Source organism: Temnothorax nylanderi, unplaced genomic scaffold (assembly GCF_030848795.1).
Source record: "Temnothorax nylanderi isolate EJ_2023f unplaced genomic scaffold, tnyl_v1.0 TNYL_tig0051_pilon, whole genome shotgun sequence".
NCBI classification, from domain to species: domain Eukaryota; kingdom Metazoa; phylum Arthropoda; class Insecta; order Hymenoptera; family Formicidae; genus Temnothorax; species Temnothorax nylanderi.
Genome location: NW_027249113.1, coordinates 1153434 through 1277914, shown reverse-complemented (window position 1 = coordinate 1277914; position 124481 = coordinate 1153434). Strand labels below are relative to the sequence as shown.

The window sequence follows — 124481 nt, the reverse complement described above, 5'->3', positions numbered from 1 at the left end:
CGAGAGCTCAAGTGTTTCTTTCCTTTTCGCGTCGAGATGGTACTTAAAATTTTGCACGTTGAATTGTGCATGTCTCGCAATATCCATGGTTCCCTCCGATAAAACGGGCCGATATTCTTCAAGTCCGCATTGTACTTACCTGGCGTATCGCAACGGGTGCATTGTGCATTCCGGGAAATTACCGATGCATTAAGAAAGAAACGGTACGACTTTTATCCAGGGAGCTACGGCCGTGAAATAACGGTCGATCGTTTTTAATTACGTCCCTCGACACTTCTGGTAAAAACAGATATGTACAGGGAGTGAGAGTCGATAAAGCAACGCCATTAACCGCCTGGCATAATACTGTTAAATGTTATCACGTATCACTTTTAATCAATACTTCATTAATCGAATTATGCAGGTTTAATGATACGTGTCATGTGAAATATTGTGCTACACACGGGAAATTATTTCAGTCGTATGTTTCCGAACAAATCATTATATCTCATGATATTCCGAAATTTCACTGAGAGATTTATTGATTGCATTTCATCAGGGCCGCAATACCGAACCGGCCATGCATAACAGAGAAGAGCATTTAATTTCAATGACTAGCCACTGGCATTAATACATAAATCTGCTCGAGGTAGATTATCCTTGAAATGTCGTGCAATCTCCGTTAAAAATCTGGCTTTGCGAGGGGGGAGAAAAAAAAAGACGACCCGAGGTAAGAGAGCTTCGGCGCGAGTGAAGTGAGAACTTCTCTCTCTCATCGAAGTTCCCACTATCAACTTTCGAAAACTGTTGAGATCGCCTCCGTCGTTCTTTACCGTCGCGTAGGGCTTTTCGCGAGTTTCACGGCGTACACTCTTACCCGTATTTCACACACGGTACGGTGCAGATCAAAGTAATGGAAATTTCTTCATCATTCCGCCGTCTTGTGAGAAGCTTTCATTACGCAGATTTCGCGTGCGCTCGCCTTGACTTGAATGCTTTGCAGAATATTACTTTAGAATTTCCATAAGAACGCTTAACTCAAACGATCACTTCACCTTGTCCCAGCTTCCACTACCTCTCTCTCTTTCTTTCACTCGCTCTTTTTATCCCCCCCCTCTCTCTCTCTCTCTCTCTCTCTCTCTCTCTCTCTCTCTCTCTCTCTTCCTCTCCTTGTCTCCATTGAACTGTGGTCCCAACATATTTTCCAGCGTCTTTTATCACTCAACATTCTGAGTAAGTGCCTCTCCTTTATAACCCGCCTGTACCAATGCGAATTCATTTGAACCAATACCTAATTCAATGCCAACTGCCTTTTCTCCTTTCCGTTCTTTCTTCACGGGCCGATACTCATGAGTTTCACATTTACGGAAATCCCGGTAGTGAGTTGTGCCACGTATTCATGAATCACATTTTCTGTAAAATAGATCCGCCAAACCGCCGTCCGCCACGGCACGCTGCCTTTTCGACAGAATCTATTGTGGCGGTGACAGCGCCCGTCACTTCGCTGCACATCTCCTGAACTCCTGAGTCGGAGACACTTTAACGTGACGAGAGCAACAGTTCAAACGATACGATAAAAAAAATGTTGGTTACGTAATCGATGAAAGAAAAGTAGTTGTCAGATCGAAATAACTTTAACGTAACGAGAGCAGCAGTTCAAACGATACGATAAAAAAATGTTGGTTACGTAATCGATGAAAGGAAACGTAGTTGTCAGATCGAAATAACTTTAACGTGGCGAGAGCAGCAGTTCAAACGATACGATAAAAAAATGTTAGTTACGTAATCAATGAAAGGAAACGTAGTTGTCAGATAAAAATAACGTATATACTAATGTTATTATACATTCATACGCTGAATAACAATTATATTATATTCTATTTGTTTGAAATATCAAGATTTTTAAATACTGAAATACGATCAACGAAACACGACGAAATCTTGAATATTGTAATCAATTTTCTCTTGTACAAGAATTAATCAGTCAGAGAAAAACTTTTTGTAGTTCCTTTGATACATAAGAAAAAAACGCTAAAAAAGTTTTCTTCATTTATTGTGTATATATAATATATCTCTCTAAATCTGAATCAGTGAATAGTCACTGATTCAGCAGTACTATTCACTGATTCAGATTTAGAGAGTACACAATAAATGTATATACCTAACCTGTATATACAGATATATAAGATAAATCTGCTTTCGTAATCTACTTCATAATACGAACGAAAATAATACTCTCGCTAATAAGCTGCTTTAAAAAAAAAACTGCTTTCCTTAATTATTGAATAACGACGAAATCATTGAGAACCTATTTTTACAATGAGGTGCAAGAGTTTAGAAATGAGATTGTGGAAGAACCCCACATTCCACGGCAGCGGCAATTTTACTTTGCCAAGTTAATTAAAACCTCATCCTGATAACATCGAAAACTGAGCGCTGTAAGTAAGCAACTGTGGAGGAAGAAACTGTACTTACGATCTTGTCGACTTACCCGAAAGAAATTCTGATTATCGTGGTGACATTTTTTAAATCTGATATGTATCGCATCTAGGTACACAATACGTATTAAAATTTTCATATTCTGATTTTACATATATATAATTTATATATATAAATTTATACGCAATTTGTACGCAAACACATACAAACGTTAAGATATATTCTAAATATAATTTAGCTATTACTCAATAGGTGCACAAAAACTTTTACATTGCGATTAAACCAGATTATCAGAAATATTGTTACCTTTTTTTCCAGTCAATTTGCACAATTACAGACGATAAATCATGTTTTCGAATAAATCGTTGTGTTTTTATATAGTCAACAATAAGACAAATTAAACGCGCTGATGCTTCCTAGTGTACTCTCGAGTTTCCTCGCAATTTAGCGCAGTTTCGCTGTCGAGCAGCATCGCCAAGTCGCCGAATATCATGTTTGTACCGTAGTTTAAATTAAGGCAAGATTGTAATTATGTACATTTTGCGACATACACGCATGGCAAGACGCAATCAGCGTCTCAAATTACATAAAGGAAATCCTGCAAAAATCCTCTCGTTGAAATCTCGAGAGATAAATCAGGTACGTCTAAGCGGATCTTTTAAAATGCATCGTATCGCGAGTGAGCTGCGATAGATTAAACTGAAGACGAAAGTTCTGTTTCGCATAATAGAACGAGAAGCTTGGAGAATTTCTAACGCGCGCGCCTTCATTCCGCCTATAAGGTGCGCGGCCAGTGCGAATCCTGATTATGATATTCACTAAGAATTTAAGGAATATCAAATTACGAATACCGCGAGGCTACTCGAGCGCGTCCTTCTCGCAAATCCATCGAAATTTCATTAGACCGGAGTGCATCTTTTCATACCGCCGCAAGTGAAAAGTTGACTTAAGAAACTTTAAAGCCCGGGGAGCACTTTATAGATCAATTATTAGTTGAACGAAGTAAGTTGCGCCGACTTTGGTAATGTACCATCCCGTCCCGCTTAAGGTATGGGCAACGCCATAGCTTAAGGATTATGCACATACCGACGTACGAAGTCGAACATGGATTAAATTAATGATGCAGCATCTATGTTAACTGTATGAAGTAGTTAGCTAATGGTATACGTTAGCAACAAAGGGCGGTCTTGCATAATTTTGCGTACGTGCTGCTTGAAATTCGCATTCACTCCAAAGTTTACGTTGACGCTATGCAATAATGTATTCGCCTAATAATTACGTGATACACATTTTCCTCCTTCTCATTTACACGTTTATAATTTCTACCCCCCCCCCTACAAATTTTCACGAAATAATACTAATTATTATTAATTAATAAATTAATATAATATTAATTAATTAATATTGATTCGGTATATAATTGTAAATTTATATGCAAAGGTTCAAGTTTAATGCAGGCCAACATTAATTACTCTCACCCGTATATAAAATCCAAATTATCTTTTATATACATTAAACATTGAAGAGGATGATTTATAAATATTAATACTTACTTTTAAATGGCAAATACGTAGTGATAATTAAGATAGCTTATGCGAAACTATTATTGTTTACGTCGCAAACATCGCTACTGTTATTACGAAGCAGTCAAATTGATCATTGATTTATTAATGGTTATGAAAGCTATTTCGCCTTAATTAGGAGCAAAATATATAGCACTGCTCAAATTACCACGCACAAATTTAACATCTACGTTATAACAGTAATAAAACAAATAACTAGTAAATTAGTGTTCGATTACCGTCCAAGATCAAGTTATGAGCGGTATAATGATATTTTTTGCTTTAAAATCGCCTCTCGTACGCGGTATGGGGCGGATTCTGATCAATATATCACAGTTATCATAAATAGGCACTTACAAGTAATAAATAGTGAAGGAAACGCAATATAAGTTATCTCACAATCCTATCGTGTGCGGCCATAACCGTGGCTAAAAGCTTTTAGTATGTAAAGTACGGGATGACCGCCGTCCATCGCAACGATATTATCGATGAAATACGAAACGGAAGGTAGATAGAGAGGAGAGAGAAGGAAGAGAGAGAGAGAGAGAGGGAAGCAGAAAGAGTTGGAGGAAGAAAAAGAAGGAAAGAGATAGTTGAAAAATAGAGGAACGGGAAGATCGGCGGAGTATGTGATTTCACACAGGATCGAAAAGACGGAGAGGGGTCCTCTTTCGACCATTAGAGACCGCACACATATACTACACATATTTATACTCTCAGCCAGTCCTCGAATGGCCAACGGAAGCGTGAAATTCCCAATTTCTTTTCCCACCCGGCGAGAATATCCCAGATAGCGGTTCCTGGTCTTCCCTTTTCCTGCCACCCACGTAGATATGCGCGTGTATGTGTGTGTTTGTGTGTATATGCACATAATACAGTACATGTAACCGTGCGCGCGCGCGCGCCCGCGCGTCCTTCCGTAGCTCTTGTCTCCTTTCGTAGGCGACACGAATCACGAATCTCGAATTGGACGGATAGCGGTAAAAGGAGCAATGAACGGGTAAGGCGCGGCGAGGGGCTTATACCGGAGGAAATACCCGATGTAATTTCTGCTATCCGTCTCTAACTCTCGAGATGGTCCTTGTACACGCCCTATGGGAGACACCTGTTTCCTCGTATCGGTCCGAATTCCTCTAACCCGAGGTGGCTGCACTCCGCGGATCGATAACGGTGGTGGCTGCCTGCAGGATCGTTCACTGTCCACAGAGACTCGTCGGAGAGAGAGGCCGGAGATATTACGCCCTCACAGATAAACATATCCTTCACCCAATTATACAAGACAAACAATTCTTGGTAATGACACAAGCGATAGAGGAAGACGCCGCTGACTGGCAATTTCTTCGGTGAAACGATAATAAAATGCGAGTCTAACGATGCGCGATAATTACGGTTTCGTTTCTCTGATGAATGTTAACATTTGCTTTTACAATTGAATGCGACAGCTAAAATGACGATAACATTCGAGAAACATACGAAACGTGGATCGAACTGACAATGAGTGCAAGTGTTTTTTTAAATTCATTTATTCATGATCAACAATTGATTCGCATTTTTCTTCGTCCTATCAAAATCGATCAATTATAATATACTTGTTTACTTTTTTTTTCGAGATAACTGTTAAATTAATTCATGCTACATTTTATAATGGCGATCTCGATAAATATTTTCATCGCAAGCAAGGAAAATTAAGTATATTAAATACAAATTAAGTACAACAACTTAATATAAAATCAATAAATTGAATATTTTTCTCGTAGACAAGAAAAGGGAGATAAAAGCAATACGATATGGTTAAATAAATATGAAAAACGCAAGAAGCGGACACTTTCTTATAATTAATTCGCATGAAATTGAGCGACTTTATTGAATAAATAGGTGGACTCAACGTTTTAAACATCAAGACATTAGAAACAGCGTCTCCCCTATTCATAATGATCTATAGGCGGCGATTAGAGAACAAATGAAGAAGGAATGTTTTTCAAGTATTAAGAAACTCTAGGGGGGTGCTAAGAAAAATGGACTTAGCCGATTATTTAAAGCAGGCAAATTACTTTTTTCATCCCGGAGAATAAAAAGATAGAAATACTGCGCGATAGCGAAAAATAAAGAGAATTACAGAAAAATGACTAATTCCTTGTGAATTATATAATATATAATAACGCGTAATTAAACAAACGTTTTTAATCAAAAGTTTGTTCATTGTTTATTACGTTCTATTCTGAGATATTTTCTATAAAATCTCGTGGAGATTCTTAGAAATATAGTCACGCGCTTCCTCGAGAGAAAAAAAGAAGACAGCCAGGAGCAATCTCCGCGCCAATCGATATCCTGGATATCGTTTCGCGTCCTGTGAAACATTTCCTTCCGGCTGAGATCTTAGCGACCTCCAAGGACTTGAATATCGGTATTCGGATCAGGATCGGTGGACCTCGAAGACTCTCGCGGCTCCGATTGAAATGTTCTCTGCGGCAAGCGTACCAGCTGCCGAAGCCGCTTTGGCTTGCGGTAACCATGAACTTCCGCCTCTGTTCTATTCGGTTCCGCGCGCTTTCCTGCGCGCGAGCGCACACACACACACAAACACACACACACACACACACACACGTATACGTTTCAACGATCATGTCTGTCGGGGGGAGGATCCCGTATAGTCCTCCAACTTATACACCTTCACCTAAGTGTGCACCTACGTGGGCACTTCGGTGGGTACACCGACGCCGGGATACGTACGGCCGTTCGTCGAGCTCGAGCTCCGCGAGCGTGACCGCTGCGTGCGCACAAAAGTATGCGTGCACCTCGGTAAGCCGCAAGTGTATAAAAAAGACGGCCCGATATCGGTGCGCGCGGCGCGGCGAGGCAGCGGAGCATGGAGCTGAAAATACTTACAAGGAACCGAACGCGGTAGCGAAAGGCGGAGGCAGGAAGGAATGAGAGAGACCGTTCGAAGTGACCGCGGATGAGGGAGGAAAGGAGAAGCGGCGTGGCCGAGAGCACATGGGGTCACTGGGGCCATGGGACATCACGGTACCGCAACGCGGGGATGCGGAAATGTGCTTAACCCCCCAAGAAGAGCCTCATTCCGTCTCCATACGCGAGTTACGCGAGTTCAAGAATATATATTTCTCCAATGAAGTACACGGCGTCGTATCCGCTTTCCGAAGCGGACGATAGATCGACACGCTGTACACGCTTTCGTTCCGGTATGTCTTTTAACGTTCTAAGTGGAGGGGTTGATGCGCTAGGTGCGCTGGAGGCAGATATATGTCTGAGAATAGGAAACGTCAAATAAATAAATCTCGCGAAAAGACTCGCCGTTACTTATTAACGCTGACAGATCTTCATTGCTGCGCGCGTGTGTATGTGCGTATGTGCGTGCGCACATAGATACGTGTATTCTAATGTACCCGCGAGAAGAGCGGCAATATACGCTAAATCGTAGGGAGAGCAGGAAAATGGGCGAGCGGTTGAATAATGCCCGGTTAATATCGATTACACCGGTCGAGGAACTTAGCCGCTCGCGGCCGTAGGAAATGATTTCGCAGACCGAGCTTATAGCCTCCATCGGGGCCACTAAGAGGGACGAGACCAGGGGACGTGGAGCACCTCCGTTAAGGCAACGTATTAATATCCTCTCTACTTAGCGAAGCGTTTACTACTTACGCGCCGTTCAACGATAGTCAAGACGTGCCACGCTGGCGGACATAATTAACTATAACACTCGAGCCAAAGGAAGCCGATCCTGCCCGGTCTCATCTCTTTCCCTTCCAGTGTCTCGATATTATGCTCCCCGGTCCCGTTTGATCTCGGACAAGACAAAACGTAGAACACGCATCATGCATCAAATTAAAGGTCAAACTTCATCGCGCGTATTATTCGTCTTCGATTTCCGACGTACCGACAGCGATCAGAAAGGATTGTGCGGTGTGTGTACACGAAGAATAGTTAATGCCGGTATGCCGGCTAACGGTTGTATACGGATACACGAAATGCTGCTGCTTTGTTTTCTCATGTCATCAATCCTCACTTCTAAAATCTTGACCAGCTTCAGGATTTGCGTAGCGAAGAACTTATAACGTTTTTGATAGTTTCGCTATAAATCGTTTACTATTAATACGTCGATAGTAGAAATCACAAACTTTTACACTAAAACGGAATAGAATTTTATGTATAATAAGATGCATAAATAAAACAAGCATATTTCATAAAAAAAAACATCCCACGATTCGATAATTAGATATACATACATATAATAAAAAATGTATATACGGTTATATACATTTTTTATTATATGTATGTATGTCTAATTATGAAAATATATAAAGATCGCTAAGTAAAAAATATATAGTGAGTTTTTTTTTAATTACCGCGCTCAAGATAGTCGCTATATTCCTACGTCTACAACAGAACATTAACCGCGGGTGACACCTACAGGTTTCACCCACGCAGCTGTAGAATGTTGCGCAGACCAGGATAATTAACTGTCATGCAAAGCCTCTCTTGCATCTTGTTACCTTTCTCGTCGAATGGGCATGAGCTCTTTGCTCTCCGGCAACCTTCTGCCCACCGATGTAGAATGCGAACAAGCGGATAAACGACCCCCCGCGCATTTTTCTTTTTTCCTTTTTCAATGTATATTTCAATGTATATTCGTCGAACGGATGTGTACGTCAGAAGTGGGGAGAAGACGTAGGACAGGAGACAACGTGTGTTCAGGTGAGATGATAACGTAGGGATAAATCGATAGAGGTGCTGCTTCGCCAGTGGTGGAGAGAATTAGTGGCATCGCGAACTACGTGGTAGCGCACAGACCATGTCAGCTTCATGACTCGGAACTGGGATAACTCGATACACACTGGCGAGCATATGTGCGCGGCTGTGCTCGCCTTCGCATGTATATTCGAATATGCAATTTGCCAACCGACAATCTTACTCTCTCTCGGTAGGTAAATATAAACCACGTCAAAAGTTCCACGCCAGCATGGCGCATAAAGCTTAAGAACGTAATGTTCTCAAGGTTTCTCTCGCAAGAAGAAACGCAAGTTGGTCCGTCTCGCATCGCGTGCGTGTGTGCATCCTCAACATCCGGAATGTTTCGTTCAAATTTCATTTTCTTCCAATAAATATTTTGCATCTTTGGCAAACTCTTCGAATGAATAGTATTGAATAGTAACTTAAATAAACGACAACAGTATTAACAAAGAAAAATTTGTTTCGTATTCGTTTACGTATCAATATGCCACAAGAACGAGAAAAGTTCTGACACAATACGATATGAATTTTCAAAGTTACAAATTAAAACTATTAAATCAAACTATTTTTTCAGCATCATAATCATAATTGTACCATAATTCGAAGCGTTTATTTTCTTTTCGATGTTATATGTGAGACGAGTAAAAACGGATATTAATTTCAGCAACGTAGTTTGCACGAGAAAACCGCAACGAACAAGCGGATTTATTTCTACCGACCATCGCTCGTTGTTGCATTAAATCCGTATTACGAAAGCGATACCGCATTACGCGAGAATCCGGGCGTAGGGTTTGCGGAGCACCAGTTGTTAGACTAAAGACCAGGGTCAGAGATTAACATCCGCGTATGACCGCGGCGCTAATTTTCACCCGGCGACCAATGAGATCCGAATAACCGAATAACCGCATAAATCCGCGCCAGGTCAGATTTTCCGCGAGGCGGCTAAGTCGCGGATGGGTGCATTAATTCTCCTTAAGCCCGACGCGTTTATATTAATATGGGTACAATTAATAACGGCTAAAAGGCGTTCGTCCGCGGGAATTGTCGTCGGCGGTGGGTCGCGCCGCAGCCAAGTTGCGACAGCTCCAGCGTCAGCGCGCGCGCGAGAGAGAGAAAAGGCGGGACAGAGACGGGAAAGCCAGGAAGGCGTTAAATTACACTTAGCCCGTCTCACTTTTGGGATTCGCCGGAAGAGCGGCGACGGACGGATGAAATTATTGCGGAAAAGACGACCGTGCCGAGCGCCCGTGCCCGCGTGGATGCCGAGCTAGTCACCGAGAATTTTGAATGCGCGAGCAGATACGCAGCCCGCTATATAAATGGGCCTGCGGGTACTGATGTAAGATTAAATGCGCGATACCGACCTCGTAATCCAGTCTGCATCTGATATCGAGGTTACCGTATAAACAGACACTCGAGATCGTCTTTGATATCACGGCCACTTTACTTCTGTCTCTCTCTGTACGCTGCTTTGCAAATAGAAGAAGCCCCTGACTGCTTACTCGCCCCGGTTGGTCTTGCATCAAAAGACGACGATAACGTAAGCGTGATAAATGCGCTTGATGTGTTACAGAAAATTTTTCATATCACCTTATTTATTGAGTAACACGTTTTCGAGAGAATTAAAAAGTTTAGAAATCATTCAGAAACTATAAAAAGTTTAAATTGCTAATGGATTGATGTATAAAAGCGATATAAAAGGTGATTATAAAATATTAAATGCAGGAAAAAATCTATGATTCCAAATAGATGTGTAAGTATGCGATTAAACAAAATAAATATATAGTATTCAACAACTTTTTGCTTCTGTCACATTTCTATAATATAACTAGCAAAAAGAAGATTGTGATGAAAAAAAATGTAAAACTGTCTGAAAGCAATTCACGCAAAATCTCGTAGAGCATACATTACGAGAGGGTGTGATGTTACGTCTTCTCAATTTGTTCCCGTAATGCGAACTGTCAGCGACAGATGTTGTCGATTGGTAGGATATACATATATGTAGGTATATATATGTAAATATATATATACATACATACATACATACATATACATACATACATGCGGTCTTCTTTTCATTACGATAATTTACGTACATTCGTGCGGAGAATTTCAATATTTCTAACATGCATGTGGAATTATATCGAACATCGATTGCAATTTCATATGCGCATATTTCGCGTTCAGTTCTTTTAATATCCTTCGGCCATTCAAATGTGCGAATATGAATTTTTACTCGGCAAATAAAAAGATTTACAAAAGGATACGCGGAACGACATGTATATATTATATAATATCTATATGAGAACGTTATTCGTTAGCAGACAAATGAATTATTCTCTGACGGGTAATTTATGAAATATGAATAGCAAATAATTTCACGTGTGAATACATATGTATGCCTGGATGCAGTTTCCTGGACTTTTTCTGTTTTCTAGATGTACAGTCCTGGAATCTGCCCTCACATTCGTATGGCAGATTCCAAAACTGTCCTGAAAACTGCCGTAGGACTTACATTTTTTCCAGGACAGTCCTGGAAAATGCCAAATGTTCTGGAATCTGCCGATACACCACAGAAAAGTCCAGGAAGCTGTCTCTAGACACATTATATACCTATATATATATCGTGCAATAAGTATGCATGGTAAATTGTATTTGACAATTAATCAAAAACTACATATTTGCAGTTTTTAACTGTAATAAATAACATACACTGTTAAAAGTTAGAGGATGAAATTTAAACCAATACCATGAGTTAGATTTATTTTGTTATTTTTAACTACCATGTGCGTCAAAATTTATTAGTTTAAAATAAAATAGGATTATTTTAACTCCATTAATTTAGTCAAATTAACATTGTTTTAGTTAAATTAACTACATATTGAGTAGGAGCAGTGGCGACCTATGGAATAATTAAAAATTACTCAAAATTGAGTTTAATTTAACCCTATGAATTTAACAGTGTAAAAACCTTTATTAGAAAACTATATAAATTAGCAAAAGAATGTTAATCTATTAATAATGCTACTGTTATGTACCAGAAAGAATTTTTAAATGCAAAAATGCTTGTTAAATTTTGTTAATAATATTTATATATTAATACCTATATATTTATTAAATATATATATTATATATTAATTTTGCAATTATTATCCTTGTTTTTACACTCATCTTAATAAATTTAAAAATATCATTAATTTTAATTACTAGAATTAAAAAGTTTATTTTAAATAAAATTGCGAGTAATACGAAAATGATGGATTAATAAAAGTCTTATTGCCTTTCTTTCATAGTTCTATATAATTAACGAAGTTTAACGAAATAAAATCTTTCTAGTTTCTCTAGATTGTAAGTTTGACACAACCAATCAAGTAAAGCTTTCCGGAATAACAATTACCGCATCTCACAAAGTGAGTTTAAGAAAAATTAAAGGAATGTTCAAGTCATTAATATATTTCTGATTGGTCTGACTGAATATCGAGCATAAGTCTTGAAAACGATCAAGAAATAACATTACATCGAAGATGATAATTGAAAACGCTCGTTTAATTTTTCGTACCGAGAGTTCGAAAAATTTGGTAGCTTTCTCGTACCTTCAGTGTTCTAGGAAGATAATACTCCAGTTGTGAGAATTTCAAATACGTTCGAACGAAAACGCCAAGACTCATCGTTGACAGTTATCCCTCTTTCGAGATTTAGAAATTCCACGAGATTGGCAAAAGTGTTCCGCGGATTATATCAATAGATGTCTCGGAAAACCTTACCATTTCACACAGCCTGTTCACGACAAATATCTTCCGCTTACACAAAATCCCATCGTAAAAATCCCACCGAGAATGTTTCTCTCATTCACTTTATCATGAGGCGAGTAAATACAGATTTTTCTCGCGCAACGGTTGCACGTGCGGCAATCGAATATTTTTTTTTCCGGTAACTCCTTGGAATTCGCGATTACCGCGGTTTGTCGTTGTGCACGAATACTGAGAGATATACCGCGAATACGCTTATATCAGTCGTCCAGAGATACACACGCGCAGGCCTTGTGGCAGGTTTTACTGATTGCTCGGTGACCACACGGTGTCGACCTCGCGACCGACGTCGGTAATCACTGATGACTTACGTTAGCGAGAGATTTTAAAGGGCTGACGAGGCTAAACGACCCCTCATTACGCGTCACCAGCGATTTATAGGCGACGGCCGTAGCGCTATAAAATAATCATCGTCGCTGTCATTCGACAATGCGTCCACGCGTCGTCATATTTACATGGTCCTGTCCAGCCATAATGACATACTTTTCTTGCATGCGCGTCTGCGTGTATATTGTATATGCAGGATGTTGCAGGAAGAGACATAGCTTCGCGAACATTTCTTATTGTTAGAGCTGATAGAAATCAAAAGAAGTGAATAAGGCGCAATAAAAGATAGCAATAAGGATTGATATGTCTTGACAAAACAGACTCAGAATGATTGTCGCAATAAATACTGGCTGTCGTGATAGTGATTTACAACGTTAAGTCGATTAATTCGTAGAGTCGCAGTGGAATATCCATCGTAGGTACAATCAAGTACAAGACAAAAATTGATAAAATAGATCAACGCTTATCTCAGAAAACAGCGCGAAACACGAAACGCATAGCCAATTACGCGAAACTTCGCTACACGTATACTTGGGAGTTCACAATAACGACCACAAATTTTCAGCTTTACCCAAAACCGCAGCTGTTAATTATTACGATAAAGTAAACAAAGTTAAGTTCCAACTCTGCGGAAACCTGTCACGCGAGTTATCGGGCTAAAAGTACGATGCGCGACAACGAGCTTTTGCGAATAATGCGTGGCGTGAAGACAGGGTGGGTGATTGTGCCATCCACGTAAATTATATTTAAAAAATTATATTTAAAACATGCTAAATGCCGATAAAAACTTCAATAATTCTATGCTTTTTTTTAGGAAATAAAAAATTGCAATTTGATAATCAGTGAATTAAGTCTTCCATAAAATAATAATAAATACAATTTCTAATAAAATAATTGCAACAACGACAAATATGTGATTAAATTAATAATATCATGTCACATAGAATAATAATGGTATTGGAATACGTATCTGTTATGACATATATTCTATAGCACAATATTGATCAAATTTATGTACCTCCAAGTACGAACAATTTTGCTGCTCAAAATGTAGAGCGATAAACAGTGTTAACTTACGCTTTTCAAGGAATTAATTGATATACATTTAAAAAAGAAATTATTTTGCAATTCACGAATTTATATCATTCTTAAACAGTTGATTTTAATATTTATAACGGATGTATTGTTTTTTAACAGCGAGCATTCGCTTGCCATTTCCGAAGTGTTGCAAGACCTACCGTGAGGTAATCCCTAGATCGTGCATTAGATTGCACGCCCCTCTGATTAATCGAGCCGTGTAGACGCCAATGCAAACGCGCGAAGCATGTGTGAAAGATATGCGAATCGACGGAGTGTGGCGTGAACTCGACGCTTCAATCGCTATTTATATGCACGTCTAAAAAAGCATACGCAGATAGAACGCAGTGATTTTTCCAACTGTATTAATCCAATTGTATGCTTCGCTTTTGCAGATCCAGATAAAACGTCACGCGTCAGATTAAACTTTTATTTGCGGTAATCCTTATTATCCCTGTTATCATTATAGAGATCCTATGTGACTATGTTATTAAATACTATTTGCATAAAGACATTTTCCTCTTTTGTTTAAATTATAAACCTTTTAATAATTACAAGAAGTCGCACAAGATATGTTAATAGACAAAAAAATTAATAAATATCAACATCGGCCAAATAAGAATATTAATTTACAAATAAAAGAATGTGCTTTCCCAAAATCATATTTTAAATTTAAAATCATGAATATTTGCAAGAGAAAATAGCTCCAAGTATTAATAAAACATGAGGTTTGCTGTAAAATTCTGTAATAAATAACCTAATTACACCTAACAAAACACGTTTCGTAATATAATAACATAATATATTTCACATTAATAATTATGTCTGAAGATTAAAATTTCAATATTACTTTGTTAATATTTTAACGATTTTTAATGAGATCATCCCAGTTTTCAGCTCTTCTATCATTATATTCTAAAATCAGAAATTTAATTATCGTACTTTTAATTATTTGCAACTCTATTAAAGTTAATGCATATTAGATTACGTAAAATTTATTACGAAATATCTAAATATTCGGCCACAGTTGTGGAGCGAAAGAGTTTTATTTCGCGCTTCTCTATTTCTGCTAAAACTCCGTCGCATCATCAAACAATTATGACTGAATCGCTTCCAATTAAAATCAGAATAGCCGGAATCTTATAACGAAAATTAATTTCGTATCAAAGAGGAAGCATCTTAACTTGTTGGACAAAGAATATTTTCAAGGACGCATTCACCAAGCGGTCTAGTTACTTATACAGAGGGGGTATTAATTATACAATATCGCGGCTGAAACTTCCTAATTCCAAAATGGCCATTAATTAACGGAGCTTCAAACTCTAATTCCAAGCTCAAGTGCAAATACATTACGCGGAGCACGGGTGGCTACGTATACATATAGAATCGTCGGAATTGCGCAGGAAATTGCAACCACAAAATGCATGGATCCGCTGTGTTCACGGAGGAACACGACTTTCAGATTGACCCGAGGGACACTCGGTGCACAGAGGAAAAACGAGAGAAGAGTGGGATACCATGGATGGAGAAAAATAGAGAAAGGGTGAAAGAGGGAATGAGAATGAGGATGGCTGACTGCAGAGAAAGAAAGAGAAAGAAAGAGAAAGAAAAAGAGAAAGAGGAAGAGAAGAACGAGAGAAGCAGAGGGAGGAGGATAAAAGTGGATGTATGGATGCGAAAAAGAGAAGAATATATAGGCAGAGAGGAGAGAGAGAAAGAGAGAGAGGGGGGGAGGGGGAAACGTGGTCCAGTAAGCGTCAGTCTTCAATCCGCGCCGTCGTGCGCCGGTGTACCCAGCCATTTGCATATGAATCAGGATCAGAGAAGCGCACCGAGGGTCCTGAAGCGTGTATGTGGCGGCCATGATACGAGGACAAACAATCGCTCGCAATTATGCAAATCCCGTTGCGCTGGCGTGATGTCTTGGAAAAAAAGAAGAGAGAACGAAAAAGAGGAAGAAGTACGCGCGCGCGCGCGCGCGCGGATAATTCATTTAACGCGTTCAAAAAGCGCGTTGCAGTGGCGTAAAATTTCAAGAATCTCGGGTTATCCTTACGATTACGGTTAAATCTGAACGCATCGTTCATTGCGTCACGCGTGGACCGCAAAGCCGCATTATATGCTGAGTAAAAACCCAATTGCGTTGTTCCAAGTGTCCGCGACCGCATACCCACACACACTCACTAATCGCGAGGTCCTTCCACCGCGCTCCGTGCTCCCTTTCGCAATTTGCATATGAATTTAAATCAGGCGGTAGGGATGCACGGTGCACGATGCAAGACAGACAAGGATATAGAGGAAGAGAAAGAGTTAAAAAGAACGGGCTATAAAGAGCGAGAGAAGAAGAAGAAAGGATGGGAAAAAAGAGGAAGTGAAACGGTGGTAATGGGGAAGCGAGGAAGACCGGGAAAATAAATGCACGCAGAGAGAGAGAGAGAGAGAGAGAGAGAGAGAGAGAGAGAGAGGGCCGGGGGAAAAGAATGGGCGGCAATAAAGTGAAAAAATTCGAGATTAGTAGCCTCCACTCAGTGGTAACGGCGAGCGGGCGTCTGGCGAGGTATAGCGGAGCTCGCCGTAGAATCAGTAGTAAGAATCAACCATAGACACCGACACATTGCCTTTCGCGTAGCCTGTTAGATAGGGACCCGGCACGGCAAGGAAACGACAATAAAACAACGCAAATACATCCAAATCACGGCGTCTCGATTTATCCTAATTAGATGCCTAATTTGTTTTAATATTAGGCCGTAAAATGACCTAATATTAAAACTGCATTTCTCATCGATTCTTAATAGATCCTTTGGTTCGCGTGATATGCGAGTCTTCTGACGAGCCAGCATGAATTCAAAAAGAGAGAAGACACGTGAGCTCTTCTCGAGCGGATAATAAATTATTGCCACGTGTGTATCGGCAGTAGTCCGTTCGTATATTGGCGCAATTTGCGAAACGCTCCCTAGAGCCCGTCGATACGTTGCAATTTGTGCGTGTTTAAGAGCACGCATTACGGGATTGTTATGCGAGTAGATTACGTAATCATAGGTATGGGCATCGCGCCGACTCGATCGCGAATGTCAATGGCATCATTCGTTTCCGCAGGGAAAATTGTTCATTTGGAATTCCCTCCGTCCTTTCGTCGTTTTACCGCCGATGACAGATTGCCACCTTTATTTCCATTATCGCGTTTTACTCGCGTAGGCAGTGAAATCGTGAGTGAAATATCATTATGTTTCAAGAAACGTTTTTTAAAATGCAAATGAGAGGTTCAGGTGCAACATATGTAAAAAAAAGTGTACTAACGAGTTGTTTCAAGTTTATCTACATGATAACCGTACGCAAGTGCGAGCACATTAGAGGAGGCAACGTTACTCTTTTTATTCATTTTTTATAGCTATTTTTGTCTGCTTACTAAGAGATGTATCGCGCCAAAATTATTGTTAAAATAATTTTAGTTTACTGCAAACTATTTCTCACGTAAGCAAACATAAGATCGATTTTACAACGAGATTTTCTTCCGGAAGATAAATCGGCGCAAGAATGCGACTCTTGGAGGTGGAGAATTCTCTCGAGGCGTTTGGATGATACTACCTGTATATCCGTAAAAACGATATCTGAGCAGCACCAGCCTGTCGGACGGTGGACAGTTGTACGAACAGCTGTCCACTCGATTTCACACGACGGACATACGCAAGCCTTCTCCTTCCTCCCGCGCACGGGAATTACTTACGGCGAGGAATGTAGCCAATCTTTTGTTCGGGAGGCGAAATCCTTTTCGCAAAATGTCTCACACCCGTGTGTGTTTACTGTGTCCATCCGTACGTACTATATCCCAACTACGGACTGCCGTACTGCAACGAAATAACGAAATAGAAAGCCGGAAAGGATACAGATAGTATATGATATTGCGCGTCACGAGGCTAAAGGTATTATCCGGCGAAAATTTATTTTGCAAAGGCAAAATTTTTTTTAAGCGTAAAAGCAAATGGAAAGCGAGTGGAAATTAAGAATTGTATTACGTCTTATATGATCCATTACGTTGCTTGATGTATATGGAGCCCGTTGGAACTTATCGTGTCACGGACTTTTTGATAAATTTGAACTTGTACATCTAAATATTTAATGTCTTATTAATCCAATAAAAATTCTGTGAAAATTGGAATATGTACAGTAAGGTACATTAATTCGATGGGTCATAGAATTCTGACTTTTTAATAATTTACTTTAATAATTATTAAAAACCCAGCGGCCAATATGTCAGAATTCTATGACCCATCGAATTAACATGCACCTTACTGTACGTTTGACATCAATTTACAAAGAATTTTGTTACTTTTTTAATTCGAAATTTATTCTTAAGAGCGAATAATTTAAATCTAGATATATGAGAAAGATTGCTGCTTCAGCAATTGTAGCGATGGCTTTCTTGATATTTGTTACTTTGCGCGGTTATCACGGAGCTTTTATATCGAATCGAATAAATGCCCCTGCCGGTAAAACTGACTGGAGCCACACTATATGATTTCCCAAGAGTACATCACACCCTGCTACATTTTGTGAAACGTCCGCACAGGCAAATATAGATGTTTGCACGTCACGATGGACAGGACAAACAAAAGACCTTAAAAGAGAATAAAACTGGAGGTAGAGCGAAGCTGTTCTTGCAATAGTGATCTTGGGACCAATTAATTTCAGCTCTCGTACATCTGTATGCACCGGAGGAGTAAATATAATCATCTACAGAAAAGTAATTAACTATCCAGGATTTAGCTCCTACAAGTATGACATACAACTGATAAAATTTAATCAATTCGCGTTAGCATTTAATATAATAATAATGTTTCATGTCGATTATACATATTGGATATAATACACAAATTATGGCTCATATATGTCCGTGGTCAATCATTATAAAATAATCAATACGTCGATATCAATATGTAGCGCATAACTATACGTATGGTCGATCGCTACATGTATAATAATAATGTAATCTTGCTCATAACCGCGTATTTTTGCAAACAATGCTAGACCTGTTTAATTTATGTCGAAGAATTAATGCACGAAAGCACACAGATAAAACAGCGAAACTAGTTTGAGTAAATCGTTAATTTCGAATGGTCGCAGGTGGTCGAAGGAAAACAATCGAGACGATTAAAAAAAAAGAGACACGAATAGCAGCTTAAAAAAAAGTTATAAAATTGGTGAAAGTGCATCACGGTAACGGGAGCAGTGCTGCATATTATTACGCATTCCTTCTAAACTAATGAAGGCGCACGACACGAGCCACAGATGCAGATTGCTCTGCCGCTGCATTCGGCCGTATTGAACGCGCGCAGACGGATAAGAGACCCAGATGCAGAAGTGGACGACGAGCGTAAAGTGGAAGGCGCAGTGAAGAACAAATAAGCCGTAAAGAGGAAGGGGAAATAAGGCGCGCGAGAAGATAACATCGCGAGGAAAGCGTTTGCCAGATTGTGCTACATTAAGCATAATTACAGTGACAGCGAGGAGCGAACACAGATTGAAACTTATAATAATATGGTACGCGGTGGTCTGTGCATGTTGCTAAATGGTTTGTAGAATGTAGTATATGTAGCGCAAAGTACTCGTGCACGGTCCTTTTGCGTTCTCCTCGTGTTGCAAGAGACCGTCACGAATATCTTCTGGACGCTCCAACATATATTTCGCGTTTCTTCACGCTCTCTGTCTCTTCACTGTGTCCTTTATATAGCAAAGTTCTCTTCAATATCCGTTGGGAAGATCAATGATGTGCATCTTTTCAATCCGATCCATTTTCCATCTTTCCGTCGATTTTCTTGTAGTTGTCTTTACTCTATCGTGCACTTTTTTTATTGCTCTTTTCAGTCTCTCCGTATTTGCTTGTGTTTGTTCTTGTTTATTGCGTTTGTAAAAAATATTTATATGCACTTAGCGATCAAAAATTATTGTATGACGTCGGTATTCAGTTACGTTAATCTGATAAAGACAGCTGGGCAAATAACTATAAAACGACTTTTAGTGCTCTTAGCGTTAAAGGCAGTAAAAAAGCCGTCTTTTTGAAGAGAAACAGCTGGGAAAAATTGATTGTGCACGACTGCCGCTGAAAGCGATCAATGCTCGCTCGTTATCTTAAGATTTGTCGTATACCGCTGTGCGTCACTCGTTCCTTTTTTCAGGCAACGCATGATAGCGGAGCTTATGAAGAACATTTAAGAATATATCTCAAGCTCTCTTTAGAAAACTTTTTTGAAGCATAAAGCCGCTTGACTTATGAATCCACGAAATATCTTAATAACATGCTATTTATATTATAATTTATGAAAAATAAAATCAAAAGGTTGAATAAATATCATTATTTATAATGAGAAGTAACAACTGTTTGTGTTAAAATATTAAAGAAATTATAAATTTAATATTTTGTACGTTCATTATTCGTTATAATATTAATTATGTTCTACATCGGTAACAAGATATTTTATAAAATTTTAGTTCATAAGTAATTTAATTTTTTTCGTTAAAAAATAGATGATATATAAACAAAACTTTTCCTGCAGCGCTCATGTAAAAAAGTAACAAATTTTGATATGAATATTTAGCGAAAATATTATACATAACCACATTCTCATTACTTAAAACATGAAAAACTGAGGAAAATTCCAGTTCAGGAAAAAAACAGTAAACATAAAAAACATTAGAAATACATAAAAAATAATTATTTCAAAACGCATAACTTTTAACATTGCGGTTAAAAACATTTTTATGCGGTCGAAACTACCATATAAAACAAAATAATTGTATAAGTCCTCTTTGACTTTCCATATTTCTGAAATTATTAGAGATACAAGAAATGTTAAATTCGTGAGATGATTTTTTTTTCTGAAGAAAAGAAAAGTTAATATTTTAACTTTCGCTATCTCTTCACCATCTTTTATCCTATGCTTATCTCATGAAAGAGCTACAGAAAAAGCTTCTTATCTAATATTTTACAACCTTTTCACTTTAATTTTTAATTTTTCCTATTTTTCCTCAAAATTACTCTGATAAGTTCTAAATCTGTTCGAATTTATTATCGATTGCCTAATCCTTTTATGAGAATTAAAGGACTATGTCATATCTTTTGTATATTTAAAAAATACAATAATATTATTATTTTATAAAAACCAGCATGGGTAAAATAAATATCGCTGACAACGGAATGAGATGTATAATAAGCGAGATAATCAGATTGATAATCAATTCATAATGCAAGAAAATTTATTCCGAGTTCAAAGTTGGCAGCATTATCTCTGCAGGTTCTTGAAAAACTTTCTAAGGGATGGAAAAGGGTTTGCCTCCGAAATTGATGGGCGATCCTCGCGCCGACGAACCGGGAGTCAAGTTGATGGACCGAGCGACGATAAGGCTACAGAAGGGTGATCCGAGGACGTTCGGACGGAATACAAATTTTCCCCCAGATGACGGATGTCGAGGAGTTTCCACTTCGTTATTCACTCTAGCGGATCCTTCTTCCTATCACCCCATGATAGGAAGAAGGATCCGCTGGAGTCCCACGTCGTTAGGACGTTCGGCTTTCCGTCACCCTTACCTATACGAGCGGAAATTCATACGCAAAATTCGTTTCTTCTTACGAGAAACGATCGATGACGCATGACGCGAAAATGACGAAATCATAAATCAACATATGGAGAATAATCACAGAGCGTGTCTTTCAACGCGTAATAATGATTTCTCTTAAAATTGTAAAATATATTATAAATTTTATATTTTCTAAATATTGGACATTGATTGGTTATTAAAATATATTTTTGCACGATGGATCTAGATCTAGAACAATAATACGGTGAGCTATGTAAAGCAAATATTATACACGGGTAAAGCATAAATCATTATTGAAATTTAATATTCCTTCTTTTTATTAATTAATTTTTAGAATTACTTCTTAATGTATTAACAAAATATGAGAATTTTTATCAAATTATCAAAATTATGAATTATAAGCTAATATGATTGACGCAAGTTCTTCAAATAATAATAAACTTTAAAAACTATTAACACTATTTACTAAAGATAATGATAGACAAAAGCAGCTCATACGCATTATATGATATCATAAAATGCAACAGTAAAACTACTACACTCTTTTCTACAATCCATGAAATTTCATGGAGATTGTGTTACTTTTTACCGATGCAGTAAAGTCTATATAACGTGCTGTGAATTTGTTTTTACTGTTCGCAGCGGCGAACAATACATTCTCGGCACGTCGTTTGATATTGAATTAATTAATAATATCAAACTTTGCCGAACGATGAATCCCAATTGCGGTAGACATCAAGCCACAATGCAACTTAATGAAGATGTACGGATAGTACGAGGAAACCGCAATGCACATGGTAGATACGCATATATTCAGCAATATTGGCATTTCGTTGAACACAATATCGCACGTCCGCAAATTACTGTTAGTTAGAATAGAATGTTCTAATCGAAGACGATTCAATTGCCGCGTCTACGTTATAACATATATTTCGGATAATTCATAAAATTTAATAAGATTTAAATCGTATATGTAAATAAATCTGATATCTATAAATCTTTATTATTTACGTTTTTACATTTATATTAATAACAAGTTAATTTATCTATAAAATTTTTCTTGAAGTGATTATATTTAAATATCTCTTATAAATTTATCTTATATATCACAATAATAGAATAATCCCAGCTTTTGAAGTTAGATTTTAATTATCCTGGTTGCTACATAAATTAATATCAACTGTATGATATTAATGTATCATTATATATAGTATACCTTCGTATAACACAAGAGATACTCACGATTCCATATTATATGAATCCGTGTTATACGAGTCACATAGAATACACGAATTATGTATGCATATAAAAACACATATTTACAAAAGTTTTAGGGTTTATTATAAAAAATGTAAAATATAAAGCATAAAGATGTAACAGTAAAATATTTTTTATCTCACTTTAAAACAAACAAAAAATTTTCCATCGTGTTATACGAAATCGTGTTATATGAACCTGTGTTATATAGGGTCTACTGTAATCTCTCATGTGTTGTAATTATATATTTTACATCAATGTAATTATATACTTTAACAAATGTCGCCGAGACATATATATTTACAATCTTCATGAAAATGTTTTCAAGAAGATTTAAGAAAATTTGAAAAATGTCCATCTATATCTTTATATTCATATCAACCTTCACATTCACGAAAAAATATGCTCGATCTCGAAACGAGTTGTTTTAATATAACGATTGTTTGATCGATATTCACACAATTCTTCATAATTTTGGAATCAAATATTAGTTAATTTAATTTAATTCAAATTAGTTAATTACCGAGAAATTAATTTGGTACCATCTCGTACATTATTCCACCCCTTTGCCGAATGATTAAGCAAACTTCCAATTATCTACCCAATTATCTAATTAACTAAACAAGAAATATTTATAAGGCAATTTATAAGGCAATTAAGATATAATATATATAATATATTTTATACGCAAATAGGTCGCTAACATAATTTACCGCCACGTTTCTTTTAATTGCAAAAAATAATTAAATTGCATTAGCAAGATGATAAGAACGAGACACTCAATAATCCACGACTGGTTTTATACGATGCTAGGGGTTCTGGCACAATTTATGAGCGAGATATTGAAACGAGAGGAAAAGAATCTGTATTCTATCAGCAATAAAAAAACACGCCCTTCTTTCATTCGCATTTATTGGTCGAAATTGCCTATTGCCGAATAGCCTTTCAAATCTTTTAAATGTATCGAAAACGACAATTTTTATCCTTGAAAACCATCACCATATATCATATAAAATTACGAAATATCTTTTAGACAGAGACTTATTAATGAAAAATATAATTCTATTAATATTTGTATTAATAAAAATAATTACGTAATTATATATTCTTTAACATTTACTATAAATACGTTCATAAAAATGTAATATTGGAGAAATAAGAATAAATAACTTTAAATATTATAAAACGTTATATACAAATATTAACGTCTATACATTGTATCTATATCTTCTGTAATAAAGAAGTAAAGAAGAAAAGTATAACAGCTTTCAAAAAGCTGTTTAATTATTCGCAGGACGTAAGTTCGCCACGAAAAGTATTCACGTTTAAAAGTTATACAGTTACGGACAACACATAATTGTATCAAATTACTATCGATCGAAAAATGGCACACATGTCGTCTTACTTTTTCTTTATAGTGCATTAAAGATATCACATACGTGTATGTGTGGTTAGTGATAAACAAGAGCCTCGTAACGATAATATTTGCGCGCTGTCGAGGTAATAAGGACTATCTTATCAAACATGGAGGGAGTTTTACAATATCCATAAGTTTGGTTCTGTTCAAGAATATTTTACGAATTCCTCGAACTTTCCGCGATCTAATGGAACGTAAGCTATATTATTGAATGCGTCCATTATCCTAATCGCGTGACGCTATATAATTTACCTTAACTGCGCAAGTATATATGGATTAACTTATTATACGAAACCTATCGCACGCGTGCTTTTACGATGTAACAAAATTGCGTAAAAGATTAAAAAGTGTTTACGATAATATTATCTGTCATCTATTACAATGAATTATTTTATTTTTTTGTTAGTGCTAAGTATTCAGCATTATATATCATTAAATTTTGTATTAGTACTAGAGAGAGGAGAGAGGAGAGAGAGGAGAGAGAAGGCTAATATCAAAAAGCGGAATATTTTAGCTCTTTACGACCAAGATGTTGCAAAAATGTAAAATTTGACAGTTAATTCAATAATTATCATTACGCTTCAAAACTGCCATTTCAAAAACCAGTATAATTTTCAGAAAAATGTTGTTAGACACTATGTGGCACATTTGTAAATCTCATCAGCAACACGAAAGGTTAATAATGAAACCCCACCAACCAACCTTAATCGAATAACAAATTTTAATGTCCCATCGTTTCTGCATGTTTGCGAAAAACCCGCGCTCTCGAAATTTATAGCGGCGTTGATGTAAATGCTGCGTATTTCAGGTCGACGGAAAACTGCATAGAATGTCGAACAAAATTGCGGAAACAATATATTCGACGAGCGACTGGATGAATAAATGGCCGTGACTATCGATTTTCACGGATCGATAGCTGGCCACGGTTTCGTTTGCCTTCAACCCTCGGGGGCCAGAATCCTCCCGTCCGTCACCGCCTATTGGACCCAAATATCGTTTATTGCTTTCGGCCTAAAAACAATGCCTTTACGCAGTCGTCGCTCTGAACGCAATGGACGTACATATACTCGCCGAAATTGCGATAGAAGCCACTGCGCGGCGAATCGCCGCGGTCGTTAATCGATCGTCGGTAGTTTCATTACAATGTTGACACGATGTGGAACAACGACGGCTGCAGTCCAGTCCCGACGAAAAAAAGAAAAAAAAACCAAGCTAACGTAAAAGATACTCAAACAGCTTATACAGAATAATTGCGTGTTCATGAATAAAATTGCAATAATCATTGAACCTCAATGTTAATTTCATGTTGCACAAAAACCGCGATAGAGAAATATCATACATCGATATATATAATTCAATTGTCATAAAAAGCATAATAAATAGTTTACTTTACTTTATACAAAGCGTCATCTTGAATATTTCGTATAATAACTCATAACTTTGTTCCACAAGAAATTTACAGTATGTAAATTTTAAAGTTCCATTATAATATTGAACAGGTTCAGATATTCCAAATTTAAGACATTGTAAATTTTAGCAGATATTGAATCATAAATGTATTTAAAAGCTGGAATTGTAAATCCGTAGAAATCAATGGAAAAACTAGAGTTACATATTTCCGCGATTTGCATATTTTTCCCTTCATGAAAAAAACTAGATATTTAAAAAAAATCAAGATAAATGCAAAAAAAAATACTATATAAGCTAATACATTTTGCCCACATTTAATGATAAAGAAAGACAAACGGAGCGATCCAATCAGTAAGAAGACCCAAGCATATTCTTATTCATTCGTCGGCGCGTAAAACTGGATCCAAACTAAACAAGCGAGCGCGAGCAAACACAAATGAACAATTTGCACGAGTGTGAATGGACTGATAGCACCCGTTGAAACAAGTTATTCATTTGTGTTTGTTCGAGCTCGCTTACTTAGTATAAATCTGGCTTATACGCGTGTAAAATTAAGAGTATACTTTTCTCGTATATAAACTTGCAAATTTTATTATATTATTTCTGCAGATAACAAAACAGAATATCATAAATTAGAATAAATGCGTAATCGTTATCAACTGATTCCTTATTGATATGAAAATTCTCTGTCCTTTTTTCGTTCTGGCTATGTTTTCCTTGGTTAAGTGTAGCTTAACTAATTTAGCTAATCCACGTCAACGAGAATTGTAGCCCTCTAAAGCTATACCCGTAACCAAATGAGATCAAAAATTAATTCTCAATTATTCTGGACCACCTGCCAGCTGAAAATAGCCTGCGTCGTGAAAGAGAAGCTACATAACGGATCGCGAATAGCCATTGAACAGGAATAAACTGCGAAACGCCATACCGACACGGAGTACGTGGATAAAACATTTCGTCATTTCGGAATAGGTAATTCGGCTTCACGTATATGCTTCGATCGTAACGGCCTGTATATACGCGAGTGCAGACGATACGTTTTAGTTTAATGATTTCTGATAATGAACGCGTGAAGAATTCAACGTGGCGGTCGTGCCACGCCTGGTCGAGTGCTCGTAACAAGGATCACTTTGAGTCGTCATGGAAATTACACCGGGGAGATGCGTCAGATGCGGCGGGGTAATGGGGGTACCTCTTCAGGAAGGATAACGGGGGAATAGGTAGTCAGTGGACGTCGCTCGTGGTCGGAATGAAATGGAACAACGTAAACCAGGAAGCGGTGAGAGATGGAGGATAGGATTCATGAACGGAGTAGGATGCAAGTACCGATCGTTCTCAAAGCTCCCTCGGGATGGTGAGAGACCCGCTATTGGTTACTCCATTGCTCATCACAACGTACTAGAGCAAGCTCGAACAAAGCTCTCGAGCGATGCTTTTCTTATGGTTGCCTAATCTGGCTTAGAGAGAGAGAAAGAAAGAGAGAGAGAGGGAACGTAGTGAAAGACCACTCCCATGCTCATTTCCGTCGGTCCAATTTACGTTAGCAAGAGTCCTGTTACACCGAAATAAAACGATATCTCGGATAACGCGCACAATTGCAACCGACGCGATGTATCTAACAAGTATGATCAGCATTTTATGCCAATGTCAAAAATAAAACGAAAGCTAGAACATGAAGAAGTCAAGCGAGAAAAGAAGAACATGTAAAAATACGTCATATTTTGGAAAATTTTGGGAGAGAGGATGACTTCCAGCTTCATCACGTTTGAACGATGGTGACTGTTTGAAGTCATTCGACCGGAAAGAATGCAAGCGGACATACATCACGCGAGACTGATGAAAAATTTGAGCAGAGAAAACATTTAGATCTCCGAAAATAAAATAAGCAACGTTGTAGAAGTTAGAGTGCTGTATAAAGATATTGTAATAAAATACACACTTATTTCTTACAATTATTATATCCGCAATTGAAAAACGCAAAATGACTGGTTACGCACAGATAGTGATCGTGAGCAAAAATGCAAGATTTCAACAAATAATAAATTTTATAAATTCTATCAGAATATACGTTCAAAAATATTAATTATTACAGATTCCAGTATAAAATCGGGAAATTAAAGAAACCGATTTGAATAAAGATAATATCACTACATAAACTTTAACGATACATTAAAATTCTTATAATAATTGTTAGCATCATTGATTGATACATAGTAAAACCATAGTGAGAATACAATCAAAATGTAACAAGTAAATTTTACGAAAGTGTCAGCCAAACGATTTTGCTCGTATGTGGTATTCGCGCTAATTCGGAAACGCCAAACAAATGCGGTGACAAGTCACCAATTTCCTGGTGAAGACTACATGTTTTATCGGCAAACACGTGTCGGCATGTTTAACACGCACGACGAAAGCTCCTACGCCACAATAAATCTACGGCCTGCATCATAACCCGCGGGATAATTTTAATTAGCTCGGTATAAATCCGCATGTATCGAGGAAATGAAATCGATCCGGTCAAAGAAAAGGACTGCAGAACTGCGGATGATACACACAGGCACTCAAATTGCTCTCTCCTATCCCTCGCAGTGCCCCTTTAACGCGCTCTCTCTTGTCGGCGCGTGTGTGCGGTCGTGATTGCCGCCACGTGATTGCAAGAACACAATGCAACAACTGTTGTTGATGACACGTTAAACCATCATCCGGTCCAACTCATCAGCCTTTGTCACGTATACGTGAGTTCAATTATATGCGCCGTACGCGTGTATTAAACACGAAAGCCAGTAACAGAATAGGCGCGAATACGACTATTACGAAAAGTACGATAGAGCAAGTTGGTCCAGCATTCCCGTCCATTCGTCCGAAGAAATGAGGAGGGAAGAAAAAAACAATAAGTGTGCGGGGGGGGATGAGAAAAAGAGAAAGGAAAGAAAGAAGAGAAAGGAGAGAGAGAGAGAGAGAGAGAACGGGAAAATAGTTTACCTTTTTCCACCCCGACCACCGCCTATTTTTTTCCAGGTTTTGCTCCCTTTCATCACTCGCTCGGCGGAATAGACGGGCGCACTATGAAGAGAAGAGAGAGGGAGGGGCCCGAGGTATCCGTCTGTTTCACTTGAAAAAGGCACTTTCCGCGGCAGCACAATAACCAGGACTGGTTAGGTACGTGCCTGAAATAAAACGGGACGTTCGTTCTTAAATCTTCTCTCGCGCCGGGGAGCGCGCGCGCGCGCGCGCGATCGCCGTGTTTGGATAACGAATACGATGAGCCATAACGCGTGGATCCCTCACGCGAATTGGATACGTCGTTGTTCTTTCAGTACATCTCTTGGTAAAAAGAAAAAAACGTCCGCGCGTACTTATTTTCATCAATTCGAAAAGCTAGCTCCAGATAATACTCGCTTGTGCAGTGAAATGTAATTAACATGGACGTGTTATTACGTTTCGTTTGCCCACGTGTATATAAGAGCTATACGTAATCACGACAGTGTAATCTCCGCTTCTCTTTATATTTTTAATGATAAACCATCATACCCATGTACACCTAAATTTAAAGATTAATGAAACTATGCTCGATAGCATTATTTTACTGACTTTGCGTTGACAACTTAATGATGATAGCATTATTTATCATCATAGATATGATCATACATTAGATAGGTGGTGTAACGTAATGCAACGCATTTGCCAGGCAAAATATAATTTCAATTGGGAACATTGTTAATGCATTACTGCAAGAGCATGTAAGACCTCATTACAGCCGGACACGTGTGAAGGGAGGAAGAAGATTGATAATTAAAAAACAGAAAGTATAGAAACATCGTGGCTACTATAAATTTCAATAACGATTCAAAGTAACGTTGCTGAACAATAATGCGCACGGGGAACAATGACAGATTTTAACACAATAATGTAGCACCCTCTGGGAATCGAGTCGCTAACAAATTGGCTGGTACCTCAGAATTATGATTAATAGGTCGTATCCCCGGGGAATTAAAATGAAACTTTACTCGGCGCTCGTGTACACGGCATTATCATCCTTTATTGTTCGCGCATGAGCGCAGAGAGAGAAAGAGAGAGGGAGAGAGAGAGAGAGAGAGAGAGAGAGAGAGAGAGAGAGAGAGAGAGAGAGAGAGAGAGAGAGAGAGAGAGAGAGAGAGAGAGAGAGGAGAGGGAGAGAGGGAGAGAGAGAGAGAGCGTCGAAGGAATCACGCGTGTCAGAATCTTTGACAGGTGCATCGTATTCTATTAGACTTCTCTCTCGTAGATTGAATTAAATTGAATTCTGCCCACAAGCGAATTAATTTTCCCGAGCGGCGTTAGAGGAACGGAGAAAAGAATCGACCGCGCTAGACGCGCTCAATAAGGCTTACTCGTTAAATCCGTTACACGTGGTAGCGAGGCCTGGGCGAGGGATACAAGAAGCCTCTAACAAGAAGTGCATCCAATTTCAAGGCGTATTTAACGTGCCGTATATCATACGGCGATACGTCCGTAGTGGTGCGTGGATGTCCCTTGGCCCCGTATATTTCTTATGTATTTCGTGTCCGGTTCCCGTCGCCGCGCCAGCGAGATATAATATATGCTTTATAGAACGGTAAGAACGGCGGAAGGCGACGTAGCGTTTGTCACTTTCTTCTTGTACACGCACGATACACGCGCGGCGGAATCATTTATCCGCTTTTGAAGGCAGGAGGGAGAGAAACGAGAGAGAACATAGCGTCCGCCCTTTACACGCGAGTCACGCCTGGCCCGGCAAAAGCATGGGATAGAGCGATTTTTTTCGATGATCCCCGTAGATAATTTAGTGCGTCGCACAGGAGAAACGCGTGGCCTTTCGCTAGCTGTCCCGCGAGAACAACATTTCACCCCGGCTCGATTCCTTCCTGCTCGCGCAGTTTCATTCGCCGTCTCCTCTCCGACATTGCTCCTCGCTATCGATCACTAAAAAGTGAAGTTACACCTTGACGATAACGATATAATGCATGCTATACCGGTACCGTTTTCGTGTCTTGACAGGTAAGAAGAATAAACTAAGCACTCTTATCGAGGAAAATGACAGGTTAATAAACTTCTTGTTGTGCGAGTTTAATTACTTTTGCCGCGTTAATTGGGATAACGCATGCCAACGTTGTCAACGTTATTTCATTGTTTAATGAACGTCCTCATTTGTCATGCGTCGATGTACATCGAACTGACACAATAGCACAGAAATTCTATTAGAGTTGAACAATAATTGCCGATTTTTCATTCCGCTCGTAATATTATAATTATGAAGGAGTACATTTTACGCAAATTTATATTAAACCAATTGCTGTCGTATCGAGTCGAATAATGTCAAATAAATCTAATGGTATGATATATTAATTTGCTAATTAATATAATATAATAGGACATAGATTTATAAAATAATGTTTATTACCACGGTATAAATTATCGTATTATTTTACGGCATATTTAATGTACATCGAATTATATATATTTTATGCCGAATTGTTACTGATAATAAATAACGAATGTTATTAAAATAATGGGAAATCCGATTTACAATGGTAACAGAAAGTACAAATACATCTAAAAATCTATTGTAATTGTATAAACGTATAACAAGTCAGTGGTTTAATTAAGAATATTTTTTTCTTCGTGATTACGATTCTTTCTTTAGACGAAATTACATCGTAAAAATAATACCCGCTGTTAAATCGAGCAAGCTCAGCGACGTAGAGTCGTATGTAAGGACACTCAGTCGCAGGGAACTCGAATTACAGTGGAAGAAGAACTAAAATGAAGATTATTTTCGCACGATGAACCTCGTACGATCGCGACGGAAAAGAAGCGGCAATGTGAGCGCGCGAGCGCGGATTACTAACATAGTAAGATGACTCGACTCAAAGGTCGTGCTAGTTCCGGAAGTAGCGTGTAGCGTATAATTCGTCCGTCATGTCCACGTATGCCGGAGCCAGGCGTCGTCGCCCGGTGCATGTGTACGATACATATCGTCGTGTGCACACATTCCGTGTGGATCGCATTACTGCAGCGCGCCGCCCGGTGTCCGAAAGGGGAAACGCTCTCTCGAATGACCATGTCTATGTCGAAAGACTTCCCTCGAGTTCAAGGATCGTGAAAAAGCGACGGGGGACAGTGTCGGAGGATGTCCGGACGGATAATTTTCCCTTAAATACAGTCAGCAAGAATAGCCGGGTCCTTCAAGTAACGACTCCGACCTCTTCTCGTTTCCTGCAGGGTTCATCCTAAAAGATTTCTCGCAGAAACTACGGCATCCGACGTTAAAAAGGAAGGGTGGTAGGGTCGTTTCCTATCTGTCGGGGTTTACCCCGTTGCTACAGGCCCCCCAAGGAGCGTATGGCATGCTCTTTCTATCTAGCCCGTGTGCCCACCCTCTCTCTTTCTGCGCTTTGGTCTCTCTCCCGGAGTCTCCTCTCGAATCTCGTCGCCGCCGAAGAATCTTCGCGAGTACGCCACCCGGGGCGAACCTTTGTCCTAAATGATAAACTTTACCCGCAGGACTCCGCCGCAGAAAAGTTTCCTTGTCCGCCAATAGGGAAAGCATTTCGGAACTTCGATACTTGTTTCACGTTAGCCTCTATCGTCCGCTACCGTACGTACTTAAAGTGCGCTTAAAACATTACTTTCTTCATATTATGATATGCGAGTACATTGTTTTTATTCTCTCAATTAATTTATCAATAATTTTCCAACAGCGAATGTTCCGCAACAGTGAAAACTGATCATTACTCAGAGTATAGCTATAAATCTTTCAACTAGTAAAAACGCTATTTTAAGTAGTTATGGATAATTATACTAGAGATTTTTAATCAATTTTATAATTAAAATAAATAAAGAAAACCTTAATCAATCTTTAAACAAAGTTATTTTTATATACCCTTTTATATATTTAAGTATGTCTTTTCTCGTTTCAACGGAAAACGATCAGTCAGATTGAGACAAACAATAATTCATGCAGAAATATCCGAACTTGACAGCTAATTTAATTTTTTACAACGATTGAAGCTACGTGTTCATTATTTTAATAACGTGATGTGTACAGCATATAAGATAAAGAGAATTAACAATTGCTAGAGAACGCGGATATTAATAAATCCGCTTCAATTTCTGTATTGTCTAACATTTTGTTCGAGTATCCTCAATCTTACAAAAGACTCGACATTCGATGATCCACGCGGAAAACTCAGTGATGGACAACTGGTGCGATTATACGTTAGCATGAAATGGCAGCATGAGATGTTCGTGAAAATGCAAATACAAAAGCCGTTGATAGATTGATGAGCATGCTCGTTAAATGCATAGCTTCCCGGAAGTATGGATCATAGCCGAAGGAGAAAGAAATTACGCGAGAGATCCTCTTAGCATTTCAGTTACAAGTCCATTTATAAAGCACAAAAGAATCAAATACCCGGATTTATCTATGACGAGAGTGTGAAGCAAAATTAGTATCTGTTTTGCGATAATTGCAAAGAAAACGATTCCGTGAAATTGCTATATACTTATGTAGTTATATGTAAAATATTTTTAAAATCATCTAAAAGTAAATGTAATTATACTTCTAAAAAATGTCTTTTTTATCTATTACGTGAACCTCTCTCTCTCTCTCTCTCTCTCTCTCTCTGTCTCTCTCTCTCTTTCCTCTATTCAGGCGTCTAATCAAAATGTATAATTTTCGTAAATAATTGACATCGACAATATATATTTTTTTAAAAAACGCTCTTCTCGATACCGAAGAGATAATTTAAAAAAATACATTTCTATTATATCTTTTATAAGGTTTTTTATTACGAGTTATGAGTACAATACGTACCGTAATCCAATATAAACATGTAATTATCGTATGCATATATTATAGTTTATATTACGATATCGCATATGCTAGCATCAGAGACATTTAATCTTTAAAAGACCTATTCTCATTCGTCGCAAGATACAGACAACACAATTGCATAGCCTGAGGATTAGATTTAATTCGTAGGCGAAATGGAAAGAAAATAGATTTCCTGGAACTTTCCATGTACGGCGAGCTGTGCCTAGGAAGCGTGTATAGACGTAAAAGTATTCACACGAGAATATATTTCCCGTTAAACACACAGCAACATATAACGAAACAGTTCTAATTTGCTCGAGTTTGTCCTTTAGCGGATATTGCACGAAATTAAAAAGAGGCGACGTGGATGCAACGAATTAGCTCAGGTGGTCCGAGTAGGCGCAAATTGTTCCGACGCACATCCGTGCACTTCGCTCGCCAGAAAAGGCCGGAAAGAGACGCGGGGCAAACACACGGGATTGAGCACACATACAACGTGTTAGGATACTCTTTAAACTTCTCTCGGTGTTCGGCGGGGAAAAGAGAAAGAAAGAGCAAATCAATATGGGCGCGGATAGCATGCGCGTTGCAACGCATTGGACTTTGCGAACTGGGACGCATAAAATTCATGTCTGTACGTTTGTAAAGACGCACATGCGCCATGGCGTATTTACTATTCGCGACTTGATTTTCGCGGAAAACATTCGCCTATCGCAACTATAATCCGCTTAAAGCCCGTATCTGACTACCGATTAGGATTAAGATCGGATTGAAAGTTGACCAATCGGAGCAAAAATTGTTCACAAAAATTGAGATTATTAGTCTTCTTCATTCTGATTGATTAAATTTCAATCCAATCTCAATCACAATCTTTAGTGTGATATGGGCTTTAAATGGATAACGGATGGAGCTGCATGCGCGACGGAATTGACCAGGGATCGCGGATCTGAATAAATATTAAATCCGCATACGGTCAAGTATCCAACTATTTTTCACGAAAATGCACATCTTATGCAACTAACTGTGAGGTTACTATATATCCACCCTTTTTTGACACATATAACGCGATTGATATTGTGATATGAAACAAAGATACGTTGCTTATTATTATGGTATAATTTATACAAACTATTATATTGTAGTATCGAAATTTTTGGTCAATTTATCTTCGGTCATATTATAAAATCAAATTGTAATGTGAGATAACCTGCAGAAATAAGAACAGAGTAAATATCGAATTTATAACAATTACAGAAGAGACATATTAAAACAAAAATGGTATCCGTGGTTATAAGCGTAATATAATTATGACATTAATGAACCACATTTGATATTTATTCCGCGAAATTCTTGTCTGTTTAATGTACGATATATCCATTATTCAAAAGGGCCATTATTTTAAAACGGGCTGTAATAATGTATAAATACAGGCTAATTACTGTATTAACCCTAGCTAGCCACACTTATTCTCGAGTCCTTAATTCGCCACACTCCGGTCCATGAGACCGCTCGACTGTGCTGCATTGTCATTTTCATTCTAATTAATATTTTCAAGCTTGTACTGTAGAAATTGGAAATACAAACTTTGAATAAGATGTTTATGATAATATCAGGTCAAGAAAATGATTTGAATTTACTGAATTTATTATAAGGAAACTAGAAAATTATATATGTTATTATGTAAAAACTAAAAAACCGAAAAACGTTCAGCGGTCGACTGGATCGGAATGTGGCGAGCTAAGGATTAAGATTCCACGTTCGCGTAGATATAAAATACGAAGGTAGATATTACGAGTTAGCCATCCTATAAATTAATTGTAAAAAGATTTAAATTAATACAACTGAATTTCATTGGATTAAAATCTCTTATTAGACTAGCGGGCACCGATATACGCATTTTATGCAGATTTGTAAAATGCTACGGGACGTGGAAAAATATTCAATCGTGGAGGCAGTCAGATCGCGATGGGGGAAAAACGAGAAAAAGAAATTCGCGCAGCTCTTTAATTACGCATCGAGGTATAGCTATTCCGTCTGTGGATTGCATGTCCACTGCTTATAAGCACGTTGTCCCTCCGGCGGTAGCTTTGACGAGAAGAACGGCGGTTTGCACAGGTTTTAAACGAAAAATGATATAAATTAATTGAATCGAGTTTAATCGGAATAAAACGGGCAAATACGCGTTTCCACTTATACATATATACATATTACGTATAATGGATGTCGCAACATTTACAAAAGTATTTAACTATAGAGCTGGTAGAATGCAATAAAATAAAGGTACGAGAGATTTAACTACAAAGAAAACTCCCGGCCGTGCTCGAAATATCGTACCAATTACCAGATTAGTTCTAATTGTACTCTCACCAATCCCGCATGAAAATGATGTACGAAATATGTTTTACCAATTATCACTATCGTCGCTTTCGTGAAGTTTTAGTGACTTATTACATACTGTTATTAAATAAGCGGCAAATAAGCGAGACACTATAATTACTTTACATTGGAGTAATAATGGACAGAATCAAATAATCCAAGATGTCTCTAATATTTGCATTGTCCCTACAATATCTAGTCCAATAATATCACAGGCAAATTATGAGAATGTTTAAATATTGTAGAGCATGATTAAAAAATTTGTTAAATAAATTATTATGTCAATATGCTGAGGAATAACGATAAACGATGCAATATAAATATATACTCAATACAGTTATTTATCAATTATATTAATATCAATACAATTTACGCGCGCGATTATCGGTTTTATAGACACACCCAATTCAAAACTTTGAATATTATATGTAATAATATTAAGCCGCGCAGTGAGTTTGCCAAGATTAAAAAGTCGACTGATCAATTTAATTTGGGTCAATTGGTTTATAATAAGCGTGCCATTCATCGCTTGTTAGATCATTTAATATAATTATCTCGGAAACATGCGCGCCAAATTCACTCAATCAGTCACAATAATTATTCATACAAATTCTTGTTTTCATTAAACGAGCGAAATTTAATGAACAAAGTACGAGTTACTGCTTTTTCATTAAATAAATCAACATTTTAACAATTATATAATTTTTCGCTGAAGATAAGATTAATAGGTACTTTTAATACGTAACGTGATAAGATGATCATTGTACTATGTGTACAATATAAAAGTGATTGAGACCATTTGCGCACGCATTCCCAGGATATGCATAAATATTAAAGAATTTTACGTATCAAAGCAAACTTTGAATTTTAATTTATGATTAAATTTGTATCACGTTCCACATTACTCGCATAATCAAAATAAGGTCATATGAAGCAATGCAGGAATCACAGCCCATGCAAATATTATTAATTATCATGTACAACGTAATATATAATATCATTTATAATTGAGTATAAAATGAAACCATGATACTTATACACGAATAAATTGGATTTATATTATAAATACTTCATGGATTTATATTATATATATATCTGTTTTAGTGAAAATTAATTCTGGAAAATTAATAATAAATAGTCGTACACATATAGGAGATATATCTAATCAATTTTAACCACATCTGTGGTCTATTTTAACCATTCAATCTTCTCTTGAGAAGAATATAAACACAGTTAATTGCTGAACAATAAACGTTTGAAAATGGATAGTCTTTCTCCGATTAGGTTTTGCAAATAGACAATAAAAATTTATATATTTAATTTTTAATTTAAATTTTGCTTTCAAAATATTAATCTAAGTTAATACAAATTTATTTTGTACAAGTATAGAAAATAAAATAAAATATAAAAATGCTTATATATAACTCATATTTAATAAATATTGAAAAATTTAGAAAAAAAAACATTTTCTGATCTCCAATATTTGCTGACGCAAAATTTATCTCTAATTTCTCGAACATTTGCTATATAAATGAAATTTGGCATTGGTTAGATACGTTTCATTTATTGAAATATATGTACCTACGAATTATAAATATGGAAGCAGGAGTGAATTGTAAAAATGATGGAAGGGACGGTGCAGCGCCCTATGAACGTATCCTAGAGGTTCTCCTTGATCACGGTAGTACGTCTTTCACATATGAGCATATAGCTGTCCGACGGTAGCTTTGAATTTCACAGAAAGCGAACCGCCGTCCAAGCTTTAATTGAATCGGCCGAAATTAATTTCAGCTGTCGCGCCCTCGGAAACTCAGAAGGCGGGCGAGGACGAACAGGAAGCGAGAGCTTCCGGTCCTCCTAAACCCCGAACGCGCAAATTGCTTAGGGAGATGAATGTCGCTGGCTCTTAAACTTCAACGCCTCTTGGAAGAAATGAAATCATACGCATATACGGAGAGTACTCCGAACAGCCACCGCGAAATATTTTAATAGGATATTCTGGCGAATTTAAATCGAAAATCCTAACTAGATCGCAATAATTCTCGAATTAGAATTGGTCTATTGCATAGTTCACACAATTAGAATTGTAATTCCGTTTACATACGACTTGTTTTATTAATTTTATTTTAAATAATATTGATTTATCAATCATTAACTTTAACCTATATCAAATATTCGTCTGCCATAAAATATTTGTTGTACATCGTATCTCTTTTATCTCTTTGATTCGTTTCAAATAATAACAAATTATCAATAAATGTGGGTAGATAGGCTATGAAAAATTAAAGTAAAAAATTGGTGTATTGTAAGACTTAATATTTCTTAATTAGTAATCATTAGCGTGTATGTTATGTTTTTAAATTAATTGAAAGATACTATATGCAACTGCAGTAAATAATGTTGTGATGTTTCCAGAATAATATTTCAAGGAAAATATTGTGCTCATAAAAAGATTACAATTAATATCGCAAGTAACAAAATAATAAATTACTAAAATACATTCCTTACCCCAGGGTTGCTCCGCCGTCGCGTCGCCCGATATCTTCCAAATCTCCTCCTCCTCTTAAAATTCATTAGTTGTTCTCACATAGCACAACACTTGCGAAAATGCGGTTAATCATAACAATACGTACACTAATCATGAGAATATGATATTCGCATAGCACTCGCGACGTTAAATGCACGACGTTAAAAGTACTTTACGAAAGAATAACGCGAAAAAAGTAAGACCGCACAAAGTTATAACTCACTCAACATTCGCGACGTCTCACGAATTAGCTCTACAAACGAATCTCAAACAGCGAAGAATTTTAAAACGCACAAATGTCGACTTTACATTAAGTCAAGTAACCCAGTTGACAAATATTAAACTATAAAATTAATTACGATTATAATTCGTACCACTTCATACTATAAATCCAAAAAATAGACGAGAAATTCTAAGCACGATAAATTTCAATCCAAACATCATAAAATAAATAATTACATTTGCGACTGTGCGACAATTGCGTAACGACTGTTACGAATCATGAGAATTAGTAGTGCAGAATAGTAATCGCATTAATAATCGTGCTAATCATTTAAATATATTCAGATGACTGTTTAACGTCTCTTCGTACTTTTCGCGAACGCGTCAGGAAAGGTAATGCAATATACGGAGCGACTCGCATCGCTGCCGAGTCCTCTAATCAAGTCGCGCAAACATAAACAAAGCGACCGAGAGCGACGTTTAGATATCGCAAAAACAACTACCGAAGGCCATATATCATAAAACTTTTAACGCAAATATCAGCGTATAACGGGTTGTAGAATAAATGTCGGCTATTCCATTTCGTATTCTGAATTGAAATAGACGAATAATCTCTCACATATCAAAACTCGTCTTTAAGAATAAAATCTATCTCCGTTCTAATAAAAGAAATTATTTATGTAAATTAGTACGTATTTTTTCCCACATTTATACGTTCCGAATATGACAAAATTGTATAACTTTGATAAATGTCAAATTTGTGCATTGATTTCAATAAATCAGGAAATTAAAATTAAATCACCGCAAAACGTGACGAATTATTTTTCAAATTATGAAAATTATACCTACAATTTTTTATTTTCTTCAGTGCGTAACAATTTAGAAAAAAAAAACATAAAAAATAAATCTGCATTTTCACACACATTACACCAGAGATATAAATTATTCTTCAAAATATAAATTTAACATTAAAGGTTTAATAATTCTTTAAGTTAAATCTATTAATAATTAATCATATATTCCAATTTTGATATAAAAAAATAGTTAAATAATTTACTTGCAACAGTTAAAATGTAATAAACTTCACTTAATTCACCTAATTCGGAAACTATTATAATCCCGCGATATTCAAATTTTCAACTCCAATTAATCTCTAAAATATATACTATTAAAATATTGCACGGTGATTGTGAAATACTTTGTGTACAGGTGCGTATTATTATTAAAAAGAAACTTCTTTTCGTTTTTTGCGAAAATATAAAAGTTCTGTATCATTTATTAAGTTTCATTAGAACGTATTAAACTGTTGAAAGCGAGAGTATTACGATTAAAACCGCTCTAACCACACCGATAATCGATTTAAACTCCAATTTACGGTAGTAATTTATTCTACCCTGGATGTTTTTCTTTTTTTTTTCTACATCACATTTTAAGTGCCGCATTTGCGTATAATTTGTGTTACTACTAATGTAATCGGTTTAATTTTATTTCTATATAGGTTTAAATTTTATCTGAGTACGTATTACGTGGAAACGACAAATTTAAACTACCACTTATCGCATTATATGCAGCTTACGAAAGTGGTGTATCGCATATCAAAAGAAGTTATTTATCCCAAAAAATATGTGGAACTAGAATATCTCTAATAACTACCTTTCTTAAAGTAAAAGCACTACTTTAAAGTGAAAAACAAAAATAAAAGACATTTTTGAAGATAAAAATCAATTTCAAATTCGTATTAAACAAATTGTACGCAAATAAAAATTAAGTACCGGTTCGGCATTATAAACTAGCTTCGTGAATTTTAACAAACAGTATACGAATAATTAAACGAAACTGTTAAGTACGTTTTTTTCTACGGCTATCGCGATAAATTAATGAAATAGGCAATGCAACAGGAAGTCGCATAATACGATTTAACCCAAAGAACATTCGACATATAATACGGTGCAATAACAGGCAGCAACATTGAGGTCACAATGATAATTCCCTGCGCGACCGCGATGCAGTTCGAACGAGAAGAACGGATCGTTTCGACAAACCGGAAGCTGTCGATGGACGCGAATCGATTCGCCTCTCGTTTATCCCGGTGCATGGCACTCGTATCCTGCGTCCATACGCGCGCGTACGGGATTACGGTACAAAGGATTTCCCGCATTTACGTGGCTCGAATGCAAATCCTCACCTCGCGATGCGTTCCCGTCGGGTTCTCGACTATATTTTTTATCTCTCTCTCCCTATGACAATGTGCACGTTTCCACGTGCGTGAAACTTTTGATTGTGTTACAAGGACCCAAGCCCGATGTAGAATCTCTGTAGGTAGGTTTGAAAAGGGTTCTCGTGCCGCGCGACCGCGACCAGTGAGATACGAGAGTGATCCTATACGTCAATGTATTTCAAAACGCTTGAGTAATTGGCGCACTAGTCATTTACGAAAAAAAAAAAAAAAAAAATAGAGACGTACGGCAATAAATTTTCGAAAGTTTATTCGATAAATGGTAAATCTGAATCAAAGTCACCATTCTATATATTCCATAATTCAAGCTATAAAAATTCCAAGCCTTTTACCGATAACTTTTATCAAATTGAGAGAATAAAAGTAAAAAGGAAATGAATGACTCCCAGGTTACATTCATCTCATTCTCGAATTGCATTTCGTAAAGCTGATTAAAAGCAGAGGAAATATTGAGTAAAATCATGTAAATGTTTCGCCTGCGGATAACGGAGTTATTTATTTATTCATATATTTACACAACTCGTTTAAAATCTGTTTCGCGAATGTAATCTCTTAACATTAAGTAGACCGTAAACCCTGCACTATCTTTATTCATATACCCTTTGGAGCATGTACTTCGAATAAATAAAAGCAAAAGCATATTCGCTCCGTTTTATTCATGTAACCTGCTACAACCTGTAACTGTTTGAACGCAGATAAATTCAAGTTTTATTGTAGTAAGATAAGAAACACTGTTCGCTCAATTTCGTTCTCGGCATCGATTTCAACAGTTGCAACGTCTGCATGCACGGCATTCGCATTTACCGAAAAAAACGAGAGAATTCGATGATACCAACGTTTTATATTGCATCTGATATAGGCTAAAATAGAGAAAATGAAAAATCCCGCGCTATGTCTATTAGGCCATAAAAGAACGTATACAGAATATTCTAGATACGTCATGGAATCTTTTAGAAAACAGATTTTATCTTTTAGGAAGCATGGCGATTGGATATGTTGCTGAGAAATCAAAGTTTCTCAGTGAATTTTAAGCCATAAATAATTGAAATTCGAAATCTTGACAAATTAAATTTCAAGAACATAAATACATAATAAAATCATAATCTTCGGATTATGGTAATCTAAAATAGGTTTAAATAGAGCTGCAAATATCTGATTTAAAATTTAATCGATACTGAATATCAATAAATTATATTACTCAATATTATTCATTATCAGAATAAATCAGTACCGTCATATTGGAGAATAAACGATGATTTGTTTCTTACATATGGTTTGTATGAATAGAAGTTCCAAGGAAACTAGCCAATAACAAATTTAAATTTAGCGCATAAAGATACATATACATATATGCATAGATATACGCAGATATGGTGAAAGGAAAGTGCGAATTATTGCGTGATGTCACGATTTTTTAATTTCTCGCTTTTTATTTCTCCGTTCTGCTGCCATTATCTTGTAATACAAAAATTCGACTCTTATATGATATAATTCGTACACATGTAAATTTTTAATAGCTGCAGGAGCAGAACAAAAACTTTACTTAACTCTTCAAGTACGATATAGCATTAGCTTGTCATATGTACTTAATTATTTTTTAGGATTATATATATAAGCAAAAAATCTGTCAAATTAGTGTAGATTAATAATATCCCGCGCGCAATTCTTTCTTTTACTTCTGTTATGTAGATTGTAAATCGAAAACGTTTCTCGCACAGGACGGAACGTACGCGCGCATTTTCGTTTGGAATGTTGGCCGTATTCGACGCGCGTTCGTATAATTGCCATCCCTTCAAGGATCGCGCGAAGGTTTCGACGTGTGAGCTCTAATTATCACCTGGCATCGTGCTATTTGACGTACAACTGTTATTATGCTTTTACACGTGCGGTAGCGACGAATATCTCGCGGGTTATATATGATAGAACAGCATAAAAGTTTCATATGCGTCTTAAAGAGCATGCTCGGAAATAAATCAAAATAAAACCGAAAAATATCTCGGCTAAATGAATAAATCAGCAGTGTTTTAATAATACAACTATGTACACGCTGAACGCATATTCCCTATTCCTTCGGAACTTATTGTGTAAATTACGTTTCTTTACTACATGCATATTATGTATATCTGTTACTGCCGCACAATCGCGTTACTATACATCACTCCAACGGCTAGTCATATTTAATCGGTTAATGATGTTACACGTATTTATGTTATACACGTACATTCTGAATTCATCCGTGAAACGCACCGTATGTAACAATAGATTACAAAGTTTAATAATTATAATTTCTTCTCTAATTACAAAACCAAAATATGTTATTTCTTTTGAATAAAAGTATCAAAAGCGTCCACCAGAATATTATTATCGTGAATTATTGTGATATATATCAAGATTTATATCACAATAATTAACTTATTTATTTGTAATTCCATTTTATTATTAATTGTAAATCTTTTAATGTAACCGGAAAAATATTTGTTTTAATTAATACTTGTGTTTGACATAGCATGGCATATTGTCAAATGTTAAATCGTGCATAATAAAAAAAGATCAGACAAACTTCTTTACCGTAATATAGTGCCTAGATTGAAATTGTCAATTTTCCAGGCAAGTTAAAGAACCACATAAGAGTTAATTAACGTAATTATATAGATTAGCAACTATTATTACACTAAATGCAAGTTACGATAAATACTCGAACGTACCGGGTTCGTACCGAGTACGACACTCTTTTTTTTATCGTCAAGCGAAGATACCAGACATACCAGAGCTCTTCCGCTTTCCGGTTCTAATTGCAGAAAAGTGCGAAGCAGTGGTCAACGAGTGAGATGGATTTTCTCACTTGGGACATTCCGGCGTTAATGTCGTCGCCAAATAGTTCTTTTACGCTTCCAAACGACGACGACAAAAAAATGCCGGTCGGAGAATGAAAAAGAAAAAAAAAAGAAATAAATAAAATATTGTTCGAAATTATTGTCGGTGCTTCGCTCTCTTTCGAATCTGCATCGAAGAAACACACGGTCGTTCACACGGGGCCGGGAGAATTAAGCTGGTTTACTAAAGTGGTGGTAACGATAAGTGTTCGAACACTCTATTTTCTCCGTGGATTCGCGCGCGGGGACGTACGAACGTAATTGCCGCGAGCGGCACGCCAGTAGAAATTACACCGAGTTTTCAGAGTGTTACGCGCCAGCTCGCGCTACGCGATCTCGCCGAGAGAGGATGTTCTCCCGCGAGGACGTCACGTGGAATTGGTGCTATTATCACGAGCTTATCGTTATCGTTGCGAGCGCGGTAAAAGGAACTCTCCGCGGCTTCGTTAGAGTCCCCTTGAGAGAATCTCATCGGAATGATATTACGGTGGAATGATGAGGTTGAATATCGTTACAAGATATTGCAATGCGAAATTTCAATCAATGTAATATTCCCGGATTACGAGGAAATCGTTTCTCGTGACATATCGGGTAAAGTTTTATACGCATCCTTGCGATATACGCGCCGAAAAGAAAATCAATATGCAGATAAACAAAAGCGTTGATACAAAAATGTACGTAATTGGAGTTATATTTTACGATTGGCGGTTTAACTATTTGTATGCTCCCATATGATTTCAACCATACATCTCTATATTCTATAAAAATAAACAAATTTATTAATTCCAAACTAAATCCATACATCCCTTGACAAAATTATCCTTTTGCTTATTTTTCTATTATGCATACATTTCAATTATATAATGTTATTATTTAATTTCTTTCAAATATGTAATTGATAATCATATATCTTAATTGTCAATAATTTGGTTTGTTTACTGGCAGTGATAATGCATAAATATAAAATTTTAATTGGAAAATTGCAAAGATTAATCGAATATAAAATTTAAACTATTATAGAATTTTTGTAATTTTTATACAACTGCGTTGTTTGATAAAATTACTTTTTTTTAAGAAGTTAATTGCTATATTTCTTTTAATTTTCGTAATTAATATTAAGTCTTTTTGCAATTAAATTTGAAATTAATATTTGAAAAGCAGTATTTGCTTGAATATGAGCTTGAATGTTATACGTACGATTGCATTTTTAAAAACTCGATTTACCGAAATTTTTTAATTTCAAGTTGCTCATAAATCAAGAATCACCGATATATCCCATTATGGCGATATATAACCACTATTCTTTCCGGGGCGTATCCTCAGTTGAGAGGAGCACCGACAGTTCTGAAACAACCTGCATATTTTAATCGCGCAATCGAGACAGCGCTGCATCCACTCCCGTGTTATTTCCATGTTAACAGTTTAACAAAGTGCCGTGTAATTATTCCTGTCGCCCGAATCCGACGCGGCCCGTTATACTCCACCGTGCAGCCGTGTAAGACTTGCATCGCGCGTTTGTAGCGTGTTGCAGCGCGGCATAACCCAGTTATTGAACAGAGTTTTCAGTGGATATGCAAAGTCGGGACGTTGTAATAAAAGTTATCGCGAGAGGATTAACGGACCACGGGATCTAAAACTTAATCGTGCGCCCCGCGCGACGAAAGTGCACTTGTCGTTTGCGCCGACTTACATTCCGGCGGGTTCGCGTGAGGATTATTCATTTCGCCTCAACAGCCGTTAAGGGAGCTCGGAAGACAAGGTCGGAGGTGGCGGACGACGAAAGTCGGTACGTACCACGGATCCCCGGGTGACTATTTCAGCACTTGAAATCTCGGTTTGCTAATTCCGCGCGCTGCTCGCCGAAGCGTGCCGGGACGTTTCCAAGTGGTTTCTAAATTACTCTCGCTTAAGTCTCCACGTAAACAAAGTGCTCCGGACTGCGGCATCTGTATTACAATGAGGTGACTTTTACGTCTTTTAAACAGCGAACAGCGCCCGTCGCGGAGAGACAAGAGACCGCGTTTAAAACGCGAACCGGTACAATTCATTTTGCGCGTTTAATGGTAACAATGGCGCAAACCGTTTTCCGCTATCTTATTGTAATTTAAATCAGTTTCGGTTTAAGAGTCAAAATACCGCGAAACAAATTATAAATCTGATAAACATTAAATATCTTGTATATATTTCAAAAAGCTGAAATAAAATATTATTAAATTTGAGCTACAAGACGTAAATAACAAATTATTCGCTCTCTTAACGTTCTAAAGTAACTCTAAATAATTAACGCGTAGAATATTAATCGCAATTACGCTAATCTAATGCAGATAACAGCAGGAGTCTCGCATTACATACGCATTATTATGGTTTACCATCTAACTGGACTGCAGAGTCATGATATACGTCAACTTGGATATCGAGTTGTCCATTGTAATGGCGGTGGCTTTCACGAGAGAGAACTCCGCGTGAGTGACGGTCATGCAAATGTCATAAATACGTGTCCATCGCAACTGTCTCTACGCGAAATAGAGAATTTCGCGCGAAGATGAATTCTGGCGTCTTTCCGAGTCGCGCGTGCCGTGCGTCACAATATACGGTACACAGCCGAAGTCCGATATGCGAAGTCGAGGAAACCTTGTAGATGCATGCAGCCGTATCGCTTTCAACGATATCTTCTGTACCAGTAATACACCCGAGATAGCTTCGAAGTGTCCCCCTCCTTCTCACGTCCCTCACACCCTTACACCACCCTTATACCACCCTTACACAACCCTTGGCGTCGATCTTCCCATCGATTCTCGCTCACCACGTCCTCGCCCTCCTCGTTCATTCCTGCTCTGTTTCACTATAACCCTCGTTCGCGCGGCGCAAAGCAGATCAAATATCCACAGGTTGTTGATTTTGTTGACTGTGTGCGTGTGCGAATAGCAATTTGGCGCTACGTGTCAAGGCACACACAAAGCCGTATGCAGCAGAATCTGAATCGCCGACTTCCTTACATTCACGAAACGACATTGTGGAAACGCGATCACGAAGAAAGTTAATAATTCCATTAATCTTCTTTGAACAAATGATTGGATATATTTCTTCTCAGATTCCAGACTCAAGTCTTCAAATTAAATTGTTTCAATTAATTGACTAATATAACTTTTTATAAAAGTATCGTAAAAATGTGATTCGTTTTAGATGGTTTATGAGATATTGTAGTAATAATAGGTATCACGCATGCGACAGTTAATTCGTATGGACGATCTAAATCCGAACGTATTAAATGCGTGAAACCAATGTATATTATTGTTAATTACAAGCAGCACAAATCCACCGATTTATTTGCAGAATTTGTTGATTAATTGGTAACTGCATATATACAGGGTGTTCACATAAAATCTTTCCCTGATTACAAAACTTTATGACTGACATACTATTTTAGGTAGAGATATGTGCGGTTTGTGGCATAGCTAAACTCGCCAAGTGATATTCAATTTCTGCCTAACATCTCTGGAGAGATTGTCGCGATAACAGCAATAGGTAATCTCGGCCGGCCTTTAATGTTTCAATGGCACAGAAAACTGCTTTGCAACTGTTGTAAAATTTATGAATCTGATTGGTGTGTGCTTTTAATTTTGGCTGAAGCTAAAAGTATACACCGATCAAATTCACGAATTTTACAATAGTTGCAAGGCAGCTTTCTCTGCTGAACGCAGCCATTATCTGGCACTAGAGATGTATAAACTGTATCTTTGACATAACCCCAGAAAAAGAAGTGGAGTTATGTCATGTGAGCATGACGGGCACTGTGTACCGGGACGCTACATATATGCCTTTATACATACACATTTTATACAAATCGATCTATCGCTCAACTCGAATAAAATAAAATATTTTACGAACATTTTATTAAGTTAATTGAAATAGGGAAAACTATATTCGTACCTAATTGGTATGATAATAATTTATATAGTAAGTAGAGCAAAGTAAATTGCAAATGCCCGAAATAACCTGCTGGAAAAAGTCATGTAGGAGCTCGGCAATCGGAATATACTACGTAATCCCGAACTTTGCTTGTCAATTTTGAAAACTGACAGACAGCGAGTGCTCGAAGTTGAGCCCTCTCTCAAGCCCAAACAAGATCACACTCCAAGCGGCCGCGGCCGACGACAAAATTCAATCATCGAGATCGCGACTCCGCTAGATCGACCTGGCCGACGACGAGCTCCATCCCATTGGTTTCGCCAGCACAGCCTCTCTGAATCAGCCGCATCTGCTTTCAATGCAGTTCATATCGGGAACCTTACGATGTCGGAGCTTGCGAAGGCGATAAGCGGTTGAGAGCGAGAGCGAGAGCGAGAGCGAGAGCGAGAGCGAGAGCGAGAGCGAGAGCGAGAGCGAGAGAGAGAGAGAGAGAGAGACTTTCCGGGGATTCCATCGAGGATTCGAGTGATGTTCAGCTTGTCGTGCTAACCAGAAGAGCGGAGGAACTACGAATCGAGCGGTTTCGGGATAGGGAGCGAGGTTAGAGATGGAAGTAGGTACTTGGATATGGAAATGGGATGCCCCGGCGCAAATGCGAAGCTCGAATCTATCAATTTCACTCTGCAGGTTGATGGTGGTGGAGGCAGAAGAAAAACTAGACGGCTTCGATAATTTGCTGATTCGAAAAATAAACACAAAGGCTGGAAAAGTGGTGCGATCCCTCCTTGGCCGAGAGGGGAGCCTGCGGGATGAGGCAGGGAATGAGAGAGAAGCGCGGCAAAATATTCGATGAACGACTGAGATTGACCTAAAACGGCGAGCAAAAAGGCCAAAAGAGAGAAAGAGAGAGAAGGGGCAAAAGATATGCGTGTGTCAGCGCGTGAGTGAAGATTACCGAGTAGAATGGATAACCTTCATCATTCGTACATTATGTACCGCGGGCATGAAAGCTACATGTATATTCTAAACGTGTGTGCTTGTATGTAGATATGTGTGTTCGGCGGTCGAGAGGTCATTACAAGTGTAAATTCCACCCACGCTATTCGCCTTCATTCTGCGGGCAATCAGATTAAACGGAAACGCGGGAGAGATGCTGATTCGCGAGTACATATTTCGTACACATTGTTAGAAAATCGATACGCATACGACAACTTGTATGCATAGTTCCACTGTGCAGTTTCTGCAAGTTGCCGGGGTGCTGATGGTAGCAGCGGTAGCCGCCGGTTAAATGGTGTCGACTCGATCGTAGTGGTGATGCGCGAATGTGGAAGCAGCCCGCAGGTATAACGCTTGTCGACCCTTTCCAAATCAACCCAGGAACTCACCCAACCCTGGTCGGTCGCTTCATCCATACGCAATTAACGCCGTCTTCGTCTGTCGTTTGTATGTCAGACCGCAATATGACACGAGTAATACGCACGCCGCGTGATCTCTGTCGTTGATAATGTGACGCGCAATAGGCCGTGTCGAAGCCACTTGGAAATGGCTGTGCTCCCACAGCCGCGTGTCCCCCCTCTCTACAGACCACCACCAAAACCGACCAAAACCATTCGCTCGACGTGGCCCGTTACCGCGTGTGCGATAACGTGCTCGCAGATGTATGCACGAGTCGCAGTTTGTCGGTTGCACTTCCGCTGTCGCCGCCGCCGCCGCCGCCGCCGCCGCCGTCGGTCGTCGAATTGGGCCGACCCCGTGTCACTAGATTCACAAAAGCTTCCGCTCGATTTACGAGCGCGTGGGGCTGCCGCCGAGTGTGTTACGCGACCGAATGGCACGTCACGTGGATTTCAATGACTTGTAACGCGCCCCGATCGTAGTTTTCGGTTGAACGACGCGTATAAATTCCGTAGCACATCGCGTAATTGCCGCATTTATTTATTAATGAAAGGTAAACGTTTCTCGATAAAAGTTTTCATTGTATAATTAAAAACACGATTAGTATTATAATTAATAAATAGTTAATTCAATTACGCAAACAATATTTTAAATATCTCAAATTTCTATGCTATATACGCAAAATTATATTATGCTCCAATTTTCTCACGCTGCAGTTCTCTGCAAAATTAAATTAATTAATGTATAACTAGTAATTAATTATACAATTCTCTTATCTACTAACAGAAACAGACTCGTGATTAAATTATCTTTTTTTGTCTTCATTATTAATTATTATATTGCTAAAATGTCAAACGTATAAAATAAAAGAGTTACTTGTTTTTAATTTATATTTTATTCAGAGTTATAATTTACCAATTTAATACTTTAAATAAAATGTCTGAAATAATTTTAGCGATAGCTTTCATTTCTAATAATAATAACGTATAATAAATAATAACGTACGGTATCAATGGCATGTTAAAAAAAAAAACGCTACGGAAGATAATATAAAGTCTTTGACTATATGGTGCATAAAAAAGTATTGCTACTAGTGAGTAAAATAGAAATGCACTTATGATAAATTACGCGCGAATTTATTGTTTCCACATTAATCAACATGAAATAACAACATCATAAATTGATTATGAAAAACGTTAATCGATTATTTATTCGAAATTTTATTTTACTTATATATCACATATCTTGACTGAATGTATATAATAAGTTCGCAGAGTCAATGTTGATATATTTGCATTTTTATCTCACTTATATTTATACGCGACTTGTAGAAATATACCTCGGCCAAATTTATCAGATATTTATCAGATATATCGCTTCATTTTATACGCTGTTCTTTTAGCTAAAAATTTCTTCACGCATAGTGAAAGTCATGAAGATTAATGTTTGTGCGAAAGTGAGGGTAACTAGTGAAGATTCTATTCCCACGATGCTGAAACATCGAGGAGGCGGCAAGAAAAAGACGATGAGGAGAGAAGAGGAAGCGCGGTCATTTTCTACGGCGCCAGCAAGAAAAAGCAAATCTTCGCAAAAGTGAGGCAAGCTGTTTCCTCCTCGTTCAACGAGCAAACTAGAGTAAGGTAAGAGTACCAAACCGACGAGGTATAGAACGAGAGCAACATTGCAACATGACACTATCTCTTGAGAGTACCTCGTATAAAGTGATAAGGGAAATAAATCTATACTAAAGTGGATAATAAAATAAACATTACGTTTAAATCATTTGAATTTTACTTGGAAGGTCGTTACCTTCCAAGTAACGTATAAGTTTTGCTATATGTCTGATGCAATTTTAACATATTCTTATAAAGTATTATTCTTTTTATTCTCTTCTTATAAATAATGTTAGATTTTTTACATTCTTTTTTACGTTTATATAAAATAGTCGTACATTTGATGCATAAAACTGTAAAACGGTTCAAAAAATTTTTGTTTTTCTCAAATATCGGCTCGATCACAAATTAAATCTCGTTTTCCTTTCTGAAGTCGTGAGCAAATTAGCCGTCGAAACTTTTGTCTAACGTTGTACAGCGTCAAACGAACCGATCACAGGCGTGCGCACGAAGCGCTCGGCGCATGTTGTACGTCGTTGCCGTCGGCACGTTAATTAGCACTCTAAATCAAGCATATAAATCAAGCGAGGTGCACGTTTCCGCGAGGATGATCAGCGGAGGACGCCTACTCGCGTTAACTTCGTCCGGAATATATATCGGTGCACTTCAGTTGCGACGCTCACCCGCGCCGCATCGTGCCGCGCCACCGCGCCGTGCCGCGCGCCGAGCTGAGTTGAGCTGAGTCGAGCCGAGCCGAATCGCTGAGCGGTGAAAACCGCTCGTCTGCTCGTCTGCAAATACGCGCAATTCCGGCGTGGAAGCGCGACGTAGCCGCCGCGCCGTGCCCATCATCGGTTAGACTACGCGAGTATCTTCATAAGATATATTACCCAACCGCCGTGAAAGAGCCCTTTCGGAAATTACTGTGCAAACACTCAAACGCGAGAAACGATCGACTCTCTGGATATATCCATCCCGCAGCTCCCATCGGGTTAATCTCCTTTACTCGCGGCATTCATAAGAATCTACGCTTTGAAGAGCGCGAGACGAACGAACGAACGAACGAACGAAAGAATGAACAAACATACGGATATACAGGTGGAGGAAGGAAGAAAAAACGAGGCGGAAAAAGAAAAGAGAATCTCAGACGCTCAGTCTTATGGCTTCGTCTCTCTCTTCGAGGAATCCCGCGCGAGAAATTCCTCCTCGGCGCGCTTACCCCGTCGTCTCGCCGGCAACTATCATCGGCATCCGGTTAGTAATTCTGCGAACGACTGCCGGCGCATACCAGTCCGTTCGATAGATAACGAGTAACGACATTTTAGGCAGGCAGTAGCGGTCGTTACGGCCGACTCTTACGGATTACGCTTACCCGAGAGCGATCGGCGCGTTATATTTCACAGATTAAAATTAACACGCGCAAACCACCGCGCAGATAACGCGTGTCTAGGATAGATATACACTGACTACCTGCCCGTCGGTACTGACTACTCTGCCTCACGGCGTCGCGAGAAATAGACCCCACGTCGTCATCGGCGAGCGAACAACGTTCAGCTCGTATATATCTGGTTTCATTTACTCGTCCTCGCAATTAGGATTCCAATTAAAGCGTTATCGAAGCTTTCGTTATAATTATGCGTGTGCCTGATGGCCATTAATAATTACGTATTTACTACCAGCGCCGATATATAATTTTCACCGTTCGCCTTTATTAAAGTTTAAGTGCGGGGGACGTAACCAACTTACGGGAATCCATCTAATGGGTTAAGGTTTTTTTTTATACGGTTTCAATTAATCAGGACGCGATAATAATTAACTGTATGAGTAAATTGGATTTTTAACGATAAAATAATGATTTAGTGTCATCTTAAGTTTTCGTCTTCGTGAGAACCAAACAAAACTGCAAGATTATTAAATTTCGACGTTTATGCGTAGATATTATATTCATTCCAAGAACTCTCTCTAATTTTATTGCGCCATATTTTAATAGTAAAAATTTTTAACGAGAAGATACCTGAAAAACAAACTAACAGAGATAAGAGAGATAAGAAGACAATTTCCTCCAAGGATTTTTTACAATGTCAAGATCATTAATTATGTTTTAAATAGGATCATAGATATTCATTAACTCGATGTTGTAGCTAGTCATTAAGAAGAATAGAGCGACTTATAATGAGCTCGGATGATTAATAATCTTGAATGAAAAAAAATGCATTTTTGGATCGATTTAAATGCATTTTCGAAAATATAGCGAATGGCCATCCAAAAAACGTGCTAAGAAATAAGCTGATGTTGTATCTCATAAAAAATAACTCAAAATGGCATTTTTCCAAATAACCGTTGAATTGTATACGTGTCAAGATAAACATATAGCATATGAGAAATTATTTACAGATTCCACTTCAGTTGTATTCAATTTGTAATACATTTTAACATTATTATTATTACTGCGAAATACAACTTTAAGGAAACTCGCAACCTGAACTTTGGTATTCATATCTGAGTAGTTTATGCAGTTGTCAAGATTTGGTGTGCACAAAATTTGCATGGCAAAAGAGTAATTTAATAGCTACAAGACATAACAGCTTTCTCTCTAAAGGATAGCGAACGATAATACGGTTCACGAAGCGACACATTTATGTTCAAGTGGTATCTTCATCAACCGGTAACTGTAACCGAACGCCGCGATGATTTCTTTGTTCGTGTCCAACTATTGTAAGATCCACAATGACGAAGCTAGTACTACGGGCTAGTATTAACTCGCGCATACTCACGAAGGAAGGGTATTTGCGGTAACAACGCGAGAACGCTCACCGGGGTTTCTATTGAGGACAAGTTACGTAGAGAACCATGGAATTATTCATGAGCAGTCGCGAAAATCGGTACTCGTTCATTAACCTCGGGAGCATCGGAAATCTCCGTAACCCATGCAAATTATCGCAGCAATTAACGTGATCCCATACGAGATCGCTTCGCGGGAGATCTCTCGTTGCTACACCGCATTTATGACTCGACCTGAGAAGGGGGAGGGGACCGAGATGCGTGATGTAAATTGATTGACACTCGCGAAGGTGTCTCGGACACGATGCGCAATCGGAAGCCGATAGCGTTTCCCATGCGCGAGCGCGGTCCAGAACGAGAATCTAGAAAAAAGCTAAAGCCGAGCGCCATAAACGACACGACTGAATTACCCCCGGCCACAACGATTGTCGCATATATTAACTCGCACGCAGAGGCGCACGGGAGCGTCGGACGGGCGGACATGTCATTGTACCTTGGATGAGTTTATCGCGAGTGGACGTGCCACCGTCCGGTTCTGCCACGCAACCGGTCGTTTTTCACGTGGCATATACGCCCCTACGCGCCAGCCTCTACCTCCATTCCATTTTTTCGCGCTCTAGGCAACGCTGGTTCAGGTTATGGAAATGGGATGACTAACGATTCGCTTCCTCAGCCAGAGCGCACATACCACTTTCTACTGGCTGATAACGGTAACTCGTGGAATTTCGGCGGTAATTCCGATAAAGCGGCTACGCGAAGAAACAGTTAAGTTTTCACATTAATTGTCAAAAGTTCGGAGATATTAGTTAAAGATAATATTGATACCGAATTTTGCGAATTCAACGGTGAAATAAGCAAAGCCAGACAGTGACAAGAATATGACTATTACTACGTTTACGCGAGCGTTACTTCTGTAGTAACTTACGATAATTCATTCGTTTACGAGGAGTGAATTATCGTAAGTTACTACAGAAGTAACGCTCGCGTAAACATAGTATGTGGCAACAATGTTGTCACTCGTACATAATCGTTATAACGTAATCAAAAGAGAATTTCTCTATTTACGATTACGTGTTGATACTGTCCGTGATAAGACAGAGACAACATTCAGAACGGTTCGTTATATAAAAACTATATCCACGTATAATTAAATCGCTCTGCTCATTAAATGTTTTGTAATTTTACTCGGCGACGCAAGCCGCTTCTCGAAGGAATAATGCCTCCTCTAAGTAGATTAAAAATATAGAGATGCTTTCTTGGGAATAACAGAGAAGCGGCCGGAGGGAAGTCACCTATTCGAGCCGCGGACGGCTTAAAAAGTGTTTCAACAGATAATAAAATCAGATTGCGTGCAAAATTAATTTGTACACAGCGTCGTTGGTTAGTCCTTTACGCATTTGATATCGCTCGCTCGAGGGAAAACAAGACGGCTCGAGATAGTTGCAAACAAAATCCGGCGTATTAAACCGAGACCAAAAGTACCGCGACTCGTGAGATCGTAGAATGACATTGATAGAGCCTCGATAAAATATTAAACGTAGCGCCAAGTACCGGAATATTTCATATTATGTTTATGAGAGGGTTCACGGTTTCGTTGACACTGGTCCCTCGTCGCGGCGAAAACATCGGTTGTGGGGATACTTCTAGTTTACAGACAGTAACAAGATGAGACTGGTCTAGCGCGTGCGCACGAGTTACGTACGCAGGAAATGGTTTATACTCTTTCCGCGATCCCAGAGAGTTTACTCCTCGACTCGACCCCTCGGTCCAAGCCCAGGAGATTATGCCGAGAAGCGGCCCCGCATACAACGTGAAAGGAATACGAAAATGAAGACCTTTACGATCGTGCACAGTTAATACTTCAGTCAGTTGATACTTTTTATTACTTTTTTTTTATTTATGTTCAAATTATGTTCAAACGAAGACCAAAAGAGAACGTTTTTATCGCTGGCTATTTAATCAGTAATAATATCTACGTACTCAATGGCTGTAATTGCGTCTATTATTACGTCTAATTGCGTAGTTGCATCTATTGTTAATGCAGTTTAATTATTAAACTGCTCTTCATTAATCATTATATACGGAAATATATACATACGGAGTTCACCTATATTGTAACATTAAGCCCGTTGACATGTAATGTCATCATTGGTTATGCAGAGATATCTAATGAGTCATAGAATATATTCCTTTGATAACCATTGATGTTAGAATTTCTGGAAATTTTTTCAATAAAAGAACGTCTCAAGCTCCTTGCACAATAGGCGATAGCGATAGCGATAGCGATAGCGACAGCGACAAAGTTGCCGACAAAGGTTTAGCTTTGTCGGCAACCTTGTCGCTGTCGCTATCGCTATCGCTATCGCCTATTGTGCAAGGGGCTTTAATGTTATACAATAAAACGATTTCTTATTTGTTACTCTAAACGATCATTTATTACTGCTCAATTTCGGACACGTCTATATGACATGATTGCGTGTTCATGAGACGAAATCTAATGAGACGGTCACGACGAAATTAGATTTGCCCCTTAGGGATTGATTAGGGCAAAATCTTGAATTATGATTTTAAGCACTTGTATGGGTAACCTTTGTAAGCAAAAACCAAGTCGATATCTCATTGGGCCTAAGAGATATTGAGGAATCCGTGAAAACACGTTTTACCCCTTTTCACCCCGTTAGGGGTCGAATTTCTAAAAATCCCTTCTTAGTGGGTGCTTACGTCATGGAAGGAATATACTCCCCGAATTTCATGTTTCTAAGTTTAAGGGATTGGGCTGGGCGTTGATGAGTCATTCGGAACATTCGATTATATATATATATAGAGATAAACTGAATTAATTTCTGTAATTTATTGAAACATATTTACGAATCAATTGTATGTTTTCTTTAGGAGTTTCTACGTAGCTTCTGAGAGAAAATAGACTTATCATAAAGATACATTAACAGCGGATTGTTAGATTGACCAATATGAATCGTGAGTTTTACATCACTACGTCATTGTCGTCAACATCCGGTAGACGATATTTTATTCAACGATGAAAAATCGACGCGAACAGGTTTGACGAGTACCACGTTGTAACATTTCAAGTAGGTAGTGACTGCAACGCTATTTGCTCTCTCTCTTTCTCTCTCTCTCTCTGTCTCCCTCTTCTCTCTTTCTCTCCTGCCATAATTTTCTACTGCATATTTAGTGTACAGTTAGAATCGTTGAACTGCAAACTTCGCACATATTATATATTATTGAACATGCGATTAACATTTTTCTTACTCATTTTACAGTCGCCTAGCAGCGAAAAAACTGGATATACAAATACCCATTGAAATATAATTGTTAATACGTATCATCGATATATTTTTTCATTAATAATTGGTAATTTGAAGTTTAATAATTAATTCGATAAAGTAATAAATTTTCTGAATTCATACAAATGTATACTGGCTAGTAGATTTATGTGATAATTTATATATATATATATATATATATATATATATATGTAGTACATCTTTAAAACTTTATTCATGTCCTTCGGCGACGCGTCATTCATAGAATTCATTCTCGTGCATGAACCGAATTAGACAGCATCGAAAGGAGCAGTTAAACGTAGATTCATGTATTACATGAGAATATAAATTTATATCATGATGAAAATATACTGTCTACCACGCCAATTACGCCTGGAAGACACGTGGCCACGGCATCCCGCCATAATTTTGCCCCGAGTCGACTCGCCACTCTTCGGGTTGTCAAATAGACGTGATTATCGAGTCATTATTACGGATCGCGCCTATTCAAGTATCAATGAATCGTCGAGAGAATATCGGCGCCCCATTTAACTGCATGCAATTTCGACGTCGCCGGTATAAATAAGCCCCGAGTGTAACAAGGGCAGATGCGTTGTTCGCGGCGCATAGAACCGGACGGCTCGCGTGTTGACGCAACGCGGCCGATGATTTTCTAGCGTGCGTTCCATTCGCGAGCGCGCGTTTCATCCACTCGACAGCTCATCCTCGATTCTCCCTCGGAAACGATCGGTCGGCAATCAACCGGATACCGCGGGGCAAAAAGCGGGGAAGGGCGGCCGGCATCGCGCGCGACACGAAAGAAATTTCCAGCGCGTCACGATAAATCAGAAGGGCAGATCGCCGCGCCTTCGATGGCACACGGAACGTGACAGTTCTTACCATATAAAACGGGCTTTACGGGTGGACTGGCGAGTACTTGCGATCGTAGAAAACGGAAACTGAATGATCTCTTGCCGGTCGCGAACGTAGGAGGAAAATGGGAAAGCATCAGCGGAAGTTTATCGCGTTCTCTTAAGCGCAACTCTGATCTTAGAACAGTCTCCGACGATAATGACAGTAGTACCTGAAAGAATCGCGCGTTGAATCGTCGCTGGTCATTGCTCAGAATAAAAGACGATTTCTAATGCGCTGAATCGAAAGAAAACAGGATGACGGAACACTTCAATGCCTTAGAAAGATCGTTATTATGTCTATGTATCAACCTGTCTTTTTAGACAGGTATACACATCTGACAGATATACTGAAAATTTATATTTGAATATCCGAAAATTAAATGACCAGTTGTACATAATAATAAAAATTTGACCTTTCCTCCTTCCGTATCAAGAGTCGACGTTTGTATCCTCTTGTTCTGATATAACATTCTCTCTTTACAGATGCAATTTCGCGATATTATTCATGTAATTGTGTTAGTTGAGTACGGTGCGGTGCAAAATGGAGTGATTAGAGAGGCTCAATTCTCTGGGCAGATTTCGTGATACCGGATACACGTTTGTGACACTCGGGATTACGCAATGGCGTCTAGAACGGCGATGTTAGTCGTTTGCATTGCTTGCTTGCTTGCTCTCGATATAGAATGCATGTATGCCACTGATGCGGTAGGCATTGATGTTCGACACTTGGCCTTCCTAGGCGCACAGTATCATGAATATTTACGCGGCTCCTCTCTCGCGACAAAATCAATGTACCCGCATCAGCTAGAGACGCTCTTCTCAGCACAGTACACTCCCATCGCAAACTCCGCGTAAAGCGATGCGGATATCGTCCTTATCCTCACTTTTCCTTATCGCGGATCTAAAAGATTTGTCCGCGCAACTACTTACGTTAATCTGAGAAGAAAACGCTCCGGGGAAATAAGGGTGCAGAAAGTCCCTCTGAAAGGCGAACGCGACTGCTCGTTTCTGCGAGACTTAACGCCTGGGTAGCAAAAGTTCGTAAGCTTTCCGTAAGAATGTTGGCAAACTTCTTATCGTTTTATACTATTACGGCTTATAGTGTTACCAATTCGGATAAATTATGAAACATTTCAGTCGCGCATATCAAAGACATCAACGCATAGCGATGTTTTTCTATGATTATGATATAACACATACGTGATATATAACTAATGTCTGTTTCTTTAAATACGAAAATTCCACTATATTGGTGCAGAATTCATAATACGCTAAGCGTTACGGAAAAAACCATTCAACGAAACCAAGATTTATTGTATTCCATGCATATATGCAAAATTGCTAGAATATGTACGTGTGAAATATACCAAATTTCTCAGAAATTATGCTTGTTATTAGTTATGTTATGGTAATTTAGATATGCGTGAAAATGATGATAAAGCAAATCGTTGGCAAACTGACACGTAACGAAATATGGAACGTTTCGTTGGAATTAAAAAAAATCCACGATATAAACGAATAAAAATTATCCGTCAACGTGGTAACTTGATGATGTGTATAAAACGTTCGTACGAAGAGAGCAGAGTGTCGTAATAAAAATTCCCTGCCATTCGCCGCGCGAACGTAGTCCACGTAAGTACATGCGTATAATTTGACAAGCCGCGCGCGGAAGAAAATCGTACGAAAGGTACGAAAACGTGGAATGAACTCTTAAATATTTCATGACGAACGAAAGATGTGAATTACGTCATAGACTGCAGGAAGATGGCGATGGTTGGAGTACCGGTTGGTGAGCGAGAGGATGGGCTTCGCCCGAGAGGACGGAAGCGGGGGCGGGGAAGGCGCAGAAGGGATGCTGGTAGCTTGGTAAGAGCTCGCTTGGATATGTTGGATGTGTGGGTGGTACGGGCGTGGTGCGGCATATTACGCCGTTAATACAGTGCATATCGGGATGCGAGCAGCTGGCAAGGGAATCACAACCGCTCTAGTTCACCCTCCATCTCCTCATAGTCCCCTTGAGTCAAGCTCTTCCCTTTGCTCTCTCGTACGCACGCAGCCTGATGGTCTCGTTCTTATTAATAAAGGCCGTTATACCACTATTTCAGTATTATCGGGGTTAAACAAGCATAAAAGTAGACAAAAGTAGACAGTAGTGTTAACATAAGGCATTACTTCTAATCATTTTTATTTTAGAACATGGGGATTACGATGTTAGTGCAATAAGCGTTCAACGAATAGTTGAAAAACATAAGAAAAGCAACAAAAATTCATCGTTTTGTTTCAAAGAATATTTCGAAAGTTAAATACAAGATAAATATCTCATTCTTTCATTTGTGATCTTAAAAAACAACGCTCGAAATTATATTTTTCCAAATTATGTTTGAGAAAAAATTTTTTTGAATCGTTCATTATCCACATCCACACAAGAATATGGAATCGCGGTATATATCGCGCGATTATGAACAAGAGAATAAAATTAGCATTTATAAAATTAGCGTAATAGTACTAACACTTCAGAATGATCGAGCACGACAGCTCACTCCTGTACGAACAGAACGGCCAGCGTGCTCAGATTCTAGATTTAGAGTTACTTTATGCGTATCACACCGATAATACAGTGATTATAGAGTGGACCGCGTAAGAGAGAGAAAGTACGATACTCATCCGATCAGTATCTCAGAATCTTGTCGCCGTATCATAAAATTGCAATTTTAGTTTTTTAAATGTCACGAATCCTCGGTTATGCAAAACGCCCGAAGGACGCGTCGCGTCCAATAATTGGATGTGATTCCCGTAATAAAATTTCATCCTGAAAAGTCCGCTTAAGGGCACTCATAAATTTCTATAATATAAATTCCTGGATCGCATCGTACGTGCATATGCTCAGAATGTTTAACGTTAATATCTTTACCCCTTTCTACTAACCACATAGGAGAGGCTAATAAAATTAAAATTATATTGTCGTAAACGTAGAACGTCTCGTCAGATTTACGTCTCGTTAGATTTAATAAAATTTCAGATATGTATGTAGGTATACAATTGCGAAAGACCACGTTGTGATCTTGTTGCTTAGAAAATCTTTATTAGGACATCATCTTTTCTCGAAACTGACTTTTTACTGCTACATGTGTTGATAATGAAACTTGAAATTGAGATTTTATTAGACAGATAAAAAGACGCTTGAAAAATAATAAATGAACTTAATAAGATAAAATCTATATCTTTAACAATATTGTTTATACACATATGCACGTGTATTTATATTTCATTAAGTAAATTTTAAAAGAATAAAAAAACAGGAAATGTTTAGTTCATTAATCACAGTCTCTGTTACGTGCTCTTGAAGATTAACATACATTTAACGAGAATCTCTGTGTTACACCAACTTCATTAATTACAATATTTTCTCATTGTCTCAATACATTTCATACATTTTCCAAATCGTATTATACATATAGCATAAAAAAAAACACCATTTAAAACGAAATGCTATTTATATTTTAGAGACTTCATTCCGACAAATGAGAAGCTAAAGTCGCACAGGATATTAAAACCGATCTAGAAAAGCAGATCAGAGAATAAAAAAGAGAAAGAGAGAGAGAGGGGGGGAGAGAGAGAGAGAGAGCACATATTACTAAATACTCATAACTTCAAACTTTTTATTACATTCCCTGGCGAGCATATGCAGTATTACGATCGAGTAATTTCGCAAATCCACTTTCGTAACAATTACAGACTTACTGCTTACAAAAGAGAGCAAAACCGAGATTGAGTTTTGCGTATTTTCAGCCCAAGCGCGCTTATCTTTCTAATGTTAATGTCAAAGGAATAAAGATTATCACTTTAAATACATCTTATTATTTTCAGCTTATATTGTTGTTCGCGTATGGGATTCTCATATATCTCTGGATGGGACTAATCTATCATAATCTGGCCTGTGTTCTCCGTCATGCTGGTAAGCAGTTACGCAATCTCATTAATGTATATATACAGAAACGAAATGATAACATGCACTACAAATGAGTGCTGAGTTACTCATTTGTAGTGCATGTTATCATTTCGTTTCAGATAGCAGATTTTCTACTGCTTAATTCATTCGTTCTCGTGCACCTCACGTCCTGACTAAGTATTATATTATTAATTACGTTTTATTTTTTTTTTAGGAACATAACGTTGTGCCATGCGAATGAAGAAAATCACGCAGCTAGGTATTCAGACAAATATACGTAAATCATCATTATATAAGACCAAAGATCTGCAAAACATTTGAACACGCTATAAACATAGTTAAAAGAAGCAAGAATATAATAGTTCACAGGCAGATGAAGCCTTCAACTGTGTTGAAGCTGAATTGAAGCATGAAAGCAATTATTATCGATAGATACTACTCGGAGTTAAAACTCGTTTACAGGATCGGGATATATTTGATGGGTCTATTTATAGGAATATCGCAAATAATTATTCCACACGATATAGGAATGTGTTCACGTGAATGGATTCGGTCGGAGTTCTTGCTTAATGAGAAACGAGAAATCCAACGTAAACGACATAGACGCCCGGAATATCTGCGGTAGCGAAACTTCGAATAAGCTATGCGCTGTCCTGAGTTCCGTCGAGCCGGTATCCAACAATAAACCGTCAACGCGAGCCAAGTTTTCCCATTATCCATTAACCTAATTAGGCTAGATTTTGCAGTATTGGCTCTTCGGTAAAGACGTGCTTTCTAAGTTAGGTGGTCGTAGACTTATCGATTTGCGTGATTGGTTACATAGAATAAATCCCATACATATATGTACATATATGTATACAAGTATACATATATAAAAGCGATGTTAGCAATAGAGTTAATTACGCATAAAACCTTTGGCGTAGAAATATATCTTCATTTTTTTATTATTTTTTTATTAAACAAAGAGAAACAATTTTACTGCGAACAGAAGATATGTCTTACATACTCTCTAAATTTCTTGGAGTGGGAATAGCGCCACTCCGGTGAGATTTCACTCTTTTGGAGTGAGATCTCACTCCAAAAAGAGTGAAATCTTACTCCAAAAGAGTGAAATCTCACCGGAGTGGCGCTATTCCCACTCCAAGAAATTTAGACAGTATATTTATCTTTTTTCAAATCTATAACATCACAAAAGTTTTTTATACTATGATACTAAATATTTTTTAAAATGCTATATTTTTTCGCATCAAATAATACAATGATTTTCCGAAAACATTTATCAAGATTGAGTATTTTGCAATACAATTCTACGTGTGGAAAAATGACGTTGATAACTAAAAATACAAAATATTTTGAAATTTATTATTTTTCAGCCTCGCTTTGAAAAATATAGGACCTGTCGATCAATATTGTGAGTGCTTCACCAAAATATTTTCAAAGTATTCGAAAATAAATTACTAAAATATACATGTTCGCATCTCGAACAAAAACCATGTTTTAATTTCAAGGCGGATTGGAAATTATAACGGTCCAGATCACATGCACAACATGTGATATTAAATCCCATTGAATATAAATTACAAATATCAAAAACAGTGAAAGTCAACAATAACAAAAGATTCATGTTTAGATTATACACCGTAAAAAGCGAAGATTATTTAGCACGTTTATACACGAAGTGTTAAATGTATGAACGAAAATATTCATATCTGTAATTTCGTATATTGTGCTACGTAAAAAGAAGGCGCAACTTAAAATTGCTGGTATCCGATATCTTAGAAACAGTACCAATTTCTTCAGTTATCATCCAGTTGAGAGATTTTAACAAGTTTAAACCGATATTTAATCAGAAAAAAATGTGAAAGAACATAAAATAACTCTCTATTCTTTCATTTCTGCAAGTCGTATCCAAAAGCAATAACGTAACAAAGTAGATTTTATTTTGAAATCTTAATTCAGAATTATCGAGATAAATAATATTAAATATTAAAATCTTAAAGAGATATCTAATGAAACACTAGGGAGAGATATTTAAGATTAATTTAAGTTTTAAAAAGTTTACCAGTATAAGTTTATAAGTAAGTGAAATCGTGGCAGAGTTTAGCACATCATAGAGAAATGCATACGGCATGCACGTTTGAAGTTTTGTATACGCAATTCTAAGAGATAAGGGCTGCTCGAGCACAGATGAATATGAATCGCCAAACTTATATCCGCTCGTAGATGATATTGCGATCTCCGAATGCAATACGCGGCCGAGAATGCTTTTGGAACGACTATTTTGTCAGTCGGCTTCTTAATTAACAACTTCCAAAAGCGACGAGAACGCCGGAAGGATTGGAACGCGGAGGGAAGACGAGGTGAGTGTTTCTCGGATCTCTCACGGTGGATGGCACTAATTAAATCCCAGCACCAAGCCAGCAAAGGAAACGCGACGAAAGCGGAGAGGCGGAAGGAAGCTCGCGCACTCTTAAATGCAATCTGCATTTCATTAATTCGCGATTCCGCAGATTTTATTCGTTCGTCTTGACAAGAGATATACATCTCGCCGCTAAGGATCTCTCTATCCTACGCTGTCTAATATCTTTACAAATGTGAAATGGGCGACACTGTTAGAAATTGCTGCTCAAAAAGACCATTATGCCACTTAGCACGTATTTTACGATTAAATTAAACGGTATTCGAACACGAAATTCATTCATTCTTTGATGAAAATAATATTGTTTTAAATCAGTAAACAAATTAATTATCAATATAATAATTCGGTTTGCCTTTATATGATCTATCTATTAATTTATTAGCTATTTAATCATTAATGAAAATAATAGATTGCTATATATCAAAATATTCTACTCTATAATTGACATTCAATATTACATTCATTTCAAGATAATTATATTTATAATAAACTGTATTAATTTATGAGTTTATAAATTAATACAGCTTAACATGCTTTTAATTAACGCCTACTGTTTTGCGAGTTACGATTACCGCAGGAGAAAATAACGGCTTAGAGAAAAGACGCGACGGATAAGTGCGAAAATTAAGCCTTAAAATGACTACGCATCAATTTTCGAACTCGCTGATCGCATAAATTTCTTCGCATAAATGCAAATCTACTGGAGCGTCCTTTCAACGGGTTCGCTCGACGACTAACGCTTTTCGCGAGACTGCAGTAAATCAGACGCGAGTTCGCGCTCGCGCTAAAACGCGCATAAATATCTAACGAATTGAGAAGCGCGCGCTACTCGAGATGTTTACCGCCTGCCTCGGAAGTCGCACTTTTTGCGGACTAGCATCTGACGACCGTGCGCCACGAAAGTAACGGGCACACGTCGAGCGCGCGAGTAACGTAGTCGTCCAAGACGAACGACTCTCTTTTCCAGGCCATGGGCCTGCGGGCCTCCAAAGAGAAAATCGGTTATTCCCGACGCAGCTGTATGACGCGAGACGAGATGGGAAACGGCACCGTACAGCGCTCGCAAGACAGCCGAGAGCAACGAGATCGTAAAACCCTTGCATAGGTAAGCGGATATATACAAGTCAAATGGCAGCCGTGCGAACGACGTTTCTTCCTCACGTCCAGGCCGGTCCAGGAACTCTTTAAGTGCCGTGCTCTTTTATTACAACGAGCAAGAATTTTGTCCGCGCCATTCACATATGCTACGCGCTCAAAGCCCGACCGTTTTTCGGACTTATCTCTTTTGTGCACTCTCACCGTACACTCTCATCCTGTTAAATTCACCTCCGCGAGCCGAGTGACCTCTCCATCGTCCATTAGTATTTTTCATGACGACGGTTAACTATGTCCGCGAGAAGCGGACCTCTATTATGCTCAATCCCTTATCGTTACTGTTCGTGCCATATATTCTTGAAAATCACTTCCTCGTTCCTATCTCCGATGGCAGCTCCAGAATGGGACGGCTCGTTTCGGAAATATGGACTCGCGGGACGAAAGATTTACGTTTTCATTCTACGCCTTTTCAGAACGTCGATTTGAGCCGCGGGCGATTTCACGCCATTGATAAACTTTTCAGCGGAGTTGCCGATAACAGTTTACGATTCGCTTCAGAAGAGTCGTCGTCGCTGGATCGCGAACTAAGAAGCGCGTCCTGACACTTTTCCTAAACGCGAAAGTTTGCTCGCTAATGGTGAAAAACCTTCGATCGATAACATTTTTAAACATAAAACTTAATTCACCGAGTGCTTCATTTTCTTTAATACTAAATAATTTTACAATTAAACTTTACTTTAAATTATCCTTGAAAAAATTCGTTTAAAAAATTGTAATAAGAAAAACTCATTTAAAATACTTATGTTCATATCGTTGTTCTAAAATAAATATCAATTTGACATTAACATACAACATTGTTTTGCGAATGATGATTAAAATTTTAATCTTGCGTAATCTGCTATAAATATGCGTATATAAGAGAGTCAAACTCGAAGAGAGTTGAACGTAGTCAGGAACGATATGAGAAATGAGATTTAAAGCCGATATCAGGAAACTCGGAATATTTGAACAGCAAGCAAACTAGGATTAACTGAGGCAGGGTTGAACAATCAAAATTTCCAAACATTCCAACCACTGGCAAACTGCTGCAGGACAAACAAGTTTAAATTATCGATTCGGCATCCGCTGTATGTAGCAAAGTGTCATATATACTCGTTGTTATGAACTAATAGTTTCCATCCGCCTGCCAATCGATCTTACTTCAATATTCTATAGAGTATCGATGTCACGGAAGTAATAAGACTAGGTAACCGTAAACCCCACTAAGATTCCGCTAGTGGGTCCTTCATCGTCGGCGCGAATAGCGCAATTAAGTAGACCAAACACGATTATCATATAAAATGCCCGTTTTTTTTTACACAGATTATTATTCCGTTAATATTCGCAATACGTTACGAAAGCTCAGACGAGGCGATTAAATCCGCTATTACTCTGTCATAGCAGATGTCAAAATTTATTATCAGACGTCGTAAACTCTAAGCCATCTTCAGCGGCACAAGACATGCGAATAAGTCCCGAATAAGATCGTATCTCCTGCAAACACCTGCTACGACAATTTGTCATCCATAGCAGAGCTTTCGGATCCGGTATATTCCGGTTGTGCGTCAGAACAGCTTTCAGTGAGCGCTTTAAAGTACAATTTGTCATTCCTGGCGGACAATGGCTCTTCCGCACGTTCGAACGGGTTTTCGTAATGTCCTTACTCAGAAACAACGCAGAATCAATTTTCGTCTTTCGTCAATCTTGCAAGCACAAACTACAGGTCTAATGGAAAATTAAAATGATTATTAAAATTGCTAAAAAAATAAAACCCTGTAACGTGTATTCAGTGAAAGTATAAATAATTATTTCAAGTGCAAAAATACGTTTCGTGTAAAAAAGATACATTAAGTATCGTTACACATTAAAACCAACGTTGAAAAAGAGAAATTTTATCGCAACAAGCAAGGTAAAATTCCACGAAGAAAGCAGTTTACCATGCTGGAGATCCTCAATGGTCCCGAGAGCCGCGTCAGCATACACGCGAAGCGCGGTTAGTAAAATCAATGAGCGCGCAAAAAGCACATACAGACGAACAAGCTGGAATCTGTAGCGAGGACAGAGAAAGAAGGTGCTTTTGCGCTTTGCCTCGTACGTTGCCCACTCCTACTTCCACCAATTTGCACCGTTGCAACTTGAAAAAGGGGCAAGATGCTCTTTCTCTGTCTCTTTCCCTCTGCCCACAACATTATCGCTAGAATGAGTGGATGTTCAAGAAAACGTAACTGCACCGCGTTGCGGTTATGGCGGAGAGGTACGGCGGTACCGGAGAAATGCCAAAAGAAACTAAAGGGAATAGCGAAGTTGGAAAGCCCAACGAGTTTTCTGGCTGCTCGTTCCACTCTTTCGTCTTCGTCCACTTTCCTACCTCGTCGCTATTTCATCGAACAGTGGTGCTGTCAAATCGTTCGTATGGATGACGAGGGCGAGCGGCGGAGGCCGGGGTACTTTCCGCGAAAAGTTAGTACGCAGCGGAAAGTTCCATAGTTTTATTTGATCACATGAACTTTCGCCTCGGGCCCAATCGCACCGAAGAATTTTGAAAAAAAATTTACTCCGATTGATGGTTTTTTACCTGAAAGCGCTGATTTAGAATTCGTTTATTACAATCATATAAACTTTATAAACTTGCCGTTATGTTTCAGTCGCGTGTTTTCGCGCTGGAAAAAAATATCGCTATGCGGATTACTTGCAAATTGCAATTCTGACAATGTGCCAACATTTTGGAGCAATAACGAAGCAATAGGCAATAACATCATAAATAATCTCAAGTTATTTAATGTTTTAACATATAACGATATTTTAATGAAATTTATAATTGCCAACTACGCGCAATATCAAGTCAGTAACGTGACGTTATATACAATTCAAATGGAAGCTAAGAAGTTTAAATTTAACACCTTTTAAAAATACTGCGCGGTTAGTGAAAATGGCCAAATAATCTCCCGATCAGAGACAAAATTTATCCTCTGAGCACCGGTTCCGAATTTAAAATTGTGACGACGATTTCAATATGAACGGAGAGTAACGCTCTAACATGGAATTTTACGCTTTAACCATAGAATACAGAACACGAGCCGATGAAAAGAAATGTTAACTGAATTTTGAACGATGCATTTTTCACATTTCGACACAATTGTGACAAAAAAGCAAACGCGTGCTATTTCCCGTCCGCCATGTAAAAATAATAAGCGGGAATAACAATTCAATATAAACGTCCATACATATACGTCTGACGTGTACACCGACACACGTACGCGGAAGCCGGAGTCCCATGGGTAAAAAATGTTTCTTTTGTTCTTATTCCATAATTAAAATCGCAGTTGAAATTTAATATCGCCCTCATAATTTTTCCGGCGCGCCGCGGCGCGTCGTCTGCCGCTTCGGAGCGCCCAGATTCGCCTTGTCGGGATTCCTGCCACGATTTCCGTATAAATCTGGAGGAATATAATTTTATAATATGAAAAAATTCCGAACGGAGTGACCCATATTTCAGGACCCGGCCGAGCGAGACGGGCGAGTAGGAGCGCGGCGGAACATCTCGTTAAATCAAAGCTATTTATTTTGGCCTCCACCGACAGCTCGACTGTGCCATTCCAATGATGCCTGGATGCTCTTCAAAGAGACGTTTGCAAATAAGGCTAGTTTACTTAAAACAAAAAAATATATAGAAAGATAGATATATACATAGAGATAACTTGAAGAAGGAAAGGAGAGAGAATGCGAGAGAGAGAGAAAGATACCGAGATTCCACGTCGTCACGACATTTCGTTGCGTTTCGCATCGGTTAAAGTGATTTTTGCATTATAACGCAACGTGACGTTGGCGGAATAGTAAAATCTGTGCAGATTGCACCGCCATAAAGAATCTGCATAATCTCACGGCGGTCATAACCCTGTCGACGACAAATATTTTTACGCTTCAAGCATTTCGCGGCGGAATAAGCTTTCTCGCTATTAAATGCGCGCGTTATGCGGACCTTTACGGTCTCTTACCAGACATTCGCTGATACTCGTCTTTTATAGATTAAACGTATAACGAACGCATTATACTCTGGCATTTGAATATAGTTTTTGCATTTTCATCGGATGCACACGCGGTCTAGAAATATTTGCGCGCATAAATAAGAATATTTACCGTCCTACTGCTTTATTATAGCTTGAAATAAAAGGGCAAAAATCCTAGAAAGAAAGGTAAAATTTATGCTTCTGTACAAGTCTCGCAGTTTGCAGCAACGTGTTTTATATTTAAGCATCTTGAAATATTACTAAAAAAGTTTATTCATACAAAATAAATGCTTGGGGTATTCATTTGTAATGAATTTTTATAAAAGCACACTCTTGCCTAAAAATTTATAATTACTTCTAATATTTATTCTGTGTTCAAAGGATTTCTCTTTTTTAATGTAATATTTACTGTTTTATAAAAATATTTATAAAAATATTGACGCAAAATATATATGTATATTTATAATTTATAATATCAACATATTATCAACGTCTATTAAATTCATGTAGTAAAGCGTAAAGTATGAAATAATTTTAAGAGTAAAATCGTGGAAATTTATTTTAATTTGATATCGTCATAACTCAGCAATAAAGTTGAATTCGCCATAATTTATACATTTATAGATATATCAAACAAAAAAAATTGTTTCAGATAAATGTTTTTTGTTCCGATGAATAAGAAGAATGAAGGTAGCTACCATTTGCATTCACTTTCCATTTAAATTCCATTTTCCGCCCATCCTCCGTCATGTAAATGTTTTGCATTGGGCCATAAATTTCAAAAAGAACAAAACGAGGTTTCGTAACATTTTAGATATGTCCATTTGTAACAGTTTATTGAGATAATCTATATTGCATTTATATATGTAAAAACCAATCTACGATACTAAAATGCTAAATATTTACCTATAATATCAGTCCTAATTATTTGTCTTAAATTTAGTCCGTAAATATTAAAATTTACGTGTTTCAATTCTACTAAAATTCTCATTGAAAAGAAGAAATCGATTGATATCGATCACAATTTGCAAATGTTTTAAGGTTCAGTATGACGCCGTAATAATATGAATAATAATCCGTGAAGCAAAATCGGCAGAGAGAGATTAATATTTCTAATTTTACACAATCTTATTTACGCCATATACGTATTTTATATCTCATAAACATTTCCGCTTACTATTCATAGAAAATATGTCGACAATTTGTATCACATTGTGTTGGAGTACGACATAAAGTACAAGCGTGAAAACAATTTTCAAAGAAATGTTGAAAGGGGGACGATGGAGTAAAACGGACAAAGAAATAATTGGATACGAAACGCAATCATTTTAAAATAAAGGAATCTTGAACCATGTCCTCGACGTTGTCGTGTTCGATCACTCGCGCCGTTTGCACCGCACCGCTCGCATCGACCATCGATGCCACACGCATGTTGCATAATGCAACGCTTTACCGGACGATAACTTATCCAATCACCGCACTGTCAGTTATAATCAACTGATTCTATTACCCATCGATTTATCCTAATGAAACGTGATCGTTATTTATCACCATTTTCAATCGCGAGCGTCAGCTCGATTTTTTTCAACCGACCGCGCGGTTTTTCCACGCTCGCGAAAGATTCGAACGGATAAAAAGCGAATGAACCACAGCGGTGTGCGATAAGGTCGATTTCTGAATGCCGCAGGGGGGAAGGGGGGAGGGGAGGGAAAGCCGCACACAGAGCGATCGTAGTAATCGGTGCGCCGCACTTCGGCGTATCCATTTCACAAGTAATGGTGCATAACTCATGACAGGATAAATGAAATGCTCGCGAGCAGATCCAGAAAGGTACAAATCGAGCAAATCAATTTGCTTCTATCAGAGCACAATACAACGAGTAATCATGCTACAAACGAATTCTATTTCGATACGCTACGCGATCTGCAAACGAGATGTTTTTGTAATTATCGGCATTTCCGGATTATGACGTGCGGCTAGGTAACCGAACGAATAAATATTCTATCGGGAATAAACCAATATGCATGCCGGAATTAACATGTCGCTGATGAAGCTTCGGCGGTACGGCAAAATAAAAAATAAAATCACGGCAAATTGCGAGGAGAGTAATTTTTCAATTAAATTAAAATTGTTGTATTTTGAAAGCATGCTTTAGAGTAATACGTATTTTCTTATGTAAGAAATTGAATATATCTTATCGACTACTGATTAATGTAAATTTAGTGCGCTTTATCATTAGACAGCAAAAAAGAATCCATTCAATAATTAAATTTTTGAAAATAATGTTTTTTTTTTAAATTGCTGATTATATCTTATTTGCTCACGCACGTAAGTACATCATTATCCGAACCCTTTTACGTCAAGATAAAATTGTGAAATAGACGCGAAATGTACACTGGTTACTCGGGATGCCAGGCACGATCATGCGCTATAATTCAAGAGTATCCGTCAATAAGTCGATACAGTCGATACTGAGGCACAAGAGGGAAAAGATCGGACGTCCATTTCGTCATCAGCGTTGAGTAGTGCGCTCCCGTTATTACTCCACTAGCAGCGACGCATTAATTTGCCGGGCGTCCCTTATCAGTGACGTTTCATTTGTCACCGGGTTGTACCATAAATGTCAGCGAGGGTGGTTGCCAAGGAGCCTTTCAAGAACAAACTCGCGTCTTGCGCGTCAGATGGGCGGTGACGGCAAGTCGGCGCACTGGCGAAGTTTACGCTCATAAGGGGGATGACTGTCGTCGCCCCCCCCCTCTCTCTCTCTCTCTCTCCCTCTTGCCCCTCTCTCTCTCAGCAGGGGAGTCTTAAAGCCGACGCGATGCTTAAACGTATCCCTGAGATCTCTTTCTCTGACTTGCCGGCACATGTATCATATCCGTCGAGTAACGACGAGAAACGTTCGGCTAACATACATACTATATCATTGCCTAAATTTATAAACATCGTGTACGAGACATTTTTGTGGAGCAACGTAGCGAAGGATAGCGGAGACGCAATCGTATGTGTACATACACGAATTGCATAGGGTAAACTCGGGTAAGATGGCCAACCCATGTTCATTCGATGTTTCATAGCGAGCTAGATTGAAAGAACATGGGTTGGCCATCTTTCCTGTATGGCCATCTTACCCGAGTTTACCATATATTATGTCTTAAAAAATAATGCACATTACTATGTATAACATATTTAAGAAACGTGCAAAAGAATCGTTGCTATCAGATAATATGTGCTCGAAAAAATTAGAATCAGATGCATATCCAATATATATTACCATTGACTGTTATTAATTGTAAATGAATCACGCCAACTATTGGCGTAACGTATATTGTTCAACGTTTCATTATTCAGTGTACAGTTTATTAAAGCATTGTTTTATTTAAAAAAAATTCCCAGTATTGCAAAATTGATAAAAAAAATATCAAAATATTTCACGATATTCAAATTGCATTTTTTGTAGATTTAAATTACATACAGTAGTATATTAAAATATGAATCGTTCCTGTTGTGGGCGATACGTCTAATCGTTCGCTAAACGAAGAGCAATCCGCAAATTCTAACAGAACGATCTAACTGCTTTTCTTGGGGAACGCTCGCGAAAGGAGGTATAAATTCCGTTACGTCGGAAGGGCCAGGTAATTAACCGATGTTCCGATTCGCGGAAGCGGAGCCTAGTATTCGCGCAGTCGGACCCCGGAAACCGCGGGCGATCGTGGCCGGAATCCAAACGCAATTAGTTACACGCGCGGTAGGTGCAAGGCCAAAGCCTGCTATCTCCCTCGTGGCTCGTGGATGCACACTCGTATGCCGTACCCGTATACGTGTGCATGCGTGTGTTACGGGTGTATAATACGTGTACGCACCACGTATGTACGTGTGGCCATAACGATGGCAGTCGTTCTCGAGCGGTCGTTCGAATAGCCGGCAGCGGATCTTTCGCCTTCCTCCTTTTACGGTGCTCCGACCTTTCACCGCGGCTACCGGGGGACTTCTTTTCCACCCTCCTAATTTCCAGCTAGTTAAATAACACACCGCCCGTACGGGCGCGAGCGGCAAACACGAGCGAGAAGACGCACCGGACGCGGGGAGTCCGGAGCGGAACCCTGACGGCGTAATGATGTTCTCTAACAGGATTCCCCTGTCGCCACCGTGTCCGAAGTAACGGTCGAACGGGAAATGACGGTACGATGCGAAAGCGCTGATCTAATTGATGGCAATGATACGGTGTCAACGAAAACGGACATGACCGTGACATAAACGACTGTGACGTTCAATTGCGTGATTACGGCACGATAGCGTGAAATGGGTTAACGGTCGTATCAAACGTTGTGCGTTTGCCCACAAATAGATATTTTACGATTTGCGAGATAAATCTCGCGCTTTACGACGCGCATAAAGTACGTTGCACAAAAATTGCTGTATAATCTGCATAACGATACTAAAACTTTAGTATATTATTCTCGATAAAGATATGTTAATATCTTTCGATGCTCTTGTGACATAATTATAAGATGTTTGTCTATTTTAACGTATAAAGATATGAAAATAGAGCATCGAAATGTATGCGCATCGAAAAGTGAAGAACTTCTTGGCGAAACATTATCCGGGGGAATGAAATTGTGTTTCCACTATATCAGGAAAGTGAAATTATTCCATTACGCAAATTTCCAAGTACCCTCTCGAGCCGGAGTACCTTCAGCATTACCACAATGAGAATTGTCTTCCACGAACGACGATGGAAAATTACTTTTCTCTCACGCGCAATCGCTCTCGCACGCCTTTGCGTATTCCGCGTGCGGTCGCAATCTTGGCGACAGCGCGGTCTCACCAACCGGGCACCGTCCTCTACACTCCGACCGAACCCACCCCGCATTTGAGATCCGTGGAAATTCGCGGCTTCGCCGCCCGACGTCCGCTAAGTGAATGCATAAATTTCTCGTCGTTTGTTTTAGACGCACCGCGCGACGTCGCCGCCGTCGCCGCCGCAAACGCAATAACGCGACGTGTTTCTTTGTGCTTTACGACTCGACGCCTTGGCGTCTACACCGTAAATGCGCTAATAAACAGACCTGGGTTTAATATCCAGTCGAAAGGGGCTCCTTTCGTATTTCTCCGTTTATCCCACAAACACCGACGGTTCTCGTCAATCTCTCCGCGAATCTGTCCGTACGCCGCCCGATCCCCGCTCACCCCGCGCCTCGCGACACACTCACTCAATGACGTTTGTACCAAACGCGTCTGCTACCCCGGAATGGGTGGGTTAAGACTCTCTACGACGATCGCACCCAACCCCCGATACTCGAGCTACGGGTAATGCGGCCTCAGCGACCGCATCCACCCCCACAGCCGAGAGACTGTGTGATGTACGAGGTGAATTAATAACACCCACCCGGTGGTCCGACGTGGGCATACATATATGCATGTGCCGCGGCACACGTACATATGTATTCGGGTTTACATAGAAGAGATAGGTACGAATATATAATATCAGATCTGGCGCAATACAAAAAAAAAATACTTCCACCTGGGGCGCATAATGTTTCTTGCCGGATCGTAACGCGCGTTAGGTGGATGTTTCTTCTCCTCGAGTAGTTATAATTTTCGTTCTCGTGGTTCGCCGAGATCTTGCGGAATTTCCGAAATATTATGATCCGGTGCGGCTATATCTTATAGCCAACCAAACACATCTCGACGGGGTGCAATTTATTAAATGAGCAAGAATGAGCTCACGTAATTAATTACATAAATCGTACATTTAGTAATTGTGAAATTTTTATGTGTTCGTAAAAATATTATCTCTATTTTATAAAACGTGAAATTATAATCTTTATATTATATTTTAAAATACGAGAGCACTATTGTAGATATACGTTAAATTTATATTTAGATAAATTATTTTTCATACTTCACGCAGAATTGTGCGGATTATTATTTTAAATAAATAGCGCTAAATGTGTATGTGGGATGACGGTTTCGTTCTGCTATGCACATCGTGCTCTCGCAAAGACAAATCGCGAAGAGAGACACTCCGAAGTTTCGACGAGATCCACAATGTGATAAGACTGAGCTACGAGGGAAAATAGTGTCGTTAGAATCACGCGATAGCGGACTTCGGTATTATTGTGCTTGGCTGGGTCGTGAGATAGGTGCGCGGATATAAAAAGATGACGATGGTATAAAGGGAAAGCCGGTGAGGGTTTTATTCAGGTCGATGTTGTTTTACGGAAACAAAAGAAGTTATGAAGTTAACTAAGAGAGGGTTCGGTTCTTACTTTGATGCATTACAGTTCCATCATGCTAGATATATATACACTTTCTTGAAATAAAGATGAAAAGTTAAAAAGATATTCTATTCCCTTCGTGTATCGTATATCTTGTTGAAGATGCGTGTCAATTTTATATTAAAAGAAGAGAAATTGCCGTGATACTAAAGAGAGGCACAGTGTGTATCTCAGTTATATTCAAAAATAAGTAATTTTCTATTTTCTTTAATATCATAAAAAGAGCACGATTCAATTTGTACTAACATGAAATTTCTGGTCGATTAAGCAATTCTTTGCTAAAATTTCAAAAGTTTTTCACATGATCTTCCCGTTTAAGAATATACTCAAGTAACCTATTATCTGATAAAAGGCGAAATTATGAATTTAAGCACCCCTCGGCAGTCTCGGCATTATCCGTTTCCTTCGTGCGCTCGACTTTTTCGCGGGCTTTGCATTAAAAAATACTGCTATCACGCGACCGGCATCGTGTCTCTGGCCCAGTGGGACTGCAGTGCACACCACGCAGGAAAAAGCGTCCCGGCGAAAGCGTGACTTAGCACACTCGCCGCCTTTTGTATTCGTCCGGTAACCTCGAGAATTAATTTACGCGGACTCTCCTAAGTGCCGCGATGAAGATTGAGAGCGTCTGGCTCGAACTCCCCCGAGACCGCAAGAGTGTTTTCGCGCCAAGGCACGCCGTGTCGCGGAGGATCTCGAGGGGATTCACCGATCCGTAGTCGAGTAGCGATTTGCATTTCATCCCGCGCCCGTGGTGTAAGAAGGGTGCGGGAATCCTGTCGATCGCTGAATTACTTACCTGTCCACGTACACCGTCACGGTGGCATGGCGCGAACGCGAACGAAACAGAGGCAAGAATTATAACCACCACGACGATTCACTGACTAACGCGCAGAACAAAACCGATCGGAAAATTACTTTCTGCAAATGAATGAATAATGTGAAATACTGTGCTGTACCCCGAAAATTTCTTTAGAATCTGTCAACAGCAAAACGAGTTGAAACAACTCCAATTTTCGCCTTACGTCGTCAATTTTTTATACGTTTCTCATATCTCTGCGCTAAACATTTTTAAATAGTTCTAATTCGGGTCGGTTTCGACCAATTGTGAAATAAAATGCGTATCGCGCGGAAAATTTGAGCAATCCAAATAATTTAAGCAAAGAATAATTGCATAGAATAATTATACGAGAAATCACCCGAGGGTATGATCTCGTCGAACAATGTCGACTAAAATCTAAATGCAAAACTCCCTGAAAACGTGCGAAGGGCTCGTGAAATACCATATTATCGCCATAAGGGAAATTTTCACCCCAGTGTTCTCTGGGACTATTTTAGATTGATTTATCTCGACTCTTCAGCACGTACCTTGATATTATAGCTATTCCCGACATCTGTGTTCCAGCTCACATATCCTTTTTGGTTATCATATATTAAAAAAATCATCGTCGAAAAAAAGATAAGTGATGAAATCTAGTTTTATGTATCCGATATAATTGAAATAATATATTTCCTGTCGTAATGTTCCTCAAACGTTCAAATTCTCAAAAATTCATAATCGATAAATATATCATCGAAATGGAAGAAAATTTAGATTGTTATAAATTGATTGTATAAGAAATATAAGATATAATATCTCGTTCGTAGAAGAGAATTAAAGTAAAAAACGATATTATTCATATTTTACCACATCCATTTGAAAACATTAAATTAAAAACAGTCAACTGGTTTACGATAAAGATACTGTCCCGTCGAATTTGATAGGAGTAATTTTCCCGGAGTACGCTCAGTTATTTAACAGCAATTTCATTCGAGTCCGTTTCTGAATTGGCGCAACAGATATTGAAAGTTTCTGATTTGAACAAATCGCGAGGCTTGAACGTGTAGCCAATGCCTGAAGGCCCTGAAGCAGTCAGACGAAGTTCGATCGATGCTGCACACGTTGGCGTTCAGCAAGTTAAAAATTTTCAACTCACGCGCTAGACAAAAGAAGAAAAAAAAGAACAAAGGAAGAAGAACGAGAAACAAAAAGGGAGGAAAAGGGGATAAATAATGAAAGAAGGGGAGGGAGGAGAAAAGGAAGGAGGAAGGTAACACGAAGGTAGAGACGAGGTCTACGCAGGCAAAGGCTGATTGCCGCACACACCGTGTCACGTGAGAAAGGATAGTAGGCCTCGCTTCCGAGGATTGATAAGGGGAGCGCGATACGCCGACTGGCAGCTCAATCTGCCTCTTATTCTGCGATACAATAGCCCGATACCATAACCGGACATATGCCCGTTATCGATCGCAGCGATCGACGAACTTTCGTTTTCTCCGGACGGACGGTTCGCTCGATCATCGCTCAATCGCGAGGTGAGACTTTGGGTTAACGTCTGCGCACGTTTCGTTGCGCGGGGCTGCATTTCTCGAACATCACCGATCGTGACTCGATAATATAGGCGATAGAAAGACTGACGATGACTCATTGCTTCGAGAGTAAAAGTTACGTGCGCACACCCCGCGGCGGCGCCGTTCGTGACACATACGTATGCGCCGCTACGCAATTGTAGCAATTCGTTGAGAATGCTAACGCAAATATTAAAATGCTTTTAAAATGTTTTGTTGTACATAAGCGATTACAAGTGACGCGCTCCTTGCAAGACATTACTTCTTATTATTTTATCGATTATTTCTTATTATTTTATCGATGCGAATAAGAAGATAATTCGTAGATATTCGCAAGAAACATGCGAATCGATGCTTACAATCGTCTATGAGCAATTAAACATTTTAGAAGCATTTTAATATTCACGTTGGCACTTTAAATAAATTAGTAGCATAAATAATTAAGTTTCTTACTTCCATATTATCTAGTGAATGAGAGTATATCAGAAAAGAGCATTTAAAAGTTCAAGCCTAAATACATGTTTATGCATGCTATCGATCATGCGGGCACACTTGATCAAAGGAACCTCGTCTGCTTGGGGACCTGACACTTTGACCATGTCATAGGCGCGTGCACATGCGGCTGTCTACGACATGTCAGCAGTGGCTAGACGAATATATATACATAATTGATATGTACATAGTAATATATGGACGCGTACACACGCGCGCGATACATGTGAGACTCTGGCGTTTCACAGGAGACGGCAAACCGAAAGCGCGCATCCCTTTGTGCGCGACTAGAGCTTGCGAATCACGTGCAGTAAAACTGATACCGAAACCTACTTCGTTGCAACTCAGGGCGGGCTCCCTTAAGAACTCTTATAATATAAAATGCGATACTACGAGCGCGATACTCGCATGCATGTACACGGTTGTAAATTCGCCACTGATGCACGCCTGATGCACGACTCGTGTGAAGTTAGCCTTCAATATTTAAAAAAAAATTAACTTTTACAGCTCATTCGATTGCTCATCGTTTGCACATTTCGAATTTTTGTTTGTACATTTCTAGGCTGCGTTCCGATATTTACTGCCAATAAATCTATATTTAACGTATACCAGTTGAAACGGTATTAACAAAACAATTTTTGGAGGGCCAATTTCACATTAGCCCCCCTACTAGGAGATTGAATTGAAATAGTCCTAATCCATAAATTCTCACATTCACATACGTTTCGATTTTTCCTTTGCACATTCTTATTAATAAAGTTATAGACAAGTATAAAAAAAACTTTATTTGTTTATAACTTCATTATTAAGCGGAATTGTATGTGAATGTGCAAACGAAAATTTATCGATTAAGACTATTTCGATCCAATTTTCTCGTAGTTAGGGAGTTAATGTAAAATTGCCTTCCCCCCAAATTCTTTTGTAATACCGTTTTGAACTGTGTAGAAGTGTGCAAACGATGAGCAATCAAATAGACAGTTAATTTCCTTTAATGTTGAAGACTTTACACGGGTCTAGATGGCTTTACCCGATGCAGAATGAAGTAACCGCGTACAGAAAAACACCGAAGGAACAATATTGCGGCCACCACGATTCAAGTCTGGCGCCTCTTAAAGTGAAAAACGTGGTGATTCTTAAAGGAGCGAAGTCACGCACGGATAACAAGTGAAAACGACATAACTTTAAAATTGTCTCACTGGCTTGTGGGCGTCTGAGGAATCGCGAGAGAGATTGTGCTTTATTAAGATTTTTATCCCGGCAAAGTTGGATCTCGCTTCATCTCTAAAAACATCTCAATCGAACAATTTTCTTGGAATAATGTCGCACTGCAATATAATACCGCTAAAATATAATTATCGACAAGCGCAACGCGATTATGTCCCATGTCGAATAGTAAGAAGTCTGTTTCCCACGCCCCATAAAAGTCTAGTATGCCTGCGCTGCAATTTTCTCATTATAACGTTCGACTCGAAAGAAAAATAGTAGTATCGCGCGAATAAACGGACCTTCGTAAAAGAGATAACTCTCTTAAACCGGAACATTCTCTGAGACGTAACGGTAACTTGTAATACCAAGTTTATGCAGTAAATGTACTTCAAAGAATAAAGAATAAATAAAAGAATATACGGAAATATCTCAGAGAACTATTTCCAAGTATTTTTTTTTCAATGTTTCGCTTTTACCAGTAAAATTTTAAATAATCCGAGAGTGGAAAGCTGAATTAAAAATTTCATCCTGTAACAAAGGTTTCTCACAAGCAAAGAACTACTCTACATCTTTTAATCTGTATTTAATCAGCGAGATAAAGTCTTTTTTCCTTAAATATTAATCGCACTTCGCGTGCCGTACCTTGTGTAATTATAAGCTATCCATTCTCCGTGTGTAAACCTTTAACCGTTTCTGTTATTATATTATGAGTTGTCGCTCGAACTCATGATACGACTGCGGAATCAACAGCGAGTAATCGAAATCTGCGGAAACTCGATTGACGATGCATACACGAGGACGAGCGAAAATCATCGAGAGAGAGAACATTGTTTCGAAGTAAAGGGAAACAGAGATGCGTGAGTCACAGTCGGCAATGTGACGAGTAAATCAGCCATGTGCGCGTGCCGAGAAATGGGTCAAGCCTTATTACTAACGACGTAATCCGGATCGGCCGGCGTAGAGGAGAGCTACTCTCGAGATCCTCTCTTTTCAGACCCACTCGAAACGCGAGTGTGCGCTCGTGTTGATTAACTAATTATCGGCCGGGCCGGCACAATCAAGGCCAGCGAAGCTGGTATTAATTGCGCGATCAAAGGGCCGCACTGTTGCTGTTTGCCGTTGCCCTATAATCGAAGGAATAATTCCGCAGCGGCGCTGCGGCGAAGAGTTGCGCGTACTCTCGCACGCGACGTTGAGAGACTTTTCTTCTGCACATCTTTCACTTCGGCACCTCCCTCGGGGCATAAAATATCGCGTAAAGCACGTCACGCTTTGGAGGACGAAATGCTATTGAGAGATGCGTCGACATACGATTTTATACAAATCGATGCGACAGCGGCGTTGCAAAGTTCTCAACCATGAGGAGCAGCGACACCGTGAGATTTTTACGGGCCAAGATCATAAAAATGTTATAAAGCACGGAGGAAACAGTTGCCTGATCCGTTTACGTATTCGAATGCCAAAATGAAATGTTTCGCGATATTGAATTTCTAGCAATAATCCTGTGTACTAGCCGGGAAAAAAGATCTATCACTTTCAAGAGGAATTTAATAATTCAGAGAAAAATGTGTGCTTTATATTTCAGGCGCATTGCAATTAACATTTATTTAGTAGTATAATGATTGGATCATATATGTAGGGTGTATTCAAAAATTTAAAATACAATTATTATAATATACAATTATACTCTTTGTACCTAGAAAATAAAGGAAAAAAAAACAATAAATGCTATCGAACCAATCTGTTAATCAAAAATATAATTACCATTATGATTTTTACGAACGTAATATCAGACAATATAGATTTCGATTTACGTCAAAAAAAGAGAAAAAATGCATTTCATACATTTTGAAATATGTTACACGTGGTAAAGATATCTCCGGGTTCAAGTTTCCGCGGTGGTCGGCAGAAGTTAGTCAGAGTTTCGATTTTAGTTAAAGTTTTGGGTTTCTCCGAACTAGTCCTAAGTCAGGCCAAGAGTATCAAGAAGTCGGACACGATCGTAAAGTCACTGTTGCGGCAAGAGTTATCTACCTCAATTGCGGTTGTTAATTTTACTTGTGTTATTTACGTATACCTAATATTATTAAATCCGTCCGCGAAGTAAATATACTTTAAACTTATTAGCGTCTTTTGTTTCTTCTCCGCGGTAAAATAAAGCTCATTACAGCTCTCATTTAAAATTCATTCTCATTATTTATATCGCACTTAATTATGCGGTAACTCGATCGGGAGAAGTTCTATAACAATTCCAACAATTTCAAATCAACACGAATCGTGAATCGAACTGACTGAACATACTGAGAAGAGTGGGCATCGAAAGGCCGAAATTAGATTCGGTTTTCCCGAGTGGCCGACTGCAGAGAAATCACGGACACCCATATTCGAGAGTTAACGCGATTTCAGTGCGAGATATCCGCCGAGCTGCGCCGTTCATCACAGACGAGTCGAGTTAACCCCGGGAGTTCCGCACCGCGAAAATGTATGAAGTCCTCGAGATCTTCCTGTATTTCGCGATTTATCATTCGTACCGCCATCTTGCCCGGGGCCATTCTCGCAACGAGCGACTCTCTTCGATCGTTCGTTCGGTCGACAAATTTCTATCAAAATTTAAAAAATTTCTAGAGATATCTCGCCCGGCACGATGGAGCGACATTTACGAAATCCCTATTAATTTCAAAACTGCGAGCGCGGCAATCACCTCCGCTTGTCTGGCGAGATGACCGACGAGAAACGAGAAACGAGAAACGAGAAACGAGAAATCGGTATAGAGAGGCCAAACGATCCCCACTTAATTATACTTCAGTGAATTAACTAATTATCTTTTTCTCTTTGCTCCCGCTTCCGCTGTCTTTGGTTATCATTTCTTCCCTTAAACGCTATTCTTCTCCTTTTAATTTAACGGCTCGAGTACGTTCGTCTAGCGCAGTTCTTCGATCGATATTGTCCGCTTTCATCGTAACTATAGCAACGGTGGTCCACGAAGAGACCACTACCTCGCTCTCCTCCTTTTCCCTAACTCATTTGTTCCGCGCAAAGATTCGACTTTAATTATAATCTTTGACCCATCACGACCTTCGTTCACGTGGCAATTACTTTCGACGGTATAACGATCCCTTTGTCTAATTCGATCAAACCTTCGTTCTTTCGTCCGTCCGTCTAAATGGACGCGCCGAACGATGTCGACGGTGCGAGATTTGGGTCGGCTATTTATATCCCTCGCCTGTCAATCCGTTAAATCAGAGATGAATCGATGCGATTTTTCGCGACGTTAAGGTGCCGCCGAGGGGTATCCGTTATAGTTAGCGACAAAATCGAGCGTATCGCCATTGGGACGTTTCGACATTCCATATCCGCTAACTAAAATATCAGAATCAGTCCACGTTAATGAACAGAGACTATGATCCATCAATCCTTCCTACACATTTAATATTATATCTGACAGATTCTCAATCCGTGTTTACGTTAAATGTACGGCAAGATTTATATAATACGTACAGCTCAGTCACGTTTTGACATTAAATATAAAAGGTCAGAGACACGTCGTTTACGTACGTGTAATATAATATAAAAAGAATAAGTATAATCTAAAGTATAAATTAACTGACAATCAGTAATAAACATTACTTAAATCATAAATACAATTAAACTCTCATTTGATAAAGTGTACGATATATTATATTTCAGCATTAATAATACTATTTTTTTATTTTCGGCTCTGCAAATAATTTATTTGCATGGTTACAAACCTTTTAGCCAATAACTACGACTGTAATATCTCAGAGATGTTATATAGATATAGTCCATGACAATTTTCTTACAAAGGGAGTTCGACATCGAATATATACCTTTTTCCTCCGCATCTTTTATATACGCGCATATATATATAGATAAATAAATTTTGATCTTGTAAAAGATATAAGATTATTATTTTTAATAGAAAAATGTGCGCTATATTTGTCAAAATTATACTAAAGTCACAAATATAACGCAACCACAAACGCAGAATTTAATGTCAAACTCCGAATTTAATTAGCTCAGGATTCAGTCTAGTGTGTTGAAATCGTCCGCTAAAAGTTCTCGACTTTTAATTTAAATTCAGTTCATATCTAAAGTAGAGAAGGGGAGAAAGGCAGTGGTCGACGGCATCTCGAATAACATCATACAAACCGTGTCCCATTAATTAAATTCCTCCCAAGAAGTTTTCCAACGCGCACGCGATAGATACCACGAGCCAACATCGACGGTTCATTAGATCTGAATCGACACGAGATCGAAAATAGTTTCATGCACAATTTGCCCTTTTCCGCGCGTCGGCATTTGTACAAAATGGAAAGCTGGAAAAATATCTCGGTGAGGTCATCTCGGTGTTATAATTCCAAGTAACAATTGTTCATTAAAATAATTCCGCGTATTCGCTCACAAACTGAAATTTGCAAAGTACTGATTATCTCAGTATCAGTGTTACATGTATTTTTATTGATACATGCATTCATGTTCATTGTTAACTCTTAACGTGTATACGTGGGTCTACGGCGTCCGAACCAAAGTGATATCTGCTCGTAACTGTAAAACTTGCAAGCCTATTAGAAGATATTAAATAAACGATGTTTATCAAAATGACTATAAAATCGTCAACTACAATGTAGACAGATGTTTCACGATTTTTTTTTAATTTTTTAGAATACTTTAAGGTAGGGAAAAATAACGTTGAACGTGACCCACGTATACGCCGTCAAGGTCCCCCAAAAAAAAAACGTATACACGTTTAAGGGTTAAAAACGCCATTATAAATACAGTCGCGGAGTGTACGGATCGTGTGTTTTAAAGCCAGAAGTGTCACAAAGGTTTTAGTTTCTTCTATATCCAGTGGTTTGTTGAAAAGAGCACATTGTAAAGCGCTAAAACGTCTCGTGCGGATGTATAATATCAGGCATGAGATCGGGGGAACAGTGTGTTATACCTAGTATGCACAATGCTTGAAAGCAATGCAATGAGAGCACGGTACACCGGCTAAAGTCAAAAGTGTAAAAGCCTTGTGCTTTCCAGTCGATTTCACCCTTTCGCTTTTATCCGCAACGAGAAGCTACGTACAAGATTCGCGACGCGTTTTAACCTGCAGCGGTGCATTTACGTGGTCAGGGCACGCGAGTGGGCAAAGCTCCGGAGAATGGAGTCTTAAATTAAACTAAATCCGATTTAGATCAGAAGTAGTCCATTGTGTTATATCTATAATATAATCTCTTTTCAAAAGCTCTGGACATCGTAATTGGAGCGTGTCTAAAGAACCAACCTCCCTTCTATCTTTTTTCCCTCGTTATTTCGTCGAAGAAAAATGAGCAGAATTAAATGACCAACAGAAAGAACTTCAAAGATAGACGTTCGGAGTCGTTCGAAATTATCTTGATTATTCTCGATGATACAAGAACGTTTAATTAAAATTATAATAAATCTGACGAATATTCTTCGTATAGATCGCACAAACGAGCATAATTGATCGATAATTTTACGATATTTGTATATTATATATCATATTGTATATAGATATGTGCAAGATAATTAATCAATCGAACAATAAAGATACAAGTTTTTAATATTTGTCTCCAATGTATAAGATAAGATACAAGTACTAAAATATAATTCTAAAAAAGAAAAGTACTCGCGAAGAAAGCACATATCCAATTTATTGTTAACCACACACACAATCACGTGTACATAATTATGTCACGTGAGAATGTAATTAGAGAGTTTCGCGTTTGATCGTAAACCGCGTAACCGACAATCATTGGCAGCGAATTGCGATCAGCTACATTTCACCATCAAAGCTATTCAAGTCTAGTGCGGGCATTAATTTCTAATTAGCACCTGATCGATATAGGACACAGAAGACACATATACAGTGCATTCTATATGAACGTGCGGTCACCGGCAACGACAGTGCCCACGAATGTGCATCGCACTAGTGACATGCACGCTAGCGACTAGGGCGCTTTTCTTACAATGCTACAAATACGCATTACTCGGGAGCGCATACATCGTCGAGGTGTGTGCTCGGCGCTTTCGGGTGCATTTTACGCTCGCAGTTGTCCACATTATGCCACTTTAAGATGCACTTTAACGTGATAAAAGAAAGATACGGGAGTACTTTTGAAAACTGGCATAAATACTAATTAGCTTCAACCCGGTAGCATGGCTCTTCGCACTTTCAGAGTCAAAAGTTTTCGCATGAAGAACAGAGAAGCAGCAGCGAGAAGAAGCGCAAAAAAAAATGTAAAGTGCGCTCGATCTCGATCCTTATATATCGTAAGGTATATATACGTATGTATTTATACATATTTCTTGTATGCATGTGTATGTGTGTATCTATGTGTATACTTATAGCTGTGCGTCTGCCAGTGAAAAAGTACACTTAAAACGCCGGACGTCGCAACGACAAATTCTCGCTTCCAGGATTTTTAAAAATGCCACTCGTTTCAGCGTGCTTGAGCGTGATTCTCGGCATGCGTTCCTGACATTGCGACTGGTTCACCAAATATCTACAGGTTGTTCGCCGCAGCACGTACATTGTTCGGGATAAACGTACCGATTTCGTTAGCAGCGGTCTGGCTCGTCGCCAAAACGTTTACGCGAGCGAATAACACGGGAGTTGCAACATTTTTGGATGTAAATTTGGTACGTAATTTGGTTCGATTATGATAATGTCAGTACATACCCGTGATAGAAATAAATATGTACTGAACCTTGAAAATATGTATACATATGTATATTAAATAAAAATACGTGCTTTCTATTCGTTTGAATTTTGCACCCTATTCAACGAGATATCGATATTTGCAAATTACAAAAATAATTGCGAATAAACGGTTCTCTCTTTGTTCTTTACACGAATTAAACATCGCAGCTAAAAGCAGATAATAAAATCTTTCCCTTTAGTTATTTTATAAAATTCAACTTCATATACTCAATATAATATATATGTATATAAAACTTTAAATTTAATCCTTAATACAGTAAAGGATTGAGCTAATCAAACTTTCACTCACAATCAGACAGAAGAAGTTCAAATTTGTCAAGCGATGTACAATTACGAGAAAATCCGCGACGTTTATAGTAACTCGTGTTCTAGAAGTTCAGATATAAAACATTAATATGATCGAATCGATATTCCTTATTTCTTAGTGACATTTATGAATATTGGAAAATAATGTTGTGATACGCGAAGTAAGCAAGCAAGCGAATGCTATTCTTCCTTTATCACTCATGACACGAGACATGTGTGAGATATCAGCGTATGCGCGATATAATATACGGTAAGGTGGTTTACACGCCCTCTAATGGGACAGGGAGAGTCAACCGATCAAGCACTCTCAGGAAATGTCGACGGTAAGCAATTTCCCAACATCGTGTGCGCCAATATATCACTTGTATCAGGCTAACATTGTCGAGCTAATCAAACTTTGCAAGAACAAATAATTACTGTCTTTCCTGTCTAGCGTAAATTAACGCGGGTGATGCAATCTGTCCTCCATATAAATATGTCCCGTCTTTATGCTTTTTAAACTGTTTTGCATACGAGCCGAGGATACGCGGCGACAAGCATATAAATATCAAATAATTTAACTTTACGTTACATTGTGTCGTAATTACTAAAAAAAAATATTTCATGGAATAAAATCTCACGTGTGAAAAATTACAAAGAGTTACGATTCAAATTGTAAAAAGAATATCCGCTTTAATTTGCAACGCCGTTCTAAAGCTATGTTAATAAAACAAAAATACACATAGGCTGTACACTCGGTATATCATTCCTGAGATGTTTATTAAACGCGAAAATAATGTCGGGGAAAATAAACTCGCTTCTCAATGCGTGTTCGAATAACAACTGGAGCGGAGGGCAAATGAGAAACGAAGGCGAAGCCACTCTCTTGCCGCGCGGATGCTGCGCACGATACCGCGGGTACGAGCTAATAGGCGTTACGCTCGATCCGGTCTTAATTCGATAAAATTGATAGCCGGCCGCCGCCGCCGCCGCGCCGCTTCTCTCCACCCTGACTGCGAGCGAGCACGGCAAGAAAAAAGGGAGTCCAGCGGAAAAGAAGAAGCGCGCCGAGACGTTCCGTACCAGATCGCCCTCGTGCAAGGACAGCGCGCGGCGCGGCGCGGCGCGGCGCAGCGGTGTGTTCAGGTTAATTTCCGTGCTTTTTTTCCCCTTCCGCGCAGGATATTCCTGCGGCATACCTGGCATACCTATCTGTATCCACCTATTCCTATTAGGGATGTAAATGCGGTAATTTCGCAAGGTAATTACTGGGGGTCGGCATGAAAGTAATGCCTTTGAACGGAGAGGGCTACCAGCGTAGAGTGCCCGCTGCCCACTGTGTTACCCTGAAATTACCCTATTGGACGACGCCTGAAAGCGCCTCGGCGTTTTCTGAATTAACGTTTCAGACCCGGTCGTACAGCCTGATTATTAGAGTCGTCATGAGAGCGCCAAGAGATACTCCCCCTTCTTTCTCCTTTGATCGGACGTCAAGAAGTCCGCAATTAAGCGGCCCGTCCCAACGTCTCGTGAGCGACGTTGCACATTGAAATTGATAAATCCTCGGCGCATCGTGTCCCCTTAACCATACGGGAATAAATTTTCATGAAGCTTATCACGCATTATATTCCCGCCATAAATGCCGCACAAAACGTATAATCTGCGTTTCATAAACAGTGGAATCTCGACGCGCGTAATTGAAACTCAACCAGATTAGATAATGGAGGCACAGTCGTGACTCTAAGACGTCTAAGATTAAAACGAGATGAGCGCATAACTACAGGAAGAGCAAGGGTAGCGATGAAAGAGGAAACCGACGCTTTACAAAGAAACGTTATTCACGTCATAATAATGAAATAATTAGCTATTATAATATAATATAATAGCAATTTTACTGAGATCGCAAGAAATATTTATGAGTAAGCCAACAAAAAAAAACTACGATATACATTCCAAAATTACATTATTCTATTACTCAGCATATCTGATTAAACTGCAGCCATCAAAGAAAACAATTAGTGATTTCTAGGTTGAGACTGCAATATTCAATTACCGATGCATTAAAGCAGAATAATGATATTCAGTATTTAAAAAACAATTCAATATTGTTTAAATGAACAATTCTAGTTACTTCTGACATTATATATTATTAAATGGAACATCGTACAGTCGAGTACAGGTCTGAAAGGATCTCGATGTCGTCCACGAAGGATGCTACAACTTCCGGAAAGGAAGACTCGATCGAATTAACTGAAGTACAGCAATTAAAGCGTCTTCCCTTTTCTCTCTGTCGGTTATTCGATTTACGGAGCATCGGACTCGGTCGTCGTCGTCAGCGTCGCTTGTTACTCATTAGTCAAGATTAAGACAAGACGGGTACCGTGTAATGAGGAGCACGAAGACGCCGCGGAAGACGGAAAGTACGAGCGATTACGTCTCTTACGAGTAGATTGGAGTCGCGCTGGAGGAAGTATGACGGTTCGCCAATGTTAGACGACCAGGAAACCACCGGCAGACACCGGCGGCGAATCGATAGAAGTGGCGGCACACGGGGAAACCCCACCGCCGCGGAATAGAGTCTACTATCGTTCTGGCCAGGTACCCACCAATACCATCAATATTCGTTTAACGCGTCGTTTCCTTGCTGGCGGCGCAGCAAACAATGGTCTAGCGAGAAATATAAAATTTAGAAAGTGTATAGATATCGTCTCCTGAAAAAGAACAATGAAGAGAAAGATAAAATGAGAGGAAAGAATCTCGCAACCATTCTCTCTGGCAAGGTCTCTCGAATTTTCCTCAATGGGGTAATGCATTTTTCATGATCGATGATAATCTGGCATTAATACCTCTTACCGCCCTGGAATTATTAAGGCTCGAAATTCCCACCACTTTACTTAAACCACGTAAATAGATTACAAACCTACTTGGTATATTATGGTACGAAGGGTCTTTACGTTAATAATATGATAATCTAGGTAGTAATAATATATGTTTATCATTATAGGTGTAATATTACATATAATATTAATGTATATCAGCCCAAAGAGAATTGTTTCATTAAAATGTTTCTTCTCGTTCCTGAAATAAATATTAAGTCCGTGCCAAAACGATTTGGCACGTTGCACTCTCACAGCATACAACAATTTGCTTTTCTCCTACATAAAACAACTAAATGTATTTTATTAGTTGAAAATTTGAAAAAGATAACGATAACGTTATAAATAACAAAAACTCACATTCTATCTCGCTAGAATTTACTTCGATAACAATCTTCCACGGGTTTTATATCGTGTGAAACGCAGGATTAATATACCTACCTATCCGTAAAAAGATACATTGGATGATCCCCGTGGACGCAAAAGTCGCGGATACCGCAACGGCGGAGACTCGCGGGGGGAAAAACCGCATTTCGTTAAGATCGACAGATGTTGTTGCGTTCTCTCGAAACGAAGCACTTGAGAATAAACATCAAATTGGTTGGGCTCTCGCACCTCTCAGCCTGAATAACCTACAGACTGGTTATGGTCTCGAATCCCTCAGCGACCGCGTGTTGTTTCCCGCGTGAGTTTACGCGCCATTGGCCACCAATCTTCGGAATGAAACTGCCGCCGTTCAGTAGACTCCCGGCGAGGCTGTTTCACGAACGGCGCGCGAAAAAGCGAGCAAGAACGTGGCGCAGGGGAGCGCGAGAGCGGTGAGAGAAGGATCCGGTCGATTGGACGGAACAACGCACGCGGGATCGCGGGCGCGAGACAGCGGCAGCTACGATTTCTCGACGCGTCGAATAATCACGTCTAGCACACTCGACGATACGCGAGCGATACGCCGGTTCACGTATGCTCGCGCGCGAATACATTACATATTGTATTCCGCCGATAAACCGCAGCGCCTGTAAACGGCGATATTACTGCAAGGCTGAACGCCCGCGCGCGGCAACTTGTACAACGAGACGTCGGGGAACGATGGGGGACGCGTCGAGGATGTAATGGAATTGCGTGGCTGGTACGGAGCAGACTATCAGCCCAATCTCGCTCCATGCTTCCTCGCGAACCACAGCGAGCGTCTTCGCCGAATCTTGTCACGTGATCTAACGTGAATGCGCGGTGTAATTGCACCGAGGAGAGAAATTATCTCGGATGTCGAAACCGCGACGAGGAAACGGCGGAGACTCGAGATTCTCGCACGGTATTATATTAATTCGCGTTCGCTCGCGACGATCAGTTACACTTATATGTGTCTCTGCAAACGCACCGCGGCGAATCGATTAGACGTCAATATGCATGACTTCTACGAATCGTTTGTAAGAGCAATACCTGCGATAAAACCAAGCCAGCTGATTCGGTCATATACACGGCACAAATCAAAGTACCGTTGAGTTTCATCTGGAGGAGTCGCGAGGACTGCAGTTGCGAGAAGCAGAAGCTTCTCCCCCGTCCGTCGATTCCCGTCGACTTCACCGACAATCATCGCCGGTTGCTCCCAGCGTTTAATCATGTTACATCAGTACGACACTCTGACAATCCTATCAAAGTAACGAGGTGCGCAGGTCGGGACATACGTACGGCGTGGGACTCAAAGTTTCATCGCGATCGATCATCCCTGATTACTCCTCCATACACGACCGCGCGCGCGTGTATGGAGGAGTGTATATGCCGCCGACTATATCGACAGACCCATGTACTTAAGTTCTTACATACGAGAGAGCCCGGCTTCGGACGCAGATCAAAGGAAATAGCGTACATTAGTAGTGATCAAGCATTTACTGTCGTATGCTAAACTTCGATCGTCACATTTGACACGCATCGTCTAGCTAAAGCTTCTATAGCTTACTGTTTTTCGCATCAGATCGTTGAGAAACTTTAAACTGGCCATTTCTAACTGTTAAAATCTCGGAATATTATTAAAAAAAAAAAACATTTATACCATTTATTGATCGCGTATAATTGTGAAGTGATTGATGAACGTATTCTCAAGGAGAAATTAATAAAAGATTGACGGATATTACGTAAGTAAGAATCGATTTATAAATGTATAGTCGTCCGTCTAATCCTTGAGTTTAAACATTATTTTAATCTAGTTAATCTATTATTTGAATCGCAGCGTGAGAATCGAAATGAGAATGCACCGCGGCGTAAAGAATAATAAACAAAAATATAATTTCGAATAATCTGTGTACGAATACACCACGAAAATTTCTTAAAAATTACAAAAATTATTATTGATTATCTCATATTATTGAGAACACTGCTAAAAATATGGGATTCAATATTCACGAACATCGAACATTCCTGGACGTCCCTGGGAATGAACAACCATTTACTCTTTCGCGTCACAATTTTTCAATAACATATTTCCAAAATAGCAGATAGGGTGCGGAAGTGATAATGAGAGAAGCGTAAGAGAACGAGCGAAATTTAGACAGCGGGGTTAAAAAGATGGGAAAGGGATCGCCTTTCGAAACGTATATACAGATCTAATATTATGTATGAACCGTATGAACAGAAGTAACGATCTGCAGTAAAGTTCACGAAGCAATTTGGTTCGTACTGACTTTTTGTGGATTGTCATTAGCTTTACGATCGCGCCAACGTCGCGGATTTACATGAGCCGCACGGTAATAGATCGCGAGGGAAGAAGGTGACGATAAATTTCATATTCTACTGCCGGATAGATTCACGGGCTGTCTCGCCAACGGAACAGACCTGTAATTTAATGCATGTTTTGCGAGACATCCCTTTATGCACTTCCTGGGACACGTCCATACGGCCAATCAGGTTTTCACGAGAGACGAGAGACGAGCGCGTCTCATTACTGCAGTTGTTAGGCCATTTGTTCCATCTTAATGTAACTTCTTTTTGTACTTTGCGCAATATATTATGAAAGCTTGATTGACTATAGTCATAGGTACGGTCTACGGTCTAACACCCGGTTGATTAAAAGAGCAAATTATTGCAAATAAATATCAAAAATACGTTTCGGTGCTGTTTTCAATTTTTTCAGAATTATTTTCAACAAAATTATTTAATTTAAAAAAATACATGTAAAATTATTTTGTACGGTAAATAAAATTGAAAAAAAACAACCCAAGTTCTTTTTTGGAACACCATCAGTTATACTAATTTACAATAAATATAAATATTCCGTAATTACCACATATTTCTATCTAACTTGTTAATAAATCTGATAAAAAATACCGCGTAATTACCATATATTTCTATCGAACTTGTCGATAATCTGATAAAAACAATTTAAAAATCAATAATATATAGCATTTGTGAAAAAAATAAGAGGAGAACATGTTTCAGATAGTCTCTTTGTCGTCGACATCGTTTTATTTACGACTTTTCCCATAATTTCTACGTCTGTAATCTGCGGATTTAAAAAAAAATTGCAAACTCAACGCTGCCAGATAAATTTTCAATATTTCGTTCGAATATCGGACGCGGAGCGTCCCATCTCTTTGTGAAAGGGGGATGGAGCCGCTAATTCCGTAATACATTCGGCTTTTCGCGAGTATTCATAGAACCGTGGTATAATTACGAACGAGCAACAATGCATTTGAGTGGTAATCGAAAGTCAGGAATTTGAAGCCTTGAAAACAGTTATCAATATTAACCTAGATATGACGAAAAACGATGTATTTTGCACGAAAAATAGAAAAACAATATATTTATTAAAAACTCTCATTTTATTCTTAATAATCGATTCCTGCCTTTATGTTACTTATCGCATTTCGACGCACCCAGCAAATATTAAAAATACGACATCTCTTTTAGCGATAAAAATTTAAATATTGCAAACGTGCACATTGTATTTTAAATTTGAATTTTTTCGCGTCATGTAAAATTTTTTACAAATTTCTAACTAAAAGCATTCTGCAAATATTCTGATAGAAATGCAGAAGTCAATTTCGCTGTTAGCCTGCAATCCATTTTTATAGCATTGGTCCCTTTTTCTTCTTTTCGCCGCTTTTTATTCATTACATAAAATTCTATACGCCCCTCCAAGTAATTAAGGGATCAAGAAAAATTGTCTAAAAAATAAGCAAATTTTTAATAGCTGTTATTTTATTTTAAACTCCGGGAATTTAAATCTAAAAAAAAAAAGTTTTAAATCTTGAAATCTCTACTTTTAAAAGATCACAGCTGTTTTTTTCCTTTCTTTAATTATGGTAATTTTTTTTAACATACAAAAAACGACGAGCTCGACAACGTTTTCTTGTCACTTGATGGGGTGTACCCATCGTGAACAAAAAGGACCTGAAAAAATTTTGTGACTTTTTCATGTTACAGCCCGAAGTTTTCCCTAGCAAACCCTTTTTTAGATTTTGATTTCGACTTTTTCTTATTGAGTTGTCGAGAATTGAAGAAAAAATTAACATTCTAACTTTGATCGTTCATAAACTCCGTCGAAAAACATTGTATAGCAATTCTAAGAATAAATTCTTAAAGCCGAATCTTTATTCTATAGTACGGTATAATGGCTAATTTTTTTTTAAACTCAATCTTTTTTTTTCAATCGATCATTACATTACATCGTACTATAAAGCAAAGATAAAGACTAAAAATCCATTCTTGGAATTGCTGTACGATTTTTAACGAAGTCATGAACGAGCAAAGTCAAAATGCCTAGTTTTTCTTCTATTCTCGACAACTTGGTAAACAAAATTGAAATCAGAATCTAAAAAAGGGTTTAGTAAAGACAAACTTTAAAAAAATCAAAAAATTTTTTCAAGTCCTTATGCTCGTGACACGCCAACAAAGTGATAAAAAATTTCCCATTTCGTCGAGCTCGTCGTTTTCTGTACGTTAAAATGACCGTAATCGAAAAAAGTGAAAAACAGCTGTGACCTTTTAAAAGTAAAGATTTCAAGCTTCAAAACTCTTTGTTTTAGATTTAAATTCTCATTTTTTTAAAACCAAGTTACAGCTTAAAATTTGCTTTTTTTTTAGACAATTTTTTTTATTTCTTAATTATTAGACGGAGTGTATATACGGTAATTATATAACAGAACTCTTCAGTTCTGTAATATAATTCGAATAATCGTTATATAATATCGAAACAAAGTCCTGCAGTTCAATTGAACATCATAACTCTGTATCACGATGTTATTCAAACGTTATACATTCACGCAGAAAGAAACACGAAGGAGATACGAAATCCTAAAATATGTTACATCTCCTACAAATCTTTCGATATCCTTTTGGCCATTCTTTAACTGCTCTTTAAGTTTTCAGAGGTGTGCGTTAAAGGCACACAATAGATTGGACAATGGATGTAAAAACTTACCTTTAAGCGAAGATCACTGACGGTCCAGACGCGGCTCGCATAATCGTTGGATGCTCCAAGAATAAGGCTGCCTGTCGAATCGAAGTCCACCGACATCACACCGGCGTTGCTGCCAACGAGGATGCCCTTACTTTCCGACGTACCTGCAACAGAATGTTCGCGGTCATCATACCATTACGTAACGATGTTTGAGTTTAATTCTTCGGGTTTACGTGTCCACATCAATTACTTCGCTCCCCGTTGCACGGCCGTTTCACTCTCTCTGTACCTGCCTCTCTTTCTCCCCTTCGCCTATACCACACATTATTCTCTGAATATGACTAATTAAATTTATGCCCTGACGGCTTAATTGGCAGCGAGCAAGCCGCGCTGCAATCCGAAGGGAGCAAGTTATAAGCACCTCAAAGCAGGCAGAGAAAGAGAAAGAGAGAATGTAGAGACAGAAGCAGATGAGAGCAATAAAGAAGCGCGTAGAACAAAGCCGAGAAATGGAGAATGCGTGTAGATCGAGAGTATAACAGACCTCGTGCTAAGCGGATATAACCCGTACAATAAGGACGAACGTTTCATCTAATTTGTAAGAGGAGAGGGGGAGGAGGAGGATTACATTTGAGAGCGTTATACCATATATGATCGCGCGCTTCGTTACGGTACGGGGAAACGATTTCGAAGCGGCGGGCAGGCCAGCTTTTAGTATGCGTCGCAAGAGTGAACTATAACGACGCGCAAAGTAACCTGTTGATTCGTTAATATACTTCATTAAGTGGATCGCGGGGAATCTCTTGAGAAAAAGTGATATCGCGGTCGTTCGCGTGAAACGGAGACGCGGCGAGACGCCGTTGGAAAAGTCGGATTCCAAACAGGGCGCATCAAGAGAACCAAAAAAACAAAATAATCTTTTTCTACCTACAAGCAAGAAATAAATATAATATGTGTATTAACGCTTATGTCCATCGAAATATATCATATAAATCTACCGGAGAAAAGACGATTACGAGAATTAAATTACGTATCATCAGTCCTCCAGGATATTCGTCGTCACGGGTTTATAAGGCAAGAACCTTAATTCAAACAAAACCTTAATGGATGTATTACATACCGGATGTTAACGGACGACAAAACTATCCTGCGACGAGTTCGCATCGTCAAGCGAGCCTAAGTTATTTTGCTGATCGTAATGGAGATCTCTATTAGTACTCTCCCCTTCACCCCTCCGTCTTTCTTGCTTCTTATATTGTCTCTCCCTTCCGCTCTCTTTCTCTCTTTATAGCGCAAGGTTCTGACATCATCCTACTCGCTAAACGCTATCAGTTTTACGCACATAAACTGTAATTAGATCATAAATTGTGTAATTGCGCTATTATACCTGATACAAGATGGACGTCGCGGCGCCGCGGCGGCGCGGCGCGCCGCATTCTCGCGAATTCGCGAACGCGTCCTTCGTAACTTGTTCAATTCGGCAGGATTATTCGTTTTTTAACGACCGCATGGAAGAGAGGCAACGGGACTTGATAATCGCAGATGCGGGTATCAGAAAATCCACGAAAACACCTCGCGAAGACCGCATCGTCCAAACGCGCGCGGAACTCGCGAAAGACGACACCCGCCATGTTTAACCAAACGCGGCCGCGCGCCGGTGGGAATTTGAATAATAGAACGACGGGAGATAAACTCTTGGCGGAACGTCATCCCGCCGCTCGCACGCGATACTTGGCGATTGTTACGCGGCTCAGGATGTCGTTTACCCGCGTGAATGCTTCGACTAATCGCGTACTTTTCCCCGCTTTAACACTTTGAATCGCGATTTACGTCCTCCTCGCCACGGCGATCGGCCATATTCGCGGCAACGGTTATCAACCTTCTACGAACATTCCTAAAGCCTGTACCAGATTACGTGTTCGATACCGCGGATTGTAAATCGGAGATTAGAATTCGACCAATCGGAACAGAACATATTAAGATCAGAATTACCTGATTGGTCAAATTCTCAATCTTCAATTCGTATTCATTATTAAACTTTTACAAGTATAGATAAAATTTTATTCTTTACATATCCCAAATTTGAAATATTCAATACTGAAAAAACGCGATAATAAATGACCTAATCTTAAAATTTTATAAATAATAAAATTATTTGTCCCTTTAATATTAAATCATTTTTCATTTAATTATTAAATATAATAAACAATGTGTAAAGGTCTCTTCAAGCTTTCTGTAGAACAATTCTAATTTAATTTTCAACTAAATTTTAAATTATATTTTGAACTTTCTTAAAAACAAAATTAATAAATTTAATTTTTAAATAATATAATTAAAAATATAGATTATTATCCATTTTATTAGTTACCTTTAGTAATGTTCCAAAGCTTCACCTTCCTGTCAGCACCACCAGTAGCCAATATTCTATCAGTAGGCGACCATTTAACAGCGTATACTTCTCCCTCATGGGCACTCTGTAAGGTTTATAAGCACTTGATGTATGAGATTGCTAGACATCTTCCATGCATTCAATCTATTGCATAAATGTTATGTTAACATAGATTCGATCGCACAGTGCACGACAATATCACAAGACAAATTAAAAACCAATGTCCACAAATTATACATAAATTGTATTATTTTAAATATCTTGTTTTTATACTTTTACACACAAGCGATTTCACTAACGAATAATTAAAACGTGAAAATACCTGATTATTAAATTAAGAATATCTACTATAAACCGTGAAATTAAATGCGACCTTATATGCTGAAATTAAAAAATTTAAAGCAGATATTTTATGAATATAAAAGGAAATTCAATACTTATTATATGCAAATTTTTTTTTAATTAGTTAACTTTAAACATTGTCATTATAAGACATATTGGATACTTTTCTCCCACCCCGTTTTTCTCCCACCCCGTATAATAAATAAAATAGAGACAGAGGAGATGACAGAACTTCTTGTTCAAACTTTGTAAGTTTAAACTGTCTTGTAATAAAGCTTGCAGCGAAATATACTTCAATAATTTATATATTATTTAATGTTTCTCCTATTTTTCAAATTTACTAGTTTAAGTGAGCAGTGATTACTCCTGCATATCATTCTGCATACATATTCTATGTCAGAATATATGATCTAAAGAAAGAAATAAAAATCGCAATATGTGTAACATATTCTAAGAATACGAAGATTCATATATAATTGTACAAATAAAACGCTGTAAAAATAGATACATTAATAAATAAAAAAGAAAATGATGATAAACCATGTTTACGGAGGCTGATAATTGATTAAGAATAGGGAGATGGAAAGAATGGGGCTCAGGATCTGGAGATTATCGATTGTCTTAATAAAAGCATCTTGTAATATTTTAAAAATACTTGTACTTAATCGAATCTTGATAAAAGTTATAACATTATGCATCTTCAATCACATACACACTACATTCTACGAACAATACTGTATTGTGTATTGCGTAAACGTATCTAAAATTTTAGAGAAACTTAACCAATGCTATAATATTATATCTTATATATGTGTAGTGATGTGTGTATGTGTTGTGATAACGTACATTATATCATATAAAAAATACATTTCATAACGATAGATAAACAGAAAAGTCACGTTTTTAATATATGTACTTAATCCTTTATTATTATAAGTTAATATAACTGTACAGATAAAATCAAGTAATCCTATTTTAATCTGATTCAGCCTCAGTAATAACTAAATAAACTAATGGATTATTTTTCGATCGGTAGATCCAAGCGTCAGATTCATATTTTTGAAATTCTACACAAAAATATCATTCCTCTGGAGTTGAAAAAAGAAACTAGTCATTTTCTAATTTAATTAAATATAAAGTTAAATAAATTAGTTAAATACACGGTCTTAAGACCGTGGTTAAAAAGACATTGATATGTCGAATATACATTGCAAAGCATATACAATACACAGCCTTTCAGAAACTGTAACAGAAACGTCACAACCACAGCATGTAACTTACACCACTCTTTACGGTGTAATTGGCTGTAAAAAAGAAACAAATAATCCAATATTTAGGAAGCGTCGAGTATCAAAATAAATCTAGAAAGAAGTGTTTGTCTAATCGTTGAATTAAAATTAAGTTATAATTTTGTTTAAAATAAAAATTAAGACGTATATTAAAAATTAAATTAAACAACATCTTATAATTCATAAATGTAAAATTTATATTGAATATACCGTGTATATTTAATATAAATCCATTCGTATACATACACAAAGCATGCAGTCCCGTGTTTTAATGTCATTAGGAATGTCAGATACGGATTGGTGTTAATGCTTTCATGATGATAGCACAATATGATATATTTTAGATTCAACGTACAAACGTTACGGATACTTTCGTTGGCACTGCTGTCGGAAGACCGGCAACTTCTTTTAAGCTTAAACGATCAGGACTAACAGGTCGCGTATCTCGTGCTGCATCTTCCAATTCCTTTTGCATCTTTGCTTGTCTCTTCCTATAAAGTAATGAGAAACATATACATTAAGTATATGCGATATCATTAGCATTCAACAAAGTTGCAAAGCAACTTAAAGCATATATATAACAACGTTGATACATTCTGCAATCTCTTTCACACTATTGACTTAATGTAAAAAGATTATATCATGTAATCCGTTATTTGAATGAATATTTCATTTTATAATGCATATTTTTATTAATTTCCAATTAAATATTTTACAAATATGCATTTTATTTTTTGAATATATATTTATTTTTCTTGCACATCTATCAAATAATATAAATTATAAAATATAATACTGTTATGTACATAGACTGTTCATTTTTGCTCTAATATTAAGAAAATCTCAATATTTCTATAAAAATATTATAGAAAATAATGTAAATCTAGAGATTATAAATTTGATTATCTTTTCAAGTTTGTTTTCTATGATTATATATAGGTATAATACAGTAATTCATATTATATCCTTTTTATCTTTCATTTTGATATACGAATTAAAGACAAAAATTTATATTGCTTAGTAATTTAATTGTTCAATAATTTATTTCCGTAAATATGTACAATTTTCATTTTTCGAAATAATATATAAAAATATATTATATACACGCTACATAGAATAAACGCCACCAACAGATGTAGTATATAAATCATGAGATATAAAATGCAGCATAGTCTGTAGCCTCGTTAAATTACCATCCCAAAGCTAGCATTAAGCGTTCACTACATTTCGTCAAACTTACCCAAATTTTGACAAGGTATGCATCAAAAAGGCTGTTGGACTCGTAAAACTGAAACGAAAATGTCAAGCAGTGTGAAGTGCTTGTGTATAAAGCCCTAGAGTGACTGAATATTGTGTATACTCTGTAAAGCTCAAATTAGATATAGTATCTATAGCTTATGGGCTTGTAAAAATTCTATTAATGTGAAATCTATTATTAATATATACAAATTTATATTCAATACTCAAAAGATTTCTCTGCTGAATTTTACTATGGTCTATATATAGAAATATAAATTAATTTTTTAATTGATTAAAAATTTACTATACAATATGGAATACGTATCACAATAATAATAAACATATAATTCATAGATTTAAAATTGAAATTCTGTAACATGCATTTTAGCTGCTTCAATTAATAACAATATGAATTATTTAAGAACAAACTTGAAAAGATTTATCGTACACATATTGTATACATAGAAGGTTAAACTGAAATAAGTTAAAGAATAGGTAATATTTTGAAACTGAATAAGATTGTATGTACTCTCAGAAGTAATATAATAACATTCACTTAGTAAAAAAAGTAGAGATTCTACAGAAAAGTAGTGTCGAAGAAAGATAAAGATTTTAGACAGACGATTATGTTGCAAGTAAACTAAAACACCCCTTTACGCAAAACTATACTACAATACATAACATGTACATACAAATGCATAAGAACTAAATCAACTAAAGTGCAGAAAAATAGGTTAATCTTTAAAAGCTGTAACTAAGCAGAAATACATTTACTATACTACATGTACGAGATTATAAATTAACGGAAAATCATAATTAGCATGCAAGACTATACATATTTTTCATGTTGCATGCAAAGATAGCCAAGAAAAAAAACATGTGTTTAATTAGAATAATATAATAGCGGAAATCAATACTACTTTGCTCTTGCATTTATAAAAACAATTCTATAACTACAAAAATACTCGCGCAATATCTTATAAATTTTAATGTTGCAAATCAGAATTCATTACTTTATACTTTTCGCAAATTAATTACATTATTAATAATAGAAAAAAGGCAATACGGATAATTTTTGTTCTTTTTCTAAACTCACAATACAAATTATTGCTTCATATACACACTTACCTTAAAAAGTTATCATTTTCTTCATTCATCTTTTCAGCATCTCTGGCTTTATATTTTATTAAGCGTTCAATCAGCTGCCGATTTTCTTCCTATAAATTTACAAAGTTGAAATAAATATTAAATAGTAAATAAGTGATATAAGTAAATAAGTATCTACAAGTTGTCCAATTTCTTTTAACAAAATACAACAAAATTATATGCGCATATAAATTTTTAGAAGAAAATAAAAACAAAAATTTTATGACATACTTGTGCTTTTCTAAGCTTTTCTTCTAAAGATGCAAAAGCAAGTTGTAAGGCTTGGTGTTCATCCTTGAGCATCTGATTAATCCCTTCTAATTCTTTCTCTCTACCAAGGCATTTAGTCATTTCTAAACGTAAGTTAGTATTAGCTTCTGAACTTTCTGCAAGGCTGGAAAAAACAAACGGATCAATTAGAAAATGGTATAAATTTATAAAGTTTATTAATTTATAAACTAACAAATTATATATATATATATATATATATATATATATATATATATATATATGTAATAGTATAGATATATGTACCTTAGAGATAAAAGATTGTATCTCTAGTTTTTGTCAAAATGGAATTAATACACTTTTCAATATAACAGAAACTTAAATTGTATAATGGTAAAGCATCTTATGTTCATTATTACTAGTTCCTAAGATACAATGTTTAAAAAAGTCATTAAAAATTTTTATAGTGCCTAATTTTTAAATTAGGTACAGCGTATCATTAGTAGTTACATTATTAAACAAGTCAGTTAAAATACTTCACTAAAAACTTAATAAATCAAGCTACTTTTATTTTACATATATCTACAAATATATATATATATCATTTCCGTATTTAAAACTTTAAACTGTTTCTCAAAATGTTCAAAAATAGATATACGATCCTTTACCTCTAAGTACAGATATATAGATAAATATCATAAATTACCTAGCTTCCTTTGCTTGAAGTTCTTTTGTCATTTCCTGCAATTTGTTATTAAGATCTACTATTTGTTGCGTATGTTCTCCTTTCCTCTTATGTAGCATTGCTAATTCCTCCGCTTGCTTCAATAGTCTAGCTTCAAGATCGGGATTGCCACCCATGCCAATACTACCATTAGCCGCTTCGCGACGGAGAGTTTCATTTGCAATTGTCAATTGCATATTTGTATTTCGCAATGTATTTGCATTTTCAAATAACCTATTATCTGCAAAATATAATAGAAATATTATCAAATTAATTTATACAATAATGAAACTGAAGTAAACGGCTCTCAGCTGACAGAACCGATAAACAGAAGCGCTAAACTAATAAGCTAATGGATACTTTTTATAAAAGATGAAACAAATAAGAAAACAAGCAAATAAGACATATAATCAGATGATAATGAGCTGTAGGTGAAAGCTGATCAAGTAAGACATATGGGACACAACAGCTTCGTAGGAACAGTTCTCTGTTCAAAATAAGATGTATCCTGTATTGATACTTGTGTCCAATTGACTTAACTTAATAATAAAGCCGAGAAACTTACGTAGGCTAATGAGATCTGCGAAACAATTGGTTTGCGATCTATTCCTCTCGCGTAACTGCGAAATTAAATCCTTCCGCCAGTTGACGTCTTCCCGGGCGACGCCGAGCGATACGCCTGCTTCGTTTGAGGTCATTTCTCTCGGTTGGTCCACGTGCACCGTTGAAACAGGCGATCACCAATGATTTAACCTTAATCGGAATCGTTTTGACGAGGGGGTCACGAATAATGCTCTTCGAGAGTCCGTCACTCCATGACAGTCCGTCCGTACGTGCAACGGGTAACTTCGTCCGGTGAAGTTACGTTCGATCATCGGCCAGCGTGTAATGTCCGAATGTCTCGTGGCGATCGCGCGACATCGTCCTAATCAGTGTGAAATACTTTTAATTGTGAAAACAGCTATTCTAACCTAAACGTACCAAACACTACGCTGCTACTTTGAAATTGTTTGCTATCGCTACGCGCATCGATACTGCACTTACTAGGTCGCAATCGATATAGGTAGCATCGATATATCGATACATCAAAATACACTAGGCCCACTAGGGAGTCGATTGTGTATCTTGAAACGAGGTAAAATCAGGTAAAATTAACAAAAATGAGGAAATTTATAAGAGTATCTACGATTTTATTTGTCGAAATTAAGTAAACCTGTTTCACTTTTGTAATTTTCACCTCGTTTCAAGATACACAATCGATCCCCAGTCACTGATAAGATAGCACCAAAGAGAAACCTGAAAGTGGCAACAAAATATATTAAATGTTTAACATTCTTTATTTATTTCGCTTCTTATATAAAAAAATTATATAATATAAAAAACTTTCACAAATATTTCTATTTCAAAGCGCTCTCGATCGAATTAACGTTGTTATTTTCTTTTCTTTTTTGCTAATAAATCTACAAGACAAGAACGCGAAATGCGCGGCAATAAGTTCGTTTATAAAAAAAATTTTATAAGCAAAACAAATAATATATATTTGGGAAAAACAAGCAACAGAGAATATTTTACAATTTTTAAATATCTTGGCGGCGACGATTCATCGTTTTTTATGGTATGCGCGATTATATCGCGCTGCGGAGACAATCGCGAAGATTGTATTATATTTTTACAAAGATAATACAATTTAACATTAATTATTATCTGTAAAGTAGAGGTTGAGAAATAAAGAAACATACGTACCGAATAAATTTGAAACATTTGCGACGAATTACGAGCGAACGAGCGAATTTTACGTGCCCGTTTTTCAATGACAGAGGAAATGTATTCGTGGACGAACATTAATTGATTTGAGTTTGTTCGCACTTTCGATGTTCATACACTTATCGGAGCAAGCTCGATATCGCTCCCTCGTTCGCGACAAGCGAAGTGCAGAGAACGCCAAACATGCGATCGTCCTCTTCAATCACTCAATTAATTATCAATTATTAGCCCGCGCTTAACGAGAGGTTCACTGAACAAGATATTCACTGAAATTTTCTCGCGCGATTCACTCCGTTCGAAGTCGGAATCGAAACGGAGGCAGGAGACGCGAATTCGGAGGTTATCGTCTCACTGCGACTCGCGGGACAACGATTCTATTAAGATTCGGATGTATCTCACTTCTAATCATTCGTTTCTCATGCACAATTCACTCACCGATCACGGCCCGGCGGCCCCGGAGCACTGCAGAAGATCCGCCAAATCACAGCCGGGAGCCCCGGGAGGGTGACTGCACGCACGACGTCCAGCACGCGGCATTCGGCGTTCATTTCGTCCAGCAATGGTATCCCACTCGTTGTAGTCGACACAAGAAGGAACGGAGTATTCAGCGTACGTTCAGCTTGCAACATTCTACATCCAGATTTCTTTTCGTTCGCGAGAGAGAGAAATTACACGATCGACAACGCGCCTCGCACCAGTCGCACCGTACGTGAAATGAGTCGCGTATTACTTGCCGGCGTCGCGCCGCCGCACAGTCGGGGGAGTCGTCGAACGCGATTGGCTCCTAGCGAGTCGAGCCCTCGGATCCGGCCAATCACGTTCGAGCCACCAGCGAGCGGCCGCGGCGGCTCGGCGCACATATAGGCGGTGCAGTGAGGCGGCGTTGCGGTGTACTAGACGCGACCGTTGAACGAGTTATTTCGAAACGACGTGTCTTCAAAATCGGTGCGCGGTCGATGTGTTTTTATCGGCGAGCGACTTTGCTACCTGTTTTCGTCAACGTTCGGCGTATCGATTGCTTACGGATCGGCTATTATTCACCCAATAAATCTCGCACAGATATGAAGTGTTCGTACTCCGCGCGCCCATCGCCATGCTCCGGAGCTCCGGTGCTGTTTTTCCGTCGAACGCGCTCGTTCCTGCGATTGGCACTCCTGCTCCTCGTTCCGCGGGAATACGCACTCAAGAATCTGCAAGTGTTCGTCGGAAAGATGTGTCGTGCAAATCGCTCGCTCGAGACGGAGGTACGGCAATTGTCGTGAGTAATGTGCAATTTTGCTGTGATATTCGCGGGTGATAATAGCTGACGCTCGTTCTGTTCATGGCTACGGTCAACGTGACGCTACAAATGCTTTGAAGCGTTCTTCTTCTCTTTCTTTCTTCATTGAAAGAAAAGAGAAGAGGAATGCTTCGAAGCATTTGTAGCGTCACGTTGACCGTAGCCCATGTCTGGACTCGAATGAAGAATTCATCTTGCGTCGCGCTTTGAACGCTGTGTCGGAATTGTATGATTTATTTCCGATTCTCTCCGAAGGGAGAAGGCCGAGTGATATTGTCGTATCGAGTGATTTAAGTGACGGAACGCCGTGATACGTCGCCCGTTCCGATACTTGGATACTTGATAATCTCGTGTACATTTCGCGTCGCGTAAGTTAACGGCCGGCAATCACAACTCTTCGTGCAAAGTATTAATGCGTGTCCGCTTGACTCGTGTAGTATATCGCGCGTCAAGAAGTCGGCATCTTCCAAGGACTTCGTCGCCATTCGCGTAACGCGCGGTGAACACCGGAACGAATCGGGACAATCGCGGTGTCGCGACTCTTTCGAATTTGCACGTTAAATCTGTGCTAGAAAGTGTTGAAATATTTCGGGAAACGATATCGGGACTGACACGCGGCCTCGGGGTTGTTTATGGTACGCGGCGCACCTTGTTTACGCACGCCACCGTGCGAGAACAATTAAATTCGGCAGGTAGCTATTATAGGCAGCGCAGAATTGTTCCGTGTACGTCGTAGCGTTAAATATCTCTCGACCGCTCTTCGCGTACAATACGCAATTACTTCCCGCACAATTAATTAACTCTTATGGTCAGTAATTCGCGCGGGTATATCGAATATCGGGTGATGAATACTTGATGGTCAAATATATGAATTAGATATTTCGCGCAATCTATTCATTCGCGGAAATCGAAGCGACACGCGACGGGAGTGCCGGATCTTCGATAGCATCGCGAATTTTCGCACGATCCGATTTGATCTCAATCAATCGTTTATTTGAAATACAGGAGAGTCTCGCGAACAGTCAACGTCGAGGGTGTCGTGTAAAGTGCTCGGCGATTTCAACACAGCATTGCCACGAGTCGCTCAATGGCTCCTATGTGGCACCAGATCTACGATCTGTGGAAACCGCATTCTTACGAATGCCGGAGAAGAGTCCTACGGAATTTGCAACGAGAACAGCCTGAGAGAAAGTGGTGAGTGTAATTGATTTTTGCGTTCTACTATGTTATGTACAAAAATTTTCCCTATTCTGTCATTTTTAATTGAATCGTTCCTTTGAATGTTTCAGAATATAACGACGCTGAAAGTCGAACCAGCGAGAGAATCCTACACGAATAAGTTGACAGCCCGAGCAGCCTGAGAGGAAGAGGAGGCCTAGGAGAGGCATCGGGCATCGGCGTATAACAACTTTTTGGTAAATATTATTTATTTTTTCTAAAGATAATCCCTTTTTCTGTTTATTCTTCCAGTTGTTTTATTACACCATGATTCGGAAATTAAATTAGTATAACTAGACATAATTTGAAAGTTTGATTTATAAAGTTTATTCTGATAAAGAGCTTTTTCGCAATAGTAATTTAAATAAATATTAAATTGAATAATGAATAAGATGTTCGATGCGCGTAACAGTTATTTAATCGACTCGATTATTTATATGTTTCAGAAAATATCCACGCGGGAAGAAGCTTCGTCGCATCGAGGGAACACTACGAACCTGTAAGTCCGAGCAGCCTGAGAGGAGGTGGAGGCCTAGGAGAGGCATCAGGCGCCGGCGGAGCAACATGCGGTAAATATAATTGATTTATACATGTACATATATTATTATTATATCTTATGCGGAGGAGTCATTTACTTTTCTACCAGATATTCAGAAAATAAAAGTTAGAGAAAGAAAAAGAGTTTTATTTTAGAAATTCCATAGAAGCTTATGTCCAATGGACTGATTACTCTAAAAAATTACATAATTATTTTATTAAATTTGCTTAACAAACACTAATATAAAATTTAGTGTTCACTGATTATTTTTTGAAATATTGACTGTCTCTCTCTCTTTTATGCCCTGCTTTAATTTGGATTTTATATTTGTTTGTTACAGAATCATCGTAGCGACGTTGCAGAATAACTCCGCTGTTGCGCATCGGTCGGTGAGTGATGATTAAAATTTTATAATTAAGGTAACGAATCTATGACAATTAAATATATGACGTCAAACATATTACAGAAACGCTTTTGTCAAGTTACTACAGTAAATTATTACATTATACATATATTACGTTTCATAGATTCGTTGTTCTAAAATGGATTGACTGGGTTAGATTTATAACATTTAATCCTGGATAACTTACGTAAATTGATTTATTGTGTGTACATTCTATCATTATTCCATCCCAAATATCATTCAGGATTAAATATTACATAAATTGGTGTAAGAATGTAATATATACACTTAGGGCCGGTTGTTACAACCTATTGGTAAACTAACTATAGTAGTTAAAACATATGTCTATCCTTGTTTAATTTGAAGAAAAAACAAATACACATATATGATTTAACTATTAGTTAGTTTACCAACAAGTTTGAACAACCGGCCCTTAGAGATGTTCTTAGCCTGCATATATCGTGATCGAAAAGATAAAGGATACCTTGCAATATTTTAATCATTTATTGGTAGTATATATAATCTATTTTTTAATATATTTCTTACGTAATCTATTTAACAAAATTATATGTGTGTTCACGATCATTATTTAAAATTATTGATTCTTATATATAACGCGCCAATTTTAGTCTAAACTTTCAGTCTATCCATATGTATTGACAACTGGTTTTTATACTAGTTAAAAATATGACGTGAGATCCAATAAATGATATTTCGCGAAACAGAAATTTTTTTGTAACAATTATTCTAAACTTGATCAATTTCGAATTAATATAAATACTTGATTTTTAGTAGTATAATTATCGTAACAAGATATGTAGCTATCAAAATTTAAATTCTGTTTGCTCGAGTGCACGAAATATTCATATTAGCTTAATATTGTGCGGGAAATTGATTACCCCTCTCGGATCTCACGTCATTAATTTTTTATTTCTCACCCTTTTGAGATGAGACTCGATATTCGAAACGATAAATCGAAAAAATGGGCCTTAGATTTTTTAGTTTGCGTTAATCAATTGTTACTTATTTATTTTGCATTTTTATTAAAGTTCTGCATGCTTATATCACATTTAAATTAAAGTTCTTATTATTTGCAAAATATAGTTGAATTTATTCGGATTATATTATATTCGCGGTTGATTGAAAGATTTTCCAAATTAACAGCTTCTAACTAATTAATATCTTTTTTGTTTTTAATCGAGAAAATTATCACATGTGTAAATTATAGTATATAAGTTAATTAGATTTTGAACGTTAATAATTTTATAATTAATTAATTTAATTTTGCTATAAATGGCTCTTCGCGACGCGGTCGTGTTTCGCGCATCGTGGGAAAGAGCGTAAAATCATTACGCTTATCTGCCGTCTATAATCAGCCGGCAACAGAAGGAATATTTCTCCTTCCTGTCTCTGGCTTTGCTAGAGTGGATTTGGCTAGGAAATGATCAAACTGGCCGAAAGAGAGATCTACACAAGGTAGGTTGGTGTGGAACATCACCAATTTAGTATACAATGTGCGTGCAAAGGTAGGATAACATTTCTTGCACATGTGTACACGTAATCGGAGACGAAAGAGTGACGTCTCCACTTTAATCTCTTAATTAACTTGTAATTAACCGCGAACTTAAAATCTTTTAAACTTTAATTCTTTTACACTTTGTTAATCTCGGGAAATCGCGGTCGCGACTAATTAATATTGATAATTCAAATAAACTAAAACTAATTGAACTATATAGTTTATTTATTTATAAATAAACTAATAAATTCGGGTGGGCAGAAAGGTAAATAGGTGACGCATTAGGTAAATAGAAATATGGTTAGGTAGGAATATGAACATATAGGAATATATGGATAGGCAGGGAATATATATATATATATATATGTATAGAGATAAAAGTCCGGGTAGATAGGAATACGGAGGGATTATAACTTGTAACCTTAATTATATGTAATATTAATTATAAGAAAATTATTATAATAAAAAATTATAAGAAAAATTGTATTAGATTCAAAATTATGTGATACTAATGCCGGATATATTATACGAAATTGAAGACGTATAATAATACAAAATTCGCCAAATTAGCGCGTTTAAGAACCATTGCATTTTTACAATTTTTTAGAATACTCAACGATTTTTATTGTTTATCCAGAATTTCGCATTTTAAAGATTTATTTGCTAATTATTATAAATTTTATATAAATGTGAAGACGTGAAGGTTTGAATGTTGAATCATGAATGATCAAATAATAGCTTTTCCGTTCGTGAAATTTGACATCTGCCTAAAATTTAACATTATATTTTTTTAAATTATTATAAAATTCGTGACGTAAAATTATCGTAATTTCATCTGGATTTCATTAAATATTTGATACTTCGCAATGTTGAAAACTGTGTGTTTTTACGTTTTTGAATACAATCGCTATTTCGGCCTTTTTCTCCATCCCTCACGTCAGGTGGACGTTAAGAAATACGTTCGTACCGGCGGAGAATGTTGCAATTTTTTCAACGTGGAGGGTTACTAGTTCGGTGCCTCCGTTGAAGATCGAAGACCCTGTTACTGAACCAGAATTAATCCCTGGTTTTCTTATGTCTCGGATCCTCGGAAGCAGTGATTTCGGCACGAGTACACGAGTACACGATATCGATTCGGGAAATTAATTAGAAGTGGATATGAATGAAATAACTGTTTATGAAATAGAAAAAGAAAAAATTAAAAAATAATAGAAAAAGAGAAAAAAGAGAAAAAAGAGAAAAAAGAGAAAAATAAAGAAAAAGGAGAAAAAAGATATAGAAAATAGATTTAAAGAAGAAAAAAATAAAAATACCAGGATACAATTATGAGAGATACATCTTTGATATGTAATATGTAGTTACAAACGATTACATTTTATTTTTTAATTTTTTGTTTCTCATGGGAAACCATTTCCAGGGATCATAGATTTTACCGGTCCAGAATATCGATATTAATTATCGAATGCATATATTTCATGCATTTTGTTATAAAATATACCCGTTTGTGACTACTCGATAACAATTATTTTATTCATATATATTTTTAAATAAGAGAAATATATATCATCGTAATGGATATATATTTTAATTATAAGAAAGAAATGTACCTTAACAATGGAAGAATATTTCATAGTGTAAATATACGGGATATGCAATAATTTGAAAAATGATCATCGTTAACTCACTGCCGAAATGATCGCTATTAGGGGCAATCCGGAAGATCGGGGATTCATTCCTTCCTGCAGCGGGGCCTTCGACGTTTAACGGGTTGCTTAATTCCTTTTCTTTTAATTTCATGGGGCTCAACAAATCAGGGTATATTGAGAACTCATTTTCCATCTTGAGAATCTTTCTTCTCTATACGTCGGCATCCGGAGACCATATTCAATTTCAGAAAATTATTATAAATGGAGGGGTTAAAGCCATAGTGGTGTAAGTCACTTTTTTTAACCTATCGAGTTAAGTTCATAGATGCAGTCTACACATGCAGATATGTTGAAAAAAGAAGAAAAAAAAGTGGTCAAAAAAATTGACTTACACCACTATGGCTTTAACCCCTCCAAATATAGATAATAATTTTTTTTGTTTGGTTTAATATGTACCAGAATGCCAAATGTCCACCATTATCCAACCATCTTCTGCAATATGCCTCACATATATGAAGACCGGGATTCTCTCGGTGTAAGCCATATTTTAATACCTTCTAAAAAAATCTTTGTCACTAAACTTGTAAGTATTCACCGTTTATCGTAACTGTGACGCAATGCATTGAAATAATTGTGTCGACTTTCCGTAGATTGGGTTTTCTTGTGTCCAGCTTATGATAGGATCATAATGTCTGTGTGTGCGTACATTATTCAATTTAAAAAATCACGTGATATGTAATCTTTTTACGCTGAATGACTGGCTGAATCCCCTTGTGCGGACCAAAATTCATTGAGAGTTAGTGAGCTAAAGATGATACAATAAAAAAATGTATCGTCATTAACAGTAAAGAAAGATGCAATTCGGTTAAACAGGTGAAAATTAATGAAATAGAGAGGTGAACATAATGTGAAGATGTAAAGAATTTAAAAGAAATGGGCTTATGGAATGGAAAGTAATAAAAAAAGGAGGATATAAAAAACACGAGAAGATATAGGTAAAAAGAAAAGAAATAAGACAGACTATTAATTTATTTCAAAATGAGAATTTAAATAAAGAGAATCATATTGACTCTGAACTATGAATAAGTCCATAAATATCTGACAATGAGAATTATTAAAAATCTAAAAACGAATTTTTTAATTACATAAAGACTGGATAGATATACTTTCATTGTTGTTTAATGCTGCTATTCTCATTATTGCAATAAAGGTTTTTTATTTTAATGAAATTATTTATAAGTAATATGGAATTATTAAAATTCGATGCTACATGACTGTAAGACATATTAGATATTTGTTAATATTATTTGTGAGGATTTTTGATATCGTTTTCATGTTATCCCGCGTTCATACAGTTTCTATCTGACAATAAAAAAATTTCGTTTTATATTACAGATTTTCCAATAGCATGGAACACGATCTTTATTCTGGTCTTATAGACGACAATTTTATAAATATTGATTGGACATGTTTACATTCTGATTAAATGCCGCTATGTTCATGTTGTTATGAAGGTTTTTGTTATTTCTTATAACTCTTATATTAAAAATTTTTTAAATTATTAAAATAAATTGCTACACAATTGTAAGATAAAAGGCTTTTATCGATAAGTGCCGCGCATTTATTTCGAAGATGTTATAGTTCATGTTACATATACCTACTTAGAACTTGATCCGTTCACTCGTTATCGAGATCTCAACATCTTGGGTACTCGCAACCCGTCGCGTCGCGTAAAAGAGTCACGGTCGGTCTCGCTCCGCGTGTACTTGGCACGAGACACTACCGTGTCTCTTGACTATAGCAAGTATAGAATATCAGAGGCGGGATTCTGTAACTTCTTAACGATATATAGTTTCGGTATCGTTGCGCAACTTTTTTACCATATATAATACCTGCGCAACGATACCAAAACTGTCGTTAAGGAGTTACAGAATCCCGCTACAGAAATAAATGCGCGCATTTATCGAAAAAAGAATACAAGCTTAAATAACGTCAAAATTAGGTAACAAAGTTTTCTTCCAGTGTTTCGATATTATCCCGCGCGTTCAACGTACATAAAATTTATAACTGAATTTCTTCTTATATCTACTATAAAGATTTACTAAAAATATAAAACATAATCTATCGATATTCTAGGCTTACGAAATGAGAATGACTTAAAGAACTTTTAAATAAATCAATGACATTTTCATGATATAAAATATAATTACCTTAATGATAGCTTTTTCAAATAATATAGCAAGACCGTCGTGTAATAAAAAATGAGACTACTAAGTTCAACTGATTACGTTGTTAATTGTAAGCCATTGATATTCCAGCAAACACCAAGTAACATACAACTTACATGAAATGTTACAATTTCCTACACAACACATGTGTTATATGCATTTACATTGTTGTATAGGAAATTGTAATTTGCATGTAAGTTGCATGTTACTTGGTGTTTGCTAGGATGCTGTTCTAGGTACTACATACAGAGCGTACGATTTCTATTTTGCGCATAATCGAGTCTAATTCCTCATCACAAATAGGATGATTCCCTGATAATTATTATAAGAGTGACAAATTTTAAACATAACAGGCCGAATATATGTCGGAAACTAATTGAAATGTCGAGGTCCGGTATTTTTCAGGTTGTGTTGAATCGATGGAGAGTTCTTGTACTTGGTAAATGAAAATGTTTTGATAAAACATCATAGCTTTTATGCCCACTCGCGTATAGATTTGAACAAAATTTTTTAAATTCTGAAGAATATAATTTTTTCCTACCCTCTGGTGAGTTTTGACTGAGGTATAATTGTACTTTCACAAAATTTGCAATAGATGGTGGGAAAAGTAGATCCGTTGCCTCACAATATTCCCGTACGAAGAGCTTATCAATATTCCGCATACTATTAGCTTTCTGTTGTTGTTCCTCAACTCTTCGTAGTTTCCTTTGTAATGAACGAATTTTCTTCTTCAGTATTTTTTCCCTCGGTAAATTGTGCAATAATATACCACTTGTTTGTATTTTTTTATCTTGTTTAACAGGTGGTTCTTCAGTTTGTACTATCTGCTCCTTTCGACGTTCTTTATCCATACTCTTTACATCTTTATCTAAAATTTCATAATTATTAATTAGATATTTAATAACAACATACAGTTTTTAGTATTGACAAAGAATACTTGAAAGAAAAGTTAAAAAAAATAAAAAGGTTTTAAAATTATTGAAATTTGGCTTACTATTATATTGAGAATATATGTGATCCTCTAAAACAAATAATGGTTTACATGGTTTATATTCTATCCGATTATTTACTATTTTTGGTTCTTCTATTTCTACATCTATTGGTTTGGGAACTGCATGTGGTTGGAGACGATTCTTCAAATCGTTTAAAAACATCCTTGGCTCAAAATGATTTCCACAAACTCGGTACGATGTATGTAATTTCTCCATTGGAACTTTAAATGTACGCCCGCAATTCTTTAACCACAGTTTACACCTGAAATAGTGAAATATATTTAACCAGTTTTTGGAGATTTTATAAACTAAAATGTATATAATTAATAAGAATGATTATTATTACCTTTCTGTATCTTTCGGGAAACGAAAAAAACTAAGCCCAGGTACTCGTCCCGAAATATTGGGGCATTTACTCATGGCACAACTGTACCCACCTCTATTCATCTTGTTGCTATTGTGTAACAGATTATTTTATTTTAATTTTTATTACAGATTTATTAGTATATACACATACACATACCGCACATGTACAAAAATATATACACAAAATATTTACTAACCTGCTTACATACATGCACACTGTCGTGGTTAGCTTCGATTCCAAGACCGATCAGCTGTGCAAGTAATTGTTGTATGTACATGCGACATTTGTAGTTCTGACAAACGCGGTTTTATTTTTCACAATTCTGCTTATTCAGATTCCACGTAAGCTTTTCCAAATTTCCACAAATCATAGAACGATTACGTATCGAAATGTGTGAAAAGTGAAACAAATGAACATATACTACAGAGTATAATATGATACCGACATAAGATAATTTAATATGAAATTAGAGTAAAATTTGTATTATTTTTATGTATCCATCAGAACTGCTAGTAATAAGACTCACAACCATACTTATATAGTAATTCTAAAGAATAAATATTAATTTTAACAATTGTTGTTACTTTCCAAAAATCAAATGTTGCCCACTTGTTTAAATAATTTATGTCAAATACCAAATGGAAAGAGCTAGATAGACGGCATCATTGCATCATATTGCTCTATATTTCCACTTTTCCGCTAGCAAATTGCATGGTTACCAAGTTTACGTGAAAAGTTTCACATTTCCGCACTTTCCGCAGTTACATGATCGCCAGGGTTCACGTAAAATTTTTTACTTTTTACGCTTCCACCCTAGAGAAAAATTACGAACGATATCCAAATATGTGTAACAGGCTTACCTTTTCATTTGATTACACCTTATATTATTAGATTGTGAATTTTTATACACACATATGACACATACAAATATATTTTTTAATATTACTAGACATCACAAACGCGCGCTTCGCGCTCGCTATTTAGCTTTAACGTTACACCATACACAAACTGTCAAATCAAAATATACGAGAACAGCTGCTCATGAAGTAAGCACCTTTGACTATATAACATGGACTGCTAGCAGCAACTTCAGACTGGTAGTTAACCCATGCACAGACAGAGAGGGACGCGTACCCAACATCTGCGATACTAAGCCCCGCCCCATCGACCAAAGACCGGCAAATTTAAATATACTTTAAGTTGTATCTATTATAAAAAACTTATATTTTTGTAGGTTTAAAGCGTAGTATGAGTACTTTAATTTTTACTAAGTTTGTAATGTATATTGTATATTTTGTTTATAAACATTTACATAAATATTAAAATATAATATGTTAAATATTGGAATATTTCAAAAGACAAAAATAGAAGCAAAGAATATAAAAACAAGATTACTTATTCTTATTTTAAATATAAGTAATAAATTATGATGTGCATAAAAAGATTAATAATACAATAATAATCTAAATTTTAAAAAATGTGTAAATAAAATAAATTAACACAAGAAAACGGTGTATAAGAAAAACTTATTACACATGCCATTTATTTCAATATCTGATACAATAAACAAAATATATTTGACATAAAATTAATATAATATAAACTATAATATAACTTTATGTAATATTCTTATATTTTTAATATTGTTACTGGCCCTGAAAAATAATAGTTTTTGTAAAATAATGTCTAATAAATGTATTATGTTCTTTTAAAGTAACTTGTTTTCCGTAGTAGTAAAATTTTATTTTAAAAAATAATGTAATAATTGATTTAATTATCATAAATTTGTGATCTTCCATTACGCCAAATGTTTGTGAAACTTCACGACTATGCAAATCAAAATTATTAAATAATGCAGTCACGTGTATATTTCTTAATGTTTTCGAAACCATTATATTAAATGCGTTTGAACTACTTAATTTATTGTTTATTCTAAAAAAATTAAAAATTTTTTCTGCAGCACTTAAATAGTAAACGTATCTATTCGAGGATATCTTAACAATCCACAATTTTTTCTATCAATAAACTTAGATGTTACTCCCTCACATTCATTGAACAATTGATAACACGTCTGACATTTTATAGACTTTAAAATCTTTTTTTCAACGTATCCTGCTATGTATGTAATTGCGTGATTATTAGTAAGATTTATATGTAGCAGTGGTATATCGTCAATTAACATATCATTATTATTTTCATCTTTATTATTTTCATTTTCCCTTTCTGTATTCGAACTAGTTGATGTTTTGTGCGATGAAACATTTAGGATAGGAATATTATCCAACGGAACACAATTTCCTTGTGTAGAGGGTTTAATTTCATTGTGATGCAGAAGGCGTTTATATGAAGCTATAAATTGCTTAATAGTGGGATTATTATTATATCCTCCCATTGCTCGAATACATGAAAAGAACATTTCCAAGTGATCTTGTGATAACTTATAAGACAATAGATATTGCAAATATCCCTTCTCTACGTATTCATAAAATAAAAACTGTACATTTTTCATATTAATAATTAACTCAAGAAAACCGGTTTTTGATGTTGTTTCTATCACTGGAACACGTTTCCCTTTGACTTCTAATGTAATAGATGACAAATACTTAATAGCTGTATCAAAAAAAGAAAAAATTTCTTTCATGTTATTCTTAGATAATGGCTTCTTATATTTACTGCAATAAAAATTTCTTGAATTAAGACAATCAAAAATATTGTTCATTATTCTACAAAATTGGGCTGTGGCAATACAATCTGTAAAATCTGGATGACCATCTTCATGAAACTGCTCTAAGGCTGCGGCACTACTCTCGCTTAAAATTTGTACAGCTAGTTTTACGTTCATTTTATTTTTGTACCACTGTATATGTTTAGAAGTCAATTTGTTAGCCAAATGAAAGCAACCATTGTTTTGAAGATGAACAAGTTTTACCATAAATTCCCATCTGATTGCATTACCATCACCATCATACAGTATTTCTTTAGAAGCAAAAGTATTTCTGACTAACTTAATCATATGACAAGCGTCCAAAATAATTGGAATCTTATAACCATGAGTTGGGTGCAAAATGCTATCAAAATTATTATTAGCATTTAAATATTTACACATGCTAATATTTGATATGAGTCCGTCAAAAGTTAAAGCAATGACCTGAATTCCACAACTATCTATGGAAGTAAGAACTGTCTTTGTAATTTCACCTCGTTCTTCTGCAGTAAGTCCGTTGACAAAGAAGTATGCAATTGGTAGTTTCCATCTTTCATTTACACCGTTTAATAAATATACTAATGCTTGCTTAGCTACAGGTAAACGTTTATTATCATGGGTAGGCAATTCATTTTCCACATATCCTGTTAATGTTTTTTTTGTATGATCCCACTCTATTTGTCTTCTAATGGCCATTTCATCCGTCATGAGGCATGCATATAATTTCTTATCGCCTGCATTATTACTTTTCCTTTTCAATATCTGCACTGCTTCTTGAGTTAAACCTGGCGATCCATTTATATTGCTGTACCAAGCACGAATAGTGGATGACGCTGGTAATTTATTATGAAAAATATTTCTGATATAATCATATGCCTTTGGACTATAAAAGTTTAAAGTTAATGCAAAAGCACGTAATTCCGCAGAATATTTGCCTTTTCTTCCATCCTTAATTTGTCGAATAATATCGATATCTTCAGAAATACTCTAAACATTAGAAAAGAAATTTACAATCAATATTGTTTTTTTTTTTTAAGATATGTTAACAAAATATTGAATATTGTAATTTCCCAAAAATTTTTTTGATAAAATATTACGTCAACAAAATAATATGAATTCGATTTAAATTATTTGATATGTAGTTCTTTTTATATTTTATGTTACATTGTGATAATTTTTAATTATTATTCAAATGTAAAGATAAGGATAAAGATAATTTTTTAAATAGAATTTTTTATAACTAGTTAAAATAAAACGATTTAATAAAGTTACATTTGAAAAATATATAAAGCATTACGTTAATGATATTATATAAATGTCATAAATATAAAATATTCAAGAAATATAATATGGAAGTTTTACAACTCTATCTGTCTGAGTAGGATAAGGAATAATAATTTTAAAGACATAAATTAATGGAAGATAATAAAATTTAAAGATATTTTTAACTAGTTAAAAAAATTTATTTTTTATATATGTAGCGCAGATTGTTTAAACTCCTTAAACGTATACCCCAGGTATTTGAACTCTTTGACCTCCTCTAATTTCTTTCCCTTCCATCTCCAGTCATACTTCTTCTTCCTTCCTCCTCCCTTTCTAAACCTCATTATCTTTGTCTTCTCTATACTCAGTGTTAAGCCTTTCCTATCTAAATATCCCTCTAGCCTGCTTATCATTGATCTCATGTCCTGTTCCTCCTCCGCCAATAATGCTATATCATCCGCATACATTAGTGTGTAAATCTTCCCTCCTTTTAGTCTCACGCCTCCCCATTTGCCCTTTTTCATGTAATCCTCTATGTCTGCAATTAATATATTAAATAGTATCGGACTTAGCGGGCATCCTTGTCTCAAGCCCTTCGCCGTCCAGAATGTTCCTCCGCTCTCTCCTCCCCTTCCCACTCTGCTTTTTGTTTCTCTCAGAACCTCCTCTACCCTGTCTATCAGTCCTTGTCTCACTCCTCTCTCTCTCATCGCCTTGATTAATACTTCCTTATCCACTGACAAGGGAACCTCGCGAACTGGAAAATTCTGATTTAAATGAAACTTTCCACACATGTAGGGAGAGTAAAAAGATGAATTTAGATATTTTTTGTAGCTGCCCAAAAACGGTTTTAAGGGGTAAAACACTGCTCATATGTAGAGCGGTTTTTTGCTTTTCTCGATATATCTCGAAAAATATTTGAGATATCAAAAAATGTTTCTTATAAAAGTTTTACAGTAAAATCTTCTCTATTTGACAACATTAATAATATTTTTTGAAAATAATTTTTTAAACACAATTTTGATTAAAAATTAAAAATTTTTTTTTTTTGAAATTTTATTAATGTGGTTGAATAAAGATGTTTTTACTATAAAACTTTTATTTGAAACATTTTTTGATATTTCAAATATTTTTCGAGATATATCGAGAAAAGCAAAAAACCGCTCTACATATGAGCAGTGGTTTCACCCCTTAAAACTGTTTTTGGGCAGCTACAAAAAATATCTAAATTCATCTTTTTACTCCCCCTACATGTGTGGAAAGTTTCATTAAAATCAGAATTTTCCAGTTCGCGAGGTTTCCTTGTGAGTCAAATGCCGCCTTCAAATCCACAAATTGTACTGTCATCTTTCCTTTCTCTTTTCCTAGTTGTCTATTTACCAAGTAGTTCAGTGCGAATATTTGATCCATCGTCCCCATTCCTTTTCTAAATCCAGCTTGATTATCGGGAATTAAGTTCTTCGATTCTACCTCCTTCCTTATCCTTTCAGCTAGTACCGCCGTGTAGATTGTGTACATCGAAGACATAATAGTTATTCCTCTATAGTCCTTCACCTCTCGTCCTTCTCCTTTCTTTACTATTGGAATTATCTCACCTTCCTTCCATTGTTCCGGCCAGCCTTCTCCCCTCCAGACCCGTTTGCATATTTTCCATATCCATTTCACCATTTCTTCTCCTCCGAATTTTCATGCCTCGTTCGGTATCCCGTCCTTGCCTATTGCTTTCCCTGTTTTCAGTTTCTCTATTACTTTTCTTACCTCTTCTAGTTCTATCTCTTCCTCCTCCTGCCTGCCCCCACCTCCTTCTCCCTTCACCACCCTGTTCGCCACTCCCCCCATTAGTTCCATGAAATATTCCTTCCAATCTTCCAGCTTTATCTCTTCGTTTATTCTCTTTCTTCTCTTCCTTATTCTACCTATCAATTCCCATACCTTTCCTTCCGTTCTCGCTTCTCCTATCTACCTAATCATCCTTTCTTTCTCCTCCTTTTTCTTTCTTTCGCACGTTTCCCTATACTCCTTCCTTCCTTCTCTATATCTTTCCACCTCTCCTTTTCCTTTTCTCCATTTCCTTAGTTCTCTCCTCACTTCTCTCTTTCTCTCCCTGCATTCCTCGTCCCACCACCCTCTTCCGTTCTTGTTAGCCCTTCTCCCGTTCTCTTTTTCATTCTCCTCTATTACTCTTCTTATCTTCGACATTCCTTCCTTTATCTCCTCTTGCAGATCTCTTTTTCCTCCTATCGTACACAGCCTCTCCCTAAATTGCGTTCTTCGCTCTTCGCTCCATATCCCTCTTCTTCTTATTCCTTCTGCTTCTCTCCTTCCCACTTCTTTGTTTTCCCTTTGGGCTGCCTCTTATCCAAAGTATTAATGGGTGGTGGTCTGAGTCTACCCTTTCTCCTACTTCCAGTCTTTCCACTCTCTCTCTCTAACCTCCTCTTCTCCTATAACATAGTCTATAACTGTCTCACCTTTCCCTCCTGTGTACGTAAATTCTGCCTCCTCGTCGCCCTTCATACCTCCGTTTAATATCATCCATCCTCTTTCATCGATAAATTTCAGTAGCTTCCTGCCCTCCTTATTTACCTTCTTGTCTTTAGATCTTCTCCTTCTTTCTTCCCCTCTTCCCTCGACTTCTTCTTCCCATCCTCCTTCCTCTCCCGTTCTCGCGTTAAACTCGCGTTAAAGTCGCCTCCTATTATGGTCCTTACTCCTTTTTCCCCCTCCTCCGTCCACTCCTTCAAACCTTCTAACTTCCTGTCTATATCATTGTTTACATATATTCCTATTATTCTCCAAATTTCCTCTCCTATTCTTATCTTACCTTCGATTTTTCCTTCTTCCTCTTCCACCCCTCTTACCTCCTTTACCTCTTCTAAGCTTTTCCTTATTCCTAATAACATGCCTCCGCACGCTCTACCTTTCCTGTTCTTCCTGGTCGCTATCTGTACTCTCCATTTATATCCTCTTGGTAACTTCTCTTTCATTTTCTCTCATCCTTTCTCATCCATCCATGTCTCCATCATTACAACCACCTCCCATTCTTTTATCCCTTCCCAAAAGTCCTTATCCTTGTTTGTTATACCTGCTACATTCCAGAAGGCCACTTTCCATGTCTCCTCCCCCCTCCTGTCATCTCTTTCCTCTCCCTCTTTATATCCCTCAGCCTCCCCTCTATCGCTTCCTCCCACGACTTCCTCTTCCTCCTCATTTATACTTTCTTCGTCCTTTCTGATCTCTTCGGTAGTGTTCGGCCTTTTTTCTATTTTCTTGCTCCCTTCCTGTCCCCCTTTCTGTGTTTCCTCTCTCCCTCTCCCATTCTCCATTCTCTCCACCTCTTTGTCCTCCTTCCTTTCTTTATGTTCCGCGAAAGTCATTCCTCTCTTCTAGTTTTCCTTTACTTTCATTCCATTTCCATTCTTTACTATCTACCCATATTTTTTGGTAACCGACCGTGATTCTCTTTCCTGTCTCTCTCATCTCCCCTGCTATCTTTCTTATCTCTTTCTGTAATTGTCTTTCTTTCTTGGTGAGATCGTCATCTAGAAAGCATTCATATTTCCTTCCTAGCTCCTTCTTTTTCCTCATTATATCCCTTTTGCTTTCCCAGTTTTTGCATCTCAGCATCCTCATTTTCATGTCTCCATATCCTATTTCTTGTACTTCATCGATGACTCCTTTCGTTTTATTTATCTCTTCTATCAGCTTCTCGATTTTTTCTTTTCTCTCCTTATCATCTCCTATTTTCTTTTCTTTCACAATTATGTTATTTCTCCTCCTTCTTCTTTCCGCCATCTCTAAATTTCTTTCTATCTCCTTCATTTTCCCTATTAAATCCCATCCCTCCTGTTTTTCTGTGCCGATCACATCTATCTTCTCCACCTTCTCTTCCAGTTTTTTCATTCTTTCTTCCAACGCCTTTCCTCGCTTTTCCCATATCTCCTCGCTCTTCTTAAATTCCTCCTTCAGTCCCTTAATCTCGTTTTTTATTTCCTCTTTATCTTTTTTCCTTTCTTCCTCTTGTTTCTCCATTTTCCTTATTATTTCCTTTAGCAGCTCTTCTGTCGCCATGATTTCTTTTCTCTCTTCTTTTTTTTTAATTTTGGCTGGCGGTGATCTGTTGACCCTCCTTGTATCGTTAAATTTTTCCAGAATCTCTTTCTCCGCCCTAGCCGCCTCTTCCTCTAATTCTCCTCTTTTCCTCTTCTGAATGAGGTCCTTAACTGATCCTAGACTGTCCGTTCTTCCTCTCAGTTTGGTTAGCTCTTCCGCCTTCGTTGGCCTTTCTCTTGCTTTCTTTCCACGATCACCTTCTCTTTTCTTTCCTTCACCTCCTATCTGTTCACTCTCTGATATCTTAAAGTTTGGGGCTGGCGTTTTTTTACCCCCTCTAATTCCTTAAACCTTTAGGAACGAACGATTTAAACGGAGGTACAAACGAGTACAAACGTTCTCCTTCGAATGGCGTTGGGCGTTTTCTGATATCTTAAAGTCGGGGGCTGGCGTTTTTTTACCCCCTCTAATTCCTTAACTTTTTAGGAACAAACGATTTAAACGGAGGTACAAACGGGTACAAACGATTCTCCTTCGAATGGCGTTGGGCGTTTTCTGATATCTTAAAGTTGGGGGCTGGCGTTTTTTTCACCCCCTCTAACTCCTTAACCCTTTAAAAACAAACGATTTAAACGGAGGTACAAACGGGTACAAACGATTCTCCTTCGAATGGCTTTGGGCGTTTTCTGATATCTTAAAGTTGGGGGCTGGCGTTTTTTTACCCCCTCTAATTCCTTAAACCTTTAGGAACAAACGATTTAAACGGAGGTACAAACGGGTACAAACGATTCTCCTTCGAATGGCGTTGGGCGTTTTCTGATATCTTAAAGTTGGGGGCTGGCGTTTTTTTCACCCCCTCTAACTCCTTAACCCTTTAGAAACAAACGATTTAAACGGAGGTACAAACGGGTACAAACGATTCTCCTTCGAATGGCGTTGGGCGTTTTCTGATATCTTAAAGTTGGGGGCTGGCGTTTTTTTCACCCCCTCTAATTCCTTAACCTTTTAGGAACAAACGATTTAAACGGAGGTACAAACGGGTACAAACGATTCTCCTTCGAATGGCGTTGGGCGTTTTCTGATATCTTAAAGTTGGGGGCTGGCGTTTTTTTCACCCCCTCTAACTCCTTAACCCTTTAGAAACAAACGATTTAAACGGAGGTACAAACGGGTACAAACGATTCTCCTTCGAATGGCGTTGGGCGTTTTCTGATATCTTAAAGTTGGGGGCTGGCGTTTTTTTCACCCCCTTTAACTCCTTAACCCTTTAGAAACACTAGCACCACAGACGCGCGCTTCGCGCGCGCTATTTAGCTTTAACATTATGCTATTACTATTACACTATTAATTTCTTGATACACACAACTGTCAAAATATACGATGACAGCTGCAAATGAAGTAAGCGCAGCGAGAAAACCAATTAGCATCGCGGAAAAGCGGCAACAATAAATTCGACTATCGACTTAACATGCCTTTTTTTTAGAAAGGAAACGATTTAAACGGAGGTACAAACGGGTACAAACGATTCTCCTTCGAATGGCGTTGGGCGTTTTCTGATATCTTAAAGTTGGGGGCTGGCGTTTTTTTCACGCCCTCTAACTCCTTAACCCTTTAGAAACAAACGATTTAAACGGAGGTACAAACGGGTACAAACGATTCTCCTTCGAATGGCGATGGGCGTTTTCTGATATCTTAAAGTTGGGGGCTGGCGTTTTTTTCACCCCCTCTAACTCCTTAACCCTTTAGAAACAAACGATTTAAACGGAGGTACAAACGGGTACAAACAATTCTCCTTCGAATGGCGTTGGGCGTTTTCTGATATCTTAAATTTGGGGGCTGGCGTTTTTTTCACCCCTTCTAACTCCTTAAGACTTTAGAAACACTAGCACCACAGACGCGCGCTTTGCGCGCGCTATTTAGCTTTAACATTATGCTATTACTATTACACTATTAATTTCTTGATACACACAACTGTCAAAATATACGATGACAGCTGCAAATGAAGTAAGCGCAGCTAGAAAACCAATCAGCATCGCGGAAAAGCGGCAACAATAAATTCGACTATCGACTTAACATGCCTTTTTTAAGAAAAAAAACGATTTAAACGTAGGTACAAACGGGTACAAACGATTCTCCTTCGAATGGCGTTGGGCGTTTTCTGATATCTTAAAGTTGGGGGCTGGCGTTTTTTTCACCCCCTCTAACCCCTTAACCCTTTAGAAACAAACGATTTAAACGGAGGTACAAACGGGTACATACGATTCTCCTTCGAATGGCGTTGGGCGTTTTCCAATATCTTAAAGTTGGGGGCTGGCGTTTTTTTCACTCCCTCTAACTCTTTAACCCTTTAGAAACAAACGATTTAAACGGAGGTAAAAACGGGTACA

The 124481-nt window shown here is 37.6% G+C and overlaps 1 protein-coding gene across 2 annotated transcripts; it reads right to left on the bottom strand.

The window, feature by feature from the left end:
* Positions 1-28759: 28759 nt before the first annotated feature.
* Positions 28760-103152, bottom strand: LOC139772594 (autophagy-related protein 16-1-like). Of its 2 annotated transcripts, XM_071706406.1 has the most exons (10): positions 103105-103152; positions 102689-103048; positions 102106-102364; positions 101403-101565; positions 101154-101242; positions 100027-100074; positions 99142-99277; positions 97135-97240; positions 94788-94930; positions 28760-28786 (listed from the first exon to the last, which is right to left on the bottom strand). In XM_071706406.1, the coding sequence occupies exons 2-10, from the start codon at positions 102819-102821 to the stop codon at positions 28775-28777; spliced, it is 1089 nt and encodes a 362-aa protein (XP_071562507.1). In that variant the 5' UTR covers positions 102822-103048; positions 103105-103152; the 3' UTR covers positions 28760-28774. The 2 variants fall into 2 exon arrangements, with proteins under 2 accessions (XP_071562507.1, XP_071562508.1); XM_071706407.1 differs by lacking the exon at positions 100027-100074 and having other exon boundaries at positions 102689-103145.
* Between the last annotated feature and the right edge of the window lie 21329 nt (positions 103153-124481).

Excerpts from the sequence above, each read along its gene's own strand:
- LOC139772594 (XM_071706406.1), bottom strand. The coding sequence starts at position 102,821 with ATGACCTCAAACGAAGCAGGCGTATCGCTCGGCGTCGCCCGGGAAGAC. Across the intron at positions 102,365-102,688 it reads CGCAGATCTCATTAGCCTAC|ATAATAGGTTATTTGAAAAT; the intron begins GTAAGTTTCTCG and ends TATATTTTGCAG. Across the intron at positions 97,241-99,141 it reads CGAAAGTATCCGTAACGTTT|AGTGCCCATGAGGGAGAAGT; the intron begins GTACGTTGAATC and ends TAAACCTTACAG.